This window comes from Heloderma suspectum, chromosome 1 (genome assembly GCF_057233095.1).
Source record: "Heloderma suspectum isolate Gila_16-S chromosome 1, 16-S_ref, whole genome shotgun sequence".
Lineage (NCBI taxonomy): Eukaryota > Metazoa > Chordata > Lepidosauria > Squamata > Helodermatidae > Heloderma > Heloderma suspectum.
This window is the reverse complement of record NC_139458.1, coordinates 75729197-75833124: the sequence shown is the minus strand read 5'-3', so window position 1 is coordinate 75833124 and position 103928 is coordinate 75729197. Positions and strand designations below refer to the sequence as shown.

The following is a 103928-nucleotide window of genomic DNA, read 5'->3' as shown; positions in this document are numbered from 1 at the left end:
CAATGTGTCTACATGCAAGTATTTGCAGCAGGGTTAGCATAAGTTGCTCTGCTCCAGCCCACCCCTCTATGGGGGTAACACTACATTGTCATAAGTCATTGTCCCTCAGGTTCAGCACACCTGCCCCCTCAATCTAAATATGGGGATACTAGCAGTGGACTAAATTACAGGGTTGTTGTAAGCCAGGGATGGGCAGAAGGCTCTCCAGATGTTTGGGACTGCAACTCCCAGAAGTCCCTGCCAACGTTCAGGAATGCCAGGAGTTAAAGTCCAAAAAATCTGTAGATCTACTTTCTGCCCATACCTGTTGTAAGCTGCTCTCTCTAAGGGTGCTTCCAGATGGGGGTTCCTTGTGCAATTAGAAGGCATTGTGCAGCTGTTCTGTCTTTTTCTGCATAAAGATTTTCTGTCTTAAGGAAAAAGACAGAAGTGGTGGTAAGAAAATACAGGAGGGCTGTGAGTAGAAGACAACATCATCCTAAATTTTTGTGAATGAGGTAGGGTGATGGCACCACTGAAGCCACATCTGGAAGCACTCTAAGTCTCAGCTCTGCCCCCAACTTGCATGATGGTGATAACCCTTGCAGAGTTGTCAGCTCCTTACTTTCCCAATATGGGCATCCATAAATAAATACATACATCCTAAGACTTTTTTTAATTGGCCCAGGAATTCCTATTGTTTTCATCAGCTATGCTTTATAACTGATTTTAGTTCTATGGTATAGTTTTGCTGGATTTTATTGGTGTCACCGGAGCTATTTCTATGCTTTGCCTTTGTTTTTATTATCAATTGTATGCTGCTCTGAGAATTTTCTGCTGAAGGAAGGCCTGGAAATTATTTAAATAACTGAGGACTCAATCCTATGCACATTTAGACAGAAAAAAAAAATCCTACAACTCCCAGCATGCTGGCTGGGGCATGCTGGGAATTGTAGGACTTTTTTTCTGTCTCAACATTCATAGGATTGCGCCCTAAATCTCTCTCAGGTTACCCCACCCCCATCCCAGCAGTCTGCAGTATGGTATGGGGAAAATAATATTGGAAACCTTATTTCATCCCTCTTAGCCTAGAGAATATTTGCAGGACAACTTTTTAAATTAAAAAAAGCAAAACAAACAACAACAACAACACATTTCCTCCAAATGGGAAGGCTTTTCGTTGCTTCTGGGGGTGGGGGAGGGTGAGCAAAATTCTGCCAAATCACTGCAACAAGGAAGTCCTTGATTGCCACATTGTCTCCTATGAGCAGCTGTCAGTGGAAACCAAGGCTTCAAAAATTACAGATAAAAACTTGGAGGGCTTTAAAAAGGGATTAGAAAAATTAATGTAGGATAAGTCTATCAATGGCTACTTGCAAGGCCGGCCCTATGATAAATTGCGCCTTGGGTGAAGAGTGCTTTTGGTGCCCCCCCCCATAGTTATTTTTGCAGGGCCACTCAGGGGGATTTATGGGGCCTGGTGCACGTGTGCTGTCCATCGAGAACAGCGCTGCTCAAAACGTTGATCTTTCAGCCACTGTGCTACAGTTTGCACAAGCCAAAGTTTGAAAAGCCACATTCTGAGCAGAGGCAGTGCACTATACAACGTAGCAGAATTATCACAAGTTGTACTTACGATTTTTTTTTTGGTAGCAGTTTCTATCTTTTAGTAAGCTTTCTTTATTTTCAAAGATCAATTATTTTCTTCTTTAAAAATAATAAAGAAAAGTTATAAATAAGAAAGGTATCCAGCTGACCTCATACAGCTTACAGCTATATTTTATTATTATTTATATGGTACTTATAGTGTTTACAGTATTTGAAGTGGTAAGTGCTAGGTAGTGTTGCCTCAGAAGTAAAGCTGTGTTCCACTGATTTTTACCTAGTGCAAATGACATCAAAGTGGAAACTGAAAAAGAAACATACTTTAAAGCTAACTGAAGGAAGTTCATTTTTGTAGTTAGTACCCAAACAGCCTGTACAGCCTTGAAAAAAAAGGTTACAGACGCTAGCTTTTTTCCACCCCTGCTCACTGCAGACACAGTACATTAAAAAAAACACAGCCGCTGAGCTCAGCTCAACGCCCCCCTCAGCTTGGGACCCGGGGAGACCAACCAGCTCGCCCACCCTTAAGGCCGGCCCTGGCTTCTTTTCATGAGGGCTATATGTTACCTTCATTGTCAAAGGCAGTATGTTTACCAGTTGCTGAGGAACACAAGTGTGTGGGGGCTTCCCATAAGCAGCTGGTTGGCCACTGTGTGAACAAAATGCTAGACTATAAAGGCCTTTGGTCTGCTCATGGCTCTTCTTATGTTCTTACTAGTGAATGGACCTGGCTTCACACAGGTGGAATAGCTCGTAATGTGACACAGTGAAGCCTCCGAGCAAACTTCCACAGTTCTGTCAGTGCTGGACACATTGTGCCCTCTCTGTCTGAGTGAAGCCATGCCCAGTGGCACCCTAGACTTCAGCCCCTTCCAAAGCACACCTTTATAGCCCCCTAAGAGAGGGGTCTGTCTACTCCATTCCCCCCCTGGGGGGGGGGCTGCCCTACAATGGGGAGGAGGGGGCAGGTATATATCTCTGTCCCTCAGCTTTCTAATCTCCCCTGGCTTCAAACTGTACCGACTGCAAAGCTATGTGCTGATTAAGGAAGTCGGCCCCTAAGTGGCTGGAGGTGTTACTGCAGGCTTCAATCACAGGGACACATTTAAATTCATTAAAATTAATTAGGTTAAAAACAACATGACCCTGAGGTGGGCATCCCTAGCATTCCCTTAATATTCCCATATTCCCATTCCCTTAATATTCGCATAACCCTGAGGTGGGCACCCCTAGCATTCCCTTAATATTCATGTCAAGTTTCAGGTGCCTGGGTTTCACAGTCTTGGTGCTATGATGCTGACAGATGGATAGACAGACAGACAGACACATCCTCTTTTGTGAGTATAGATGTTCTTATGATTAACTTGTTCTATTATTTAGAATAGGGTTCCAGCTAATTTTGCCTGGATTGAGAGCTTTAGTCTTTAAGATTAAATCTTTTGTTTCTGTTATTTTTTAACCTTCTGTTGAGTAATAGGTGGTGGAAAATAAAGGTGTAGTGTAATTCTATACATATCTACTCAGAAGTAAATCCCACTGAGCTCAATGGGACTTACTGCCAAGTAAGTGTGTATAGCAGGGGTTCCCAATATGGCACCTTCAGGGACCTCCACTCCCCCCCCCCTTCAAAACCAATTTTTTAAATTAAAAACTTAAGGATACCAAGTTCTCATTTCTGTTCCTGAGTCTGCTGATGATCAGCTGTTCAGCGGGCTGGAAGAGAAGGAAAGAGTTGCTTCTTGGCCCCACCCAGTCATCTTGCATCCACGCAGACCTTCCCCTTTGCTCTCTTTCTATCTCTCCACTCCCAGCCTCTACCCTGCTATCTCACTACCCCACACACCTCCTTTGACTAGCCAGGCCTCCTCAGCAGCCTTTATGTGACTGGCCACCTCCTCCTGGGGAGCCATTTTGTGGTGGTGCCCACAGCAGTTTCTCAAATTCCCAAATGTGCCCATGGGTCCCAAAAGGTTTAGGATCCCTGGTGTATAGGATGGCAGCCTTGATGATCTCTTCAATTTTAATTGTCTGGGATAACTAAATTAGGTTCTTTCCCCCCTTTTCCCATAATTTCAATCTTGGTTGGTGCTCTATTGGTCATTTTATTTCCATGGTCCTCAACATCCACTACATACTTTCAACAGATTTCCTGACCTATGAAATTTCAAAATAAGTTAATCATATTTCTCCAGAAATCTAATTTGCTTAGCCTGTTCTTTGATTGGAAGCTTTCCTCCCTGCTCTCCTTTAATGTTATTCTTTACTAGATCTGGTTGCCTGGTAACCCCAACCTCTATCTTTCTCTCCACTAATTTCCATCCTGCGCCCCACCCCCCAACCCCGCTGTAATACATGATAACATTCATACACTCTACAGTATGTTTCTTCTCCATCTGTGCCTCTTTGACGCTATCTCTTGCAGACTGCCAAGTGACCAACATAAGGAGCACAGCCTGTTGTTTTGCTTTTGTAATAGAACAGAAGCCATTTAATGACCTTTTCCCATTACAGAGAACAAAAAATTATGCAGCTGAGGAGGCAGAAGGTTTCTCTGTGTGTGTGTGCACGCACTCATGTTTCTACTTCCTAAAGGCCACAGTTTTCAACAGAGGCTCCCCTCTTCCTCACAATCCACTTCCTGCCTCATTTAGCTCCGACATCAGCAGGCTTCACATCAGCCATTAACATGACCTCTGTTTTCAGGGTTTGTTTATTTATTTGAAGTGTTTTTATCCCACTCTTCAGCCAAAAAGGCTTACATACAATCAGTTAAGCAAGACAGTCCCTGCCCACAGGCTTACAGCCTAAAAAGACATGGCACATGAGGCAAAAAGGATGGGGAGGAAAGAAGAAAAAATATAGCAATCGTTTAGGAGGGCTTGGTGGAATGGCTCCGCTTCCCCTGTAATTTCCCTCTCTTACAGCCTGCTGGAATGGCTGCTGGTGGTGACAGCTGAGGAAGGAGAAGCCTTCATGGGGGTCAGGGCTGGCCCTCCCATGAAGCAGGGTGAGGTGCCCAAATCAGGCAGTAGAGTGGGAGGAGCAGTGAATTGCGCCACTCCCCCCAGCTCCATCAGGAGGGCCCACTGCCATGGCCACGGGCCACCACCTCCAGCAGGTGCTCTAGAGAGCCCTGCCAGCTGCTCTCCTGCCTTGGCATTTGCCACAGTGAGAGTGGCTGAGAGCTCAGCCAGGCCCCACAAGACTTGGTCGAGCTCTTGCGAGAGCCTCACAGTCATTTCTTCCAGCCATGCAGCTCTCCACAGACCTGACATGGCGGCAGCGAAGGTAAAGGAGGCACAATGCAAATGTGGCAGCGGAAAGGGGTGTGATTTAGCAAGACATCTTGCGCCTGGGCTGATGGGAGTGATCTTTCAGCAGGGCTGGTGGAATGGCTGTATTCTCCCCCTCATCTCCCTCATTACAGCCTGCTGGAATGACAACAGCCTGACAACAGTTGAGGGAAGAGGATCCTTCATGGTGGGGCTGGATGTACTCCTGTATTCTGTACAAGCCAGAAAAAGCATGGGATTTTGTACTGGGAGAAGTGGCAGCAGCCATAGCACGTGGCAATGTGGGGATGAGTCATCATGGCCCTGGTGTCACCAGGTGAGGATCCTTCACTTCTTTACATATAGCCATCACCTCCTTTTTCCTCCTTGATATTGCACTGGGGGCAGACATTGTGATGGATCTTCCCTTCTGCTGCAATTAGTGAGAAAGTTCCAAACGAAACACTCCCTCGTTACCCTGGGTGAAAAGCATCTGTCAGTGTTGAATGTCTTTGACACACCTCTACTAAAAACAATAGAGGCGCAGTGCTCTGTAGCTGCTGCCTGACGAGTGACAAATAAGCATAGGCTTTGTGTGAGAACGGGAGGGGAAAGTGCTGCCTCAGCCTATGCCCCCTTCTCTGGCAGATGTACATAGTAGCAGAGTCAATGCTGGGTCTCATGTGAACCCATTCCATGCCGTGGAATGATGCTTCACAGTCATTATGAGTTATGTGGGGTTGCAAAAATTAAAAGGAAGGCACGTTGAGCAGCTGTTCTGCCTGTGGAGTGGAATAATATTCAAGTCACAGTGGATGGAAATAGACCCACTATAATTTCTCTGCACCAGTGTACACGCCAGTGTTTGTCAACTGACTATTATAGGCCCTCAATCTTAGATTTGGGCACTTCCAGATGAGGCTTTTACCATGCCATCACCCTGGATGTTTCATGGAATTTTACAGGAACTCCAGATGATGATGTCTTCCAATAATAACCTTCCCGTCTTTTCCCACCACTTTGTCCATCTTTTTCCTTATCTCAGAAAATCTGTTAAGGAGGGAAAGACAGAATAGCTGCACAGTGCCTTCTGAGTGGTAGCACTAGGAGGCCTCTGTTTGAAAGCACCCCATATCTGAGAAAGAAGCTCCTTCCTCTGGGATACAGAGCGAAACAACAACTGGTTCCACAGGGATGAGAAGCTGACATGTTGCCTGTTAAACAACTCTGGAAATTTTGGATGAAATCATCAGGCCAGCCCAGGCCATTATGGTGCTTGAGGAGGAAAATTTAGATGGCACCCTTTCATATTAATTAACACGGGACATAATCCCAGCAGGATGTTCTCCTGCACAAGCGTTGAAATGAACAAGAGCTGTGCAAGAGCATTTTATTTCCATGGGGCTTATGCAGGATTGTGCCCCATAGGCTAAATTTGTCTGCCTCCCGCTTCACTGCCTTTGATGGTACCGAACATCTGTGTCTGAAGCAGCTGCCTCACCTTGCCTCATAGTAGGGCTACTCTGTGCAAAGGAACTTTGCGCACAGTGGCCATGGGGCATGTAGTTGCAGACCAAGCAGTGATCAAAGAGAACGGAGAGGCCCTGCAAAGACGGCTGAAAGCTCCCCTGGAGATACACCCACGCTTTGCGCACTGAGCCCTCCCACTCCTGTCTTGGTCACGACTCGGTGGTGGTGACTGATAAGCGCATAGTCCTTCCCACCTCTCTCACCTGGGAACTGCTGCAGACACTGCCACCACATGGAAGAACGCTGGTGCACTCACAGGCAGGCACTGAACAGCCAGGTCTTTCTCTCTCATTTCTGAAGCAGCAGCCCCAGCGGTATAGGGGAGCCTGGGCTTGCAGGGTTGAAGCACTGGGACTTCTGGATTAGCAGGGACAACGACATCATCTGCAACCCCCCTCAGACTTCCCCGTCCCCTCTGAGCTTAGCTGAACTCCAGCAACACAGAGAGGTAGATAAGGATGAGCACAAATGCCTGCACTTTGGGACTCCCTGTAGAAGCCTGGCTAGGGGGACTGTCCTGAGGAGCGCCTGCACTTCAAATTTTACCCCTACACCACTGAGCAGCCCTTCTAGCCCAAGAGTCAAACCACTGTTCAACTAAGGGGAAAAACTCTAACTTGCCTCTCAAACGTTGAAAATGCAAAGGTGAATACTTCAAAGAAAGCCAGAAACCCCAACTGTGATGATGATTGCTGCTTGCTCACATGCGTGCAGCTCCTTCGGATCAGTCAGAAATCTTAACAGTGCATGCATACTTAAGCTGATGTTTCTGTATTTAGATGGCAGAAATCCATTTTTCCCCCAGCATGTCACACAAATCAAGTCCCAAAAGTCTATAATGATCAGAATACCAACACTCATGGTATGCTAGAAAAGATCTGAGTTGTGAGATTTAGGATCAAAGTCAAAATTTTTACCAGCAAAGAATAAGGTACAAATTTGGTTCACACTCTAGCAGTTGGATAGTGAAGGAATAAGTATAGTTTTCTGAGGTGAGTACAGCTGAAGTGTTTGGGTCTATGTCCTGAGCAGGGGTGTCATACCTCTTTCAGCCTGAGGGCCAAATTCAGTTTCATAACAGCTCTCGGAGGCTGCATTCCAGTAGCAAATGGGCTGAATACAAAAGGGGCTGAGCCAAAATAACAGCATATTTTAGCTTAAAGCTCTTACTGCCAGAAACTAAGATCTCCTCTACACAAGGCTGCTAATTGCTATAGCTCCTTTGGGTTTCGTTGCAGAATTGAGATCTGAGCTCTACACAAAGAGCTGTTCCTTCCTGTCCACTACATAACCTCTTGGTGGCACTGTGCTATAGAGGGATATTGCAATTACGCAAGTAGGAAAATACATTTTCTTTTGCTTTCAGAAATAATACCACATTTCCCCTACTCTTAAAAAAAACAAAAACGGGAAAATGCTCTTTAAAACAGAAGCAAAACTGGAGGATCATGACATCATCTAAAGAACCTGTAAACAATTGTGACTAAGCAATCACAAGTACACAATGAATGGATTGTATAGAAAAGCTCTAAAAGCTTTAGGAGAGGCTTTTCAACCTTTTAGAATGGAGGGAAATGTGCAAAAGCTGGAAAACTTTCAAAGGATCAGCGATCTGGGAAAGGGAAGTGGGGCCAGGGGAACAGGGCCATTGGGGAAACCCCAGATGACCAGATTAGGACCCCAGGTGGGTCAGATTTGGCCCTGGGCCTGAGGTAAAACACCCCTGCCCTGGATATTATTTTGGTGTCTGGTGGTGCATTGCTCAGGGGTAGGTACACTTAGCATGGTAACTTTTGCTTTGCCTGACTTGGATTCCTGCACTGAGCAGGGGGTTGGACTCGATGGTCTTGTAGGCCCCTTCCAACCCTACTATTCTATGATTCTAAAAGCAGCTGTGCAGGGGCTATGATTTGGAATGGGGCCACTGTATTGGGGAGGGGCTTAATTATCCCCCCCCCACACACACACACACAGAGTTGCCCTGATTTCACCCCCCACACACACACACACACACTGCTGTTATTAGTCATAGAAGGTTAAAAGACAGGCATTTGTGCTGTATCTGTCTTTTTCTCCCCTCCATGGTGGCTGATAGCAGCTTTGGAGTGGGGGTTATTTAAATCAAGGGGAAAGCATGGGGCAGGAGAACTAATATCCCTTTCCCGGGCATCATGGCCCTACCAGCAGCTGCCAGTTTTTGAACACTGGGGAGATCTTGATCACAGATCTCCTACATTACATTCACATCTAAATGTGCCTACTTTTTACATTAATTTTAGTGTAAATTTCAAATTTTCTAGTTGTGCCTATGATATAAATTTAAAAACATAAGGAATATTGAGTAATCCTTCCTCTGTGGGCCATCATGATATTCTGAAACGAAGGCCAGCCTTGTGAGATAGGGGACAAAGGTTCTATGGCAGCCTCCTGGTATTGAGTCCTGAAACTAACATATAGGCACAAAGATCTGGGGGGAGGGGGATGCCCCTCTTTTTATTAACAAATGCATTTCCTTTCTTGATATTCTAGCAAAGGAACAACGTTCTGCAGGCTGTGTAAAAAGAACTTGTCTGTTACATATACTTATCCACATAAGAATAATCTGGGCCTTTGCAAATACCAAAAAAGGGTAATGTGAAACTGAAACAGACATTTCCTTGCATGCAATGGAAGACAGCAGATGCACTGAATTCAGAGCTGGTAACAATCCAGTACGAGAGGTGGGGGAAAGGCCCCTGGGATGCCAATGGGTGCTTTCCAATGCTTTGTCCACTCCAGTGAATCTCCATGTGGTGGAATTCTGTCTGCCAGGCCACATGGGGCCAGTTGCTTAGCATTTACAACAGGCATATTTAGGTGTGTGTGTGTGAATTAATTAGGCTAACCATGCACAGAAGAGAAATGCCTTCCAAGTGTATAACTAACCTGCTCTTATGCAAAGAGCTTTATTTGTATAATGAAAACTCCATACTGACTCTCTGCTTTCCATACCAGATTAAAACCCATCCTTGTGTATGCAGTGCAATTGTCCTGCATCCAGCAAAAATTAGCGACATTTTTCTAGGAACGAGGATTGAAGCAGGGGACACAGTAGAGCAGGATATTATTTATTTATACAGTTTTTATTACAGCTGTGCGCAAATGGCCTCTAGAAATTCTCTACCCTATTTGCCAGCAGAGAAATGTCACAAAATTTGTCCAGGGGGAGAAATTCTCAGAAGAGTTCACTGTTGGCAGGGGTTGTAGCACAGCTTCTTCCTTTCTAAGGTTTTTGCGGGAGGTTTTGTGCAGCCACTGCAAGTGGCAACAGCATCAACTGTGTTGGCAGGCTGGTCCCCAGTTTGCACCTACCACAATGCAGGTGTGAGGGTGGCATGTTGTGTCAAGCTCCAGAGAAGAGATGGGAGCTAATGCTGAGCCAAAATCTTTCCTCCAATTTCCTGGAAGTCCCCTCACCTCCCACCCCATGAGAGAGGCTTCCATTGTTCTGCCCCATTTTCAGGGTATTTTATAATGTATATTTGTAGTGGTTTTGAGCCTACCTAACCACTGCCAGGCAGCCGAGGATGCTGTGTGTGTTTTTCTTTCTATTACATATATCTACATTGTTGTACAGCCTCCCAGGCTGCCTGCACTTCCTGAGCTGAAAAAGCCCTATAGAAGGAACTACCTTCTATAGGGCTGTTTCCCGCCTCCCAGCTGAGCAGAGCAGAGCAGAGCAGAGCAAGCTGCTCCAGCTGGTCCAGGGACTACAGAAGCAAGCAAGCTCCCAGAGAGCGAGCGACCAGGGGGAGCAAACAGGAGTTGGCCAGGGGAGTTGCAGTGTTAGAGGAGACAAAGGAGACAAGGGAGACAGAGGCTAAGAGGTAAGTGGGCTGCAGGAAGCCCAGGGGGCTGCCCTTTATCCTTCTGAGTGGCTGTGAGCTCACCAGGTGCCTGAGTACTCCCAGCAGCTGAGTGGGCGGGAAGCTTCAGTCTGTTTCCCGCCTCCCAGCTGAGTAGAGCAGAGCAGAGCAGAGGAGAGAGCAGAGCAGAGCAGAGCAAGCTGCTCCAGCTGGTCCAGGGACTACAGAAACAAGCAAGCTCCGAGAGAGCGAGCGACCAGAGCAAGCAAACAGGGGGAGCAAATGGGGGAGCAAACAGGAGTTGGCCAGGGGAGTTCGGCAGGGGAGGTCAAGGGGGAGGCCCCTAACTTACTTACTTACTTATTTATTTATTTAAACTAACTTTTTCATTTATTTGTCTTGTAACACACACTTCCACACCAGTGGGACTCTGCTTTTAACCTCTACTGAGTAGAGGACCAGGCACAGGCTAGTCTAGAACAATCACAAAGCTAGACACAAAAAGGGGAAAGAGGCAGTGGAAGGACAAGACTCTCCAGTGGTGGTGACCTGCAAGGTGTGTGCAATGTTTGTTTTCTTGCCTGAGAACAACATGGCCTACACCTGCAACAAGTGCATGTTGATCACGCTGCTGGAGGAAAAAGTAAGTGGACTGGAGCGGCGACTGTCGACCCTCTGGGGAATAAGAGAACACGAAGAGTTCTTGGACAGAATGGGGGAACTATAGCAGCAAAGGGAAGACCAGAAGCTTGAAGAGCAACAGCAAGATTAGGCAATGGGAAATGCTGAGGTGAAGAAAAATGGAGTAGAGGATACTCCTTGGAAAAGGGTGACAGGAGAAGAAGAACTAGACGCCACTCTGCACCAGTGGAAGCAGTGGAGCTGTGGAACCGATTCCAGGTACTTGTGGATGAGACTGGAGGACAGCCTGCAGAGGAAGAATCACAGGGGAACCTACATGAGAGTGAGCAAGAGGCTGAAGATCAGTCAAACAGAGGCGATGAAACCCAGGCCTACAACAAGAAGAAGAGAAGGGTGGTAGTAGTGGGAGACTCCTTGCTGCGTGGAATCGAGACCCATGTATGTCGCGAAGACCCATGGACTCGCCAGGTATGTTGTCTCCCGGGAGGACGGATTAGAGACATGACTGAACGGTTGCCTGCACTCATAAAGCCCACTGACAGGTATTCCTTTCTTCTCATCCATGTGGGAACAAATGATACCGCCAAGCGGAGCTATGAAGAAATCACGTCAGACTTTGAAGCTTTGGGAAGGAAACTCAAGAACTTTGGGGCCCAAATAGTTTTCTCATCCATCCTTCCAGTAGATAGAAGAGGCATAGAAAGGGAACGAAAAATACTCCGGGTGAATGACTGGCTACGAAGGTGGTGCCGACAAGAGAGATTTGGATTCTGGGACCACAGGCTATACTTCCTGGAAGATGGGCTGTTGGCAAGGGACAAGTTACACCTCACAAAGGCTGGGAAGAATGTGTTTGGCCACAGCATGAAGAACTTCATCAGGAGGGCTTTAAACTGAATCCTACGGGGAAGGGAGATGTAAAGTTGGGGGTAATAATGGACGTAGGAGCATGCACTGCAATGGAGAGAACAGATCTGATAGCGCCCAATAATAGTCTTCAGACACATGTAGGAAGAAAGCCAGACTATGAAGCACATGGTCTTCGATGTCTATATACTAATGCCCAAGGAATGGGAAACAAACAGAACGAACTTGAACTCTTAATACAGGAAGGAAATTATGACTTGATAGGTGTAACTGAGACTTGGTGGAATGACTCTCATGACTGGAATACAGAACAGAAAGGGAGGTGGGGTTGCACTGTATGTGAAAAATACATATCTCTGCACAGAAATACAGGAGGACGAGCTTGGTAGCCCCATCGAGAGCATCTGGATCAAAATAAATGGAGCAAAGAATAAAAGGAACCTGGTGGTCGGAGTCTACTACCGGCCACTCAATCAAGGAGAAGACGAGGATGAAACTTTTGAAAAGCGAATAGCCAATGTTTTAAGGAAGTATGATGTAGTAGTAATGGGGGACTTCAATTTCCCCGATATTTGTTGGGAGACAAATTCTGCAAAACATGGCCCCTCCAGGAAATTCCTGACTTGTGTGGTGGATAACTTCTACAGAAAGTAGAGGAAGGAACTAGAGGATCGGCTATCCTTGACTTGATCCTAACCAACAGAGATGACTTAGTGGGTAAAGTAGCAGTTACAGGAACTCTGGGGGAAAGTGACCATGTTGTACTTGAGTTCTTGGTCCTAAGGGAAGCAAAAGCCGAGTGTAGTCAAACGCGTACCCTGGATTTTAGGAAAGCTGATTTTAATAAACTCAGAGCAATTATCAGTAAGGTCCCATGGCAAGCGACGCTAACGAGAAAAGGAGTCCAAGATGGGTGGGAGCTTTTTAAAAAGGAAATTCTCAAGACACAATTACAAACAATTCCAACAAGAAGAAAAGGTGGAAGACAACAGAAGAAGCCAATGTGGCTTCACAAAAAGCTTAGGGATGACCTGAAAAAAAAAAGGACACATATAGGAAGTGGAAAGAAGGCCAAGTAACAAAGGAAGAGTACAGGCAGGTAGGGATGTCAGAGAATTCCGCCACAGATCTCGGTGAGGCTGAATGCCAGTGCATTTGGCCCCCTGAACTCCGTGGCAGAATGGCCTGCCACCCCCCCGCCACCCCGCGGATCCCCCCGGGATGAGACTTACCTGGGGCGGATGTTCCAGACAGCGGCAGCTCCAGCGGCGGTTTTGGCAGCGGCGGCAACGGCTGGTCTTCCGACCGGCTGCCGCCGCCGCCATTTGCAGTCTGTTTCCCCCCTCCCATTCGTGATAGGCTACGTAAAGACTTACGTAGCCTATCACGTCTGGGTTAAAAAAAAAAAACGTGTACATAAATGGCGGCGGCTACGGCTGCCGCCATTTGCGTTCCTTATTTTTGGCCGTCTTAGTCTACGTAAATATTTATGTAGACTAAGACGAAGACAAGAAAGGGGAACGCAAATAGCGTAGCGGACACTATTTGCGTTCCCCCTTATTTTCGCCGTCTTAGTCTACGTAAATATTTATGTAGACTAAGACGGCCAAAAATAAGGAACGCAAATGGTGGTGGCCATAGCCGCCGCCATTTATGTACACGTTTTTGTTTTTTTTTTAACCCAGACGTGATAGGCTACGTAAGTCTTTACGTAGCCTATCACAGCTGAATTCAGGAACGCAAACGGCGGCGGCTATAGCCGCCATTTGTTTCCCTGCTAGCCAGCGGCCGGATGTCCGGCTGCTGGCGGAGCCGGCCTGTGGCTCCGCGGAATCCCCGCGGAGCGGAGCCGGCTGGCAAGGATTCTGGGGGGAGGGACGGAGCGCCTCTCCCCCCCAGCAGAACCCGGCGGAGCCAGGTAAGCGGGGTTTCGTACATCCCTAGCTACGGATGTCAGAGAATTCCGCCACGGATCTCGGTGAGGCAGAATGCCAGTGCATTCGGCCCCCCGAACTCCATGGCAGAACGGCCTGCCACCCCCCGCCTCCCCGCAGATCCCCCCCGGACGAGACTTACCTGGGGCGGATGTTCCAGACGGCGGCAGCTCCGGCGCCAGCGGCTGGTCTTCCGACCGGCTGCCACCGCCGCTGCCATTTGCAGTCTGTTGCCCCCCCCCCAGCCCATTCGTGATAGGCTACGTAAAGGCTTAAGTAGCGTATCACGTCTGGGTAAAAAAAAAACCCAACACGTATGCAAATGGCAGCGGCTACGGCCGCCGCCATTTGCGTTCCTTATTTTTGGCCGTCTTAGTCTACATAAATATTTACGTAGACTAAGACGGCGAAAATAAAGGAGAATGCAAATAGCATCCGCTACGCTATTTGCGTTCCCCTTTCTTGTCTTCGTCTTAGTCTATGTAAATATTTACGTAGACTAAGACGGCCAAATATAAGGAACAGAAATGGCGGCGGCCATAGCTGCCACCATTTGTGTACGCATTCCCCCCCCCCAGACATGATAGGCTACGTAAGTCTTTACATAGCCTATCAAGGCTGAATTCGGGATGCAAACAGCGGTGGCTACGGCCGCCGCCATTTGCGTCCCTGCTAGCCAGCGGCCGGATGTCCAGCTGCTGGCAGAGCCGGCCAGCGGCTCTGCGGAATCCCTGCGGAGTGGAGCCAGCCGGCCCAGGTATGCGGGGTTTTGTACATCCCTACAGGCAGGTAGCACAGAATTGCAGGGATGGTGTCAGGAAGGCTAAAGCTGATGTTTTAAAGGCTAAAGTTGAGGTTAGCCAGGGATGCTAAAAACAACAAAAAGGCTTTCTTCAGCTACGTGTGTAGTAAAAGGTAGAGGAAAGAAATGGTTGTTCAGCTATTAAATAAGGATGGCAAAACGATAACAGATGACAAAGAAAAGGCAGATGTGCTCAATTCCTATTTTGGCTCAGTCTTCTCCCAAAAGAGGGTCTATGGCCCCCCTGGCAAAGGCGAAGTACAGGCTGAAGGGGCAGGATTGCAGCTTGAGATTGATAGGCATATGGTCAAGGAACACCTAATTACTTTGAATGAGTTCAAATCTCCAGGGCCAGATGAACTGCATCCTAGAGTAATAAAGGAACTGGCAGAAGAACTCTCAGAGCCACTGTCTATTCTCTTTGAGAAATCATGGAGGACGGGGGAAGTGCCAGATGACTGGAGGAGGGCTAACGTCCCTATCTTCAAAAAGGGTAAAAAGGAGGAACCTGGGAACTACAGACCAGTCAGTCTGACATCAATCCCTGGGAAATTCTGGAGCAGATGATAAAGCAATCCATCTGTAAGCGCCTTGAAAACAATGCAGTGATTACTCAAAGCCAACATGGATTTGTCAAAAACAAGACCTGCCAGACGAATCTGATCTCTTTTTTTGATCAAGTAACCTCCCTTGTGGACCGTGGGAATGCTGTAGACATCATATACCTTGACTTCAGCAAAGCTTTCGACAAAGTGCCCCATGATATCCTGATGAGCAAACTAGCTCAAAGTGGGCTAGATGAAACAACGATCTGGTGGATCCACAGTTAGCTACAGAATTGGACTCAAAGAGTGCTTATCAATGGGATCTACTCAAACTGGGGAGAGGTAATGAGTGGGGTACCACAGGGCTCAGTCCTGGGCCCAGTGCTCTTCAACATTTTTATGAATGACTTGGAGGAGGAGGTGCAGGGAATGCTGATCAGATTTGCAGATGACACAAAATTGGGTGGGATAGCTAATACTTTGGAAGACAGAAACAAAATTCAAAGTGATCTGGATCGACTGGAGCGCTGGGCAGAAAACAAAAGAATGACATTTAACAGGGATAAATGCCAAGTTCTGCACCTAGGAAAAAGAAACCAAATGCACAGTGACAAGATGGGGGATACGTTGTTCAACAACACTACAAGCGAGAAGGATCTTGGAATTGTTGTCGATCACAAGCTGAATATGAGCCAACAATGTGATGTGGCTGCAAAAAAGGCCAATGCCATTTTGGGCTGCATTAATAGAAGCATAGTTTCCAAATCCCAGGAAGTACTAGTTCCTCCCTACTCAGCACTGATTAGGCCTCATCTGGAGTACAGTGGCCAGTTCTGGGCACCACACTTTAAGAAGGATGCAGACAAACTGGAGAGGGTTCAGAGCAGGGCAACAAAGATGATCAGGGGACTGGAAACAAAGTCCTATGAAGAGAGACTGACAGAACTGGGCATGTTTAGCCTTGAGAAGAGAAGACTGAGGGGAGATATGATAGTGCTCTTCAAGTACTTGAATGGTTGTCACAGAGAGGAAGGCCAGGATCACTTCTTGATCATCCCAGAGTGTAGGACACGGATTAACGGGCTCAAGTTAGAGGTAGCCAGATTCTGGCTGAACCTCAGGAAAAACTTCCTGACTGTTAGAGCAATATGACAATGGAACCAATGACCTAGGGAGGTGGTGGGCTCTCCCACAGTGGAGGCGTTCAAGACGAGGCTCGACAGCCATCTGTCAGGGATGCTCTGACTTGGATTCCTGCATTGAGCAGGGGGTTGGACTCGATGGCCTTGTAGGCCCCTTCCAACCCTACTATTCTATGATTCCATGATTCTATGACCTCATGATGTCTTCCCCTGGCTTTAATTGAAGCCCAGGAAGCTACAGGCTGCAGGAGAGATGATTGTACAATGGAAGACAGGACACTCGCACACAGTCCTCGGACACCTCATAAGTAAGGTAAGCCCAAGAAACCCAAACCCAAGCCATGAGAATTTCTCCAAAATCTTCTTCACCATTGAATTTCTTTTTGAAAGCAATTTCTTTTCTAACAAATTGAATGAGGATGGTCAAAAAACATGTGGGAGAAATTTTCGGCAAAGCTCTTAATTTTTATACAGATCAGGGTTTTTATTTTCCCGTTTAGGTAGGAAAAGGGAGAAATGACAACAACATAAGAACAATAACAACAATTTAAAACATAAAGATTAATTACAAAAACAATCTATATATAAACTTTACATGTTAGATCAGCCTTCCCCAACCTGGTAGCATCCAGATGTTTTGGACTTCAATTCCCATCAGTCCCAAGTCAACATGTCCAATGGTCAGGAATGCTGGGAACTGCAGTCCAAAACATCTGAAAGGCACCAGGTCAAGGAAGGCTACTCTAGAGTTGACACTGCTTCACATATCTCAGTGACTCTTACAACAAGATAGATTTTTTTAATTGCCACATAGCTGAGGCTGAATGATAGTGTCTTAGAGGCAATATGTTAATGCAGGCTTCCTGGTTTCTTAGTCACCATGCTGCACTAAATCTCAGCTTATAACATTCTGTTCATTATATGGACATCGCCTTTGACATTTAGTACTCCTAAACTTGGAGGACCACCTTCCAGGCTACACAAGACCTCCCCTCTCTGCAAAGAGTGCAGGCTGACCTAGTGCCTATCTACACTTACGGTTTTTTTCACTTCCAATGAGGTTTCACCACCCATCTTTCACACTACACAGTACCCGCCTCAAATTGGAACCAGAATTTCTGGCTTCCGTGTTCCCGCTTCACATCTTCGAATCTTCAAATCTTCAAAGATCATGCCTGAATTAGAAAAAAAAAAAAATCATGGAGAAGCCACGATTCTTCAAAGATAATGCCTTAATTTTTTTTTTTAAGCCGAAGCGAGGGATAGAAGGGGGTACAACTTAGTCTCATTTGAAGGGATAGAACAATCCCCTGCTCAATGCAGGAAGCCTGATTCCCAGGCAGTCGCCCATCCAACTACTGACCAGGCCGACATGAAGCTTCGAATCTTCGAAGATGCCAGCAGCCCCCCCCAAAAGTGAGCACTGGGTGCTGCCACCACTGCCCCTCTTCCTCGCACCGGCTGTCAAGGGCTGGCGTGGGGAAAAGAGCATTGGCAGACACCCCCCAGCTGCTTGCCCTGGCCTCCAGCAGGTGGGGGAGGAGAAGAGGATAGGTGCCTCCTTCTTCCCTCCACCCCCACCTGCTACAGTGGCAGCGGCAAGGGACAAGCTGGTCGTGTTCCCCAAGGCCAGGAAAACGTATGGAAAATGACAAGCCTCTCCTGCGCCACTGCTGCATGGTGGGCGTGGAATCAGCAGAAACAGGAAGAGTTTCTGATCCTCCAATGACAGCCGCCATCTTTAAGAGCAGGAAAACAGGACAGCGCTTGAGGGTGAACCAAGCTCGCGCATTCGACGAAGCACCGCAACAGGGAAAATGGCTGTGTGTGGATAATCACGTTTTAATGCGAGAGCGTTTAACCCGACAGGACACCAAATTCGTTGCGATGGCAGGCACAATGTAGATAGGCCCCTACACTGATCTTCCTCTTCCTGTTTCTTCCTCACTCAGTGAGCTTCCTGTCTGAGTCATCATATGAACACAGGTCTGTCTGGTTCTAGTCCGACATTGAGCACCACACCACACTGGCCCCCAGTATAATTTACCCCTTGCTTCTAAGTTTTCACTCCATTTTACACAAGTGGCCCACATTATACAACCATCACACTGATTTTTCTGTGAATCAGAATTTCCTCTAATAAGGAAAAGGTGATTTAAAGCCAGTGCTCTTGTTGGTCCTGATGGGCAGATTCAATATGAGGCCATTTTGAGGTGGTCATGGCTCTGGGCAGGGTACTAGAGCAGATGCCCTTTAGGCCAGGGATGTCAAAACTCTTTCAGCCTGAGGGCCAGGTTCAGTTTTGTAGAAGCTCTCAGGGGGTGCATTCCAGTGGTGGGCAGGGCCAAATGCAAAGAGGATGGGGCCAATGTGTAAAACATGCCAGCATATTTTAGCTTAAGGCTCTTACTGCCTGTAACAGAAGCCTTGGGAGAGGCATTTCCATCTTGTAGAATGGGAAAAGCCTGTGCAAAGCTGGGGCTGTGTTTCCACAACAATGGAAGGAGAAGCAAAAGGAGGAGTAGCGGATTTTTTTTTTAAGGAATCAGCTTTGCCGCACTTTGTTCCATGCAGGGCTCCATGAGCAGGTTCTCCACACCGGTAAAAATCGCTTCACAGAACATATTCCTGGTGGGAGTGGGGGTTGGAGTGAACGTCATCTGACTGGCAGGGGCTGCTCAACCAATAAGAGTGGCTTCCCCCCTCCTCCTTTTCTCCTTTCCCCTGAAAGTCCAGATGCACCTGCATTTCAGGAGCAAACTTAATTGAACACAATGGGATTTACTTCTGAGTAGACGTACATATGCTTGTGCTGGGAAAGGGAAGCGGGAAGAACACAAAGATGACAAACCAACCCGCATTTTAACCCGCAGGATCTCCATAACGAAGGGTTGAAGTTGTTACTTCCTAAGGTAATAAACCAAACAAAGGAGAATCAGCGCCTCGAGATGGCACTTTACCACACTTAGGAAATTGGGCTTTAAACTCTGCCATGTCAATTGAGGGGGATCTCTGTAAGTTCCGATGTGGCCATTCAGAAGGCAAGCCTCATTGACCACAAGCAGATTTACTTCTGAGGAGACACAGCTTAGTTTGTGCAGGGACGGAAAACACACAGGGAACACCCCTTAACTGGAGTCATGGTGAAAGGCACACCCTGGGCAGGGCTAGCATACCAGAGGTCAATGTGGGGGTTGCGGCATACAACAACTATACCGGGGAGAACCCAACTTAAGGAAAAGAAACGGACTTGAAGCAGTCTCAGGAAATCCAGTTTTTTCCTGATAGGGGTGGCTGCTGGATGGCCACAACATCATGTATCCCTGACGACCTCCACGTGCAGCCAGCTTGGAGTAGATCGCTGGTGGAAACACCCCCTAGGAAGCCACCAAATGATTGGCAGTCAGGGGCAAGGGGGTGGGGCCAGACTGGGATCCCAGGAAGGTCAGATTTGGCCAGCAGGGCTGAGGTGCAACACCCCTGCTTTAGCTTTTTCAACTCTATGGGCCAGTTCAGGCATGCATCACTTGAAAGCTGCACAGCAGTGTCTTAAACAAGAAAAGTCTCCGATAAATTGATAAGACAACTCAGTCTGTTTCACAACTCCCAAAATATATATTATTGGCACATTTCTCATCTCTGGCATAGACGCAGCCAAGGTATTCAGTCATATCAGATGCCTTATATATCCCACGCTATAAAGACATCTGGATTTGAAGACAACTTTGGAAAGCAGCCAAAGAAATCTGACAGGCAGAAAGACATCAGAGTGGTCCAAAACACAGGGCTGGTGTACATTACGTTACATTACATCTGATGTAATGTAATGTAAAGAGAGCCAGGCTATCTTTAAATGACCATACCAGGTTTTGAGGCAGCAAGTTCTTGAAAGGAGGGATATGCCCATTTTAGAGCTGAAAAGCACCTGGCCCATTTGTAGGTGCCAAATAACAAAGAAATAATTATATACTGGCAAGATGATTCTGAGGAGTATAAAGGAGCAAATAACAGCAGCTTGGATAGTTCAGGGAGGGAACACAGTGGCACAACCGCTGGGCCTTTTTACATGAGGCTTTTATTGTTCCTGTCATTCCTCATTTACAGTTGTTTTACGGGTACCTTAGCAGATATCACGACCCTCTAGTTTCATTTCTGTTTTTTAAGAGCTCTTTGGAGGGAGAGGGGGTTGGAGCAGGGAAAATCCAGGTGTTTTTTTTCATCCTGAAACAAAGCTCAAGTCCCTGCTAGTATACTTACATTATTCCACTATACCACAGCACCACCTAGAAGTTATGTAGCAGAAAGTACAGAAAGACAGGAAAAGAAATGCTCTTTGTGTTGAGATCCGATCTTAATTTTGCAACGAAACCAGAAGTAGATACATCAGGTTAACAGCCTTGCCTAGAAAAGCTCTCTATCTCCTGCACGCCTGAAGGCGTCCTGTTGCTCTATCCCCACCTCAGACACTCCTAAGCTCTGCTGTGGGCCAGCAAACTCTGAGACCAAGCTCTGCTGCCCACAGCTGAGCGTGGCAAGGGGCCATGGGCAGGAGAGCCCTGCCATGCAAGTGAGTGTAGGGAAGCCATCTGTCCCATGCACCACCTCCCTCCTTGAGGTTTTCACGCTGGACTTCCAGCGTGTGCATACCCGATGGGAGAGGAAGCCCCATGTGGCCAAGAGGGGAGCGTATGCTGCACTCCAGCAGTGGAGGCTGGGGCTCCAATTTCAGTGAGGCTGTGAATCCATAGTTTCAGCACCTTGGATAACTCCTTTAGAGTTCTGGCTGCTTCTGACTGAAACCCACCACAGATTCACAGCCCCACTGACATTGGAGCCACCAGCTTCCACAGCCATCCTGTATCGATCCACCACTGCAGGTAAAGGGGGGTGAAGGGGCACCCAACAGGAGCAGTAGTCCCAGCTCAGAGATCTTAGCCAAGCTGAGGTCAAAGTCTGGGTTTGAGTCCATCAGCAGGGTCTGAGATCAGACAGGCACACAGCAGCAGTCCCAGGGGAGAAGCAGCAGCGGGAGGGCTGTTGAACTGCCTGCCATTTCCACCCTTTTGAAGCCTCCTCCTCCCCTTCTCCCCAGCCAGGCTCATTTGCAGCCTTGGCATCTGGCTGGGAGAGAAGCAGTCCATCCTCTGTAATATGGGGGTAACAATATTGGCCTAAATTGCATGGTTGTTGTTAGATTGGCCTTCTCCATCTTGGTGCCCTGCAGATGTGTTGGACTGCAACTGCCAGCATCCCCAGCCAGCATGGACATTGGGAGTTGAAGTCCAACACATCTGGAGGGCACCGGGTTGGGGAAGGCTGAGACCGCTAATGTCTTCTAAGAGGTTTGAGCACTTAGGGTGTGTACTAATGTACCTCTGAAGGAACGGACTGTAGCTCAGTGGCGTGGCGGAGCACACACTTTGCATTCAGAACGTCCCAGGTTCGGGCTCTGGCATCTGCAGGTAGGGACGGGTGGAGAGTCCCCTGGCTTGGGCTGGGTCCTGGGAGAAGCAGCCAGTCAATCAGGCCCTTGAGGAGGCTCTGGTAGCAGGAAGCGATGCCTGGCAAGGCGAGGCTCACGTTGTGCCAGCAGTTATGCCAGAAGAACAGCAAGGCAGAGACTAATAACACTCTGGACATAGGCCAGGGCAGCTCCTCAGCAAAGGCGCTGCTGTTCCAGCAAGAGGCTAGCAGCTTAAGTAGCCCGCTCAGGTCTCCGGGAAGCTCCACCTCCCACTGGGCGCCATCTCCAGCCTCAAAGGGCCCATGCTCATTTCTGTAGCCTTACACTCCTACATGACTGAAGGACCTGAGAGGCTTTGGGAGAGTCATTCTTGGGGGTCAAGGCTGATAGGAGGGCCAAGTCCTTGGCTCTGGGGATGTATCACGGGTTCTTGAGGGTCTTCCCTGGAGTGTGGTGACCAGGTTCTCACTGGGCTCAGAGTCACCTTTGGAGTGATGCTGGTCCTCCAGACCTGGGGTCATGACACAGAAAGACCCCTGTTTGAAACCCTGAAGTGTCACTGCTCATCACTGTAGGCAATACTGAGCTAGATAGACCAGTGGTATGCCTTAGTATAGGGCAGCTTTCTCTGTTCCTACCAGTGGAGGCTGGTGGCTCTGATGTCAGTGGGGCAGCACACTGTACAGCAGCTTTCAAGCGTGCATGCCTGGACTGTCCCATCATGTCTGCTGTCTCTGACCTATATGTGTTCATCCAAATGTATGAACAGAGCACAGTGGATAGCTCCTTTAAAGTTCTGACTGGTTTTGACTGAAACCCAGAGCAGATTCTTTGCCCCACTGACATTGAAGCCACCAGCCACCACTCGTTCCTACGTCTACTGTACTGGAGCTGGTGCAGATTGTGTGTTTTTTCTCCTGCAGAGCACAGTCCTGCAATGACATATGTACCTGGCTCCATTCTGTTCCCCCTCCATACATTCATTTCTGCATGGATGGATATGTGAACAGGGCTAAAGAAACAACGCTTTGTGAATTATGGAACCAATTGGTAAGACAGACTGTTCAGAGTGTGAGTTTGTAGTCATAAGCTGCCAGATCTTCCAGCATCATGGGGTTTGGTGGACCCAAGCCAAGGACTATTCCAAAATAATTAGTTTGGAAACAATACAAGAAGGCAAAGCATTACAGGAGAACCAAGGTTTTTACACTGTGTTTTTAATGGAGTGGGAAGATTATGTCTATATTGTTTGGCTTCTTATTTCGAAGCTAAATACGCTTATGGGTGGGGTGGAAGGGTGGCTTCTACTTATGAGGACTTGCCAGCATCTAAATAACTGATGAAAGACATCAAAAGACAACCTGGGTGTTTCTGAATTCATGGCTCAGGAATTTTCAAATGTTGTTGTAGGACTTCTGCAATAATCTAGTATCATCCTTAACAAATGAGAAGACAATTTGGTATGCAGAATATATCACCTTCATCATAGGGCCAGGTTGATGGAGAAGTGAGTGTGGTTCATGCACCTTAAAGTCCACAAGGGAGGAAACCCAAGGTCAAGAAAAGGTAGACAATACAAAAGAAAAATGGGAGAGAGTTAGACAACTATGGGACAGCCATCACAAATGACTCTCTAAGTGCTCATGATGCAAAGGAGGGACTCTTGGTAGATCTTAAAGATCACAGTGAAATGAGTATTATTATGTGTGTCTCTCTTTGGATATTTTAGGCTTTGTCAAAATCACCACCTTCAAATTGTGCTCGGGGGGGGGGGGAAGCAAGTACAGATAGTAGAGCACTGGTGTTATAAGCTCCCAGAGACCCAATCTTGTTAAGATGCTTGCAGACGCAGTCAGCAAAAACTTCTGAATAGTCATCAAAGGAAGCGCCATGAAGAGTCCCCTACAATAATCTATAGGTACTATAATATCCCAATTGCCCATTCTTGAAGGGCAATATAGTATCTTTTTTGCTGATACATTGCAACACAGATTAAAGGAGAAGACTTGGGGCTTCTCCACATGGAGCTTTTATCCTGTGATTGAGACTGGCCACCCACGGAAATTTGCAGGTCCTTTACATGACGTCGTCAACCTCCAGCCCCTCTCCTGTGCTTTCCAACCATTTCTGCGGCTTTATCTGAAATTGAGATAATGAGCTATTAAAAAAACCCAACGATTTGAATTTGTCTGTATAAAGGGGGACTTGCGCTATAACAGCAGTGCTATCTAGTGGCTGTATAATGAAATATATAGAACTTGTAGGTAAAGGCAAGGGGAGGGGGGAGGGGGGAGGAAGTGAGTGTGAAGGAGCTGACCTTAATCCTGCAAAGATTCCGGAAGTAGAAGCCCAGGTAAAGTTGTAGGATAAAAAGCCTGGTGTGGAGAAGCCCATAAACATAGCATCCATTTGAAAGTGAGGAGATATATCTAGGGAGGATCTACACCACTGTGCTGGTATTTTTTCAAAATGACATTGTTGCTCTGGGGGCACACAGTAATGAAGACAGCACAGTATCCACCATTAGTGTAGTGTAGTGGCAAGAGTGTTGGACTAGGAGCTGGGAGATCTGGGTTCTAGTCCCCACTCAGCCATGGAAGCTCACTGGGTGACTTTGGGCCAGTCACACACTCTCAGCCCAACCCACCTCACAGGGTTGTTGTTGTGAGGATAAAATGGAGAGGAGGAGGAGAATGTAAACCGCCTTGGGTTCCTTGCAAGAGGAAAAAAGGCAGGGTATAAATTCAATCAATCAATCAATTTTTATAATGCAATCAAGTGCCATGCACAAATGCATAGTGTTCTAATTGTGGGAGAAGTTGGAGGCATTCAAAAGGTCATGTTTGTATTTGTAGCACAAGTGCATGAAACAAGCCTTAATATAGTGATGCAATTGTGGGGCAAATGGGAGGGCATGCTGCCATTTCAGTTTCCTTTTGCTCCTGCTCTTTTTTAGTCCACTGACTGCATGCACCACTTCGATGGTGCACAGCAATTGAAGTTTAAAAATAAATTACATGGTAATTCAGAACTTTGCAGCTCTGTACGTGCACAGTTAAAAATAGCCACAAAAATCATGGAGGAGAAGTGGGGGGAGGTCATGATGCTGTTTTGGGAGTTTGTTTTGGTTTGTTTTTCCTTGCTAGCAACTCACATAAAATCAGTGCAAGGAACAAACAAGGAGTGAAAAGAGGAGGAGAAAGACATGAGAGGGGGAAAGAAGATGGGGGGAAATGTTGCAAAATAGGTTCTACAGCTTTAAAACCACTCCTACCTCTAAGAGTTAAAATCCCACTAGGTGGAACACACGTCTCTGTAGCACAGGGGTAGGCAACCTTTTTGGACCTGTGGGTACATTTGGCAATTTGGGAAACTGTCCTGGGCACCAGTACAAAATGGCTGCCATGGAAGGCATAGAAAAGTACAAGTAACCTGGCCAAAAATCTGAATATGAGGCAGAGGTGGGGTCTGAGGCTCAACACACTAAACAACTCATTTGAACCTACAGTTGCTAAGAAAATGTGTTAATCTTTTTTCTTTTTAAGTGGAAATGGGGGCACTTTGGGGGGCATCAGGAAAGGTGTCCAGGGCTACACCGGTTCTCACAGGCACCATGTTGCCTCCCCTGTTGTAGTACATGGAAACCACAAGCACAGGGGGAAAAAACATTGTGGGTTGGAAAACAGTGGCATATTGAGGGAGATGCAGCATCAGCACAGTGGGTAGGGGAGCGCACCACATGTCTCGTGTGTGAGTCAGATGGTAGAGTACCAGGATAAAATGCTTGTGTAGATTAGCCCCTAAATTAAAATTCGAAGCCACAAAAAGCAACAAATTCAAGTATTGTGTTTTCTGATTTCATGGCACCAGAAACCGATCATGATTGGCAGGTTTTTAACATCTAGCTAAAAAATATACGATAAACACATTCTGTAAAGATTAGTGGGGAAATGAGAGCAGCAGAGCCCTATTCTTTGCCCAGAGAAAGCAAGTTCTGTGAGATGAGTTAGGCAGGTGGCAAATGTAGAACACAATGGAAAGAAAAACAATGCAGGAAGCAAGAGGATATGATGTAACAATACAAATTCAATATGCCATAGTCTGGCATTATTAATTGACTGGCTTTCCTACTCCCCACAATGAGGTGAATTCCCAGTCTTTGATTGTTTAGACTTCTGACAAAAAAGCAATGCAATATGTGTAGTAAATAGATCTGGAAGGAGGAAGGAAAAGAATATGAATTTTGAAAATCCCAGATCTTTCTAGGAGAAGCAATTAACTACTTTAACCTGATTTTACACCGTGCAAAACAACAACCCCTATCTCTTCCCTATCTGGATTTTATAAGTGAAATCTTTCTTGGAACAGAAGGTTAGTATGACAAAGGATTACTTAAAACTGGAGATGGATGGTATCAGCAACTGATTTTAAGGAGATGGAAAAAATCCCATTTTATGGGCATGGCTCTGTCCATTTAATGATTCTGCAAAACCACAGAATTTGGTATTTGTCACAGAACTCTGCATTCTACCAATATTCTCATCTGTCTCTCTCCCTCACCATCCAATGTTTCTAGGCCATTCCATATGACAACCAGGAAATTGTGTGGTGATGCCTGGTGAAATCTCTGAAGCCAGGAAGGGTTTTTTTTCAATAGGGATGGGATTCTCTACTCTGCATAGCTCTTTGCCAATAAATAAAATTATTGTCGAATTGCTGCCCTATAATGGTACCCAAACCAAACTTGTCATGTGAGATGGGCTGCCCCGCCCCCCGCCTAATGTTAGGGCCACCCGCAACACTCACCATTCTACACATTTTTGAAACTGCAGACATCTTAAGGTCCTGTCAGCATAACATGCCCTTCGTCTTTTCCAGTTTTGTCAGTATGTTTGTAGTCAAATTAACCACTGAGCAGGATAAGAACAAAAACAAACATTGTAAACTAGTCGAGAGATTCCCCTGGGTTAATGTATATGTTTCCTCTTGTCCCAGCAGCCTAATATCTAACGTTTTAAATTAAAATATGAAGGACAGCAAACAAGCAAAGTTGCAAACTGATCAAATACAGAGACAAATCATGGCCTTGGCACATGTGTTTGAAATCGGAACAGCTTGTACTGTTTGATCATGTCCATTATTATTCACTATCAGCAAACCATGAAATTTTGCCTGTACGAATGTTTGAGGAATGGCTCCATATGCATCCAGAGGTGCTTGGAAAATAATTCATTCGCTATGGTTTATTTTGTCATGGACTCTTGTTCAGCTATCTGCTTGTGAAATATATGCTCCGTAATATGGGAAGTACTCAACAATGAAATGGAGCCAGACACATCTGAGTTGTAGTGGGAAAAGGGAAATAATAATTTTGTACACTGGGAATGCTGATGCTGGTAGAAGTGTCCAGTCTATTTGCTTTAGCAGCAAATACAATCCATTAGTAGAAAATGTTCATTGTGTATTATTCATCAAAGCTGTATGCTTGAGTCACTAGGGGTCACTAACAGTACAATCCTATGGATGTCTACTCAGAAGTAAGTCCCACTGAGTATACCCAGATAAGCAGGCATAGTATTGCAAATCAACTACATGTTTGGGGGAGCGCATGATTGCTGTGGTACTGTCCGTACAGCCACCATGGCCTATGCTGGCTTCTATTCGATGGAGAGTTGCTATTGCCTGGCTGCAGCTGTTGAACAGAAATAGATGGAGAATAGATTCATGGCAGGTCCATGATGGGTGCAACATGTCTACTCTGCATACAAAATACAGTTTGGTCACCCCCTGACGAGCGACGTTAATGCAAACCTGTGTTCCTAATATTATGCAGTAACGTGATAAAGGAATTGGGATGGACAGCCAGTGCAGCCAAACAGATATTCCTCGTTTGTCCCCCCCTTTAATCTTGAATATATCCAAGTGGGCTCCTTTAAAGCTTGCTATTAAAAAGCCCCCCACCCCCACCCAGCACACACACCTGCAAAAATCTGAAATGGCTCCCCTAATTTAACTGGAATCCTTTTATCCAATAGAAAGCAGGGGAGCAGGACAACAAAAGATCCCCATCTATGTCTTCTCAACACCTTCCCAAAGCCACAGGTCCTATGGTTACTTGAACCATGACAACTAAACCATTTAAAAAACATTGTGCTTGTAGTGCAGCTATAGCCTGACAGTATTATATCATGTACAAATGGTCCCCCTTAATTAGTTCTACATCAGTCACCTTGTAAGCTGGTGAAATATGACCTCTATTTAAAGAAAGGGTTTTCCTGTTTGATTCTCTCTTAGGGTGCAACCCTATGCATGTTTAGACAGAAAAAAGTCCTACAACTCCCAGCATTCCCCAGGTAGCACTTTTTTTTCTGCCTAAACTCGCATAGGATTGCACCATCAATTATTCTTCTTGCTTCCTTGACGGATCTGTCAAAAGACTTACGCAATGCTTATATGTCTTCTCCTGTTCCACTTGTCTGAATAAGAACCACTTTTTTAATTTGGGGGGACAAGATAAAATAAATGTGAGTGGCAGTGCCTAATATAAGATTGGGAAATAAATAATGATGTTTAGCTAGACTAGTGTTGACAGATTTTAGCAGCAGTTGCTGAACACACTAAATTTCAAAAAGAAAGGCCTGGGGATACTGTCTGTGAAGAGTAGACCATTCAGATATGATCTATGGGTTGCTCTTTTGGGGATGAGAGAGTCTACCTCTGATGTCATTTCTCCACCCAAGGTACCTGGCAGCAGTCGCAAGAGAAATCACTCTCAACTCTTGAGGGAACAGGCAGTATTTCCCCCCCCTCTAGCCATAATTCCCATCAAAGTCAGACACAGCTTTTGGCAACACACAAAAAAGGCAGAATTGAGCTATAATGCCTACGTATTGGTTTACAGCAGTTTTCAAATGGTGTTGCAGTGAGCCGTGGGCTTCCTCAATGACAATACCAGCAACAGAAGACAAGCTTTCCTTAGGGACAGCTGCCCGACAATCTCAGTCTTCCCCCGCAATGAGCAGCAGGGGAGTGTGGGGTGTGTTCTAGCGTGCATTCTCAGCTCACAAAAATGTGACCAGACATGCCATGTTAGTTGAGCATGTGTCCTAAAACGCATCCCAGAATCCTCTGGGATACCCTCATAGGGATTCCCTCGCAGATGTGCAGGGTCTCCTCACAACACAAATCAATTGTCAGGGTGGAAACTGAGCCAATAGAGCCCCAGAGCAGTTCTGATTCTGAGGAGGAACAGCAATCCATGGGAGACGAGCTTGCTCATCTCTCACAGGCACAGCAGTTGGCAGAGATTCCTTCTGCCAGCATTCCTGGGATAGATAGTGACCCTGGCAGTGAGAGAACGCTGGAGGGGGGCTTGCTGGATGCTCGGCACAGATGCAGGGAGTGGCGACAGATGGAGGGCGCGGAAAGGAGACACTCTGCTCGTTTGGCACACAAACAACGGTCACGTCCCAAGGACCCAAGGGAAAGAGGGAGGGTCTCTCCCTAGCCCATAAGTTCAGGGTCTTCCCGTGATTCTCCTTCAAACGGGGACCAACTGCCTTACCTGGAGCTTAGGCTACTCAGCTGTCTTTCCCCAGGGCTGTTCCTTGCTTTGGCGCTAGCGACTAGTATTCTGAAAGAGTCATAAAGGAATAAAGTCTTGGAAATAATTCCTCGTCGTCTGTGTCCTGAGTTGGCTATTGGTGGGGACTGCAAGAGGCAGCTAGGGCGCTCCTGACATCAATGTGGAACAGGCTCCCTGAAGGTACAAACTTTGAAATTTGCTGGTGTTAGCATGCATGCGCATGCGTGCATGTGTTTAAATGCAAAAGAGCATCTGCCATGAATATCTCTGTACTTTTACATACCATTTATTAATTTATATAACGAATGTTTATGCCACCCTTCAGTCCTGCTTCCAGGGTGGTTTACGTAAAAAAAAAAAAAAAAATACAACTGAGGTGTATAAAACTATGTATGATGTGGAGAAAGGGGATAGAGAGAAGTTTTTCTCCAAAGCCTAGAACCCAGGGTCATCTAATGAAGCTAAATGATCAGTAGCATGGTGGTTCAGTCACAAGGCAAGATCAGGAATACATGGCACTGAAGCTGGTAGAACAATGTTCCACCACTGGCTAGGATGAAATTTAACCCTTATACAGCCAAAGCTTCTTGAGCTTCACCCAGGGCTCAGGTGCAGTTACATTATAGCCCTCTGGCAAAGGCCCTACTAATGAGGAGCCCTCTTCTCTTGAAGAGTCCTCCTTTGTAATCAAGCACTCCTTCTCAAATAAGTCTTACTGGCTTGAAGGGATGGCAGAGAATTCCGCCACAGACTCCAATGAGGCCGGATTCCGTGGCTGAATGGAACACTTACCTCTGCCTCTCTGTGGAATCCTCTTCGGCCGGATCCTCCAGCTCTGGATTGCCAGCGATACGGCCACCATGCTGTATCGCTGGCTGAAGGGGACTGACTGCCATTTGTGGCTGTCAAGGTCTTAGTTTAAGGTAAATGCAGCCGTAAATGGCTGCATTTAGCTTAAACTAAGACCTTTACGGCTGCAAATGGCATCCTGGACGCCATTTATGTCTGTGCTTTTCATTCACATGTGGGCTACGCAAATATTTGCATAGCCTATCATGTAAAACAGGGACGCAAATGGCTACGCAAATATTTTTCACGCAATAGGCTATGCAAATATTTGTGTACCCTATCACGTGAATTAAAAGCACAGACGCAAATGGCATCCAGGACACCATTTGTGGCCGTAAAGGTCTTAGTTTAAGCTAAATGCAGCCATTTACGGCTGCATTTACCTTAAACTAAGACCTTTACGGCCACCAATGGCATCCTGGATGCCATTTGCGTCCGCAGTCACTCAAGTCCCCTTCAGCCAGCAGTACAGCATGGCGGCCGTATCACTGGCGTTTCGGACCCAGCTGGCAGCTCTGCAGAATCATTGTGGAATCGCTGGTGGAACTTAAGAATCAGTCCTATATTTAATTGGGCAAATGTATACTCTGCCCTGACTGGATGATGGTCACATAATGGACTGGGATTTCTCTCTGTGTGTGATGTGTCTCTGAAACAGGACTGGTCATTCTGACATTCCACTGCAAGCATTCAAGTGATGTACCACTCCATAGACTGGAGGCATGCAGCCCAGGCGTCAGAATGGGTTTCTTCTCCCATTCAGTATCTACTTTCTGATCTACCAGTACATTCCTTTAAAAACAGCAACAACAACTCACCTTGTATTTTAGCATCAGCCCCAGAAGCCTCCTCAGATCTCTGCCAGCTAAAATGGCTAGCCTCGGAGAGCTACTCAGATAATTGTCTTCTTCTTGGTAATCTATGTGTTTCAAAATAATCCCATGTAGCCTGGGGTAAATTCCTTCTTTCCCCTAGCCATGCCCTGGAATGTGCATATGCTCTGCTACAAAGCACCCTGATGGACCTTTCAAGTCAAGTATGGACATGGACAGACTTTCAGTCCCATTTGCATTGTGTCCGTATAGTCAACAAAATACTGTCTTGTTATCGTCATAAACATTAAGCACATAGTCATAGAAACACAGACAGAGGAATGTCTGGGGATATCCTTGTCATAGCTACCCAATCCCCTTCTCCTGAGCCCACTTTTTTTCCCCCTCAAGACTTTTACCAGGCTGATTTTAATCTTTTAAAAACCTAAATAATCTTCATGTTAACAAAAAAAGCTACACATATTTGCATTTGCTCACATTTATCCCTTAATGCCCTTACTTTGCCTCTCCCTCCATTCTCTCTCCACTGTCAAATTTACATTGTAAGCTCCCTTGGGCAGTGACCTTTGTTTTTTGTTTTTCTGTTTTTGCTCATGCTGCAAAGTGCCATATACATTGATGGTTCCCTTTAGATAATAAATGAGCAAAAAACCTAGAAGCAGAGAATTAGCCCCCAATGACCCACTTTGTAAATTGCCCACTTCAGCATGCAGTGTGTGAGAGAGAATGACAGAGAGAGAGAGAGAGAGAGAGAGAGAGAGAGAGAGAGAGAGAGAAGGGTGGGAGGGAGGGAGAATGATTGGCTAGGTTCACCCAACATGAATCATGTTGAACCCTTGGTTTGTTGTTGCATTGTTTTTGGTTAACAAACCATGGTTTGTTAGTGCAGCTGGCTTCACACAACACAACAACCCACAGTTCAACAGTGACCCACAGTTCAACAACAACCTGCACTCTGGCTTGTCATGTTGTGTGAACCAGGTCAGAGAGAGAGAGAGAGAGAGAGAGAGAGAGAAGTATTTAGCATACAGAACTACTTTACCACCTACTATATGCACTGCCAGTGGCATCATCGGATTTCAAAAGTGTTGGCATTATTGCTATTTGGCATCACCTGTAGCCCAAGACCTTTGACTGCAAGGGTGGTGTGCTGAGCACATACAGGGAGAGGCCTGTTGATAGGGGGTGGAACCGGAGTGAATGGTAGGTTGCTGAGGGCCAAACTAGATGATACGTCAAATGTGTGGTTGCATTTCATGGGTCTATTTTTTTACTTTATAAATCGTGTGTGTGTGACTAGGATCAGGACTGTCATGTACAGGGTGTGGGGTTTAATGCTTCCCCACAGTCCCAATAAAAAATGTCCCCCACCAGGATGCTACTACATGCCCTAGGAGAGAAGCTGCCCTCGGCACCCATCCTTTCAGGTTGCAGTGGAAATCTGTGGCCTTCAGCTTAATGTCATGTGGCCCTCAGCATCATCTAGCTCTTTGGACACTACAGGTCTACTCTTGCGCTCCTCTGAGCATCCTCTTCTACTTTGCATGTATCTGAGAGAGAGAAAGTGGCTCTGGCCCCATCTACCATCCGTGGCACCACACAACTGACTTTTTCCATGGCACAAAGTCTCTTCATATGAAAAAGTTCTCCCACCCCTGCTTTAAGGCCAGACTGCTGCCAGGAGGACCTGGGTTCAATAATAGCAGAAATCTAGGACTCATAGAGTGCAGCCTTGCAGAGAGTGTGATGCAGCTAGTGATATCAGTGTCTGAGTGATGCCTTTTCTACATGAGGCATTTATTGTGTGCTTGTCATTCCCTACTCATAGTTGTTTATGGGTTCTTCAGATGACGTCAAGACCCTCCAGTTTTGCTTCTGTGTCTAACCAGCACTTTTGGTGAGGTTTTTTAAAGCAGGGAAAATGCCACATTTAGGGCACCATCCTATGCATGTTTACACAGAAAAAAAAGTCCTACAATTCCCATGGCTGGCTGGGGCATGCTGGGAACTGTAGGACTTCTTTCTATCTAAACATGCATAGGTTTGCTCCTTTAATTGTGAAAGCAAAGAAAGTGTGATTTCCTCTTGCGTAATGCTCTATTCCACTATACCACAGTGCCACCTAGAGGTTGTGAAGTGGAAAAGCAGGAAAGGAAATACTCCTTGTGCAATGCTCGGATCGGATCTCAATTCTGCAACAAAAGTGAAAGTAGATACAGTGGATTGACAGCCAATTAACAACCTTGGGTAAAAAAGCTCTGAAGCCTTCTAGATATCAGCTATGCCTCCCACGGAAATGTGATGGGGCAGAGAGACTCTTGTCAGTTTGGTGGTCTAGAGAGCCTGACTGTAGCATCTCATACAATTCAGAAAAACCAGAAGAACTTTGAGCAGAATTTTGTAACCTTACCAGACCTGTGTAGGTTATCCATTGAGTAATGCCAAAGCATACTAATTCAAGGTGTATGAAGGGAGCTTTCATTCCACAGAATTAAAACAGACACACCCTGGTATGTGCAGACACAGAGACACTTCTAGACAGCCAAGCAATCATACCCAGGAGCATTCAGGCAAATAGGCAACAACCTGGATAATGCAAAAGCTGCAGCCTTCCCTAACCCAATGCCCTCCTGATATGTTGGACTACAACTTCCATTAACCCCAGAAAGCACAGACAATGGCCACAGTGGCAGGGGATGGTGAGGGTCGTAGTCCCGGAGTGGGCTGGGTTGGCAGTGTTTTGGGGTGAAATATTATCATCCACTTAAAAACTGCACCTGAAGATTACATGTGAAAGGTGCAAATTGACATCTCCAGTCCTATGGATTAGTTTAAGCTTCAGGCTCTACCCACTTTCAGGGGCAGGGAGAGGGAAGGAGGAAATCACCAAAGACACCACTGCTGCACTAAGCTTCAGCATCTATAAACTGCTGCTGCCTTGGGGCCAATTCACACATGTGTGTTGCCAGTTTTTTCATCTGTGCCATTGTGTACATGAGTACATATTGTGAGAACATGTGACAGCCAGCCACAACAGCTCTGTAGTTACATCTCTGTAGATTGTGGGGAAGGGACCATAGCTTAGTGGTAGAGCACATGATACCAGTGCCCTCAAGATGTGCTGAACCACAACTCCCATCACCCCCAGCCACACAGTCATGGCATGCTGTCTGAGGATGATGGGAGTGGTAGTCCAATCCACTTGGGGGGAGTACCAGGTTGGAGAAGACTAGGGTAGACAATATTGGGCTAAATAGATAGTCTGGCCTGCAGTTTCCTATATTCCCATCCCTGTCTCTATTAGTCCACTTTACCAAATGGACAACTGAGAGCAACTTGCCCATTGAGGACACCATATAAATTCATGGCAGAGCTGGAATTATTTTCTGCCTAGACTGGAGCAGTGGGCAGAAAATAACAGAATGAAATTTAATAGGGATAAATGCCAAGTTCTGCACCTAGGAAAAAGAAACCAAAGGCACAGTGACAAGATGGGGCATACGTGGCTCAACAACACTACAAGCGAGGAGGACCTTGGAATTGTTGTCGATCACAAGCTGAATATGAGCCAATAATGTGATGTGGCTGCAAAAAAGGCAAATGCCATTTTGGGCTGCATTAATAGAAGCATAGTTTCCAAATCCCAAGAAGTACTAGTTCCCCTCTACTCAGCACTGGTTAGGCCTCATCTTGAGTACTGTGCCCAGTTCTGGGCACCACATTTTAAGAGGGATGCAGACAAGCTGGAGAGGGTTCAGAGGAGGGCAACAAAGATGATCAGGGGACTGGAAACAAAGCCCTATGAAGAGAGACTGAAATAACTGGGCATGTTTAGCCTTTAGAAAAGAAGACTGAGGGGAGATATGATAGCGCTCTTCAAGGACTTGAAAGGTTATCACAGAGAGGAAGGTCAGGATCTCTTCTCGATCATCCCAGAGTGCAGGACACGGAATAATGGGCTCAAGTGACAGGAAGCCAGATTCCGCCTGAACATCAGGAAAAACTTCCTGACTGTTAGAACAATACGACAATGGAACCAATGACCTAGGGAGGTGGTGGGCTCTCCCACACTGGAGGCATTCAAGATGAGGCTGGAGAGCCATCTGTCGGGGATGCTCCGACTTGGATTCCTGTATTGAGCAGGGGATTGGACTCAATGGTCTTGTAGGCCCTTCCAACTCTACTATTCTATGATTCTAATTTGGACCCAAGGTCTCAACCCAAGCTCAAGCCCCCTGTTCCCTGTAGGAAATGAAACACAAGATCCTTTGTATGGCAAAACTGCTGTCCTTCAGTGTAGCTCTACGAACAGAGAAAACATTTGCTCAATATCATAGCTTGGAGACAATTGATGATTATAACACTCTTGACTAACCGGAGGGTTCTGGGGTAAAACGTGCTATTTATTAGAAGAGTATAATAGAAAACATCCAGACTTCATCATTGATCTTGTCTTTCTTGTCTATAGCCCTGATGATGTTGGTATTCAAATTCTTCATGAGTTATTTATGGGCTTTCAGCCCCTCTTCTTTTTATTTTATCTCCTTCCCAGGCTTTATCAGCCTAGGTTTTTCTGCACGAGTAAATCCTGCCATGTTTGACAAAGTATGTCATGCACTGTCATCTTCCCCTGGAGCAGTGTAGGAATCAGCTGCATTGTTTGGCGTGGACAGTGTCAGATAAGTGTTGAAGCCCATGACAATGAAAACATTGCTAGCTCCCTAGGACAATTTCCCTTCCCACCCCCCTCAGGCAAAGATAATACTATAAAACTCAGCAGTGTGCATTTTATTGGGTGGAATTCATCAAAATGCAATTAAACGCTATCAACAAAGAGATTGATTGAGACGTTTATACCTGAACTGGATGTTGTTGCCAAAAGATGACTAAATGCAGCCTAGTAGGAATTTTGCATCCTTGCCTTCTATGAGTCGCCTACACACTGACTGTAATATATATGGTGAAGACACACACATTCCTTCCCTAATTTCTGCCACACATCATCTTTTGTTGCATAATTTCACTCTCTCTCTCACCCCCACCCCCACAAGTCTTTCTTTTAATCACACCTATAAGGCTAAAAGATATGACGCCGGAAGATGAGCCCCTCAGGTCGGAAGGTGTCCAATATACTACTGGGGAAGAGCAGAGGGTATTTCCAAGTAGCGCCAGAAAGAGTGAAGCAGCTGGGCCAAAGCCGAAAGGACACTCAGCTGTGGATGTGTCTGGTGGTGAAAAGAAAATCCGATGCTGTAAAGAATGAATATGAACTTGAGCACGCTCCGGGAGAGAGCGCAGGACAGGAAGACCTGGCGTGCTATGGTCCATGGTGTCACGAAGAGTCGGACACGACTGAACGACTGAACAACAACAACAACATAGCTATTTGCAAGCCATCTAACCTACATGTTCATGCACAGATGAATATTCACTTTCAATGATCCCTAGATCATGCACAGCCAGTCAATTTTTTAAACCACAAGAAATAAAGGATGGAGATGATTTGAGTATCTCCTAAGGAGGTCCTTTTCAGCAAATGCTAAGACCATCTCTTGGCAAGGTGTTTCAGAATCACAGGGATCTTGTGGAAGTTTGGGTGAGCTGCAAATCTTGAAGGAAGACGTGTGTCTTATAGAGATACCAAGGGGAAGTTGGGCTTTTGATAAGCTAGCCGATGTCCAATGGCCCTTTGTCAAATTTATTTAATACTAGGTCTGCATCATCGTTTTATTTTCAAAGATCATCATCACAGAAGAAAATAGCAAACATATTTCCATTATTATAACGTGAAATTTCAAAATGTAGGGCACAATCCATCAGGAAGTTGTCATGCATATGTTTCATTGAAATGAATGGAAGTAGTGCAGTCATTTCAGTGGGACTTGCACAAAACAACTCCCTGATGGATTGTGCCCATACAACTTGTGTTCCTAAAATATATCATTTTTGCCTTCAAAGCTGCTTCTCAGATCTTTGCCAGTGTCTGTACTTCTGTATTTGCATTGCTCTATTACGCCCCAGTGGAGTGGGACAACCAGCAGAGCGCCCCGTGCCGACCACACATCTTTTTTGTGCCCGGACTGGGCTTGGATCGGCCTCCTCACGTGGAAGCAGTCAAGCAAAATGGCTGTGTGCAACTGTGGTGCACACGTCCTCTTTGGGCAGCAACTCTAGAACTTCAATTCACCCCACCTGAGTCAAAGTGGAAACACCAGATGTGCTGTTCTGGCAGAGCTTCCAGCAAGCGGTGCTACTACCAAGGAACTGGGCAGAGCAGAAGACCATGAATAGCTGGGGACTAGGAGAAGCTTGTGGCCACATCCTGAAGGGTTAACCTTGAGAGAAATGGTCTGTTCTGGATGCATGTGGAATAGGACCAACAAGGGAATAGCAGACCAGGCCACTTCAGAGGTCAGGAGGACCTAAAAGTTACTGTTATTTTATTTTTTAATTTTATTTTATTGCATTTATATCCCGCCTTTTTTCCTGTTGCAAGGAACCCAAGGCGGCTTACATGATCCTCCTCCTCTCCATTTTATCCTCACAACAACCCTGTGAGGTAGGTTGGGCTGAGAGTCTGTGACTGGCCCAAAGTCACCCAGTGAGCTTCCATGGCTGAGTGGGGACTAGAATCCAGATTGCTGGGCTCCCAGTCCAACACTCTAGCCACTACACCACACTGGCTCTCAGTTATTTTCTGTTAGGAAGAAAATAGGATTTCCCAGATCAAAATTTCACTTTGTGGGACACCACGGAGCTGATGCATCACCCACAACTGTTGGCCCAGTCATGTTCCAAAATAAGGCGTGCTGTGCAACAGGGTACAATGCTGCATGTGCTGTACATGTAGTGGGTGCAGGAAAGCGATGGAAAGGCCGAAGAGAACTCCCAAGGCCATGGAGGCATTCAAGGGCCAAAGAAACCCCAGGGGTCGATCAAGCGCTCCAGCCTGGAGTTCCCCGGAGCAGCTGGCTTTCCTCTCCCCTGTCCTCCGCTCCAGTCACTGCTGCCATTTCAAACGGCAAAGCGCATATGACGCACCCACGGCTCCCGCTTGCTGCCCGTGTGCCACAAGCAGGCACCAGGTGCTGCGCTCCTGCCGCCGCCAAGCGCGGCCGCTGGTCCCCATCTTCCCGCTTTCGCTCCCCGCCCCAGCTTTCCCCGCAAGGGCGCCTGCGCCTTTAAGAACCCACTTACCTTGCTGTAAACAGCAAAGGAGGTGGGCTTTGGGCCCGAGTTGTGGTGCGTGGGCTCGCGCGCGCGCTCCCCCGCCCTGCGTCACCTCATAGGGTTCCCCGCTCCTCTTCATCCCCGTTTCTCCTCATCCCGCCGCCGCCGCCATCGCTCCTGGTGCCTCCCGGAGCCCGCAGAGCTGCCCGCCTTCCTCCGCCTGCCGCCGCCGCCGCGCCTGCGCCTCCCCGTTCTCCTGGGTGCGGGAAGCTCCTTCCGGGTTAGCCCGAACTGCCCCCATCCTAGCCGTCTTCCCCGGCACTCGGGAGCCGAGCCAGGCAGCCAGGCAGCCGACGCCAGGAGGAGCGCGGCGCCGGCTCCCCGCTCCTCGCGGGAGGATGGGCGCGCGGAGCCGCGCCGCGCCAAGGGGTGGCACCAGCCCGAGCAAGCCGGGAGGCTGTGCCGCCTGCTGAGGCTCCTCGCAGGCAGGCAAGGAGGCGGGTTCGCGCCCGCCCGCCCCGAGCCGCCGCCGCCCTGCGAGCGAGGAGCCGCGGCGGAGCAGCGGCGGGCATGGAGCGGAAGAGCCCCGCTGCGGCGGGGAGGCTGCACCCGGGCAGCCGGGCAGCCGGCGACGGGCACTGCGCCCGGGGCAGCGGTGGCGAGGGCGGCGGGCCGGGGGCGGCGTCCCCGCGCAGCGGCGACAGCCAGCCGGCCGCCGGCGGCGCGACCGCGGAGCCCGGCGCGCTCATCCGGAGAGCGCTGGAGTTCAAGAGCCAAGGCGCGCAGTGCTACAAGGACAAGAAATTCCGCGAAGCCATCGGCAAGTACCACCGGGCGCTGCTGGAGCTGAAGGGGCTGCCGCTGGCCCGGGAGGAGCGCGACGACGCCGGCGCCTCGGCCGCGGGCGGCGCGGGCGCCCTCACGGACGAGCAGCGGCGCGTCCTGGAGAGCGTCGAGATCGACTGCTACAACAGCCTGGCAGGTCAGCCGAGGGGCTCGCCGGCGCCCGTCCCGTCCCGTCCCGTCCTGCGGGGGTCTGTCGGGGGGCGCACGCTCCGCCGCCCTCGCCCGGCCGCTTGGGCTGCGCTGCCGCTGGACTTTGCCTTGGAAGCAGGCGGGGAGCCGAGCGGGGGCGGTCGCCGGTCGACCGCGGTGGTGCGCGGGGTTGCTTGGGAAGGGCAGGCGCGACCGCCGGCGGCCCTCCTCTCCGCCGCGCCTCCGCTCCTGGAGCCCCGGCGCTGATGAACTGCGGGGCGAGTTTTGCCAGCTCCTGCCGTAGCGTCAGGCGGTAGATCATCAGCGGTGCAGCTCGGGCTGGGCCTTGGGGCCGAAGTCCCGGGCCGGGTGGGGGCGGGGGCAAACGACCCCTCCGGGAAGGGCAGGTGCGGAAGCAAACTGCCGCAGTCATGGTGGTGCTATGGCTGAAGTGAGGCTAAAATGCAAAACTGCACGTGCTCAGAGGTTGGTTGGTTGGTTGGTTGGTTGGTGTTTTAAATCAGGCTTGGCAAACAGTTTTGTTGCTGTTGTTCTAACAAATCAGGAACGTCCAAGGCGTTTTAAAGGATGGAGTGGAAGTTGGGGCAGGAAGGAAGAGAGATATTAGTTGCGTGCTTCACAACTGGAGTAATACAGATGGTCATCTAAAGGGTGAGGCCTAATAAGACTGTTAGGTCCAGGGTCTAAAGCTACCTAAAATTACCACTGGATGAATAGATAGATAAAATAGACAGATAATCAAGCTATCCCAAACTATTTCTCCCAGCCAGACAACAGATATACACTATTTACTTAGGATGACAGGTAGTTCTCAGAGGTGTGCTTTGTATGTTGTCTCTGTTGTTGCTCTTTCTTATTAATAGTTGGGAAGCATAGATATGTTGAAATGAATCCTTCTTTTTAATGCTCTAGTGATTTACTTGTGTGAACATGCCAGTAGATGTATTCATCAGCAATGTACATGGAGCTTTACAGCAAAAGGTTAGGTCCCTTTCCCTGAGGAGCTTACAATCTAAATTTGAGCCGCGGGGGAAATTTTCACAGGAGGCAGAGGAAAAACTGAGCTGAGGATAAGAAGAGGAAAACATCAGTCTTGCAGCACCATAAAGACTAACAGATTTCTGCTGACATAAGCTTTTGTGGACTAGAGCTTCATCAATTCATGAAGTGTTATCCACAGTTGGCAGATAGATAGATATCAGCTGAGAGTAACACTTCATGCATCCAGTGAAGTGGGCTCTAGTCCACGAGAGAATAAGCCACAATAAATCAGTTTGTCTTTGAAGTGCGTTGTTTTTGTTGCAACAGACTAACACAATCTATTCCCTCTGGATTTTTTCTCTAGGGGAAAATATGCATGGATACAGCCCCATAGCAGCACCAAAAAATAAAGAATAAAAAATTGGGAGGGCACAGAAGGGGAGAAAGGCATTTTTGGACTGGGGGTTGAGCTGCTTTCCTTCAAGTAAACACAGGGGGGGAGCAGCAGGGCAAACTACATCCCTTCCTCTTCTCCCCCCCGCCCCACCCCTGTGTTGCCCATGATGCAGTGGTACATGCATAGGCTTAATTTCTGTATGGAGTGAGGAAGACTAAGAGGGTAAGCCAAAGGTTTCATGGAAAAGAACAAAAATCCAAAGGAAGCTTTATAAAGAAAACAAACATTTCCGTAATTGCACTGTGGGGAGAGAGGGGAAGGGGGATGCAGCATTCAGCATACCTTCCTTGAGACATATAACAGCAAACACAACACTATATCTAGCAGTATTCTAGAACTTAAAGTTTATTAGATCTAATAAGAACAGTGACAACAATCCATAATGCGTTGGGTAAGCCATCTGTGTGTTCTTTATATCTTTCAAGAGATATATGAACTTGCAATTCTGTGGGGCAGCTAATTTGATGACTGCAACTTTAAAATGATCAGTCGGTTCTCCAAAGGTTACAAGGCATGCACTTTTCTTCTAAGATTATTCTTATTTTTCTCCCCCCCCCCCCCGCCTCCACTTTCAGTCCTTCAAGCTTATACATCAGCCTTTTTCCTCTTCTGGTTTCCTGCAGTTGTTTTTTCACTGCTTCAGTTCAGCAGTTTGTCATTAGGAATATTATAAAGTTGTCTGTTCTAGGATCAGTGATTGTCCAAAGCTACGTATGTCAACAGAATGGCTTCACATTTTACATTTAAAAAACTAGGTTAAAATTTAATCTGTGCTGACTATGGAGCATCAGTAAAAATAGGTAACCAAGCCTGGACATGTAAGAAAAAAACATCAACTTAATTTTAATGCTGTTCAGAGCAAACATCAGTGTGCTAATATGATGAGCCCTGTGCAATTTGAAAGCTCTCAAGAGCTTCCACAAACAAAAACGCATTATCCCTCTCTTTTGCCTGGTGCCCACAGCCAGTATATAGCTATTAGAACAATAAAGGGGTTGAATAGAAGCTGTGAGCTAGGAGGGCCTTAGTTCGAATTTTACCTTAGTCATGAAGGGGGGCTTAGGTGAGCCACCACCCTTCAGAACTTCTCTTTGAATCTGCAGTATGGATACATACTGGCCTATACAAGGTTGCTGTAAATCTTAGTGCGATAATATATGTGAAGCACTTTGAATGCTCCAAAAATGCTACATAGAGTAGATCAGCCTTCCTCAATGCACTGCCTCCAGGTGTTTGGACTACAAATCCCATCAGCCTCAGCATGGCTCAGGATGATAGGCACTATAATCCAAAACATCTGGGGGGCACTACTTTGGGGAAGACTGGAATAGATGCTATTATATCCTTTCTTCATCGTTGCACTGCATTTGACATTGCCATCTACTTGAGTACGATACAGCAAATGGTGGGGAGAGGCATATATGTAAGAATGGCATTTTTGATTCAGTTCTTGCAGGCTTTATTCGAACTGTAGAGTTGGCGTGAGAGCCTTGCCCAGAAAGGAAATGTTGTTTGGTACCAAAACTCTGTGTGTGTGTGTGTGTGTGTGTGTGTGTGATGATACAATGGGGAGATAATTATTTCAGCAGTTGCACATACAAGTTTCTCTTCCTTGTCCTCCCTCTTTGTCAAGTGTTTAATTACTCATTTAATTAAACATATGCTATGAATATACAAGAATCATAATAAAACTTTTGTATACAGAACAGCACTAATGACAGTGGTTTTTATGGGCTGGATCTAGGCTTAATCATACTTGAAGTAGATCCATTGAAATCAGTGGGACCTGAGTCAGCCATGAGTAACCTAAATCCCACTGATTTCAGTAGGTCTATTCTAAGTATGTCTGGGTCCAACCCTGTATATTTAAAGATTAGGTTTTTGGGTTTAGATCTCACCTTCTCGTGTGCTGGTCAACTGATTGCTGGAAAACAGCTGAGCAGCATGGGAGATTGTGTGTATGAGAGAGAAAGAGACAGACAGAAATGTATGTGTGGAGGTGTGTGTGTGAGAGAGAGAGAGACAGACAGACAGACAGACAGACAGAGGTGTATATGTGGAGGGGTGTGTGTATGACTGTACTGTGTATCTGCGGTGTACTTTTGGATTTGGCTGTACCCACCACCAGCTCTGCACCCACCCATTGTTTCCTCCAGCCACTTTACCCTGGGGGAATGTAGCCCTCAGGGAAAAAGGTTCCCTACCCCTGATGTAAGGCATAAAACTACTGGGATGCCCCCCCCCTTTAATAATGATGATGAGCTATGGGGTGGCAAAGATGAAGTTTGCTAGAACCAGCAGCACTTAGCAGTCTGAGCAGTGCAAAGACAAACAGAAAACCCTGTCAAGAAAGGGTTGAATTGACAACAGAGTTATGGCCTGCTCAGCCACCAAGACTGAGACAGAAAGCCCAGCAAGCCCAGCAAGCAGGATGAAAAGGCTGCTCATCCCCTGGTGCTGGGAGTCTGATCCAACCCCTGCACCGCAGCACCTTCACACCGCGGTGCCCATCCTTCCCTTCCAACTCCTGTGTGACCCAAGGGCCAGTGCGTGCCACTCCGAGAGGGGTGAGAAAGGGACAGGGCACAGCACCCTCCCAAGCTTTTCCCTTCCCACAGAAACTCCTGAGAAGGGAACAGTTTCTCAGAGAAAGAGATCTTCACTCCTCTCCAGGTGTAGATTTGCACTTTGCAGTTACAGGGTGGAGGTGTGAGAAAGCAACGAGTGAGGAATGCTCTTTCGCTTCTTGCCCTCCTGTTCTTTGCTTTGAAGTGTGGGCTGATCTCCGACCGTCTGAAGGATTGCTTTGTACACGCAGGGACATCGGCTGACGACTTGTCACCCCATGTCTTGCTCCTGAACACATGAGCAACCTCTGTGGCAGGGATGGGGAATGTGTGACCCACCAGATGTTGTTGGACTCCAGCTTCCATCAGCCACAGCCAGCATGGCCTATGGTCAGAGGTGATGCGAACTGTAGCCCAACAACACCTGGAAGACTACGGGTTCCCCATCCCTGCCGCATGGAGAGGGATTACGTCTGAACGTGGTTGGATGACATGCAAGCTCTGTCTTCAGTGTTTTGATCTGCAGTGGCTATTTTGGGTATCCCATGCCAATAGCGTTAGCTTGCGCGACAGGATCCCCCCGAATGGGTAATACTTTTTGTGCTGTGCTAGAGATCCCTTGCACTAGTGCAACGTAATTTGGTTGAATACTGCCCGATATTTTGCGCTAGTGCAATGTAATTTGTGTATATTTGCTCTAGTGCAATGTAATTTGTGTTAGCGGCATGACATGGTTGGATACTGCCCAGTATTTTAATCTACCCAACAACAAGCATTCTCTGGGCAGCTGACACATTTTGTGATGTACCGAAATGTGATTTCTTCTTTCCTCCAACAAGCACCCTTTACTATACCTGAACATTCAGAGAGAGAATTTCAAATGACATTAGGGTTTCCTTCCCCTCATTCTTCTGTATCTCTGTGTCCTGACATTGGTTCCCTTATCAAAGTCTAATTCTGTCTCTTTTGGAAAAAAAAGGAAGGCGGCAAGCTCTGTGCTGCGGATTTGTTTCCATCTCACATCACAATTCATGCTTGCGAGGTACTGTATAGTTTGTCAGGGCTCTATAGCATTGATAATTCAGTCGATGCTGAAGTGCTCTCTAGTTCTGAAAAATAGATACTGCTAACTGGAAATATTTGCATGACCGTCAGCACAGCAACAGTCAAACAGCTCTGGAAGGTGAATAGGTCTGAAAGGACTGGGCGGCTTTCTGGTAGCACTGGTAGCTTTGGGGCGGAGCATACCATCTCCCAGTGCGGGTTCCAGGATTTGGAGGGCCCTTGGGCAAGACACCCTCAGTGGGCCCCCTCCCACAGTGAGTCTACCTTCTCACCACCATTGCCACCAGCTGCTAATGCTCCTCATCCTCTGTTCCATCATTACTGCCACTGACTTACTGGGCAGGCAGACAACCACTGAGCAGGCAGGCAGTGGCATCTGCTGATCCTGCTTCTCACCACTGCCATTGCCGGGGCCACAGGGAGAGGCAGGTGATGAAGTAGGTTGCAATAATAAAGAGAAGGAGCAAGTCCCGGGGGGGTTTTGGTCAGGGGGCCCCTGCTGGGATGTGGGCCCTTGGCAGAGGCCTGACTATGCCTACTTTTGATGCCCGCCCTGCCAGTTCCCCTACTGAAAATGTCCACCCAGGTGGCTGCTTTTCTTAATCGTGCTGCAGCAAGGGCAGAATACATTTCTTGCACTTTCCCGAGAGGTTCCTGCAGAGCTTTGCACCTTGGAGTGGCAGCGATGATGTACAACGTGCATTCCTTCACAGACGTCACTAGCACACCATCTTTCTATGTGCAAGACACGGGGTAGGTTTGTGTCCCTTTCATTATGAATCCCGTGCTAGTACCTACCGCTGTAGATCTGGCACATAGGTCTGTGCAGACATAAATGACGTCAGAATGGTCAGAATGCTTTCAGAGTTGTGTGACGGTGCCCTTTGTCCTGCCAGCCATGGCCCTTGGGAGTGCAGCGGCCCCAAGCTGCCCTGCTGCGCAGCTTGACATCTCAAGACACCTTGCAATGTCAGTGCAACCTAGTTAGTCATAACAATAAGCTGGCGCTACAGTTGTGGCACCCTATATATACACAACGCCTGTGCTAGTATCCGGAGCGTTAGAATCAGCTTACTGGAGAGAGGACAGCGTAATGCACCTTAGCAGCAAGGACAGCCCGATCCACAGATCAGTGGAACTTAGATATACGTTGAAGCGAATGGGACTAAATTAGCTTACGTCCAAACACTGGCATAATTGAGGGGTGAGTCAAGTCAACAGTGTCTGCCCTGTGACTGCTCCATACTGTATTAAATTCAGCTGTAACACATGAAAGCCTGTTACACTTACATGTCTCCATCCACATTACAGGGCTATCAAAGGAAAAGGCACTACACTGACTTCAACTCGGTGTTCTAGAGCTAACTTTGGTGGTGTCGTAAAGTGTGTGTGTTTTAAAAAGGGATCACGTATCAAAATGCAATCTTCAAATGAAAAACTGCAGGCTACCACCTAAGTTCTGGTTCCAGAAGTCAATCTTTGTGGCAAAGGTTCATAGAGCTGATATGTTGTAGGAGAAAGAAAGAGTCGGGGACTCCTGTTTAAAGCATGGGTTGGATGCAGGCTTGTGGGGTGGGGACATCTTGGCCCCATCCCCTGCACAGCACTTTGTTTTTTTTAAAGGCTTCCATTGGTGCCAATGGAGGCATTTCAAAAACCTAATCGCGGGGTTGGAGGGATGGATTGTGGGGGGAACGATCCCTCCCTTCCTCAGCTGCAGAGAATACTGAACTTAAAATCAAACCTATACACCTAGGGACAAAAGTGGTGTGTGTGTAAGGGATGAGGGAAGTGATACTGCCTATAACTACTAGGCAACAACAAACAACTCTCACGACAGACTAAAACAAACAACAGCAAGAATAAATCAAAAGCACTAAGAACTGGATTTGGGGAAAGGATAAGCATTTTAGCATAGGAATTCATTGGAAAGCAAAAGATTTTAAAAACGATTGGTTGGAATAAAGAAGGAATAGATCAGGTAGGTACTAGGAAGAAACACAAGCCCCAAACCTCCTAAATACACCCACAACTTTTTAAACGTTCCTGTTCAGAAGAGGGAAAATTAGCAAAAAGCACAGGATCGACTAGGAGCAAGTTGATATATTACTTCTGCATCCCTCCCCTAAAAGCACTGTGAAGGGAGCCCTGGAAAAATCATTCCCGGTTATTAGAAACTCAGCCTGTTGGCTACAAAAGTACAGTCCTCAACTTTCCTCCCCCATGTCTCCCCCTGGCATTTTCCTGATACGGAAAGCTTGGGAAGAAATGCTGTCATTTTGCAGACACGCTGTCTGCTTGTCCATTGCCCCCCAATTCCCAGAATCTCTCACAAAGCATTGGGAGGACCCAGATTTGCTTTGGGGTGACTTGGAGGAGCCCTGCTTTGCTTTGGGTGAATCTTGAATCTGTCCAAATCAGCCCAGTATTGCTGGGATTCCGGACCCATCTGGATCTGATGCACAGTCCTGTTAAGGATAGGTTTGACACACGTCTAAATGCATAAAATACTTCTGTCACTTTCAGCTGCCAGCATCCCCGGGGTCCTTTGGTTGCATTTGTGTAGAGCCCCCTCGGCTGCAGACCTGTGAAATCCAGAATTGCCATGATTGACCCTGGCTTGCCAAAACCAGAGAATTCTCTCTGGAGCCTTTTTGATCAGTACCACCATATACCAAAGCAGCAGCATCCTGAAACTGCTAGAGCAGGAAAGACACCTAAAAATCCCTAGTACAAAATAAAATCCCATCATTTCAGCATATGATTACAAGGCAAGCCGTGCTTCGAGCAGCCATTTGGCTATGACTCATTGCCTGTCTGTGACTTTGAGCCAGCAAAGGATGTGACCTTCTTTTGCCTCGGCCAGACTGAAATGGTGAAATCAGGGGGAAGGGACTGGGGAAAGGGACCGCAAAACGGAGCTTTCCTGGGTCAGTAGGTTAGACTCTAATGGCCGCATCCATAATTGGTTCATTCCAATGGGACCAAACAATGGACCGTTTCTCCAGTTTTACATATGCTTTTTATCCATTCTTGAGTCACAAGTCACAAACCTTTCCATTCCTGAGCTATTTCTAACCACCTGTGTCACTCACCCACTGTTACCTGCTTATTATTTTACACTGGTTCTTTCCCCTGCCCATCTGATGTAGACCTTCTTTCCTATAAATATAAGAGAACAATAAGCATGGCAGAGGCAGAGCACAAGACAGACAGGCTAGCACTGCCTATCGGCTGCACCTTCTACCAGTCATGGAACGGGGCCCTACACATGTAGAGCTCTTCCATGTGAAGAGGGGCGATCCTGATAGTCCCAATACACACACCCCTCCTCACATGAAGGAGCTCTAAGCCAGGGGTGGGCAACTTGTGGCCATCCAGATGTTTTGGCCTTCAACTCCCATCAGCCCCTAGCCAACATAGCTAATGGTGAGGGTTAGTATACACACAGGGCCCCTTCTCACAGCTGCCAAATGCACAGCCAGCAGGGGGCATGGCTGGCGGTCTGTGCAGCCCCATGATCCCCTCACATGTGCTTTTAATGAGAGAAAGGGTTCATCTGAACACTGCTAGAGACAGTCTTTCAATGTCGGTATATAGGGATGTATAGATTGTCCATCTGTGTTTCCGGATTGTCAGGCGCCTTTTGTTCCATCGTCCGCTCAGAGACAGATGCAGATTATTGGTTTTTTTGTCATGAGGAAAAATACGCAAATAATTATGTAAGACGTTTCGTGACAATTTACATAATTTACCTTTGTACGTAACATGTAGCGTATTGTCCCCCATTCCATTCAACTTTTCCTTAGAAGAAACTTGCATATTTTCCTACAAATAAATATGCGTAAATTCTAGGAAAGTAAAAACAAAATCTGAAAGTTCATGGACTCCACACGACCTGAGGGAGTTGCTCTGCAGCAGATTCCACAGGTCAGATTCTTAGAAATCCAAGCGCATTGTAGTCTGTCTCGAGTTTCTCCAGCATCCCGATATACATCTTGGCAGCTGTTAGCAGATTTTCAGTTAACTCCAAAATGTTTGCAGGATGTATACTTCTTAAATAACCCCACAGTATTATTAAATGATTCTAACAAAGAAGATAATCTACTGTATCTCGTATCACTTCTAGTACTTACTCCTTTAAAAAAACTAACAACACATCTTGATACTGATACCCCATAAGCGCTGAATAATATTTTCTGTGCCAAAACTTGGGCTAGTTCTGCTCTTGGGGCTAAAAAAAAGGGTCTTTTTTTGACAGAAACTTTAGGGTTGCATGAGGAAAATTACTCTTTGCTCTGTGGAGCAATGCAACAACCAATTGTTGGTCAATTTTCCTAGGCTCAGAGAAACCAAGAGGGAGAAAAGAACAAAGATGTTTATTGTGTAAATTAAGTACAGAGTTGTGAATCAACAGATCTGTGTTTTTCTGCCTAACTCTGCTACAAATATGCTTTGTGGTCTTTGGCTGGCACTATCAAAATAAGATAATGAAGCTTACCATCTCACTAGGGGGTCATGAAGCTTAATGAATTAATTACATCAATTTTGGTTTTTATCTTAATTAACAGAACATTTTCTTTCTTAATCTAAAGGGTTTGAAGGGGGCTGTTAACTATCTCAGCTGGAAGGTGCTACGTAACTGCAAAGCCTTACAGAGTAGAGTGGTTCAGACTATTATTCAACCTTCAGAAGGCCAAAATTAGCAACATTATACTTGAAAGAACATGCCACAGGTATTTTTATGATGAGTGAGTAGGTGAGATCTTCAGTGCCTATGAAATGGAGCATGGGATCAACCAGTATGGAGCGATGGACTATCTTCACAGCATATTGTATTTTTTTAATGTTTTTAATCATTGTAAACTGCCCAGAGAGCTTCAGCTATGGGGTGGTATAGAAATGTAATAAATAATAATAATTGGGGAGGGATGCAATTAATTTGCATTTTATACATACCTAATTTGTGTACATTATCATACATGTGGTATGCATCAGATAACAGTGGGGACATGTCACACTCCTGAGATTCACGCATCCTTTATGACAGGGGTGGAGAAACGCTTTCAGCCCAAGGGCCAAATTCAGTTTCAGAGAAGTTACTGGGGGCAGCATTCCAGTGGTGGGTGGGGCCAAAGGCAAAAGGGGTGAGGCCAAAATACAGCAATGACCAGCATATTGTAGCTTAAAGCTCTTACTGCCAGCAAGGAAGCCATAGCAGAGACATTTCAGCCTTTTAGAATGGGCGGAGAACTGCACAGAAGCAGGCAAACCACAAAACCATCACTGGTTGGGGGAAAGGAAGTGGGGCCAGGGCTATGTGAGGAACCCCAGAGGATGGGATTTGGATGCCAAGAGGGCCCAATTTGGTCCTAAGAACATAAGAAGAGCCCTGCTGGATCATACCATCAGGGTCCATCTAGTCCAGCATTCTGTTCACACAGTGGCCAACCAGCTGCCCATAGGAAACCCACAAGCAAGAGTGCAACAGCACCCTTCCACCCATGTTCCCCAGCAACTGGTGTACATAAGCATACTGCTTCTGATACTGGAGGTAGCATATAGCCATCAGGAAGAGCAGCCTTCTTCTCCAGGAATTTGTCTAACCCCTTTTTAAAGCCATCCAAAAAGGTGGCTATCATTACGAACAGTGGTAGCAAATTCTATAGTTTAACTATGCGCTGTTTAACTATGGGCCTGGGCCTGAGGCTTCCCACCCCTGCTTTACTATGTAATTTGGTGCTTCATTTACAGAAAACCTTCATTTGCTAGCCCTCTCTCACTGCCTGTGATTTGGGGTGACAATGCTACCCCCAAACGTTCACAATCATGAGATATGTCCCTTGGATCTATTTTTATGGCCTTCTGGTTCCTGATCCTTCCAGACACTCTGGGCCCTGTCAAGGTTCCACTTATGACCTGGATGCCCTGAGCAACCCCTTAAGGATCTCTTGCCTCCTTACAAGTTCCACCTTTGTTCTTTTAAACTTCCCCTTCCAGTAACGTGGAGTTTAGGCTGTAGACGTGGGGTGACTGACACTCTAGACATAGGGTTTAACCACAACAGTTTACTAGTAAGCAAACAAATTACAACTAAAGGTATTTACACAATAGAGCTGAGTGATACAAAATGCATTAAAAGAAATAAAATTTGCAAAACACAAGTTCCTCTATGCTAGCTGTACGTAGACTTTTCTAGGCTGCTTCTTCATGCTCACTCTTCAGACTCTGCTCTCGCTTCAGGTTCTGGCAATCTCTGCTCTTACTGGCTCTCTCTCTCTCTTTATATACCCTCCTCCCTCAAAAATGGAAAGTACTGCTTCAGACCTGAAGAAATGAAAAGTAGAGAAATGAAACTGACACTAATCTGGAGAAATCAAACTATTCTTCTCATGGTTACCCCCTCCAAACAGAAAACTCCAGGCCTCTAAACCTGACCCTTTTTCTCTTTACCTCTGTAGGCCTCAAACCTTCACAGGCCTGTACTCAAGATAATTTAACTCAGACTAGTTACCTCCTAACGTCTTTCAAGCACTCTGGGGTACTACTAATCACAGAAAAGCCCTGTACTTTGCCCAAGCTTTCTATGTGTGCTTCTGGGTGAAGCTGGGATTCTCTTAGGCTTTAGTGATTGTAAGTGTGGAATCGGGGGCTTATTTTACTTCTGGATCCATTATCACAATGTACAAAGGTGAATTCGTCTGAACATGTTGTTGTTAGACACACATCTTTTTTGTGTGTGTGACAACAGTAGTTGAAAGCCCAGGCCTCTCTCTCTCTCTCCTCAAAATGATTTGCAACATCTAACTGCTCAAGTCTATTTCGTGTGCTTATCCTCTGGGGACGTTAGAGTAACACAGCAACCCCAGCCACCCTGGAGCCATAAAACAGGGACGGTAGATCCCTGTTTGTATGTGTGAACAAAACACTCTTACCTGCTGTGACATTAAAGGGATTTATTTACTGTGAGGGAAAATATTCTGTTGCTCTGATTACTAATTTAGGACACAATCCTATGCATATTTAGACAGAAGAAGTCCTACAATTACCAGCATGCCTCAGCCAGTATTGGCTGGCTGGGGCATGCTGGGAATTGTAGGGCTTTTTTCTGACTAAGCATACATAGGATTGTGTCCTTAACTAATTTAATTTAACAGTCACCTCCTGTGGACACTTTATGCTGGCAGGCATTATACCAGGGGTGCAAAAGGTTTTCTGCAACCCCAGATCTTTGGCATTTGTTGCTGCCAAAAAAGGTAAAAAGGGGGGCGTAGAGAGGGAAAAACTCACTCTAGGAGCAGGCTCTATGATTTTTTCCTGCCATAGAAGCATCATTCCTAGAGTGTCCTGCACCATCGCATACACCAATGTATCGTAGTCGTGAGCAGATTTCCTACCAACACAGAAGTCAAAAGCCATCAAAGATCATTTGAAACCAAAGCTAATGCCGCAACACCAACAGAGTCCCTGGCTGCCACCACCAATCATGATACTTGTGGATGCTTTGTGCACATTAGCTATGAAAGGCACCAGTGGGCTGAAATGGTGATGTCACGTGATTCTGTCAGCATCCCTTCTCATACATAATGTATAAGCAAAAAGCCCACAGCAACTGCCCTAAAACTGGCCTCCATAGCCCTGTGGCTAGGAGGCCTTCATGTAGAACTGTGTAGGGGCTAGAGTGCTGGACTGGGAGTCGGGAGATCCGGGTTCTAGTCCCCACTCAGCTATGGAAGCTCACTGGGTGACTTTGGGCCAGTCACAGACTCTCAGCCCAACCCACCTCACAGGGTTGTTGCTGTGAGGATAAAATGGAGGAGGAGGAGGAGAATGTAAGCTGCCTTGAGTCCCTTGGAGGAAAAAAGGTGGGACATAAATGTAATAAATAAAATAAACTCTCCAGTTACTTTTTGTTCTACTGCCATGGGCCATAGTTCTGGTTTTGCAAAAAGGGGTACATGGTAGTAGGGATGGCGGAGAATTTCTCCCTGAAACTTCAGGGGGCCGAGCGCCAACGTGTTCGGCCCCCTGAACAAGTTTCGGGGAGAAATTCTCCAAACCCCCCCCCGCCCCCCGCACCCTCCCCGGGACGGGACTTACCTTTGCCGAATGTCCCTCCCGGCGGCGGGTCCAGCCGGCGGTTCGGCGGGTGTTCGTCCGGGACGGGAGCGGCAGCCGGTCTTTCGACCGGCTGCCGCCGCCGCCATTCCAAGAAAAGAAAAGAAAAAAAAACGCCCCCGTGATAGGCTACGTGACAATTAACATAGCCTATCATGGCTAGATTTGCAAAGTCAGCCGTGATAGGCTATGTTAATCGTCACGTAGCCTATCACGGGTGACTTTTTTTAAAAAAAAGCGCGTACGGATAATGGCAGCCCCCATAGGGAGCCACCATTCGCGTTCCTTATTTGGTCGCTGTAGTCTACAGAAAGATTTACATAGACTACAGCGACCAAATAAGGAACGCGAATGGCGGCTCCCTATGGGGGCCGCCATTTGCGTACGCGCTTTTTTTTTTTAAAGTCACCCGTGATAGGCTACGTGACGATTAACGTAGCCTATCACGGCTGACTTTGCAGATCTAGCCATGATAGGCTATGTTAATTGTCACGTAGCCTATCACGGGGGCGTTTAAAAAAAACACAAAAAACTTTTGAGTTTGTGGCTGAGCGAGACGAGGCGCCTCCTCCCCGGCCTGAATTTCGGCCGGGCGAGGCGGGGAGCCTCCCCCCCGGCCTGAACTTCGCGGGGGGAGCAGCGAAGCGCCTCCCCCCCACCGCGAAAAGCTTCGAGGACAGGTAAGTGAGTTTCGTCCACCCCTACATGGTAGGTGTTTGTCCAGTAATACCACCAAGTGGAATGCAGTCTTGGTGCTTACCAACAGAGGTGGGCTCCCTCCTTCCTTGGGGCATGGTGGCAGCTCACCAGGTCTGTCCAACAAGTCCCCTCCCCCCACTTCTGCAAACTGAATCCTTGTACATACAGACACGTAGCAGGAACAGGCCCTGGGGGAGCATATGATTCCGTCTAGGGCACACTGCACCTTGCTGCCACGAATGGACTCTGCCTGGTTCCATCCTCCCCTCGCCCCCTTGCGCTAGCAGTCTCTCACTGAGAAAGAGTTGCACTAGTGTGGTGGGTCATCAGTGCAGTGTTATATCGTTATGCTGTAATTAATCATTGCATGAATTCACTACACAGGTGTATCATTTTACTCTAATGGTGCAAGGGGATTTGGTAGTGATCCTTTGCCACCCAGTGGGCAGAACTCAAGGACAGAATCACCCTGCAAAAGAATTCAGTGTTAATGGGAATAAACAGCGCAAAAAGGAATACACCGAACATAATTAATTTGTAAACACTCGTTGCCAAAAAAATGTGTAACTGATTTAAAGATCTTAAAGGAATTATAAAAGGATCAGAAAGGTACACGATTAATGAGGATAATCACTGTGACATTAGGAACACATACGTTATATAAATGTAAGTCTTCTTTTCTTTTAAAAAAGCCTAGGGGAAAAATTAGGACACACTTACTGGAAATTCTTCTGATCAAGGACCACTGAAATGAAGGATGCTATGCCAGAGATTATGCGGTTGATCAGACAGGCTGATTCAGACATTACTACTACGCAGTCCCCTTTGCAATCACTATACAGTGGAATCCCCCTAGAAGGGGAATAAAGGCTCAAGCATAATGGATTTCATTGTTGTCATAATCCAGGCAACAAGATAACAGAATTACAGAGTTGCAGCTTGTCCAACCCCTTCATGGATCACTGCCTTGTTGTGGCGAAGGGGCTTGCGTAACTCAGTGAAGCCATAAGCTATGCCGTGCAGGGCCACCCAAGACGGACAGGTCATGGCAGAGAGTTCTGACAAAATGTGGTCCACTGGAGAAGGAAATGGCAACCCACTCCAGTATTCTTGCCAAGAAAACCCCATGGAACGTGTCACAAGGCTAAAAGATATGACGCCGGAAGATGAGCCCCTCAGGTCGGAAGGTGTCCAATATGCTACTGGGGAAGAGCAGAGGGTATTTCCAAGTAGCGTCAGAAAGAGTGAAGCGGCTGGGCCAAACCCGAAAGGACACTCAGCTGTGGATGTGTCTGGCGGTGAAAAGAAAATCCGATGCTGTAAAGAACAATATTGTTTAGGAACCTGGAATGTCAGATCAATGAATCAAGGTAAGCTGGAGGTGGTCAAACATGAGATGGCAAGATTGAACATCGACATCTTGGGAATCAGCGAACTAAAATGGACAGGCATGGGCGAATTTAATTCAGGTGACCATCATATCTACTACTGTGGGCAAGAATCCCTTAGAAGAAATGGAGTAGCACTCATAGTCAACAAAAGGGTGGGAAAAGCAGTACTGGGGTACAATCTTAAAAATGATAGAATGATCTCAGTACGAATCCAAGGCAAACCATTCAACATCACAGTAATTCAAGTCTATGCCCCAACCACTGAGGCCGAAGAAGCTGAGGTTGATCGGTTCTATGAAGACCTACAACACCTTCTAGAACTAACACCAAAAAAAGATGTCCTCTTCATCATAGGGGATTGGAATGCTAAAGTAGGAAGTCAAGAAATCACCGGGATAACAGGCAGGCATGGCCTTGGTGTACAAAATGAAGCAGGACAAAAGCTAATAGAGTTTTGCCAAGAGAACATGCTGATCATAGCAAACACTCTTTTCCAACAGCACAAGAGGCGACTCTACACATGGACGTCACCAGATGGTCAATATCGAAATCAGATTGATTATGTCCTTTGCAGCCAAAGATGGAGAAGCTCCATACAGTCAGTAAAAACAAGACCTGGAGCTGACTGTGGCTCAGATCATGAGCTGCTTCTTGCAAAATTTCGGCTTAAATTGAAGAACATAGGGAAAACCACTAAACCGTTCAGGTATGACCTAAATCATATCCCTGATGAATATACAGTGGAGGTGAGGAATAGATTTCAGGGATTAGACCTGATAGACAGAGTGCCTGAGGAACTATGGACGGAGGTCCGTAACATTGTTCAGGAGGCAGCAACGAAATCCATCCCAAAGAAAAAGAAATGCAAGAAAGCAAAGTGGCTGTCTGATGAGGCTTTACAAGTAGCTGAGGAAAGAAGGGAAGCGAAAAGCAAAGGAGAAAGGGGAAGATATAGCCAACTGAATGCAGAGTTCCAGAGAATAGCAAGGAGAGACAAGAAGGCCTTCTTAAATGAACAATGCAAAGAAATCGAGGAAAACAACAGAATGGGAAAGACTAGAGATCTCTTCAAGAAAATTGGAGATCTCAAGGGAACGTTTTGTGCAAAGACGGGCATGATAAAGGACAAAGAAGGCAGGGACCTAACAGAAGCAGATGAGATTAAGAAGAGGTGGCAAGAATACACAGAAGAACTATACAGGAAAGATCTGAATGTCCCTGATAGCCATGATAGTGCGGTCACTGAACTTGAGCCGGACATCCTCGAGAGTGAAGTCAAGTGGGCCTTAGGAAGCATTAGTAACAACAAAGCTAGCGGAGATGACAGTATTCCAGCCGAGCTATTTAAAATCCTAAAAGGTGATGCTGTTAAAGTGCTGCATTCAATATGCCAACAAATCTGGAACACTCAACAGTGGCCACAAGACTGGAAAAGGTCAGTTTACATTCCAATTCCAAAGAAGGGCAACGCCAAAGAGTGTTCAAACTACCGCACAATTGCGCTCATTTCACATGCCAGCAAGGTGATGCTCAAAATCCTACAAGCTAGGCTTCAGCAGTATGCGAACCGAGAACTACCGGAAGTACAAGCTGGGTTTCGAAGAGGCAGAGGAACTAGAGATCAAATCGCCAACATTCGCTGCATCATGGAGAAAGCAAGAGAATTCCAGAAAAACGTCTATTTCTGCTTCATTGACTACGCTAAAGCCTTTGATTGTGTGGATCACAACAAACTGTGGCAAATTCTGAAAGTGATGGGAGTACCAGACCACCTTACCTGTCTCCTGAGAAACCTGTACGAGGGTCAAGAAGCAACAGTAAGAACCAGACATGGAACAACCGAGTGGTTCAAAATTGGGAAAGGAGTACGACAAGGCTGCATATTGTCACCCTGCTTATTTAACTTATATGCAGAGTACATCATGAGAAATGCCGGGTTGGATGAATCAGAGGTCGGAATTAAGATTGCTGGGAGAATTATCAACAACCTCCGATATGCAGACGATACCACCCTAATGGCAGAAAGCGAAGAGGATCTCAAGAGCCTCTTGTTGAGGGTGAAAGAGGAGAGTGCAAAAGCTGGTTTGAAACTCAACATTAAAAAAACTAAGATCATGGCATCTGGCCCCATCACTTCCTGGCATATAGAAGGGGAAGAAATGGAAGCAGTGACAGATTTTACTTTCTTGGGCTCCAAGATCACCGCAGACGGTGACTGTAGCCATGAAATTAAAAGACGCTTGCTCCTTGGGAGGAAAGCTATGGCAAACCTAGACAGCATAGTAAGAAGCAGAGACATCACCTTGCCGACAAAGGTCCGTCTAATCAAAGCTATGGTTTTCCCAGTAGTAATGTATGGCTGTGAGAGCTGGACTATAAGGAAGGCTGAGCGCCGAAGAATTGATGCTTTCGAACTGTGGTGCTGGAGAAGACTCTTACGAGTCCCCTGGACTGCAAGGAGGTCAAATCAGTCCATCCTAAAGGAAATCAACCCTGAGTGCTCATTGGAAGGACAGATAATGAAGCTGAAGCTCCAATATTTTGGCCACCTAATGCGAAGAGAAAACTCCCTGGAAAAGACCCTGATGCTGGGAAAGACTGAAGGCAAAAGGAGAAGGGGACGGCAGAGGATGAGATGGCTAGATAGCATCACGGATGCAATGAATATGAACTTGAGCACGCTCCGGGAGAGAGTGCAGGACAGGAAGGCCTGGCGTGCTATGGTCCATGGGGTCACGAAGAGTCGGACACGACTGAACGACTGAACAACAACAACAAGCTTGTCCAAAATATGGTCCAAGGAGTCTCATGACATGTTGTACCCCTAGTTCTATCATATGACCATTGGAAATTCGCCATCTGACTTAACCTTGGACAAATAAGATGAGGATCGCCTTATTTACAACGCAATCTCATGAATTCCTTCATGTTCAAAGCAGAGGAATACTTTAAATGGCTATATCTGACAATTTGGCATTTTTCACCCATACTCTGGGAAGTCTTGAGCCACATCTCCAGACGAAACTTCCTTCCAAGGAAAAATTGCTGGAGAGTCGCAGCACCTGTTTGCAAATCTGCTTGTTCACTTATTGACACGGTTGAAAAGCAACATTCAGCACAGGGACTAGCAGTGCGATTCCCAAGACGCAGTCTGTGCATGCCCCCGAGAGTGCAGTAAGCAAAGAACACACCAGGCTGTTCCTGCCAAGCATCTCCTTCCAGGTTCCAAGACAAGTTGTTCTGAAACTACTTACCTACCCTGGGCTCCTATCTGCCGCAACGGTGCTTAGTCTCCAAGAAACCCTCTACATGAGCCTCCCCCAACCATGTGCCCTCCACATGTGTTGGCCTGCAATGATGGGGGATCCAGGCCAACACATCTGGAGGGCACGAGGTTGGGAAGACAGCTCTGTCCTGTATAGGTGAGACAGCCAATGAAGGTTAGGAGTTCTTTGCCTCAATGAGGACATCATTTAATTTACTTGAATTTCTCCCATAGGTTATTGGGGCCCAATTTGCAGGGCTAAGGATGTTAACAAGTAAGTGACCCCCTTGTTTCTCAACATTTGTGACACAGCCTGGCAATAACAAAACAGGAACTCGGTGATGGGAGGCTTGTTCTAGGGATGAAGGTAGATGGCTTCCCTTCTAGACACTAGAACACGTCCTTGCCTTGAGCAGCTGCGTGGTACTGTAGAACTACATACATCGGATTCATGTCAGTTAAAGTCCTGTTTCTGTGGCCTGCACTGTGTAATTTTTCTAACACCTACCAGAACTAAAATCTCTATGGCCACTTCTCCACTGTTGGGGAATCTTAGAACTTTAAGGGTGCAGTCCAATGATGTTAGGCAGAAAAAAGCTTTACAACTAGCTGGGGGATGCTGGGAGTTGTAGGACTTTTTCTGTCTAAACATGCATAGGACTGTGCCCTAAAGGGTCTGAGCAGGCTACATGGGAGGGTCCATGAAGTACATGTATATGTGTAGGTGCTCTTCACACAGGGTGGCCACTTAGACATTGCCAAAAAAGTGGAAACTTATCACCAGAAAAGAGGATGAAAGCAGACACTAATTTGCATAATATTTGCATATGTAGATGTGTAAGTGCAAATTCAGAAATAATAACTATAGTTTTAATAGACATGCAATACATCCCACTGTGATGGGGAAGACTAGCCAGGCGACCTCTGCGCCTGCTCAGTCTGCTGTCCAGGCGCAAACTGTTGACGGGCAACTCGAAGGCCCCTGGTGCTCTCCCTCCTTATGGTTCGTTGACTTTAAGCCAGCATTGAACTGGACACCTCTTCAAACTGAGGACATCTTCAAAGGGAGGAGTGTGCTCTGCTAGCTCTCCAAAACAGAGGACTGCCCTCTGCACAGTAGAACACCTGGCTACCCTATCTTCCTGTCAGGGTGGAAACTGAGCCCATAGAACCCCAGAGCAGTTCTGATTCTGAGGAGAAACAGCAATCAGTGGGAGAGGAGCCCGCTCATCCTTCACAGGCACAGCAGCTGGCAGAGATTCCTCCTGCCAACATTCCTGAGATAGATAGTGACCCTGGCAGTGAGAAAGTGCTGGAGGGGGGCTTGCTGGACGCTCGACGCAGACGCAGGGAGCGATGAGCGATGGAGGGCGCGGAAAGGAGGTGTAGCGCCCATTTGGCGCGCAAGCAACGGTCGCATCCCGTGGACCCAAGGGAAAGAGGGAGGAACTCTCCCTAGCCCATAAGTTCAGGGTCTGCAAGTGATTCTCCTTCAAACGAGGACCAACTGCCTAACCCGGAGCATAGGCTACCCTGCTGTTCATTGCTTAGTCGCTGGTGATTAGCATCTGAAAGAGTCATTAAGTTGTAAAAGGATTAAAGCCTTGAAAAGAATCCTTCCATCTGTGTCTTGAGTTGGCTATTGGAGTAGACTGAAAGAGGCCGCTAGGGCGCTCCTGACACTTCCTAACTTTGGATGAACAATTCCCGCTCCCCCATAAAGTCTGTGGGTGCACATCCCCATATATGCCCCTTTGAAATCTATCTCTGCCGTCTTGCAGCCTAGAAATTCCCTTTAAAAAAAGAAAAGGGAACCTGATCTTCGCCAGATGCTGCGTTCTGTGCCTAGGACAAATTTCAGGCCTCGCATGGTTGGTGTTGTCTAGGGATCACAGAACACGTACGCCTGTCTGGGCGGTGCTACAAAAGCACAACTCACAGGACTGGGCGCTGTCAGTTCAAGAGCCCCCAACCAAGTTCTCCTCCTGACACTGGAACCAGAAGTCACCACTGTCTGGTCTAAAAGCAGCCAACTGTGTGCTTCAGTTGGCCCTGCCACCCGATCTTTTAGTTAATTAAGGGTGCAACGCCATGCATGTTTCGACAGGAAAAAGTTCCACAACTCGCCAGCCATGGAGTTGTAGGACTTTTTTCTCTCTAAACATGCACAGGAGCACTCGAACTCGGAGGCGACCACCTATCCAGTGCAGGGCAGGAGAAGCACAGAGGGGATCGTTCCTTCTGTGCTTCTCCTGCCCTGCATTTTCAGCTAGGGAGCCAACTGTGGCTGTCTAGCCGCGGGAGGGCAGAGCAGGGGGTGGGGCTGCTGTACGACACATAGGATGTGTCGTACAGGCATTTCCACCCTCCCCGCCCCCGGAAACGCCCCTTTTTGGCCACTCCACGCTCCTCTTGTGAGCACAGAGCACAGGACTGTTCCGTGCTGCCTCTGAGGCAGTGCGGAAGTGGGGAAGCTCGGTCCTCTGGGAACCAACCTCGGAGTGTGGGCTCTGAGGTCAGTTCCTGGAAAACAGCATATCCTATGGCCGTCTAGCCGCTGTCTAGCGGCCAGAGGATTGCTCCCTAATTGACTGATATTTAAACTGCATTTCAGGATTCTCCCAAGGCAGCTTATACCAATCAGTAAAACAATATAATTTTACACCACCACAAAAATAACATTAAAATATTCAAATAACAGCAGCACATAATTAAATCCGGTTAAAGCAATCAAATAAAAAAAATAGCACCATAAAAATTCAAAAGCCAACTGGAGTAAAAAGTCATAAAAGTCCCTCCTAAGAGCCAAGAAGGAGTAGGCCAAATATATTTCCCTGGGAAGGTATTCCAGAGATGTGGGCCCACTGCAGAAAAGGCCCTGATCGAGTGTAACAGTTCTCACTTGTGCAACAGAGAGCAGGACCTCAGATAGCAATCTTAAGGCTCAGGCAGATATATATATATGCGTGCAGGCAGTCCTTCAGATAGCCTGGTATAAAATTGTTCAGGGCTTTAAGGGTTAATACCTGCTCCTTGGGCTTGGAAATGACTAGGTTGGGCTAAGAAATGACTGATCTTGCCACAAACCAGCTTTTATGATCTATAGCAGGGATGGGCAATGTGCGACCCTCCAGATGTTGCTGGACTTCAACTCCCATCATCCTTCACAATTGGCTCTGGTGGCTAGGGCGTCAACCTCTGGAGGGCTTCGTGTTTCCCACCAGTGACCTTTAGAAACTGCAGGAGCAGAGCTGTGTTGAGTGCAATGAGCAGAGATCAGATGAGCTGTTTGCTTGCAAATGGGGCAGAGACAACTGACTGGCTTTCCAGGGGAAGGATTGCGCTTCAGCAGCTGTGGAGCAACTCACTGCTTGTCGCTCATGCTGCATCTGAAGACATCACATAGAATAGCGCTGCTATTAGCTACAGCAGGGCTCCCCGACCTTTTTGGATCCGTGGGTACATTTGCAAATTTGAGAAACGGCTGTGGGCACCACCAGAAAATGGCTCCCACAGAGGATGTGGCTAGCCACATAATAACTGGATAGTGGGGGTCTGGCTAGTCAAAAGTGAGCTGAAGAGGTGCAGGGGGAGAAATAGTGAGGCTAGAGGCTGGCAGGGAGGGGGAAATAGCAAGGCAAGGGGGGAAAGAGCAAGGTGAGAGGCTAGAAAGGGAGAGAAAGACGTCTGCCCTAACATTCCCCCAGGTTTGTCTTAAAATCATTTATTTGAGGGGGGAAGGGAGGGGAGATCTTGTTGGAGGTCCCCATGGGTGCCATGTTGCAGACCCCTGAACTACAGGCTTATTTTGGATTGTGAAATTCCAGTTGGCAGAGCTGATACTTCAAGGGTCCAGTGCAATACATGCACTAGCTCCATATAGGGATGACACATCCACATTTAATGCTTTTTCCACCAATTGATTAATTAATTTATTAAATGTATGTACTGCCCAAATGACAGATGCCCTTGGGGCAGTTTACAATTACAAAAAAACCCTAAACAAGCATAAAATAACAGCCCAAGCAATAAGCCCAACAAGGAAAATATCAAAGTATTAAAAAATTAAGAGAGCTGTCCTATGGCCACTAGACAGTGGCTAGACGGCCATAGGATATGCTGTTTTCCAGGAACCGACCTCGGAGCCTGTGCCCCGAGGTTGGTTCCTGGAAAACTGACCTCCCCCCACGTCCGCACTGAGGAGCGTGGAGCAGCTGAAAAGGGGCGAGGCTGGAGGCGTTCCCGGGCGGGGAGAGCAGAACTGCATGTACGACACATCCTATGTGTTATACAGCAGCCTTGTCTCTCGCTCGGTTCCCCCACAGCTAAACAGCCGAAAACGGCTGTCTAGCAGAAAAAGGGCAGGAGAGGCACGGGGGGAACATGCTTCTTCTGCTGTGCTTCTCCTGCCTTGCTTTGGATCGGCGGTTGCCTCCCAGTTTGGAGGCAGCTGCCTATCTAAATAGGATTGCGCCCTGAAAATATTTAAGAGCCAACAGTAAAGTTAGCAATCAGAGCAACATATTAAAGATTAAGTGCACAATCCTATATATATTTAGACAGAAAAAATCCTACGTCTCCCAGTGTTCCCCAGCCGGCGTTCCAAACATGCATAAGATTGGGCCCTAAATGCCTGTTGGAAGAGGAAGGTCTTACCCTGTCATCTAAATGTATACAGTGAAGATGCCAGGCGGTTCTCCCTGGGAAGGGCATCCCACAGATGGGGGCCACTACAGAGAAGGCTTTTTCCCTGGTACCCACTTGCTGCACCATTGCGGGTGGAGGCACCCAGAGAAGAGCCTCCAAAGATGGACCTTTGCAATCAGGCTAATGAGCTGTATCCCGCCTTTCATGATCCAGATCCTTCCAAGGTGGCTTACCAGTAACATCAATGGAAACTCACTAATCACATTATATTAAAGACATAAATCACCAGGGTCTTTCCTGCAGGGCAGGTGGTGGCAGATGACCCTGTGGCAGGAGGACACCAGCAGCGGAGGCTGGTGGCCCCGATTCCAGTGGGGCTGTGAATCCATTCTGGGTCTCAGTCGGAATCAGCCAGACCTTTAAAGGAGCGATCCAAAGTGCTGCACTTGTTTGGGGGGTGGGGTCCAGCACCTTGGATAGCTCCTTTAGCATTCTGGCTGGTTCCGACTGAAACCCAGGATAGATTTACAACCCTACCAAAACTGGAGCCACTGGCCTCCACTGAAGACAAGCGTGGCTGGAGCAGGCGCCCCAGATGCTCTGCGCCTGCCAGCCTCCCTCTTCCTCTGTCCTGGAATCCTTCCCACAGGCAGTTGGCGTCAGTTGCCCTGTTGGGGGGGGAGCAGGTCGTCGCAGTGGCCGGGTGCCCCACTTCAGAGAGGGTAGCCCTGCCTTTTGGAAAGCTGGCAGAGGAGAGCTTTCTCTTTGAAGAAGTTCCCAGTTCAGTGCTGATTTAAAGTCAAAGGACCATCAAGCGGGAGAGCAGCAGGGGCCTTCGAGTTGCCCATCAGCAGGTAGCAGACCGAGCAGGCACACAGGCTGCCTGGTCAGTCTTGTCCTCACTCCACACTATGGCAAGATGTATTGTATTTCTATTTAAATTATAGTTATTTCTAAATTTCCACATATATTTGCATATGCAAACATTACACAAATTACTGCCCTGGCGTTGCCTTTGCCGGCCTGCTTCTCTCTCTCCCAAGTGGGGCCTACATGTTTTAAAGTCCCATATGCATTGGCCTGGATCAAGTGGTTGATTTCCAGGTTTTATCTGGGAAATCAACTGCAGATTTTGGCCTATCCATGTAGCACTGATGCAAGTAGGCGCCATTTGGACAGGCCATCCCTGTGTGGATGGGGGAGGCAGGGCTGGCATTCCTGGACTGGCTGCCTGAAATGTCATCCGAACCAGACCTACTTTTCTAGCATTCAAAGGCTGGAGAAGTTTGGTGATGCATTGCCAGTTTTCAGGGGAAGTGACTGATCTAGATTCAGTCATCAAGGGGAGCCACAAATTGATCCATGTGATTGATCCAATTGGAGATCCAATGGAGATAACATTGTAGGTTAATGTCAGCTGCATTATAAAGGAAATACCATGTCTGCCTTTTATTCCACTACAAACCTAAATGCATAACATGGAAGTAAGGAGTATCAAAAACAGGATTTACAATCCAGGTGTTACGTGGCAAAGGATGTTGCATGCTGTCCCTGCCACTTGGCTGGCTGTTGCTTGAATCGCCAAAAACCAACAGCTCTTTTGGGGCTAAGCAAGCCCTGGAATCCTCTGACAATCTGCGCCATTGTCAGACTGGGCTGTCCTTTGCCATTTCCTGTGGATAAAACTGCCCTTGCCATTTCCTGTGGATAAAACTGCCTACCCCTTCAGAGAGTTGCTGCTGTTGCTCTTATGGGTGAATACTGCGAAGGCTGCATTTTTCTAAGTATTTGTCAAACTCAAATACTGCTTCAAAACATTTTTTTTAAATTGAAAAGAGTTATTGAACTGATTCATAGCTATATTCAAAGAGATTATTTCAACCGCTCTAGCTGTCTCACTGATGTACAAAGTCAGCAAGCCCTCCACCTTTTACGAAGAATGCATTTTGGTTGCATAGCAACATTTATTGGAGAATGTTCCAAACACTTTGGCAAACATGAGATTCAAAGATTCACCTTCCTCTTCAACGCTCACTATGAAGGTTATTTCCAATAGATCTGGAAAAATGCAAAATATTCAGACAGCTGGACCCCTTCAGTGAGCCTCTTGCAAAATTTTGGGGGCGTTTGGAATTTCGTCCTGGTGTACCTTGTCATGACTGTTGTGATGAAGTAATGATGAAGTAATGAAACTACCAGCCTTGCTATAGGAATCAGCAGCAAGTCATCAGAAAATTGCCCAAGAGAGTGGCTTCCCTTAGGGCAAGGGTATAGAAACCCAGCCCCGAGGACCCAGTCCAGCCCTCAGGTTCCCCAGAAGGCCTGGCCCCTTTCACTCAACCAGCAGTCATTGGATGTTTTCCTGGCTTTAGGTCAGTCTTCCCCCCCCAATTCCCATCACCCCTGATCATCTGCCATGCTGGCTAGAGGTGATGGGAATTGTAGTTACACAACATTTGAGGACCCAAGGTTGGGAAAGGCTGCCTTAGGGTTAAGGTGTTAGTTTATTTCAGAAAAAACTGTAGTCTCCTAGCACTTTAAAGAGCATAACATGATTATGTCATATGCTTTCAAGGGACTAGGGACCACTTTGTTAGATGCATGAAACGGGACATTTGTACTTTACGGTGTGATGGTGCGTTGGTTCCCGTACATACCATATCACGTGCTAACAGGACTCCAGCTCTTCAACATTGTGCTCAGTCTACCACCACATTCATGGATGGATGTGATCGCTTCATCATATCAAGAACATCATCTAATGACTATACTTCTGCTTACGACACTGATTGTAGACAATTTTTTTTAATCAACATGTACTGCTTTGTTATTGTTGTTCAGTCTGTTTGAAAGTCAATTCTTTTTTCTTTGAATTTGTAACTCTGGAATGCTTAATGAAAATATAATTCTAAAACTGATGGTGTTGAGGGGGTGCAGTGAGAAGGGAAAAAAATTGCTTTGCAAGATGAGATTTAAGCATGAGTGAGCATAAATCCTGAAGTCAGAGATATCTAATCAGTCTCATTGGGTTCCATGCAATGCCACATGGGCAGATTTCTGCTTATGCAGTGGAATGTCCCCTTCCTCTTCTCACCCTTGCCCTTCCCTTGTATCTCCTCCAGATCTGCCCCAGGGGACCCTTCAGAGCAGATATGGAAGTACTCAGAGGGCTGCAGAGGGAGGGGGGAGCCATTCCACCAACGCTGTCCATTCTGTTGGTGGACAGGGAAGGAAACGGAGCATTTTCTGCTGGGAAGAGAAACTTGCCCTATTACTGATGGGGCTTGCAAAGGGGAAGAAGTAAACCAGGAACGAAAATGAAGAGCTTCGGCAGGTTTACCTAGATGAGTATTGATTTTGAAAGATGAAAGCTAGGTCAGATATTACTGAGGTAATTAAAAAAAGAAACGAGAAACAAGCAGAGAGAGAGAAGGAAACTCTCTAGGGCATTTAACCTGCTTCATGAACAACAAAAACACTGAACAAATAGAAATAGAAGAAACTTAACTCCGCTCACAAAGTGGAGGAGGTGGGGCGATAATCATCAAAGCAGCATTCACTGATTAATGCAAAGAACCAGGCCTAGCCACTGATTTACTGCTGTTTCTATTATTTTAGCTTTTTAACAATGCAGCCAGCACCCAAGGAAAGAATAAAAGCCATGATTAAACTGCAACAAGCTGAAACTCTGGAGAATGAGCAGTATGCCACAGGGGTTGGCAGACTTCAGGTTGTAGGAATCTACTTTGGTTTTGGTTTTCACTAGAACCCTGAAATCCACCAAGTGGAGTCTGGTACAAAAGACACACGCAAAAGAATGAACCATTTCAAACTCAGGAATCCATGCCGAATACCAGAACTGAATGGAGCTCATAGCCTTTCCACACACAAATCCGTTCCTGGTTACCCCAAGCAGAGTGCTTGGGATACTGTTTGAAAGTGCTGCTGAGTGATTCTTTCTTGTTACTTCTGAGTAGGTATGCAGGGGCTTGGCCTGCTTACTTCTGTGTAGACAGGCTTCCTGCTATAAATAGGTAACAACAGAATGGGGGGGCAATGGATTTTTCAGCCCTGCCCACTTTTGCCTTTGGCCCTAGCCTCCACTGGAATGCAGCCCTTGAGAGCTCCCCCAAAATGGGATCTCGCCCACAGGCTAAAAAAGATTCCACAGCCCTGTACTAGCTGGATCCTTGTTCTGCCTCCCAGGCAGGCACAGCATCAGGCACAAACAGTCAATAGGTAATTTTCCTCATGTAATACCTCGTGATGGAGGCTGAGTGAGTCCCTGTGGAACACTGCAACAACAACGCCATCTCCTCCCCTGCTGCTGCAGATACAAGAACTTAACTGGGGACATCAGGGATAAAATAGGCTCCCCTTGCCTCACCCAGCCCGGTCTTAGTAAAGAATACCAGTTTGGTGCCTTCACCCAGGATCAAAGCCTGGATGATGACTGAGGTGGGTCAGGGGGTGGCATTGGCAGCTGATCTGGCTTTCACACAATTCCCCTCCTAGAATTCCCGGAGCCAGGAGAAAATTCAGAATTATGCATAGCTCAGAGTTCTAGCATGATTTCTCCTTTTCTTAGCATGATATCTCCCTCTCCCCATAAACCCCTAATTGGAGCACCGTCTGCTCTTCCCCATTCCAAAACCATTCTGCCAAACACTTATCTCAGCAGATGAAAAGAATTGATTGTATTAGTTTGGACCACCAGGGAAAATACTCCACATTACGATCCTGATCATTAATGTGCCTCCAAATTCCTAGGTCTCCCCTTAGCCCCCAAAATCCTGCTGTAGCATGCATTGATTCTTGCTTGAAAGCCTAGCTTCATACACATACTGTGCATTTAATGCCACATTATTAACTATGACGGGCAAATCTAGCCTAATTTTAGTCAATTGATAGGAAGAGTAAATGAATCATCTGCTAACTGGAAAGTGGCACTTATTTTTTAATTTTCCCATTCATCACAGCAAGTCTGCCAAGCAGCAATATAGTAAACGGATCTAATTAATGCTAAACATGATCAAAGAGGCTCTAAGCAGCATGTCATTGTGAGACAGTGGAAAAATCCTCTTTGTTTGCAGAATTCTAGAAATGGGAAAACCTCTTAGAAGAGAGATGTTTTGGAGTCTTTCATAGAGATGTGCAGGCCTGGAAAAAAAATGGAAAAATTTGGGGTACCCCCCCCCTGATTTTTTCCCTATTTTTTTTTTGTAATTGAACAGCTTTGAATGATGATATCGTTTCTTTTAGAATTTAAGACAAGGTGTTTATATATTGTTACCAAGCCTTTACACCCCCACAAAAGATTTCTAAAAACTATGTAATAAGACTTTTATAGAAATACTAGAGATGTAAAATGTTTGGAAATAATGAAGCCATGGGGGAAATTGTAATCCTCTCTGTAAGATTCTCAGCATAGTTATTTCTTCCATTTCTTATTACAATTATGGATCCAATGTATCTATTACCGATAAACATCTTGAGATGCTTCAAGTCATGCTCACTTTCCCAACATGCAAGTAGAGTCACCATATCATAATATGGGAGAAAATGTACATTCTTGATAGTCTGGATGTTGTTCTACAATCTACAGAGTCCTGTGTTTCTGGACTTGTCTTTCTCTTCTCTGTTCTTCCTGCTTCTTTTGGTTTCTAGAGTGATTCAGATGTTTCAGGGACTACTTGCTGAAGTTTCCTCTGGTCAGACATAAACTTGGAACCTAAAATATGTTATGTATAACTTGGTTTGCTCATAAAATTAATCATGTTTAGTATATTAAAATTTAAAAGTATAGTTTATTCAGACAATAATTACAAATTTACTGAGTTCACTTTTTAAAGTGTTCTGATATAATGATAATTTTATGAGCAAACCAAGTTATACATAATATAACTTTAGGAACATAAAGGCTGCTTTGTATTCTTAAAGCAGCTTTCCTCAACCTGGCACCCTCCAGATGTTTTGGACTACAGTGGCCAGCATTCCTGACCATTGGCTATCCTGCCTGAGGCTGATAGGAGCTGAAGTCCAAAATATTTGGAGGGCACCAGGTTGGAGAAGGCTGTCCTAAAGCAACAAAGTGACTTTAGATCTGTAAAGGGTGTTAAAAAATAACTATTGCATATTTTTCAGTGTTTCCCAAAATTTCCATTTTTCCCGAAAAAACTGGGGAAAATTCTTTTTGAATATATTTTTTAAATTTTATATGAATGAAATAAACAGTACCAAAATTACCAACAACCTTATCAATGCTTCAATTTCCCAGCAATACAGTATTCTGATGGGGACACCACAATAACACAAAGAGAAGAAAAAAGAAAGAGAAAAAAAATGAAGGGAAAGGGAGGAGGAAAGAAAGCAAAGAAAAAGAAAAAAATTCTTTCCCCCTCGCTCCCCCCTCCCTCTCCCTCCCCTCTAAAGAATTGAGTTTAAGCTCCAACACCCCCCCCCCCCGGTCTCCAATGTCTTTCTATTTTAAAGACTATAACCTTAACAATCTTACAATTTAATAAACAACCTTACATTTCTGTATCATATCATCAATCTTATATCAAAGAAAGAGGTCTAGAATTCATTCCCAAAAGCCTAGTATTATTAGTAATTATATATATATATATATATATATATATATGTGTGTATGTGTATATATATATATATATATATATATAATATTATATAATAATAAAATTTAATATAAACCTTCAGCATTCAGTAATATATTTTATACAAGATATATTATCCATTTTAAAATAAAAGCAAGAAAAAAAAGAAATGAAAGAAAATAAGCAAATATATATATAACCATTTATCTTCTGAGTTAGCCTGGATCATATAGGCTAAATAGAAACAATTAACAAAGCTTGTTTAAAAAATCCAGTTCATGGGGTTGTAACAAGATTCTCACACAGTTTTATGCTCAGCCAAGCCACCGCCATTTCATGATTTTGAAACTTCTTAATCTGACCTTCAGACACAATGCAAAGAATAGCAGGATATTTTAAGTAGTTAGGGATGGGGGAGAATTTCTCCCTGAAACTTCGGGGGGCCGAGTGCCAACGCATTCGGTCCTCTGAAGGTTCGGGGAGAAATTCTCCGCCACCCCCCCGCCACCCCTGCCACCCCCCCCCCCCGGGATGGGACTTACCTTTCACGAATGTCGCTCCCAGCAGTGGGTCCCGGCGGCGGTTCGGCAGGTCTTCGTCAGGGTCAGGGGCGGCAGCCGGTCTTTCGACCGGCTGCCACCACCGCCATTACAAGAAAAGTTAAAAAAAAAAACAACGCCCCTGTGATAGGCTAATTAACATAGCCTATCACGGCTAGATTTGCAAAGTCAGCCGTGATAGGCTACGTTAATCGTCACGTAGCCTATCACGGCTGACTTTGCAAATCTAGCCGTGATAGGCTACGTAAATCGTTACGTAGCCTATCACGGGGCTTTTTTTTTTTTTTTGAAGTTCGCGGCCGGGGAGACGGGGCGCTTCTCCCCGGCCTGAATTTCGGCCGGGCGAGGCGGGAAGCCTACCCCCCGGCCTGAATTTCGGCTGGGCGAGGCGGGAAGCCTCCCCCCCCCGGCCTGAACTTCGGGGGGAGAAGCAAAGCGCCTCTCCCCCACCACGAAGCAAGCTGCGAGACCAGGTAAGTGACTTTCGTACATCCCTAGTAGTATTGTAAGTTCATTTGTTTTGCCAAGTTCTTTACTTTGATAAATGGCCTTCTTTTATCCTCCACCTCTGATGTAGTCAGGAAATAACATAACTTTATCTTGTCTCCAGGAAAGTCTTTGCGTTTCTCTTGCCAAGCGCAGGATATAATTCTTTGTGGAGGCTTTTGCAAATTGAGCTACGATGGTATAATCAATCCCTTTAGCATTTGGCACACAAAATGCCTGCTCAATATCAAGTAAGTAATCAGATGGAATAGGGAGTATCTCATGCAAAAGTTTATCCACAAAAACAAGCAATTTTACATCATTAGGCAAATTTTTAATCCCCAAAATATGTACATTGGATCTCTTCGTGAAAGCCTCCAGTTGAGAAATTCTATCAGAGGTGTTTTTAAAATAGATTTGAGTCATAGTTTCATTTCCAGCCACACGGTCTTCAAGCTCATTAATTTTTGTCTCCATTTTTTGCCATGACACATTAATTAAATCTACAGCTCCTTGCAGGGCAGTGATGGAATTTTGGATTAAATCCAGCCTCTTGACCTGCTCCGCAAATTGCGAAGATAAAGTCTTTATCAGCATAAATAATTCCCCTATGTCTTCTGTCTTCAACATTTTGGACACAGATGATGCGGGGGGAGTGGATGCCAGTTCCTTTCTTCTCCTCGGCGCAGACATATTTCTCTCACACAGATCTTATAGGTCCTCAGATGTTCTCAAATATTGTTAATGTTTCTTAAATCATCCCTCAAAGGTTGTTGATATTTCTTAAAGCATATATTATATGGAACACATCAGCCCTGTTTTCTCCTATAAAATAGGAGTCTCAGTACAGCTTTTTGCGTTGGTAAAGCTCTGGGGAGATAATCCTGGAAGCCGCCCCCCCAACTATTGCATGGGAGTTACCTTTCTCCAAGATGTTGTCCAGAGCTGTTGCCTTGCCCCCCCTTTCCATCCCGGGGGGAGATGAAAAGGTTTTTCAACCTTTTAAAAAGCTGTTTGAGAAAGCTCCCACAGAGCCCCATGGGAAGCTACCAGTGCGACATCGGTCCCAACCAGACACCGGGAAAAAAATTTTTTTTTCCATGGCTTCAAAATTTCTGGAAATTTTACATTTCTAGTCCTTCAGCTCTTAGTAATTTGGGCTATGGGCACTGTAAGGCAAAGGCTACTTCCAGTGACTGTTGAGAGCACCAGGGAAATGTGGGGAAAGGACACCTGTGGATTAAAAGATGAGTGTGATGCAACTTCATCTTTTGAAGCTGCCGTATACTACCATCAGTCCGTGGCTGGGTTCACACAAAAGGAGAACCCACACTCAAACATGAATATAGGTTGAATGTGGGTTGTTGAACCATGGGTTGTTGTGTTGTGTGAACCCAGCTGTGCTAAAAACCATGATTTGTTAACCATGAACAACCCACAAAGAGAACCCATGGTTTGTTGTTGGGTTATGAACTGTGAGTTGTTCATGGTTAATAAACCATGCTTTGTTAGCATGGCTGGGTTCACCCAACACAACAACCCACAGTTCAACTGCAACCCACACTCAGCCCATACTCAAACTTGAGTGTGGGTTGTTGTGTTGTGTGAACCCCGTCAGTGAAACATTTCACCCAGCACTTTCGATTGATAGCAGCTCCTCAAGTTCTTGGCTAGAGCTCACAGCATTATTCCCTAAAGGGGTACTCCCTGCCCCCTGGAAAATGTGCTTGTTTGAGGAATGAACAGTGGACTTCTCACACCCAAAGTAAAAACTGTGACCGTGGAGTGACAAGCATGGCCATAAAAATTTCCTAATGTGAAGGCCAAGAGCCCCACATGGGCAAAGATCTGTCAAAATTGCTAGGATTAAACAATGGATCATAATATTATTCTGATCTACAAGGGAGGGAGCAGTGGCTTTGCATGTAGCACCTCCATGCAGGACTGGGAAGAATTCCTGTCTGAAACTCCAGAGAGTTGTTGCTGGTCAGTACAGACCAGCAGTCTACAACCTGCAGCCGCCCAAGCCCTGGCGTGTGGCCCCAGCCCCCCTGATGCTGCCGTGAAAACCAGTGCTGAAAAAATGCAATGCAGTGGTGCTAATGGCAGTCATAGATGAGGATCCGGGTTGTGGGGGCAGAGAGGAGGCTGCAACCCCGAAGCAGCCCGGATCACTAAGGCAGTAAAGCAGTGATCGAGTCGGGATGGCGGAGGCAGGGAGGGGACTTTCACTTTCTCCCTGCTCTACAACCCCGAAGCAGCCCTGATCGCTGCTTTTCCATTGGTAGTAGCTGTAAAGCAATCACTGGGTTGGGGTCTCTGGGACAGGGGGGAAACAGCACAGCAGCCTCCCCCCCCATGAATGCAAAGCAACAGCCCCCGAGGGTGTGTGTGTGAGAGAGAGAAAGTGGCGAGTGAGTGAGTTTATGCGTTTACATACATACAGACACTCACCCGCTCACTCATTCACATATATGCACACACTCAGATGAGCAAGTGTGTGTGTGTGTGTGTGCGCGCGGGTGCGCGTGCGTGCACGTGTGTGACTGTGTGTATGGGCGTGTTTGTGTGCATGTTTGCATTTAGAGTGTGTATGTATGTTAATGTATGTGTGTGTCCATGTGCACATGTGTGGCCTACAGCACCCCAGCCAACACCCAGTGTGGCTCTTGGGGCCAAGGAGATTCTGTACCCTTTGCGTGGACAATACTGCGTGATGGACCAACGGCCTGGCTTGGAATAAAGCCGCTCCCGATGAGCTAATTAACGCTAAACCGGATGAGTCCCCCCATTGTTTTCTTTCTTTTTGCTTCACACTTCAGGTTCATTTCTTTCCCCCGTCACCCCTGTGCACCATTCTGAAGCCGTCCTGCACAGAGGGATTGCTCCCGAACACAACTGGGCACGCCTCGTGGTCAAAGGGCAGCCGCTGCTCCCGCTGTACCTGTTATTCGACACATAAATATAGAACAGCTGTCTCAGAGCTGTCTCTGTCGAGGGCTCTAGCATGAAAGTCACACTTGAAAGAAAAAGGTGTTGAGATGGAGAGAGAGGTGGGGGAGGAAAGGAGAAAACCTCGGTGCGCTCATTTCAAGCTCTGTTAGAACCAAGCACAGGACATCCGCATTTGACAAACAGGAGAGAATAATGCTGCATTAAAAATGCTTTTATGGGTAATTTTTGAAACTGCTTAGTGGGAACCACTGGCAGGTTGCTTTTGAAATCCACTGTGTCTGCTCTTTGGTGACAGCAACTATTTTTATAGCTTTACATCCCACTCTCCCCTCCAACCAAACCCACCAAAGACACATTCATTCCTCGGTGAAGCGTATTTCTCTGAGATTTAACTAGTTCAGACAGCAGCTTCCCTCTCTGTTGGCTGCATGACCGGCTGTGCTAAACTGGTAGTGAAGGAGGCAATACGAGCAAAAGAAGAGCCTTTAAAGCTGCAAAAAATTCCTTGGCAATCCTTCGTTTGGTCTGGGTCACCCTGGATGGCCCTGCTGACATGGGATGAGTGAGTGGAGAGCCACTCAGGGACTGGTCCAGGGGCAAACGAGACATGACATTCAAGGTATCTTTGTTTATAACATGCATGTGGGGTGGCCACTTTGGAATCGGTAAGGAAGAGGAATCGCAGGGCCCGGCCGAGAGATTTTGCTGCCTGAAGCAGAGCCCAAACAGCACCCCCACCCGCCTGCCAACGCCAGGGCTTGGAAAGATCTTGCTGCACCATTGAGACATGGATTTCTGCCATCATCGATCGTATTCCCTTCATGGTACCACCTGAAACAGGTCACTTTGCCCTGCATCATGACACGATGGCCATAAAAGGGGATTGGACAAATTCCTGGAGGAGAAAGCTATCCATGCCTACTAGTCTGATGGCTCTGTGCTACCTCCAATATCAAGGCTGTGTGTCTATGTGCACCAGTTGCTGGGGAACACGGGAAGGAGGCTGCTGTTGAACTCGGGTCCTGCTTGAGGGCTTCCTGCAGGCAGCCAGTGTGTGAACGGTATGCTGGATGTGACGGATCCTTGGCCTGATCCAGCAGGGCTCTTCTTCTGTTCTTATGGCAAGGGCATAACAAAGCTGTTCATGTCTCAATAATACAGCAAGACCTTTCCAAGCCCTGGCCTTGGCAGGAGGGGGTGAGGGGCACCATTTGGGCTCTGCTTCAGGCAGCCGAATCTCTCGGCCGGGCCTTGAGGGCATGTGCCCATTTCACTGTATATACCTGTGGTGAAAAGCCACCATTGATGGTGGTTTCCCACTGGCGCAACAGGCACGCACACTCCCGATCTAGCTAAAGTCAGTCACTACTAAGTGCCGCAGAAAGCAACTAATGTGTAGAACTGGTTTTAATGAGCCTTAGTCATAAGCGACGACTGACCACATACTACCCCTAGATCAGAGGCAGCAGGCCTCAGAATAACAGCTGCCATTGTGCTCATGCCCTGTTTGTGGGTTCCCCATAAGCATCTGGTTGGCGACTGTGGGAACAGAATGCTGGACTAGATGGGCCTTTGGTCTCATCCATCCCGGATATTCTTATGTTCTTAACTATGCTCAGGTAGAGCAAAACCATATGTGCTTATCACACTTGTGCTGGTCATCCTGAACCACTTGGCAAGAGATGATGGCGGAAAATGTCCTTTCAGCCCCACACTCCCACTGGCTCTGTGTACAGATATGTCTTTTCTTATTGAGTTGAGAGAGAAAATTGCCTTGCCTGCACCACTAAGAAAAAAAGATGTGTCAGTACTGGAGGCTAGCGGCACCAATGTCAGTGGAGCCATTGTGAATCTGCTCCAGGTTTCGGTCAGAACTGTTCAGAATTCTAAAGGAACTATCCAAGGTGCTAAGCAGTTCTGAGTGGTTCTGACTGAAACCTAGAGTGGATACACTGCCCCACTGACATCACAGCCACCAGCCTTCACTGACTGCACCGAAATGGATTTGGCCCTCAGGGTTTGGCAACAGTTAATACATGGGTAAATGGATGTCGGAGCCACCGGGAGTTGTGTTTGGGGAAGCAGGGTCCACTCCAACAGCTCAGCTGAGACCAGCCACCATTGGGCTCCTCCCTCCCTCAGCTTTCACCTAGCTGCAGAGAGGAAGAGAGGGGACGGCAGCGTTTGCCTCTCCCTTTTCCCCTCAAGTTGGTCATTGTTAATTATCCTCATTCCCCCTCCCGCAAAGTCCAAGCTAGGTTCAGGTACTGCTCAACATTTCCAGCCCTTGCATATTTCATCAGAATCATAGCACACTCACTTCTGCACTTCTGTTTTATGGCACACAAACTTTGAAACTGGTGCTTGTTTCCCTCTTCCCTTCACACCCCTTTTCTCTCTCTTGTCTTGCTTCTTTTTAGATTGGAACCATTCAGGAAGGGACTGTCCTGTTTTTGATCTATGTACAGTGTTCAGTAAAATTTACGTGCTTTATAAACAATTAAGTCTTATTTCAGTTGTACTGCTGTGAAAAGGGATAAGTATCTCTACTGGAACCTAACATCATACAAAAATACGCAAGGAATAGAAATCCAAAGGTAACTCTGTCCTTGGTTGCTTTTCACGAGCCAAGTTGACCTGTGCTTGTGATCTTCCTTCAGAGTGGAGGTGTGTAGCTTGGCAGGCGGAAGGTCCCAGGTTCGATCCCTGGCGTCTCCAGGCAGGGCTTGGAGAGAATCCTGCCTGAAACCCTGGAGGGCCGCTGCCAGCCAGTGTCAACAACACTGGGATAGGTGGACCGAGGGTCTGACTCAATATAAGACCGCGTCCTATGTTCCTGTTCCTGCATCTGCTTTCCTCTGTTCTGTCTGGCACAAAATGGGATTCACGTAGGCACGCACATTTTTCACCTCGTTTGCAGGGCAAGAGGGGTGCTATGTTGTGGTTGCAGATGTGTGTGCAGAACTGCATAATTAATGTGTGAAGTTGTGTGGCTCCAGTTGGTGGAAACATGCACCATTTCCAGTATTTTTTGTGAAATAAAAAATGCAGGATAAGTGGGGGGAAATCCCTCACTACACGTCACATCACAGGAAGGAGCATATAAAGCTGCCTTATAATAGATCAAATTATTTGTCTACCTCGCCCCCTGTTTTCTGCTCCCAGCTAGCAGCAACTCTTTGGGGTCTCTGGCAAATGTTTTTCCAATCACTTGCATGCTAATGCTTTTAACTGGAGATGTTAAGGACTGAACCTGGGATATGCTGCTGTAAAGGACATGCTCCACCTCTGAGCCACAGCCCCACAAATGAGCCAGGTCCACAAAAAACGGATAATGGCCCTCTGCTAGGAAATAACCACACATTGTGTCCATAGTGGGCTTGCTTCTTCAGCAGTTGTTAAGTAGCTTTTAGTGTCTAACAGACTGAGCTGGGAGTGCCCAGTACAGATCTTGTATCTCCCATGAACTTACTAGATGCTTGTAAGCAATTCAATCTCAGTCCCTCATTTGCAACAGGGGGATAATAAATACTGACCTGACAACTTGCAAGGTAGTTATAAAGGCAACTGGGATAATGTATGATAAATGCTTTAAACCAGCCATGCCCAACCTGGTGCCTGGCAGATGTGTTGGACTATAACTCCCAGCGTGTATTTATTTATTTGATTTGTACCCCATCTTTCTACCCCCACCCCAAAAGGCAGTCAAGGTGACTTACAATCACAAATAAAACTTGATTAAAACAACAATAAAAACAAATACATTAAAACACAATTAAAAACATAGCAACAACAGAATAAAAATGGTTGGTGTAGCATCCAACCCAACAGACCCACTTAGGGAGTGAACCTAGCCTCCCTCAGCAGGGAGTTCCACAGCCTGGGAGCAGCCACTGAGAAGGCCTTCTTTCAGGTCACCACCAAATGCGCATCCGAAGGCAGCAGTCTTGAAAGAAAAGATCTTCTGGAGAGGCCTAAGACCCAGGCAGGCTCATCCCTAACCATTAGCTGTGCTAATGGAAGTTGTAGGCCAAAACATCTGCAGGGCACCAAGTTGGGGAAGGCTGCTTTAACCAATCTAAAGTGCTACGTATTATTATTAAAAGACTATAGAGTTGGGTATAGAAGTATACGCACGACAAATTGACACTCCATGCAGTAAGCAACAGTGTGAAAAAGCTTTGCATTTCCTCCTTGTGTGGTTCTTGATAGCTCTTGAAACTTCCTTAACAGAGAGAAGCAGAGTTGGTTGTGCATAGCTCTGAGCAAGGAACTGCCTGTAGGGGTTTTTCTGACTAGAGAGTGTTAAAAGGGCACCATCAAAAGAGAAATCACAATTGGAAGGTTGAGTATGATGCGAGTCTTTGTATTCAGTAACCTCATATTATTTAGGGATTTGTTTGTTTTTTAAAGAAGTCCTCCCTTTCTTTTGATGTGCTTTGAAACTGCCTGTCACAATTCAGCATGCTGTTTATGTTCCCTTGCCTTTGTTAGTTCAAAGCCGTTTGCCTCTTTTGTAATGTTTGTTTCCCAGTCCATAGAGAGTTCCTGGTTCTTCTACAAGAAAAAAGCAACACCTTCTAATGTATCTTTGATGAAATGTCTAATTATAGACCATTTCTGTTGAGATTAGGGACTGAAAAGCTGGATTTGACACTCAGGCAAAATGATGGTGCCTTTTCCTGAGTCATTTTCATCTCACCTGGCTTTGGGTCCTTCTCACACCAGTGGAAAAGCAAGAGGACGAGCAACTCTCTAACAGTCTCCTGTTGTTCTTGTTTCCCCTCTTCTCTTGCAGCCTGCCTCCTTCAAGCTGAGCTGGTGAATTATGAACGAGTCAAGGAATACTGCCTGAAAGTACTGAAGAAAGAGGGAGAGAACTTCAAGGCCCTCTATCGGTCAGGTGTAGCATTCTACCACCTTGGAGACTACAACAAGGCACTTTACTACTTGAAAGAAGCAAGGTCCCGACAGCCAGCAGGTATTGGTGGAGAAGGCACTCCCAGGTTGCATCTGTATTCACGCTCCCTTTTAAAAAAAAGTTTCTAAGGGTGCAATCCTATGCATGTTTAGATGGAGAAAAGGCCTACAACTCCCAGAATGCCCCAGCCAACATGGCTGGCTAGGGCATGCTGGGAGTTGTAGGCCTTTTCTCTGTCTAAATATGCATAGGATTGAGCCCTAACAGGGACAAACTCTCCTCACCCTAGTAGGGTCTTCCGCTGCTCTTTTCACATTTAAAAAAGGGGGTCAGGAAGTCTGAAAACAACTCCAATTTTGCCCTAGCTGCCCTGTACCATGTTAACTGAAGGACTGCCTTCAATCATACAATACTGCCCATATGTTAAGATCAATCTCAGGGTCCCTTCTGAAGTGCCCACTGTTAAGGCCAGTTAGGCTGGCAAGCATAAGAGACAAGGGCTTCTCAGTAATGGCCCCAAAACTGTGGAACTCCATTCCTGTTGACTTACCCCCTGTGTCTTCTGTCTATTTGTTCAGGTAACCTTTGAAAACCTTCATCTTCAATGCTCCCTTTGACCAAAGTCATAATTAGCTTTGTGTATCAGAACTCTGCTTTGTGCATCTCAGTGAACTCTGTAGGTTTGATAACGCTGCTCTGTTTTGTGTGTCACTTTGTGAGAGCCCTAAAAAGCAATGAAAAAGGCTTGCAAAATATTTTAAAATTAGAAATGGTCATCTGCAGAGAGCACACACACAGTGCAGAACTAGATATCACACTTGGCACGAAGCTGCTGCTCAGGACTTCGATCCTGTGTTGAGTTCTTCCTCCTGTCCTCATAACATTTAGAATTAACCATACTGTGATACCATCATCACAAGGTGTGTTTCCCTACCCTGCAGGAGCGGCGACTGCTGCTGTAGGCAGGGAAACACACAGCATAATGGCTGGGGCTGGAGCTGGGTGGGGGAGAACTTGGGTGGGGGAGAACTTGAGACCCGCCATTTCCGGGGCCCACAGAGCAGTTCAGGACTGTGCTTGCTATGCTGTTTCAAAAGATGGCTGGAGTATTCACAGATAAATCCACTGGCAGGGAAAGCTCATTCTCAGAAGCAAAAACCTGATTCTATCCAATTGCACTCTGAGTGGCATCAGCTTTCTAAAGCAGGGGTAGGCAACCAGCAGCTATCGGCCTAATTTCAAGAGCCCTCTGCGTGGGGTCATTTCAGATCTCTGGCGAGAGTGATCTGTCCTTCTCCCTGCAGACTGCTGGGCAGGGAGGGAGGGCGGGAGGTGCGACTGCTGAGGAAATGAGGCCCTTGAGGGGAAAAAGTATCTTCACCCCTGTTCTGAAGCCTCACGCAGAGGCTCTTTCTCAGCCCTTCTGCTTGAGAACTTAAAAATGAAGATGGCAAGAACTGAACCTGGGACTTACGTATGCATGTTTTGTGTGTGACCACTAAATTGTGGCTCGTTGTTTAAAAGATGAGACATCTCAACCAAAATCAGTCCTTGCTGCATTTCTAGCAAGTATTTTTAAAAAATTATTTATATTTTTAGGTGCACTACTATCAGGGCGCAATCCTGTGGCCACTAGTCAGCAGCTAGACAGCCATAGGGTAGGTCAGTTCCCAGGAACTGCACTCCAAGGTCGGTTTCCGGAGAACCAATCCCCACCTCCTCCTATGCTGCCTCATAGGCAGTGAAGATTAGCCCCACGCTCCGCGCTCCGAAGAGCAGTGTGGAGTGGCGAAAACAGGGCATTCCCAGGGGCGGGCCAGGGTGGGGAGGTCGGAAATGCCAGTACGACACATCCTATGTGTCGTCCGGCCGCTGCTTCCCACGCCTCGAGGTCCCGCAGCCAGGCAGCCAAAATCCACTGTCTAGCCACGAAAGCAGGGCAGGGGAAGCAAGGAGGAGATCTGCGCCTCACCACTCTTCCCGCTCTGCCCTGGATAGGTGGTCACCCCCAGGCGTGGAGGCGACCATCGATCCACATGGGATTGCTCCCTTAGTATTTTTAGGTGCAGTACTACCCTCATGAGACAAACGCCTCCAAATTTCCATGTCTCCAATGGAAGCCTTCCATGTCTCCAATGTCCTGTCAAACTGTTGCTGGGGTTCAGATTGTAGCAGTGTCTACAGCCTTGGAGGGGGCACTCTGAGGACTCCTATGGTCCCTGGGGTGCTCTCCCAAGACCACAGGATTGCTCTCTTATTAGATTTCCTCTTTTTACACAATACAAATAAAATAGAGGCAGGGGGGTGGGAGTAAGTTGGAACGCATTCAAAGACATATATAAGCTATCATTGATACACAAGCATAGATATCAGTGTATGATGACCAAATATATTTCTAGCAAGGATTAATGGATAGTGTCGGCCAGATTTGATGTTCTTTCTTGACTTGGCAGTGATACAGTGAGCCATGATGCCCTCTCATCGTCGTCATCGTCATCATCATCATTAACCAGTCTTTCAAACTTTCCAACATGTAGCAAAATTATAGCTCGTCCTGTCTTGGGAAACTGTTGAGCCGTACAGTCCTGTGATTTGGGAAACTCTTGAGCCATACAATCCCATGATTCTGTGATGATGATAGCCAGGTCTTGAAAAACATTTCATCATCTTAGATACGAGCCTCAGTGTTTTGGGAACCAGGACCAGATTTTTAGGCACTAGCCCCACACAAGGCTGAGGCGTATTTCCAAACTCCTAGGAAAACAGGACAAACTTTCTAGGGCTCTGGGGACCAAATGCTGATATTTATCCGACCTGAGGTTACCAACTCTTAGTGGAGGTTGCAGGACAACTGGAAGAAGGGTGCTGGAGAATTGATCGCAACACTGAGACCTTTAATTTCCTAAAGGTGCAGACCAGTTAACATAAAAAATCATTTATAAAAATTAAAACATACATAAATCAGATATGTATATGTATGTGTGTGTGTATGTGTGTGTGTGTATATGTGTGTGTGTATATGTGTGTGTGTGTGTGTGTGTGTATATATATATATACATACATAAATATACACACACACACACACACACATATACACACACACATATACACACACACACATACACACACACATACATATACATATCTGATTTATGTATGTTTTAATTTTTATAAATGATTTTTTATGTTAACTGGTCTGCACCTTTAGGAAATTAAAGGTCTCAGTGTTGCGATCAATTCTCCAGCACATACATAAATATACACACACACACACACATTATACCCCAGCCACTAAATTCAACTGGAGTTTTAATACAACTTCTTGAGGAAGATGCTGCAGGTGACCCCTGGAGGAAAGGGGGTTCCAGAGATGGAGGGAAGCTGGCAAGAGAGCCTCACTTTGTATTCTTATTTTTCATACATGAAGGTCACTCTCCAGAGGTCAGTCTGAGCTGACCACCGAAATCCTGCTGGGATGTTCAGAGGGCTTCCATTGTTGGGCTGTATTGAAATATAATAAACAAATAAATAAATGTTGAGGGTGGTTGGGTGGGTGGCCCTTAATAATCAAAAATAGAATCTTTTCCTTCTCTGTTTTGCAAAAGAAAGAAAAGAGAGGAAGCAGCAATTATCAAATTAATTCCAAAGTCATTCTTTTTCCTCCCATTCTTTTAATATTGTTATTGCTGTTTCTTACCCACCAGATGAGTTACAAAACCTAAGGATCCATGTAGCTGTAAAAATGCCAGGCAGAAAGACAGTATTTTTCTACTGTTGTTGAGATTAATGGGATGCTGTGGGGGCGGGGGGAGGGGGAGATCTCTGTCAGGCAGTTCCATTCATTAAATGGGAAGCTGGAACTTTGTACAAAGCATATAACATGATGTAAGGTCAATGTAGCTCAAAAAAACTTTTTAAAAAATCAACATTTTAAAAAGGAAAAGGATGCTACTTTACAGCCTCCCCAACCTGGTCCCCCCAAGAGGAGTTGGACCAACTTCTGTAGTTTCCAGCCAGTGCTGTACTAGGCCGCTATATTAGGCTCAACCCCTCACCCCCAAGGATTGTCTATGCACTGCCTTTGCTGCACTGCATGGCCATCACCTAAAAGACTACTGGCAGTGTCCATTTGGGCAGCATCAATCACATCTTGGACAGAGGAACCGAATCCAAGATGTCCTTCACAATTCCACTCCCCAACAGGTTATCTGTGCTATCAAAACTGACACCAGCAAGCGCCTGATTGGTGGATGGGTGGGAAGCATCTGCTCCGAAGGACCCATGAATTGGAACCCAATATCCAGTTGGGTCGCGGTCAAGGCCTGCTTCCGCAGAAGACACACAGGACATGCAAAGTCCCTTCTGCCTTTCACAGGGCATGCCACAGACGTTGTCCTGTGCTGCCCTCTCGGAATCCCACGAGGCATTCTGCTTCCATCTGTCAGGTTTGGGCAGGATGCTGCCTGAGGCAGTTTCCACTTGGCTCAAACAGCTGTGCACCCTATACTTGCTCCACCAATGTGTTTATATGCCCTTTCAAGTCAAGCCTAGCTAGATTAGAGGCTGCCCTCTCTGCTCGGCATCTCAATTAGTGACAGGGAGTGCCTAGCCTCATCAAAATGAAAACCAGTTAGAGGGGAGTGCAGAATTATCCTCATTCCCCCTCCCGCAAAGTCCAAGCTAGGTTCAGGTACTGCTCAACATTCCCAGCCCTTGCATATTTCATCAGAATCATAGCACACTCACTTCTGCACTTCTGTTTTATGGCATACAACCTGCTTTTCTTCATGTGTATCATAAATAGTCAGTTTTATGCTAAATAAAAATAGTTTTACGTTTTAAAAATCAGTTGCCCCAAAACACATTTTTCAACAGGACCATTTAGGGCGCAATCCTATGCATGTTTAAAAAGAAAAAAGACCCACAAATCCCAGCATTCCCCAGTGAGCATAGGTGGCTGGGCTACACTGGGAATTGTAGGGTTTTTTTCAGTCTAAACATGCATAGGATGTGCCCTCAGAGATTGGAGTCAGGACCTCATTATGTAGCGGGGGGAGGAATTTGCCTTATACCGGAAACGTCTTTGTCAATCTAGCCCAGGATTGCCTGCTCCGAGTGGCAGTGGCGCTTCAGGAACTCACACATGGAAGGGCCTTTCACCTCACCACCTACCTGACCCTTTCAGCTGGAGATGCAGCTCCCACCCGACCCAGCCATACCTGTTGCAAACCTGGATACTTGCAGCAAAGCTGATGGCAGAGGGCAACCTCCTCTCCTGCAGGCCTTGTCCAGGAGCACCTTTGGGGCTCCTAATACCTGCCAGACTCTGCTGGGCTCCATTCCTGTCCTGGCTTCATCCGGGTACCGGAATTGTTGAAATCAAACTCCAAGAAGTTCTTCTGAAACATCTCTCTATCACTGTAGGCCAGGGGTGGGCAACATGTGGCCTTCCAGATGTTTTGGCCAGTAACTCTCAGGATCCCTCACCACTGGCTATGCTGGTGAGGGCTGATGGGTCTTGTACCCAAAAACATCTGGAGGGCCAGACGTTTCCCACCCCAGGAGGTAGGCCATTGCTTCTGAAGCAATTTCCAAAAACTGATGCGTTTTGAGGAGAGAGTGGTGCAGTGAAGGGAATCTATTACAGCTTCTTAAAAAGACAGGATATAGTACTGAGATAAGGTAGCTGAAGCACTCTGACCCAGGGGTGGGTAACATGTGGCCCTCCAAATGTTGTTGGCCTGCAACTCCCATCAGCTCTAGCCAGCATAGCCAGTGGTGAAGGATGATGGGAACTGCAGTCCAGTAACATCTGGAGGGCCACAAGTTGCCCACCTGTGTTCTAAACACTAAGTGTTATATAAACACTTGCTATTACTATTACTACAGGTCTAGGCTTTGTTGCCCCAATTTTTCTATCTGTGAAATGGTGGCATTTATTCTTCTTTGCTTTTTGTGACCCTCTCACGCTTGAGATATCATGAGCATGTAATGTCTCCTATATCTATTTAATAAGGATGCATTAGGACGAACCAGTGGAAAATTGCTTCTCTGAACAAAATAATTTCTTAAATGGCCAGCAGGAATTTACTGCACAGAAGGCTCCTCTGTTCTGAAAGCCCTGCTGCTGCTGCTGCTGGTGAAGCAAATCTCGTAACACGATTTATTTTCCTGCCAAGGGCTTGCAGAGCTGAAAACTAACCTGCCCAAATTGCTTTTCCCCCTGCCCTCTAACCTCAACCACAAAACAAGCTGAGACGAATCTGAAGTAATTGTGCAGTTCCCCCATTAAAGGAGGCAATTTGAAGTAGGCCAGGAGACCATTAAGTTTATGGCAGGGTTTTTTTTCGTATCTATAAACCATGCAGGACAGATACTAATTAGACTATTGGTCGGCCTGTAGGAGCCGAAAGATTCCACTGCGCTGTTTGGTGAGGATTTCTTTGTGCAGAGGAGCTCAACCTCACCACCACAAAACTCCTTCCTATCCTTTCCCCTTCAAGAAAAGTAGGCAGGGATTGGACTGACCACCAGCCTTACGTTACTGATTTCTTCTTCTTCATTATCATCATAAGAGCCGGTGAGGTGTAGTGGTTAGAGTGTTGGGCCAGGACTAGGGAGACCTGGGTTCTAGTCCTGACTCAGCCTTTGGGCCAGTCACTGACTCTCCATCTAACCTACCTCACAGGGTTGTTGTGATGAAGAAATGGAAAGGAGGAGGATCATGTACACCACCTGGGGCTCCTTGGAGGAAAGGTGGGATATAAATGTAACTAATACATAAAATAAGATCAATAAGTGTGCATGGTATTCTCCAGAGTACAAGAAGACAGGTCCCTGCCAAGGAAGCAACCTAAAATCGCAATCTAAAATGGAGCACGGAGGAAACAGAAGGAGGGGAGGGAAATAGAGGGAACGGGGGTAAACAGGGAAGCCATGGGAGGCTGTTTCAGTTGCATGAGCTTAGCCTTAGTTACAGGCTTGGTTGTAGCCTTCTGCAGTCTGGTGCCCTCCAGATGTGTTGGACTGCAACTCCCATCAGCCCCAACTATCGAGCATGCTGGCTGGGAATGACAGGAATTGCAGGCCACACGCATCTGGAGGGCACCAGGTTGGGGAAGATGTATTTCCAAAAGATGCAGTGATAACCACCACTTTGGATGGCTTTAAAAGCGGGTTGGACAAATTCATGGCGGATAAAGCTATCAATAACTACTAGTCCTGATGGCTATGTGCTACCTCCAATATCACAGCAAGTCTGCCTGTGTACACTAGTTGCTGGAGAAAATGAGTGGGAGGGTGCTGTTGCACTCATGTCTTACTTGTGGGTTTCCCATGGGCAGCTGTGTGAACAGAATGCTGGACTAGATGGACCCTTGGTCTGATCCAGCAGGGCTGTTCTTATGGAATGCTGCAGTAGGGTATGGAAACTAGGATGTTGTGCCAAAGGCTCCATGGAAGAGGGTTGTGAGGATTGATTTGAAAGAAGTGGGAGAGGTGGCGTCATACAGATGTTCTGGGAGACAGTTCCAAGCTTACTGGTCACAAGGGGGAAAGCGTTTGATCACTGAGCTGCAGATTCTTTACTTCTCAAACCTGTGAGCTCAGAGCGTTACCCATCATAATCCCGCTCGTCTGATGACCGCCTCTCTTATAAGGCAGGGCAGAGGCCTTCCACTGGGACATGCAGGAGAGGGCTGGGAGGTATTGCCAGCAAACACAGCCAGGATCTGGATTTGGGGCTTTGCTGTTATGTGCAGCCTCCATCCACCTTTCACAGATGCCTGAAATCACCCAAGGGAGCAACTCTGTCCTGAGAAATGCTGGCTCAGGAAAGCAACCAGGAAGGACAGCCACTTTGGCTGTGGAAAGGGGGCCATAGCTTGGTTGCAACCCACATGCAGTGTGAAGTCTCACAGCCAGCCCTCACCCTCCTCAGGTTCAGGGATCTCAATCGGGGGTTTTGTTTTGTTCTGTTTTTTCGTGAGGGAGAACTTTAGCAGCAGTTCCACTGTCACCACCTCTTCCCCAGACAAGGACACTATAGGACTTCATATCTAATGGAAACCATGTGGACATTGGTGAGAAATGTTTCTGCCATGCACCTCCCATCCCTTAATGGACTCTCCCTGGCCCCATCTACACGAGGCTTTTACTCCGGGGCGGCTGCAAGTTGAGGTCCCTCGGAGCAAATGACATAGTCGCCACTTCTCAGCCATCTGTGGTTTTCTCCCGTAAAATGCGGATTTCCAAGGAGGCATTTTGCTGCGAAGTTTTTGGTTTGCTGCAGGTTTCCCGCAGTTGTGAGCCATCTGTCCCTTCCCCAGATCGACTTTGCATTTTGCAGTGGGTGTGTTGTAGGCATGCGTAGTGCTTGTGTCACTGTGACGTCCCTTTACTCCCCCCGTCCCTTCTCAGCTGCACAGTTATAGAGGCACAGAAAGGCGTTGTCATTTATTTAACCACACCTTCGCACATTTTTGCAGTTTCGTAGCTTCACAATGGTTGCTTTTGGACTCAGTGCCCATGGACGGGGGGGGGGGGTCTTGGGGGAGGACCAACTTTGCTCTGGCCAGCATTTTGGAGCGATGGATAGGCATGTACCGCTCATGCTTGTGTGTGCAAACCATCGCAAGAGTCTCAGGCTGAGGAACTGACAAACAGATGGCGTGGAAATGGAGGAGCACAGAACACCCACTTTTTACCTAACGAGGGGCAGAAAGACACAACACAACCCCTAAAATACAAACAGCCACTGAAGTGTCACCCCCCCACATTCACAGGACTGCACAGCTGTGCGTTAAAGTATAATGGCAAAAAAGAGGGCACCGCAGAGTCTGTTAGGGAAGCCTGCAGTAAACCGCGAGTGTATCCCAGCAGAAGCTCATTCGAAGCCGAAATGCTGCACAGTTGCAACGGAGTGAAGGGTGAAAGTGGTGCCACGTAGACGGGGCCCCTGTCACATGGAGAACACCATTAAGAATATGCAGTGCTGGTGTACAAACTCCTTACTTACATCAGGGGTGGGCAACTTGTGCCCCTCCAGGTGTTTTCGCCTGCAATTCCCATGATCCTTCACCATTGGCTATAAGGCTGATGGGCCAAAACATCTGGAGGGCTACAAGTTGCCCACCCCTGCCTGACATGAAAAGACTAGTGCATGGTAGGTAAGACACTGGCATATATTACAGCATGTGTGCAGCTTCATTTGGAAATGTTTCTCAGCTGTCTGCTTCCCCCTATTTGCAGCTACTGCTCCACCATTTTTTTCTTCTCCAGGTTATTGTTTCATTCTTTGTTGCTCGATTAGTCAAATGGGCAATCCCAGCCAATAAAGAATCATGCAGAGAAAGGGGGAAATGTCATGGCACTGCCTAGCCAATCACATGCCACTGACAACAGATGAAGCCTATTGAAAGAGGGTGATGGTGGTGGAGAGAAGTATTTGGCTTGACCGACTGAGCTAGTGGTGACTGACCAAGAAAGAGATCTTGGAGTTGTGGTAGACAAGCTCGATGAAAATGTCAACCCAGTGTGCAGCTGCTGTGAAAAGGGCATATTCCATGTTAGGCATAATTAGGAAAGAAACTGAGAATAAAACTGCCAGTATCATACTGCCCGTATACAAATCTATGGTGCAGCCACACTTGGAATACTGTGTCCAGATCTTGTCACCACACCTAAAAAAATATATTTTAGAGTTGGAAACAGTGCAGAAAGGGGCAACTAAAATGGCCAAGGGGCTGGAGCAACTCCCCTATAAGGTAGGGTTACAACATCTGGGCTTGTTTAGCTTGGAGAAAAGTCGAGTAAGAGGAGACATCATAGAGGTGTACAGAATTATGCATGGTGTGGTGAAAGTGGATAGGGAGACATTTTTCTCCCTCTCCCATAATGCTAGAACCTGGGGTCATCCCATGAAGCTGATTGGTGGGAGATTCAGGACAGATAAAAGGAAGTACTTCTCCACACAGCACATAGTTAAACAATGGAATTCGCTACCACAAGACGTAGCAATGGCCACCAATTTGGATGGCCCTATTAAAAGGGGGTTAGGCAAATACCTGGAGGAGAAGGCTATCAAAGGCTACTAGTCCTGATGGCTATGTGCTATCGGAGGCAGTATGCCTATATACACCAGTTGCTGGGGAATGTGGGTGGGAGGGTGCTGTTGCGCTCATGCCCTGCCTGTGGGTTTCCTGTGGGCAGCTGGTTGGCCACTCTATGAACAGAATGCTGGACTAGATGGGCCATGGTCTGATCCAGCATGCCTGTTCTTATGACTTTTAACTCTTGTTGGGGGTCTGATCATGTCTATGTAGTTGTTAAGCAGAGCCCTTTCTATGCAACCAACTACAATAAGTCTGCAGACACTTCTATCGCAGTACCATGGGAATGTACTGAAGTTACCACCAAGGCTGGCCCAGCCTACCAGGCAACACAGAAGAAGCTTCTTGGCACGGCACCAGACTATTCTGGAGAATCCTCAAGAGGGAGGACTCAATCCGCCCTCTCCAGAATCTTGGGACAGCAGCAGCTGGGGCAGGTGTGTCCCACCCACCATCCATGATTTCTGAAATGCGGCCCCATTTCCCAAATTTCTTCTTACTTCATTCACTTGTGGATCAAGGGATAAGGGGGCTACATTTGGGGAAAGCATGAGGAGGGACTCTCCCACCACACAGGGACCACTTCCCACAGACAACAAGATGCTGAACGGTGGGGGGGGGGGATATTTTTTGCATAGGGCAGCAATATAGATTGAATTTACCCTGGTTGTTGCCGCCAGCAACACCGGCCTTTGCCGTTTATTTGCTACATTTATATCTCTCCTTTTCCTCCAAGGAGCGCGAGGTGCGCATGATCCTCTTCCTCTCCATTTTATCCTCACAACAACCCTGTGAGGTAGGTTAGGCTGGGAGTCAGCAGTTGGCCGAACGTCACCCGGTGAGCTTCATGGACGAGTGGGGACTGGGACCTGGGTCTCCCCAGTCCAACACTCTAACCACTACACCACACCTTGTATGCCATCAACCATGTGATAAACGTGGTGGTTTCCCCATACACATTGCTGGGCCAACAAACATTCTTGTGCTGCTATACACACCTACAGATCACACCAATTTTCAGATGAAAAAAGTAGCAATATGGTGGGTAGCTTAAAGAAGTAGTATTTGTGAAAATTGCAGGACTATATCAGCGCAAAGCAAATCACATTAAATTGTAAAAGGAGATAAGGAAGGGCACACATTGCCAGTGGAAATTGTGGTGTCCCCATTAGTGGAAGTGCTGGGGTTTGCGGGGGTGGCCTGCCAAAAATTGCTTCAGTAATTGCCTAGGGACGGGATTGGGGGAATAGATGGGCCCTGCTGTATCTTCCGGTCTTTGCTTTTAAGATTACAGTTTTTCCTAATAAAGGCTGAGAGTCTGCATTAAGGCTTGCCTGAGAGATTTCTGGTTGGCAAGCCCTGAAAGTGTATTGTGGCATAAACCTGACTCAAGTCCTGTTCTGCCCCCCAGGTCTTGAGAAGGGAATACGTTTGAGAAAGTATCCGTGTGGATGAATTTGCATTGCGGGTTATTGGCTCTCTTTCTCATTGTGTGGATGGGAAGCGCGGTCTCCAGCTGGCACATTATGTGCTGAACCGCAATCCTTCCTCCTCCCCGTCTCCCCCTGCTTTAGGTATCTAGCCGCAGCAAGCTTGAACATGTGCGATTGCCTAGCCTGTCTAGGTAATTATCGCTCACTGTGTTCTCTGGGCATACTTTCATGGTGTCAAATGTGTGTCGTTGTGAAGTTCACAGGGGATACAGGATTTGTATATTTTCACAAAGGCAACGAAGATAAGCTGTGCTTATTGTCCTGCCCTCATATACAGGTTAAAGTCTGTTAGAAGTTTTATGACCAATAGATGTGACGTGCCATATGCAATGTCACTCCATATATTCGAAATCTTCAGCACAGTTTCGAATCCGCTCCAAGGTTAGCGACTACAATCTCTGTTTTCGTATTTCCGAGCCAATGGATCTGCTCACGCTTGGCTTCAGTCATCAAAACCACCCATCCTGCACAGCATATCACGTACACTGTGCGCTAGGAACACTGCAAGGTTGCTGTGTCACCTGCATAGCATCATCACTTACAGAGCATTTCACCTTGTCAGCCTAGATCAGGAGTGGGGGACCCCTGCCAGCCTGAGGGCCGAGTTCTATGTCAGAGAGGCTCTCAGGGCCACATTCCAGTGGTGGGTGGAGCCAAGGCCAAAAGGGGCAGGGCCCCTAATGCCAGCATATTTAGCTTTAAGCTCTTAGTGTGAGTGACTCAGCCTTGGGAGAGCCATTTCCACCTTTCAGAATGGTGGAGGTGGGGGAAGAGAGCACCATGCAAAAGCTGGAAAACCACCAAATGATTTGGCCCACAGGCCTAAGTTCCCCACCCCCGATCTGGATGGTTGATAAAGTGATGGCAAGACCAATTTACTAACTGAGATGGTAGAGAAAAAGAAAAAGCATGCAACAGAGGTCGCAATTTCCAAGAACCTCAGTGGCAGAGAAAGTGATTTTTAACATATTTTGTGCATTCTAGAACATATGAAGAGCCCTGCTGGATCAGATTAAAAGTCTATCAAGTCCAGCAACAACCAGTTTGATGTTTCCAGGAAGCCCACAAGCAAGGCATAAAGGGAACAGTCTCCTGATGCTCAGAGGCATACTCTTATCATGATTAATAGCCATCAATAGACCATGGAGGGTGCATTTTGGGTTATCCTTCTTTCTGGCATCTGTAGGCACATCCTGGTTGTGTCACATACATCAGCATGTCCAGGAAACAGAACCCTGGGCAGACATGCAAATGAAGGACTGGGCCTAAACTGATTGGAATGGGCTCAGTTTTTAATGGCTCCCATAGAGTTCTATGAGACACAAACATACAGGCTGTAATCTGGGAGTCCATTGAAAGGCTGCAAAACATGCTGCATGCCCCAAACAGTGCTGCTAGTCATCTCTGTAATATGTAGAATTTTCCTTGATGGGCGTTTCACCTTTAGCAAATAAGGAATAATAATTTGAGAATGTGGTTTCACATAAATCGTAGTTGCTTATACATTTTAAGCAGGAAGCTGTGCTAAGCAGGTGCATTTTAATTCTCTTCCCCTGCAGATACCAACGTTGTACGGTACATCCAGCTGACAGAAATGAAGCTTAGCAGATGTTCCCAGAGGGAAAAAGAAGCTTTGTGAGAAGAAACCCATCTCTGTAGGCCTGAGTGAACATTTCCTCCCCCGAATGCCCATTGGGTGGATCGTCCTCCCACCCACCTGAGGCTCCACCTTAGTTGACAGTTTTTCTGCCCACTCCCATCCTTACTTTTGATCCGAGCTCATACAGGTTGTTTTTAAAGAAGAGACTCCAACTCTGGATCGGGCTTTGGCTGTTCGCTAGCACAACAATGACCTTCCAGCCCTCTTAGCACAATTCCTGCATTCAGCCATGTTCTGGGACTTTGGCTGAAGGTTCGAAGAGAACAATGGAGAGAGATCTCCTGTGCCTAGTGCTTACTGTTTACTGTTGTTGTTACATCCACCAGTGAACCAACTAGCCAAACATCCAGAGGCGTTCACCCCTTCTCCTTGAATGCTGCGGTGACAGCAATGAAGAAAGCCTTCAGCCACCTCATGTGAGACAGACCCCACGCTGGCAGCTTCTCTGCACTTTTAGACTTTTAAGATCCAGAGAGAAGCCACCTCCATCTTGATCCCATGCCAACAAGACTCATTTGCAATACATTCTGCTTAAAGAACAGGGGGAAATGTACTTTAAGCAACAAGCTCTAAAACGGGGAAAGGCTTTGAGGACAAGATGGAACCTAAAAGATTATGTGAAAGGACTGTATTGTTTGGGGAAGAAAACTGTGGAATAATTTACTAATATCAAATACATATTGTTTAACAGGCAGCGATCCCACATATTATTTTTTAGAAGGCACACTTGGGCCCTAGCACCTAGAGGGGCAGCATGAGCTTGTGACTAGTCTCAGCTCAGACGGTGGAAACTGGAGCACAAATTATGGTTTTGCCACCACCTTCGTATGCACCGGTGGGCAAGTCACTCACCTATCCTGTGCCTCAGTTTCTTCATCTGTATGCGGGGACAATAATGCCTCCCTACCTCACAGGGGGTGTTGTGAGGATTTATTAGCTGATGTTTGTACAGTGCTAAATATTATTATTGGTACACTGGACTGAGTTTGCAATCCTTAGATCTTGTTTTGCTACCTCTCTATATCTTCTTCCTTTCATTCACACTTAGAACACAAATGCCCATCAAAGGTACACAGTGAAACGGCCATAATCCCAAGAGCCAAGCTATTCACTAGTTCACATGGTAGAGATGGAGCAGGCTGCAGTTGTCCAAGCCACCCCCAAAATCCCTGAACTGGTCTGTGGGGGATTTTAGGGCAAAATCCAGCCAAATGTGAGTGCCTTTATTGATTTCAATGCAAAAGCTACACATGTTCCTAACTATCATTGCAATTAAAGTGTATAATTTTGGATTGATCATAATTTCCAAGGCCCACAGAGCTATAATGAGCCAGGCCATTGGTACATCTAACCCTAAGGCCTGAGATCTTTTAACAAGAGGTATTGGAGACTGAACCTGGGGAACAATCTGCTCTCCCATTGAACTATGGGTCCTTGACCTGCAAATAGTTGATGTGAATTCTTGTGCATGGGGTGAACCCACCCTCCTTCCATTCTGCATTATCTGGAGTCTGCTTAAACTTTTCCACGTGGTTGGGCAGTGGAGGCTGGTGGCTCCAATGTCAGTGGGGCAATGAATCCACTCTGGGTTTCAATCAGAACTCTAAAGGAGCTATCCAGGGTTCTGAACCTCCAGCACCTTGGATTGTTCCTTTAGAACTTTGACTGGTTCTGACTGAAACCAGAACAGGGTCCCTACCCCACGGCATCAGAGCCATCAGCCTCTGCTGCTGTGGGGAAAGGGTTCTGCAATAAACCCATAGTTATTACCTTATTGCAGGTCATGTTGTTTTGGGGAATTTGTATCTTCCAGAAATTCAAAACACAGGATTTTAAACCTAGAAAATGCAGTTATTCAAATGCAGCCAACATGTGCTATAAGGTACCAGCTCTCATACGTTTCCTGTGTGGGGAATGCTAAGAAACACATTTCTCTCCCCACCCCATGCCTGAACCATTTGTGACTTCAAAAAAAAAAAATGCTTTAAGACATCACCAGGGCTCTTCCAACACCCAACTGGGGCTGTACAGGAAGACCTTTCATAGTCAATATTAATATCAGTCCAGCCATGAGTGAGGGTGCCAAACCATCATGTCTAAACATGAAAGAACCTTGTCAGAAATGTCAGATTATACATCCCACACTATGAAACATATTATATACAAGAGGCCAGGCAAAATCATCAGATTGTCTGTCGGTCTATGCAGCCATTCCCCTGTAACACGGGGCAGCATCCGGTGTGACACGAGTGCTAACATAAATTACATTGTGCTAATGCAAGGGACTTCTAGTGCTATGGCAATAGCGTGTTTCCTCGCTCAGTGAGTTTCCTGGGAATCCCATCATGCCAGCTAATGCTATTGACATTGCACTAGAGGTCCCTTACACTAGTGCAATGGAACTTAACATTAGTACTTGTGTCACATGGGGTACTACCCACAAGTAGATCAAAACCAGGGAGCGGGGTCTATAAGGCAGCCAGGCACGCACATGCACTGAGGATGGGGCTTACGTATGCCCATGTCTCCTCCCCAGTTCTAGTGTACTGGTGTTGCAGGTGAACATCTGCATAGACCTACAGAATCCTGATGATGATGTGAATCACTAGGAGAAGCAAACGGGAGAGAACAAATATTGAAATGGAGGTAGAACAGGCTCTTGGCTGGACAGAATATTGCCTTCAGCTTTAACTGGAAAGGAATAACAGGAAACGGGACACCAGACTTGAATTGACTTTTCAGCTGTGGGGATTTGGGGAGGAAGAGATTTCCTTCCTTTCACACAATAATCTTTTACGGGGGGGGGGGGCAATATAAGCGAATGATTTTCTTCAGTGTTACGAGCCTTACCAGTCATGACAGAGATCGTAAAAAATCATTCTTCATCTCAACAAGGACCAGGTTGTTACTGCTTTTCTGCAAAATATACTGATCCCATGTGTATGTCCACCCTTCCTCCATGGAGTGCAGAGCAGAATATATGGGGTGGTCCTGTTTTATCTTCACAACACAGCCACCACACCAGGCAGGTCAGACTGAGGAAGTGACAAGCCGAAGAGCATCCAACAAGTCTTGAGGCCGGATCTGGCACTCCGGGGTTCCCCAGAAGGTCTTTCCCTTGGGCCCTTTCCCCCAACCACCAATTGCTTGCTGCTTTCTCTGCTTTTGTGCAGTTTTTCCCCACTCTGCAAGGTTGAGGTGCCTGTCCTAAGGCTTAGTGACTGGCAGTAAGAGCTTTAAGTTACAATATGCTGGTATTTTTGGCCCCACCCCTGTTGCCTTCAGCCCCGCCCACCACTAGAATGTGGCCCCCATAGCTTCTCTGAAATGGAATGTTGCCCTTGGGCTGGAAGAGGGTTCCTTACCTTGGCTTAACGCCTCTCTGTGTCTAGAGGTGGCCTACAGCTTTCTCATTCCTGGTGTAGACAGGAGTGATTACTCGTAACCATATTTCACCATTTTTGTATTTACATGGTATCAACTCTTTGATAACTATATGTTACTGAAGCCATGGCTGTCACATTAATTTGTGATGTTAGAGTCATTATGAGGTAATTTCATCATGTCTGATGATGAATGTAATAAATTGCGCCTTGACATGGTTTTTATCATACCAGAAGGCATTTCCATTTTCAGTGGTTTCCCCTGGCAGCTCATATCTTATGTGGGTGCCTTCGAATAAAATACAACACAAAACGGACATGGTCAAATGATCCAGTTGAGCTTTCAACTTCGTGCACAACATGAGAGTCAGGCCCCCACATGTGGTCAGTTTTGCCATGCCCTTGTAACTCCTACTCCCAAATACAACAGGAACAAAAAAGAGGGCCAGTGATGCATGGTGAATTTTGCCACAACTGCTAGACAGCTGTTTCACACAGCTTGTCGTGCTGGGCAGCTTACACATGCTTGCATTTCATGCAGCTAAACATGGGAATGATTGCCAGGTGACCAAGGCCAAGCACTGAGAAAGAGATGGAAAATTGCCATGTGAGCAGAACAGGCACTGAAAAAATCAGTCGGCACAAACAGAATGGTTCTGCTTGTCTTTCCATAAAACAAGCAACAACAATCAAAGTACACAGGGTTTTCTAATTGTTATCAAATGGCATTAAAGTGGAAATATTTCTAAATGGCTACTTTAAATTTTTTTCCTTGACTTGGTTTCACTTGCTCAGGAGGATGTCCAGGTGAACAAAAACTCAGGGTTTCAAAAGAACGGAAGAGAATGACAGGAAAATTCTCCACTTGAAACACAGAAGATTGCTGTCTGATACGGTGCTCTTTCTGTTAATATTCACTATAGGCAGAAATGAAAGAGCACCTGCAGAGTTAATATCACTCATTTCAAGTTTGCTATTGGGCAGGCATACATTTCTGTCAAGAGACCTCCATTATAGAAATGAGAGGAACACATCAAAGCGATTACAGGAGGGGAATAAGGACAAGCTTGGCTCCTAACCGCAGGACATGCCCGGTGCCATAATGAATGCCTCCCCCCCGTATTTAAATATAGGTGAAGGGGGTTCTGGCTCCTTCAAAGATGCCTCAACATTGTTCAGATCAAATGTGCAGCAAAGGCTTATGGAAAGGAAGGATCAGGCCAGGGTTAGAAGGGAGGGCAACCTAGCAAAAACAAGGAACCTGATAGATACATCGTTATCATTTAGGCCGTTGAAAAATGCACACAACTGCTGAGCACTGCCAAATGTGAGACTGCTTCTCTTCAGCCTTTAAAGCCATGGTTCCATGGCATATATTGCATATTTCGTGCACTAACTTGGCTGAAAACAGGGAGAACCTTGGATTGAAGACCTGCCTTCAGTTTGTGGAACAGAAATGTCTTGGACCGCAGTGTTAATATTCTTTAATACTTGTTTCAAAAGAAGCACATTCTTAACAGCCGAACAGTTTGCCAAAAGCACACTTGGGGTGGCCACTTATGAATCACCAAAAAAGAGGACCAAAGAGGGTGCTGATTTGCATATGCTAATTTATATGTATAGATACAAATTTAGAAATAATTGTAATTTACATAGAAATACAGGTCATCTCACCGTAGTGTGGAAGCCTGCAACCAGGTGACCTGTGTGCTGCCTCTTCAGTCTGCTGGCCCGGGGTTAACCGAGGACAGGCAACAGTTCTTGCAGTGCTTTTTAAAATGGGAATTCGACCCTTCAAATAAAGGCCTTATTCAAATAGAGGATGATCCTCTAGCAACCTATTAAATACAGGACTGTCCTCTATATAAAAAAAGGACACATGGCCACCCTACGACTCGCTCACTTTGCCAAACTTTTGCATCTTTACTGCTATTTGCCACCATTTTGCCCAGTCTGCTGCTGCTGCTTTCTTCCAGTTCCTTTTTTATGTCTGGGCCTGCACAAGTCCTTGGCCTCCTTCACCCACTCAGAGTTGATGAGTTGCACCTCGCAGAGTCAGACACTCTGCTTTATAAATAAGACTCCAAAGCTTTATGTAAATGAGGCTTTTCTACGAAGCTCTCTCAGGCTGGGGACTCTCTCCCCCCAGGCCAGAAGCAGTGGGGGTTGCTCTGAACTACTTCCTGGTCCCTCCCAGGAAGCACAGCCCATTCAGGCTGAACCCAGTTCCTTCATATTGTTATACACGCCGCCTGCTCTTCAGTCCTATCAGCTTTGGTGACCCACATAAATTGTATGGACATCATTGGCAAACTCCCAGACTTCAACTGTTAGGATTAACCAGCATGATGGGAAAATGAAGCTGAGGCCAGTCAGGTCAAAGGAGAGAAGGAAAATGGCACTAAAAAGAACAGTACTAAAGCAGTTCAAATGTGTTATTGCAAGAAGCCCTGGGAATAGAGGGTGTTTTTCAAAGACCAATACAAAATGAGGCAACATGAAGAATATAGCACCCATAGTTAAGATTGGTCAGAAATTGGGAATCTGCTCAAGTGGTAGGGGAAAGTTTGTTCAATACTTTCTTCCAGTGCATAGAAGGTAGCTTTTTTAAAAAAAAACTGAAACAAAATATTTGCATGATACCTACTTATTTTAGCTATTGCACCCAAGTTACTTTGAATATTCACACACAAAACTCTGTGCAGGCTAAGATTGAGGGTTGTTGGGTTTTTTTAATGCTGGGTTTGGCAGTAACTTCAAGAATACCTTGACCTTTTAGCCATCTACTTTAATCTTCTCAAAATTGATACAGACTTGAAATTGTTTTCAGATATTCTGAGGGGACACTATACAAGACGAATTGCTAAATGCACATCTGAGTATCTGTATAAATGCAAATCTTCATGTTTGTTTAGATGATGTGGTAACACAGTGTGTTTGGGTTATGCCGCTAAAGGATCAGAATGGACACCATAATATTGTCTGAACAACTAATGGTATCTGCTTGGTATGATGAACATTGCAGAATTACACTATTCCTAATTCTATCTTTAAAATTGACTCACTTTGCTATTTGCATCTTACAGTATTGAAACTACAGCTATCGCAACGTGTGTGTGTATGTGTGTGTGGGAAGAGAGAGAGAGAGAGAGAGAGAGAGAGAGAGAAAGTATGCTGTTCAGTCGTTAAGTCGTGTCCGACTCTTCGTGACCCTAAGGACCACAGCACACCAGGCCTTCCTGTCTTCCACTCTCTCCCGGAGTGTGCTCAAGTCCATATTCATTGCATCGGTGATGCTATCTAGCCATCTCATCCTCTGCTGTCCCCTTCTCCTTTTGCCTTCAATCTTTCCCAGCATCAGGGTCTTTTGCAGGGAGTTTTCTCTTCGCATTAGGTGGCCAAAATATTGGAGCTTCAGCTTCAGTATCTGTCCTTCCAATGAGCACTCAGGGTTGATTTCCTTTAGGATGGACTGATTTGACCTCCTTGCAATCCAGGGGACTCGTAAGAGTCTTCTCCAGCACCACAGTTCGAAAGCATCGATTCTTCGGCGCTCAGCCTTCCTTATAGTCCAGCTCTCACAGCCACACGTTGCTACTGGGAAAACCATAGCTTTGATGATACGGACCTTTGTCAGCAAGGTGATGTCACTGCTTCTTACTGTGCTGTCTAGGTTTGCCATAGCTTTCCTCCCAAGGAGCAAGCGTCTTTTAATTTCATGGCTACAGTCACCATCTGCGGTGATCTTGTAGCCCAAGAAAATAAAATCTGTCACTGCTTCCATTTCTTCCATTTCCCCTTCTATATGCCAGGAAGTGATGGGGCCAGATGCCATGATCTTAGTTTTTTTAATGTTGAGTTTCAAACCAGCTTTTGCACTCTCCACTTTCACCCTCAACAAGAGGCTCTTTAGATCCTCTTCGCTTTCCGCCATTAGGGTGGTATCGTCTGCATATCTGAGGTTGTTGATAATTCTCCCAGCAATCTTAATTCCGACCTGTGAGTCATCCAACCCGGCGTTTCTCATGATGTACTCTGCATATAAGTTAAATAAGCAGGGCGACAATATACAGCCTTGTCACACTCCTTTCCCAATTTTGAACCAATCAGTTGTTCCATGTCTGGTTCTTACTGTTGCTTCTTGACCCTCGTACAGGTTTCTCAGGAGACAGGTAAGGTGGTCTGGTACTCCCATCTCTTTCAGAATTTGCCACAGTTTGTTGTGATCCACACAATCAAAGGCTTTAGCGTAGTCAATGAAGCAGAAATAGACATTTTTCTGGAATTCTCTTGCTTTCTCCATGATCCAGCGAATGTTGATGATTTGATCTCTAGTTCCTCTGCCTCTTCGAAACCTGGCTTGTACTTCTGGTAGTTCTCGGTTCACATACTGCTGAAGTCTAGCTTGTAGGATTTTGAGCATCACCTTGCTGGCATGTGAAATGAGCACAATTGTACGGTAGTTTGAGCACTCTTTGGCATTGCCCTTCTTTGGAATTGGAATGTAAACTGACCTTTTCCAGTCTGGTGGCCACTGTTGAGTGTTCCAAATTTGTTGGCATATTGAGTGCAGCACTTTAACAACATCATCTTTTAGGATCTTAAATAGCTCAGCTGGAATACTGTCATCTCTGCTAGCTTTGTTGTTAGTAATGCTTCCTAAGGCCCACTTGACTTCACTCTCGAGGATGTCCGGCTCAAGTTCAGTGACTGCACTATCATGGCTATCAGGGACATTAAAATCTTTCCTGTATAGTTCTTCTGTGCATTCTTTCCACCTCTTCTTAATCTCATCTGCTTCTGTTAGGTTCCTGCCTTCTTTGTCCTTTATCATGCCCGTCTTTGCACAAAACGTTCCCTTGAGATCTCTGATTTTCTTGAAAAGATCTCTAGTCTTTCCCATTCGATTGTTTTCCTCGATTTCTTTGCATTGTTCATTTAAGAAGGCCTTCTTCTCTCTCCTTGCTATTCTCTGGAACTCTGCATTCAGTTGGATATATCTTCCCCTTTCTCCCTTGCTTTTCGCTTCCCTTCTTTCCTCAGCTACTTGTAAGGCCTCATCAGACAGCCACCTTGCTTTCTTGCATTTCTTTTTCTTTGGGATGGATTTCGTTGCTGCCTCCTGAACAATGTTACGGACCTCCGTCCATAGTTCCTCAGGCACTCTGTCTATCAGGTCTAATCCCTGAAATCTATTCCTCACCTCCACTGTATATTCATAAGGGATATGATTTAGGTCATACCTGAATGGTTTAGTGGTTTTCCCTACGTTCTTCAATTTAAGCCGAAATTTTGCAATAAGAAGCTCATGATCTGAGCCACAGTCAGCTCCAGGTCTTGTTTTTACTGACTGTATAGAGCTTCTCCATCTTTGGCTGCAAAGGACATAATCAATCTGATTTTGATATTGTCCATCTGGTGATGTCCATGTGTAGAGTCGCCTCTTGTGCTGTTGGAAAAGAGTGTTTGCTATGAGCAGTGTGTTCTCTTGGCAAAACTCTATTAGCCTCTGTCCTGCTTCACTTTGTACACCAAGGCCATGCTTGCCTGTTATCCCGGTGATTTCTTGACTTCCTACTTTAGCATTCCAATCCCCTGTGATGAAAAGGACATCTTTTTTTGGTGTTAGTTCTAGAAGGTGTTGTAGGTCTTCATAGAACCGATCAACCTCAGCTTCTTCGTCCACAGCCTCAAATATAAGGACTTGCTTTCATGAGTGATCCAAGTTTCTTTATATTGTACAAGCTTTTGAACGCCCCAGAACTCTTTGTCAGGTTATATGGTAAACAAAGCAGGGTTGGGAAGAAGAAAAAAGTTGGTCTAATAAAGGCATTGCCCTAATATGGATTTTGGAATTGTTTTTGTTGCCAACTTAGTTTTTCAAGTTTCTTTCTTTTTGTCAGAATTACCGATAAAGATGGAAAAGAATCATTCCGGCAGCCTGCTCCAACCTGGTGCCCTCCAGGTGTTTTGGACTTCAATTTCTATCAGTCTCAGCCAATATGGACAATGGTCAGGAATCATGGGAGTTGTGGTCCAAAAAAAAAAAATTGGAGGGCACCAGGTTGGGGAAGACTCCAATACGGTGTTTTGGGGATGACCTTGGTTCAATCAAGTTCAGACTCACACATTAGCTATTTCCTGCTCTACGCTACCCTTTATATATAAATTCATGCATTTTTCCTGATGTTGGCATTAAGCATGCAGTTTAAATGCATTGTAATTGCTGATGGAACTTTTAATGTTCGGCTTACCCAGAAGGAAACATATGGACAAATCTCTTTCCTGATTGTGCTCAGCAAAGGCAGCTGGGGGATTTGAATCTGGAAGTAACTGCTGAGCACAAAGTTTCCCTCCCCTCCCCCTCCCCTCTTAAAAGCTACAATGGCTTACAAGGGTAACTGATTTGTCAGCCTTCTTTCTTTTCTTTTCTAGGTTCTGACAACCTGAGACAGACTGCTTGGAACAAACTCACAGAGAGCAACTTACCAGGCAAATTGAAGGAGTCAGCTTGTTCGGAGAACCTTGCAGAAATAATACATAGCAGTATTTGTGCATTTTGCGGTACAGCTTGCTGTGCAACATTATAAAAATAACTTTTTCTTTCTCCTATACTATCACACAGAGTTCAGAGACTGCTTTGATAAGAGATGGTTTGTAAATAGATTTCCATTAATCAGCAAGAACTACTCCTAGTGTGCTTTGCAGAGTAACACCTGCTATGGGGGAGGGGGGGGAAGCTTGACTACTCCTGCCAAAGATTATTTTGAGAAAGAAAGCAAGATGAAAGAAAGAAAGAAAGAAAGAAAGAAAGAAAGAAAGAAAGAAAGAAAGAAAGAAAGAAAGGCATTTTATTGGGGATGTTTTCATAAAACACTTTTGTTCACCTTTCTAGGAAAAGCGAACAAAATAAGGGCTTTGTCAATCTCACCAAAACTTTAGATGTGCGCCCTAGATGCTCCACCTTATATTTGGCCTTATAAATTGGTTGAAGGCATTATTAAAGATAAAATTAGTAAGCATATTGAAGGACAAGCCTTGCTAAAAAAGAACCAAGATTGCTTCCGTAAAGGTAAGTCCTGTCTCGCTAACCTTTTAGAGTTCTTTGAGAGTGTCAATAAACATGTAGACAGGGGTGATCTGGTAGACATTTACTTGGACTTCCAAAAGGCTTTTGACAAAGTCCCTCAAAGACTCCCGAGCAAAGTTAGCAGTCATGGAATAAGAGGGCAGGTCCGGTTATGAATCAGTAACTGGTTAAAGAACAGAAGGCAGAGAGTAGGAATAAATAGTAAATTCTCCCAGTGGAGGGAAGTAAATAGTGGGGTCCCACAAGGATCTGTATTGGGACCAATGCTTTTCAACCTGTTCATAAATGATCTGGAATAAGGAGTGAGCAGTGAAGTGGCCAAGTTTGCGGATGATGCCAAATTATTTAGGGTGGTTGAAACAAAAAGGGATTGTGACGAGATCCAGAAGGATCTCTCCAAACTGGGAGAACGGGCATCTAAATGGCAAATTCGGTTCAATGTAAGCAAGTATAAAGTGATGCACGTTGGGGCAAAAAATCCCAACTTCAAGTATATCCTGATGGGATCCGACCAGGAAAGAGATCTTGGGGTTGTGGACAGTGCAGTGAAAATGGAAACCCAGTCTGTGGCCGCTGTAAAAAAGGCAAACTCCATGTTAAGCATAATTAGAAAAGGAACTGAGAATAAAACTGCCAATACCATACTGCCCTTATACAAATCTATGGTGTGACCACAGTTGGAATACTGTGTACAGTTCTGGTCACCATACCTAAAAAAAATATTGTGGAAAATATGCAGAAAAGGGCAATTAAAATAATCAAGGGGCTGATGCATCTCCCCTATGAGAGAAGGTTACAACAGCTGGGATTGTTTAGCGTGGAAAAAAGGAGGCTAAGAGGAGACATGATAGAGGTCTACAGAATTATTTATGGTGTGGAAAATGTGGATAGAGAGACATTTTTCTCCCTTTCTCATAATACTAGAACCCAGGGTCATCCTCTGGACCCAATTCGTGGGAGATTCAGGACAGATAAAATGAAGTACTTCTTCACACAGTGCATGATTAAACTATGAAATTCGCTACCACAAGATGTAGTGATGGCCACCAATTTCGATGGCTTTAAAAGGGGGTTAGACAAATTCCTGGAGGAAAAGGCTATCAATGGCTACTAGTCTTGATGGTTACGTGCTACCTCCAGAACCAGAGACAGTGAGTCTATGTACACCAGTTGCTGGGGAACATGGATGGGAGGGTGCTGTTGTGCTCATGTCCTCCTTGTGGGTTCCTGGTTGACAGCTGGTTGGCCACTGTGTGAACAGAATGCTAGACTAGATGGACCCTTGGTCTGATCCAGCATGGCTGTTCTTATGTTCTTATGGATAGTTAGAGAAATTTGCCAGCATAATTCAATTTTGCCATGAATTACTATATATAATCATTATTGTAGGGAAACTTTCTGTGACACCATGTAGCTTTGTGTTTCAGTAGTGCTTATTTTAAGGACACTTGGTTGAAGATGCTTTCAATGTACATGTGCCCTCCATACTATTTGTATGGGAATAATGTTAATCAGGATGGACAGCAGAAGATGGAAAGCAAAAGAGGGTAATCTCAAAATCAATTGGCCATTTGGCTAATGCACGTTTGTACTTAGGGGTATGGAAAATGCAAAAAACATTTTGGAGTGTCATGTGGAAGAACGTCATTAGCCTCATCTTCTCTACTAGCAGATACATCTCAAGGCCGAGGAGCAAATTAGCCGTGATGTGGGAGATCCATTATCACAGCTCCTGACATATTTTTTCTTTGCTAAAAGCCACTGCAGGGGGCAACTGGATCTTGTCTACAGCAGTAGGTAAGGGGGGTTATCCCCTTCCACCGTGCCATTTTGCCAGTGTTAGCCACCTCCCTGAAGCTGCTATAAGCCATGGAGAGAGGGGAAATATTGTGTATTAGCCCTCCTGTCTCGCCATACCAGAAAGTGCCTGAGTCAGCACTGGGTCTCGGGCACTGTGCTTTCAGTTTCCTGCCCACCCTTGCCTTCAAAAGTATGGTGCATGGCATCTTCTCAGTAAGCTTTAGTTATTAAGGTTGTTCGTTCTGCATTCTCTGGGTAGTTTTCTCCTTATCACAAACTTCAAAAGAGACAGATACAATAAAGATCTGCTTTTCCCCCTCCCCAGTGATAGCAGTGTGTGCATGTGTGTGCGCTAAACTGGGAAAGCCCCGTCCCCAGCACTGGGGTCTTGATCGAAGTCAGACATCCCTCCTCCTGCCCCCCACATGGCTGCCTTTAAGCAAAGGGGGGAAATCCCATGTCTAGTTTGGGCCTGATGGATTGACAGTTCTCACCCTGAATGTCAGGTTTGCAGCCTCCAAATACACCACCTGCTTATCAGTGATCTCTTCTTTATAGACAATAAAATGAGAGTGGCAGAAGGTACTGTGGGTGTTAAGGCACAATA

General features: G+C 46.3%; 1 protein-coding gene and 1 long non-coding RNA gene across 2 annotated transcripts; one reads left to right on the top strand and one right to left on the bottom strand.

Moving 5' to 3' along the window:
* Positions 1 to 22813: 22813 nt before the first annotated feature.
* On the bottom strand, positions 22814 to 38320 carry LOC146357432 (uncharacterized). Its single transcript, XR_014789669.1, has 3 exons — positions 38092 to 38320; positions 26434 to 26537; positions 22814 to 23766 (listed from the first exon to the last, which is right to left on the bottom strand). It is a non-coding gene; the product is annotated as an uncharacterized LOC146357432 (long non-coding RNA).
* A 314-nt stretch (positions 38321 to 38634) lies between these two features.
* TTC9 (tetratricopeptide repeat domain 9) lies at positions 38635 to 93016 on the top strand. The gene is made up of 3 exons (XM_084847745.1): positions 38635 to 39046; positions 77664 to 77846; positions 90948 to 93016. Exons 1-3 carry the CDS (start codon positions 38635 to 38637, stop codon positions 91025 to 91027), a joined length of 675 nt encoding a protein of 224 aa, XP_084703871.1. The 3' UTR covers positions 91028 to 93016.
* Positions 93017 to 103928: the final 10912 nt, after the last annotated feature.

Coding starts and splice junctions, on each gene's coding strand:
- TTC9 (XM_084847745.1), top strand. CDS start 38,635: ATGGAGCGGAAGAGCCCCGCTGCGGCGGGGAGGCTGCACCCGGGCAGC. Junction 39,047..77,663: donor CTGCTACAACAGCCTGGCAG/GTCAGCCGAGGG, acceptor CTTCTCTTGCAG/CCTGCCTCCTTCAAGCTGAG. Junction 77,847..90,947: donor AAGGTCCCGACAGCCAGCAG/GTATTGGTGGAG, acceptor CTTCCCCTGCAG/ATACCAACGTTGTACGGTAC.